Source organism: Falco punctatus (assembly GCF_963210335.1).
Source record: "Falco punctatus genome assembly, chromosome: 3".
Classification (NCBI taxonomy): Eukaryota; Metazoa; Chordata; class Aves; order Falconiformes; family Falconidae; genus Falco; species Falco punctatus.
In genome coordinates, this window is record NC_137582.1 from 20,121,120 (window position 1) to 20,265,298 (window position 144,179).

At 42.0% G+C, this 144,179-nt stretch overlaps 2 protein-coding genes across 7 annotated transcripts in view; both read left to right on the forward strand.

The window, feature by feature from the left end:
• TAF2 (TATA-box binding protein associated factor 2) overlaps window positions 1-6,147 on the forward strand; it is a 61,928-nt gene extending 55,781 nt beyond the window's left edge. Inside the window, exon 25 of the mRNA XM_080378359.1 lies at window positions 4,510-6,147. Coding sequence (XP_080234485.1) covers window positions 4,510-4,775 — 266 coding nt within the window. The 3' untranslated portion in view covers window positions 4,776-6,147. The remainder of the gene's footprint in view (window positions 1-4,509) is intronic.
• A 40,051-nt stretch (window positions 6,148-46,198) lies between these two features.
• ENPP2 (ectonucleotide pyrophosphatase/phosphodiesterase 2) lies at window positions 46,199-106,972 on the forward strand. 6 transcript variants are annotated; one of them, XM_080378357.1, is made up of 26 exons: window positions 46,199-46,689; window positions 47,134-47,236; window positions 53,197-53,352; window positions 55,455-55,580; window positions 57,620-57,680; window positions 58,895-58,992; window positions 60,155-60,234; window positions 61,430-61,549; window positions 71,223-71,278; window positions 73,504-73,569; window positions 74,270-74,342; window positions 79,018-79,170; window positions 82,782-82,893; window positions 84,240-84,365; window positions 89,001-89,032; window positions 89,826-89,953; window positions 92,059-92,146; window positions 92,275-92,362; window positions 93,238-93,410; window positions 93,829-93,877; window positions 96,365-96,501; window positions 96,987-97,122; window positions 98,284-98,361; window positions 100,877-101,009; window positions 101,671-101,827; window positions 106,360-106,972. In XM_080378357.1, exons 1-26 carry the CDS (start codon window positions 46,639-46,641, stop codon window positions 106,528-106,530), a joined length of 2,751 nt encoding a protein of 916 aa, XP_080234483.1. In that variant the 5' UTR covers window positions 46,199-46,638; the 3' UTR covers window positions 106,531-106,972. The 6 variants fall into 6 exon arrangements, with proteins under 6 accessions (XP_080234483.1, XP_080234478.1, XP_080234479.1 ...); XM_080378352.1 differs by lacking the exon at window positions 79,018-79,170 and having other exon boundaries at window positions 46,202-46,689; window positions 93,826-93,877; XM_080378353.1 differs by lacking the exon at window positions 79,018-79,170 and having other exon boundaries at window positions 46,205-46,689.
• The last annotated feature ends 37,207 nt before the right edge of the window (window positions 106,973-144,179 follow it).

The following is a 144,179-nucleotide window of genomic DNA, read 5'->3' on the forward strand; positions in this document are numbered from 1 at the left end:
TTCTGGAGGGACATATCAAGTGCTCCATGCTTGTGTTGATGTCCCCTCCTTCCCAGAGGTGGTCAGTGTCAGGTTCTGGAGCACCACCCTGTCCTCAGCTGAAACACTGGACTCATGGGCCTTACCCTTTCCTGTGATTTTGTGAAGTTGGTTTCTCCTTCTCTGACATTTGAATAAATCAGGGTGCAAATGGGGTCATTTTTAAGAAGCGTCAATTTGGAGAAGCCCTACACAAGCCAGATGTTCTAAATAGATTGTGCATTGAAAGAAACAGAGACTGTAAGTCTGTGGTGTCCTGCCCTCTTCACACAAAATCAGAAATATGGGAGCGACCACATGGAAGATCTTATGAAAGCTTGTTGGCATGTTAAAGTCTCGAGTTGCATGTTCTCAAATTGTAAAGATTAAAAAAATAAAAAAAAGAGTAAAATAGGTAAAACACAGTACCCAACATCATTGTTTGATGTTCATTCGCCAATGATTCTTGAAAAAGACCCAAAACTTACCCTAGATAATTGATGAATTATCTGACTGTGGGTTTTATTATGACAGAAAATGTTACTTTAAAGCTTACAGAGATCTAAACCCCTTTCATTCTAAAACTAAAATATGAGATCTGTGTTTTCATATTTTATTCTCTCACACAATATCTACAGCATTTTTATCTGTCCCTGTGAAAAGGTGTGCACAAAGTTTCTGATCTTTCTCCCATGGGATAGTAATCCTGTCTAATTTTAAACACCTACCCAGCTAGCTGGAACACCACAAAGCCAACAATTACATTGGAACCTCCACATCCAAAACAGAAGGATATCCAAGTGGATAGACACATGTATGTGCATTTTCTTCCAAGGAATGCTAAAAACCACTTCAGAAGCAAGCTCCTGGGCTCACCCTTCAATTATTGTCTGTTTCTGTGATTTGAGAAACCCGTGTTCCAGCCCTGCTCCCTCTGCCAGGAGGACGTGGGTTCCCTGCAGGAAGAGGGAGTGCTCCGTGCCTCCCTGCAGCAGTCCTGCTATCCCTGTTGATTCGAGGATGTTATTAATGCCCTGTAAAGCAGTTCCTGTTTACACTTGCTTTCGTAGTTTGGCAGGTTTCTGGCGTGGGCTTTACATAGATATTAATTAAAAAGAAATCAAATTGAAGAAAAAGTGTTCTGTAAGCTTAACAGTGAATTTTACAGGTGGACATCTGTAAAAAGTTGTATAGAGCTTTTATAGGTCTGTCCATCTTACAAACAACTGAGTTTGGTAGTCTGCATACCTCCATACCTCCTCCCTGAGCCATCATCCAGAATCAATATATTTGATTCCTGATTTTAAAGCAGTATTTAACAGTAGGAGGAAATTTTCTGAGTAGTTGTTACTTTTACATTTGAAAAACCCAACAGATTATAGTGATCGTTGACTTCTCTGAAGAAAATGTATGTGTACTCTTAGTATTAGCTCAGTAAAAGCAGATTTTTGTAATGACGTTCTTTCATGTCTTACTGACATTTGTGCTGTATTACCGATGCTGACTGCCTCCTTAAGTGTCAGTAGCCCTTGAGTTGCAGTTGGATCCCATTTCTCCCCTTCCTGAAGATCTTCCAGCCTTTTTCAGTTTCTAGGTGCCCATCACCACCCCTTCAGTCCTGTTGACTTTAAGCTACTGTTGTAAGTGCTCCCTAACTTGCTCCAGTCAATGGTGTTCAACTGCTTTAAATAGTAAGATTTATTAATAACCCACTGAAACAAGAAGTGGTCGTGCAGACTGTTGCCTTAGCAGAGCTGGCAGTTCAGTAAACAGCAGGAAATTTGGACAATGGGTGGGTAGTGGAACAGAGTCAAGAGGGTCTGTTTGATTGTGTCCTTGGTAGTCTTCACTGGCACTTGGCACTACTGCTACATAGTCCCTGCGGGCTTAAGCATGTTCTTGTACTGGTTAGACTGGGTTAAAATTTTTAAAGCTCAAAGGCTTAGCTTTCCTTTGAGGTTGTTACAGATGTAGTGTCTAGACTTACAGGTTCAGTTTCCGTATAAAAATAACTCCACCATTTGGAACTAACGGAGCTGTGAAGTTTTAATGGTTTGTGTCATGTGTGTGGGTTTTTTGTTTTCTTTTCGGTTGACTTTAGTTTGCTTTGTATATTTTAATGCATCATGTGCCTGTAGTTTTGAGAACATGTGAGAATGTGTTCTGTACCGTAGGTAATCTTTTGTACATCTTTCATGGACCAACACCAACTGGTGGTCTTCAGGTCTTTTGCCACGACCTTTATTTCCGTGTTACTAAAAGCTGTGTTGTGTCGCTGCCACAGTTCACCTTTAACTGCTGTAGCCTATTTTAATGGTGTCAGATACTGTGTGCTGTGATTTTCTGAGGTACAGCCTTCAACCATTCCTCTTCTGACAGCCTGAGTCAGAAAGGCTCTTTTTCCCACCATTCTGTCTTCTGTTTGATGGCTGGTTTTGCATCCTTGCAGCTACTAAAGAAAATTTTCTTACATGTTTAAAAGCTTTAGAGAAATAAGCTCAGGCTACAGGCATAGTTTTAGGTACAGGTACAAATTCCTTAAGAGAAATATAATTAAATAGTTAAATTGTGAAGCAGTCTTGTACCTTTTTGCATCAAATACAGTATAGTTTGCGTTCTGTCTGCATTGTCAGGAACAGCTCAGGGTAACAATGTAAAAAAGTTGTAGTAACTGTGGATTGAAGTCAGCAAGTGGAAGTTTGAATTTGTGTGTGTATCTTCTGTGTGCCATAATAGACATAAAAAAGTAAAATCAGTGTGAGTTCTAACAGTAAATCTTTGCATTGATAACATGAGCTTACTACTGCATAGCTCTGCTGAAATAAAGTTTTTTAAAATATTTGTGTAGTAGAGATTTTAAGTCTGTAGGAAACTTGTACTCTAGTCTAGTTACCTTTGTAACATCAGTGGAATTTTGTATTGCACCATATTCACATGTTGCAGTTGAGCCCAAACATATTTCTCGAAAGACAACACTTTTGCTGTTTAAGACTTTAAGCAACAGAGATTTCACCATGTTCCACAGTAAGTCATTGATTATCCTCACTGTAAAAATGTTCTGTATTTCTATTCTGACTTCTAAACATTGCATACAGATGTAGATTTTGGGTTTTTCAGCCATATTTAAAAACAAAGAAACAAACAAAAAAACAGAACAGCTGTACTTTCCCGTGTATGTGCTTGATTGAATCAGTTGTTAATCTTTTGGATAAGGCTAAAAAGATTGCATGGAAATCTTTCTCAATGCTTGTTCGTCATACTACAGGGAGCTGGCTCTTCAGACTTCCCAGAATCATTGCTATAGACAAATCATTCTTGCCTTTAAAGATACAAAACCAACCACCAAACTAAAAAATGTACTAGGAAAAAAATGCGTTCTCAAATATACAGAAAAAGATAATTAAAGGTATATAATGTAATTCCCTGTTATTTAACAGGGATATTTTCACCAGAACCTGGGGGGATGGGGCAGGGACGATGATGACACAACACACAGCCCCAAACATTTGAAGCAACTGTGAAGAAAATCCATTTTAAGTAAAACTTAAAGGAATAGTTGTCTTCAAAAATCTGATGGTACATTGCCACATTTATCTAGTAGTTAAAGCATGTTCTTGCAACGTGAGTGATTTCATTCAATTTCCGCCTAAAGGAATTCGAGCCTTCCTACTTTCCAAGTGATTCCCCTCATTAACAATGTTATTCTTAGATTATTGCCCTTTAATCCCTACTGCTGAAGCTATTGCAGTTTGTGTGAAATAATGAAATGTTAAATGAGCCAAAGAGAGAATGAGAGAGTCATTCAGGAATTGAGAAGTCATGGATCAGATTTTCCTTCTTCAGATTCAGATACCAGGCTTACTTTAGTGTATTTGTGAAATATATGCTAATAAATACAGTCTAATTGTCTTTATTGGAATTTGCTTTTTGTTTAAGAACAAAACGTTGTGTGTAATTTTGCAGATAGGCTAAACTGGTTGTAAGGTACACGTTTTTGGAAAAAACAATTTAAGTCTTCTGTGCAATAGTGAAAGGTTTGTATGTTCTTGCAGGGTGCTTTAGCTCCTGACTACAAGGAGCTCATATCCCAAAACTGTACTTTAATGTATGCTAGTCCTGCGCTTCATACCATAGTTTTCATAAGCAGGTATGTTTTCATTATTCATGGTATAGTGGCCTTCCTACTCTATTTAAAAATGAATTTCTGGAAGCTAGTATAACTTAGAGTTTCTTCGCTCTTCACAATTCCCTGTTGTCTGGGATACATTCATACTTTTGAGGGAGGAAGGAGTACCCCTATAAAAATTGTCAGTAATAAGGGAACTTTAAAGAGCCTTTTCTGAAAAAAACTAAGCGCTAATGGTGTAAGTATCCATAACAGATTCTACATTTGCATGTTTAAATGACAATGTAGGTTTTATCTAATATTTCAGAATTTCATATGTTTGAAAACAATGCAAGTTACTAATCCCACTATATCCATTCTTTCAGGTAAAGAACAATCTTCGGGAGAGATGAACATGCACCCTGTCTCAGCAGCTCCACTCTCTGTGTTTAGTAAAGAATCAAACTCCTCAAAACATAGTGATCATCATCACCATCACCACCATGAGCACAAGAAAAAGAAGAAGAAACACAAGCATAAGCATAAGCATAAACATAAACATGATAATAAAGAAAAGGATAAGGATCCCTTTGCTTTCTCTAACAGTCCAGCCAGTGCACGATCAATCCGCTCCCCGTCACTTTCAGACTGATACGGTGGCTTCTCTGGAGTTCAACCTGCAACATTCTCTGAATACGTAGAAGGATGTACATAACTATAGCTTCTATCTTTTTTTATGGAAATAAGAATATGCGAATTGCCTTAGCAATTCAGAAGCTCTGCCGCCGTCCTCGTTTGAAGCCTTCTATTTGCATATGCGGTTGTTGAAATAATATGATTCAAAAAATATGTTTTATGATTCTGAGTCATTTTGTATTTCACTGTTCTCCACACCTCCCACTCTTTTTTCCATTTTGAACAAAGAAAACAGCCCTTTATGTAAGGGCCCCATGTCCACTGGCAACCCCCTGCACATCATGCTGACCATGTGTACTGCCAGAACCAATTATGTTTTAAGCCTTTGAAGAATGTTATGAGGCAGAGTATGTTTTAAGCAGAAGCCAATTGCCAGACCTTTGGTGAAGTGCTGTTCCCAGAGTAGTATTGTATAACCGAGCGTAGACCTCCTGAGAAGACAGGGATTTTCTGTAGTCTTCGGTTGAGCTGTTTCTTGCTTTAACCATTACAATGTAATTTCAGAAGTTCAAGAACAGTATGTAGAACATTTGCCTTTTTCCAGGTACTAAAACTCTTTAAAAATTCCAAGCTGCTTTTAAGCTGCAGGTATTTATTATGGACATGACCCTTTGAATATAATGACATTCTGCAATTACGTTTTTGGAATTCTAGCAAAATGCTTAATGCACGTTTTGTCCTGTAATCAGGCTTTTAGAAATCCAATAAAGGTTGCAAATTATTTTGAAAGGGGCAGATTTTTTTCTTCCAGCCTGACATTAGAATATGCTTTTGAAAGGTGTCTTTGCTGAAATGAAAAAAAAAAATCGAAAAGCTTAAAAATTAAAAGATTGAAAAATATATATTTCTTCCTACTGAGGGGTGGGGGTTTTTTTGAAGCATTCTATATGATCAGCTCATGAATCCACAGGAGAAATACATCAGCAGATTGAGCTAGGTCTGGGACTTTAAATGATGGATACGTTGACATTTCTTCAGCTGTGTTTTATGCAGTGTACTATTTGCACCCAGCTAATGTTTTATTTAAAAACTTAAGTTTTAGAAGTTTTGCTAACAGAGAGAAGTAATCTGTAACACTTTTTATGTGTTTTCCTTTGTTTGTATGTAGAGGCAGGGGTTTTATTTCCATGCGCTGGTTGACTTCTGTTGCCCAGTTCACTTGACATTTAGTTTTCTACAAGATGGTTACTTTTTTTTTCCCCCAAATTCCTGTGAGAGACTGATTCTCCTTTTTAGGGCAAAGAGAGAAAGTTCAACACGTACCCAGGAAGTTTTTTGTTTAAGCCATATTCTGTTTCATGAAAGTTAATAAATACTTTTGTATTATATACCTGCTATTGAATCCTGTAGTTTTTGTAATAACAACTTGTCTGTAGAACAGAAAGATGATAGACTCAGGTATTTAGGAATACACATATACTTATTTTGTTATTCAAGCACCGTATCCCTTTAATACTGTGAGGATAGTTGTGCTCATCATTGTACTTGGAACACATATTAAGATATGTTTGGGCTGGATTTGGACCCGGGCACCATCGCAGCCTCTCCCCACCTGCTGCCATACCAGCAGCTCTTTACGTGAGGTGAAGCCCTTACCTTGATGAGTTTTGTTCCTTCTCTAGCAACAACTGCGAGATCTTACAGCTTAGGTGAGCTAAAGGTGCAACAGGAGCAGGAAAACACCCAGGCGTGGGTAGAATGAAGTACTGAGCGTGTTTTGAGTAGATTAACCATGTGTGCAGCTCGGCTTACCACCCCTCTTGAGCCAGCAGGCTGCTATGTTAGCATCGTGGACTGTGAATCACGGGGAGAGGTTGGAAGGCTATAGTAATAGCTCAATGGAAATATTTTTAGGTGTTTTTCCCTTGGCTAAGAAGTGAGGTAACAGTGCCAAAGGTGTTTGTGGAGACCCAGGCTAATAAGCAATGAAAGCTGGCATTGTTTGGGAGAGTGAAGGCAGATGCATTTATATTTTAAAAATGAGGTCATGGATTATTTCGGCTGGTGTAGTTTCTACTTTTGGAGACAAGGATTTACACTCTTAAGCTGTGGGGAAACGTATTGTTCAGTGATAGACGCAGAGGACCGAGGCAGAGCTGTAACACGGCAATCCTACCATCGTATGTTTGGCTGTATGACTTTCAGTGAACTACTGAATATATGCTCAGGAAATATGGCAAAGATGCCATTAATAGAAAATTGGAGGGGGGAAAACATCTAAAAATACTTTCAGTACAGTTTCTGAGGTTGTGTCATGGTCCTGGTTCAAAGTATCCATCGGTGTGCTTGATGCAATACAAAGGATGTTTGAGGGCTGCAGGTGGTGCAACAGGAATGGCTCTCCAACGGGTGGATGTGCTCACAAGTCAGTAATTGGGTAGATTGCACAGGAGATCCAAAAGCAACGAGCTCAAATTCAGTAAGAATGAAGGTGAAATGCTGAACCTGGGGAGGGGAAACTAAGTGCGTGAAAGCAAGCTGTTCCCTGCCATCTTACAAGGTGCAGTAAGGAAAGAAAGCATCTAGTTGCACACAGGTGAGCAAGGATACTATTGCAAAAGTAAAACTCTCGTAAGGATTAACAGGAGGTTTTTATTGTGACATGTGAAAGTAGCTGTTCTATCAAGTGCCACTGATTTGGGTCACGACGTTTTAAGAAAGAGGCAGGCAAACTGCCCCAAAGAGAAACAACAGATAACATTGCACATAAGGAAAAAAAGAAAGGGAACTGAGTATTCCCAGTCTAGAATAAATGAAGTCTGCGGATGGAACTCTCCCTTCTAAAACCGAAAGGACTGCTACAACAAAAAATGTTTATCAGTTGTTCTTGATATGTCCTGTGGGAAAAGACTGATGAGCTTTATTTGCAAGAAAAAAAAAAAAAAAGTTGAATGTTAAGATGGGAAATATTCTAGGTAACATGAAAGCTCTTTTCTTGCAGGTTTTTAAGCAGCAAATTGGCACATGTCTGCAGGGGACGTTTATGGGATGTTTCACCCTGCCACAGTGCAGGGACCTCAGTGCTATAGTTCATTTTCATGGTTTCTTTGATATTCCATTTATGTCACTGAAATTACTCCGGTGGCTCCCTGGATGTGATGGGCGCTTACGGAGGGCTTGGGAAACGGAGGCCTTTGCCTGCCAAAGATCTTACCCATTGCACCTCAGCCTGGGTTTTTCTTCTACTGAAAAATCCATGAGTATTTCGAAGTTACACCCTGACATCAATTCAAGTTCTAACTTTGTATCTGGATGGAGGATTAAGCTCTTCACCCTTGCTACCTTCAGACCTGGTAGGCTGGCTGTGACCTATGCAGTTGGTTTTGGGCTGGGTTCTGATTTTCAGTCACAATTTTCCGTTTGTGGTGCGCTGCCCTTGAAACAAAAGGAGAGCTATTTAATTTTAAGTGGGGTAGTATCCAAATTACGGAAGAATACACATTACACATAAAGTATAAATGCATATGTTATTGAAAGTGCACAAAGAGGTCAAAGTCTGGAGAATTTGTTTGACATCTCAGTTTTTAACATTAATTCCTTTGTTTTGTTCATTATAAACACTGTAATAAATGTAAGTGTATGGCAAATACGTAATATTAAAAGACCCGTATGAATTTTTAATGCAGATTTTTAATTTAGCTTTGGGGTTTTATTTCTCTACATAATTATAGAATAAAATGTCCACAAAGTAACTGCTGCATCTCTTAAGTTTGTAGACATGCTCAAGTATCTAATTAGGATATAGTTTCTTTCCTTAGGTGTCCAAGTAAGCATTCACCTGCAGCTTTGGTCAGCTCACTAACCAAGCCGTCAGCCTGTCCTGGTGCTGTGGAGAAAGGACAGCAGGAGGCGAGTTCCTGGATGAGTTCTTGGGTGAGCTGGTAACACCTTTCTACCATGAATTGTGCCACCCCATAAAGTGCTTTGCCTGGCATTTGGGATTCTATCAATGATAATTAAGTATCTTACACTCTTTAGCTTTTTGGGATGTAAAAGCTGTTTAGTTTTAATTCATTTCATATTCCTATAAATATGATAATTTTTGTAAATTTTTGATACAAGGATTTTTTAGTCACGTCAATATTTTCAGTTCAAGACAGTTTATTCACAGAAACTTAAGAACCTGTTTTTTAATGGAGCCTCGATATTGCACAGGGGCCCTTAAAATACACAAGGTAAACAGAAATGTTTTGGATAAGATTTAATTAATGTTATATGTTTATGGTTTTATATGTTCATAAAAATACTTTCATTCATAAAATATATTTTTCCTGGTTTTATAATTTAAAATGGCAAAAATAATATATGAGAGTTTACATACACAGTAAGTCACGGCAGCTGATGTTTAAAGTCTGCATTGTTCCATAGTTATCCGATACTGTAAGTATAGTTTTTCTAAACATATTTCAAGGTTTTCTTTTATTATTATTTTTTGTCCAGAGAAATGTACGTTAGCAACCTTTGTTGATGTAGGTGAGTCAGGATTTCATTCAAAAGACTTTATATTTTATTGAAAAATACTTCACCTACTATGGTGTTTAGGATGTGGTAAACATCATAGAGTGACAGCAAAAATGGAAACTCATTTCTGAGTGGAATGAAACTACATGGGTGTGCTTTGGTTTGATTTAACAGCTTGCCACTGCTGCAGCAAGGAGCTAGTTCTCTCCCTGACTCCTGACCCTGCAGTCCCACGTTGGATTTTCTGGGTGCTAACCCGGCTCTTCTGTTGCCCGATAAAACTCCCTGACCTGCAAATTAAGTCGGGGTGTTTCTTGCCGTTTCTTGCCGCATTTGCGAGCTGAAACTTTGGGGCAGAGGCTGAGGAAGCAGCAAGGCTGATGCACGGCGTGTGGAGCTGAGGGTGGAGTGGGGAGAGGAGGGAGGGAGGCGTGAGCAGGATTAAAACCCTCTTTGGCAGCGCCCCACAGTCTGTTTGGCTCCCCTGCTCCTTGTGACTTCAAGAAAACAATACTATAGGGTGAATTCAAGTTTTCACATCTGTGCCTCTTTGGGAGTCTTAATTTTGTTGTGAATTGGTTGGGTGGAAGTTTTGAATCAGATACATTTTGGAGGTTTGGGAAGGCTGGAGCGAGATGAGCTTAGTGACTGGCAGTTTTTTTCTTTGCTGTGTTAAAAATAAAAGAATAGTCTCAACAGTAAAGGACAAAAGAAACTCCCTTTAAAAATTACTCCAAAGGTCGTTTCAGGTTAAACAGGGCTTTTAAAATTATTTTTATTCCTTTTTTATTTATTATTATCATTATTCTATTCTATTTTACTTTTATCCACAGAATTGAATTTCAGAAGTGTTAATATGAAGCATTTTGCTCTGAAAATGCACTTTACGTTTTCTGAATGTTCCTATGTTTTATAAATAACCCATACCGTAAAATATGAGTAACTGATAAAACCTCTAAATGAAAATATGCCCTAAAACGAAGGAAAAAGTTTGAAAGCACATTAGGAATGAAAGCACAGTTCAAGTGCTGACTGGCTTTTCCCCTTTTCAAAATCTTATTTCAGGGAAAAAAGCCTTTTCTGGAAGTTACCTGTTCTTCACCTTTGCAGGAAAAGGAGGGACGACTCAGGCTCCGCTCACGATTTAAAAGCGGGTTGAATCCGTGTGAGTAACTCTCGGTTTGTTGTGGGTGCTGGACAGGCTTGTCCAAGCCTTGCTGTGTCTGCCTGGGGGTGGGCTTCAGTGCGGCACCCAAAGAGACACCGTGAGAGCAACGGAAAGGTGGCCACGGTTTTCCTTCGGTGCCCAGCTATAGCATACGTTGAAGACGTCCCAGACCTGTTTTACCTTGCACTACTGGCTCTGCTGAGCTTCTAGTCACTTATTTTGCTAAATCTTTCAAGTTTTTTAATGCCTTACATTTTGGCACTGTCAAAAGACTTTGGTCTTTCTGTAGCTCATCTCCCAGTCGGGAGTTAAATGAAACGTATGGGTGAAGAAGGTTTTTAAGCAGTTTTGGAAATATTTGAGTGCAGCTATTTCAAGCTGATATGGCGGTCACAGAAGTTACTAACAGTGCGTTATTGTTTTGCTGGGTTTAGTCACTTAATTCCTAGTTTTTCTGTAAAGTGAAAATCTGGAGTAGGGAGGAAGGGAAGGACTAAGATGGTTTTTCAACACAGTGGAGAGATTAAAGGTCTTGCATCAGTTTTATCCCACACCTTCCTGAGGCAGTCTCTACTCCTTTTGGGTATTATGGACTCACCCATGGAGCTGCTGCCATCTTCACTTGTTTACCTCTACTATGTCTTTACCTTCAAGTCTCCTTCATCTGAGAGATGTCCAAGCTTCAGGAAAGGCAGATCACTCAAAGACATCCACCAAAGCAGAGGGTTTAAGCTGCTTTGGAGCAGGATGATACCTTGCACTTGAGGGTTTGAGTCTCTTCATGGTTTCTCATGGTCTGTTCCCAGCTCTGTAGCCAGCTTATTTCTCCTCTCTGAGGACCAGGCATAGATGTTCCTTGTCCTTTATGGACATCTTACAGCTCCAGAGTCTCTGCAAGCATCTTTCTTGTGTTTGGAGCCGTTCATATAACAAATGTTTCTCTGTTTCAAATGTTTTTATCAAAGGATGCAGTCATTTTAAAATGCTGGAATTCATATGTTTGCTATTGACTACTTGACTGATTTCAAAATACTGAAGATTTTCAGTTGCTTTAATCCCAAGACTCAGATTTTTTTAAATAGACATTTGTTTTTACAGCACTGAAAAATCTTCCAGGTGCTTAGTAAAACATTCAGCACTTGCAAGCTAAGACAAGACACAGGAATAGAGGCAACAAAGCTTTTTTGTACATCTCTTCATGAAAGAGAGAAATGCAATTGCGTTGTAGGAAAATTGACAAAGGACTCCAAGGAAGTGGTTGTTTACTACGGCTATGATGAAGGAGATATGAAAACCTCTAAATAAATACTGTGGAGACAGCAGTTGAAAGTGGTACTCTTTTTTCAATAAAAGTTCAACAATGTAATTGGAGACAAATGCATTTATAAAATGAAAACAAGACACTGATAATATGTGTGAAATACAACAGCTGCTTAATTTTTGACCGTTGTCTTTGAGTGCTGTATTCCTTGGTGTCAAATGAGAACCTAGCAAGACCTCCACTTCTTTTCCAGAGTCAAGCAATGTATAATGACTGAATACCTGTGACCTAACTGAAACTAACAGCTTGGATTTTCTCTTTTAAATTTCCTTTAATGATTTATGCTATCAGGAATAGACTTCTAAATATGTGGTTTACAGTTGTTTTACAAAAATCAAATATACTTTGAATCTGATTTACCTGTTCTATAACTATGGATGTAACGTGTACCTGGGCTGCACAGAAATGCAATCAGGAATTGGCCTTTGTGCATGGAGTAGATGTATATTTATCAGTGAGTATTTCTGGTCGTGGTTCTGAGTTGAGCCAATGACTTGTACCTGCCCCTAGTATTTGAGCCAATTTTTGGCAATCATAGTCACCATTTGGAGCAGATATTATGAGGCCATTGAGAGCTCCTTCCAGCTTCCCCAGTTTCTCTCATTCATCTACCTTTCTTATATATGATGGAGGCTTCACCTGAGGATTGGTGGGAAGATTCAGTCAGGGCAGACTTTCAGGCTGGGATGATCCTGTTCCATGTGCTGGGCTCCTGAAGCAACCCCTGACAGTTACCTGCCTGCTACAGAAACACAGGGAAACTGTAAATCTTAGGGCATTTTTTTGAAACACTTAAAGATTAATTGGTATAAGGCATCCATAATGCTATCACTGTTAAAAGAAGCTCCAGGTAGCGAGTTGTTCATTGTCTAATACCTCATATTCTTGGGGCTTGGACATCCGTCTGAGGAACATGACTATCCCAGCTTTTTGGATCCTGGTATTACTCAGGCCTATTTGAGGTTGGGTTTGGGGTTTTTTTGCATCTGCAGAGTTCCTCTTTGTGAAGGTAACATCTCTTTCTTCCTCCAAATTACTACTCAGGTCGTCTATTTACATGCAGATTACTTTTCTGCCTTTTCAGGGTGTGCAGGATAAAATAGACAAGAAACACTAGAGCTCACCTGAGCTGCAGTTGTAACTGCCAGGACTTTTTCTCCAACCCTCCTGCATCATGATTGATATGTTATGTTCATTGGCCCAGTCTGCTGCTTAAGTGAGCTGTTCTGGATGTTTCATGCACCTGCTCAAGCTGTACCAGCACCTTGTCAGGCTGGGGAAAGGGGAGAGACTGGAAAGTGAACTGTTGTGTAGCTCTCACAAGCTGAATACGCTGCATGGACAAGGGCCAGTTCACACCCCATCAGCTCTCAGGCTCCTTCTTTTTCTTCTCCCCAGCTCTCTCACCTTGCTCTTGTGTCTCCTCTCTTCCTTCTCCCTATTTTCCCTTCTCCTACTACTTTTTCCCTTTTCTACAGCCTCATACACGAGCTGTTCAGGGTGTCAAGGTTTCAAACCCCATTGGGACGAGGAGCAGAACCAGGAGCTGGAAGTATTTTTATGCAGAGAGCATCAGTACGTGCCACCAAAAAGTCTTTTATGCCCTTGGGACAGTTATTACAGAGACAGTTAAAACGGTACGTGCACGTGTGCGGGTAAGGGCACACTAAAGAGCAGTCTGCTAATTAACCACTGTCTAGTGCTGTAGCTTGTTGTTTTGCTTTTTCAGAGGTTTTGACTTTCTCCAGCGTGCTCTCCGCTGCCCGCATGGCTAGCATTCTGCCCTTGGCTGCGCGGCACAGCTCCGGCACAGCTGGGGAGAGGGGGCAGCGCCGGGCGCTGGCATGGCTCTGCCTGCTGGGCTGAGGGTCATGCTGGCACTGCCGCGACAATGACCCACTTGTTTGATCAAAACATAAGCGAAGTTCACCTCCACACAGAGCTCTGAGCTCTCCACACAGGCAGCTGAGCAGTATTTTCAGCCTAGAGGAAAATAGGTAGTTTTATTTAGGTTTTTTTCTTTTTTCTTTTTTTTTTTAAAGGCCAGCCTTCTGTTAAACATATTAAGCATGTGAAGCTGAGCTAATCCTTTACTATGTCCTTTCCATTCAGAGACTGTAGATTTTTTTTTTTTATGTATAAAATTTGTTCTGAACGATTGCAGGATTTCCATATAAATTGACTTTATATGGCACCAATCATGTCTGTCTGAGTTAATAATGCTCATACTAAGGTTTGATTCTGAAATATAGCAAAACCTCAGTAAGGCATATGGAAATGAGAGGCCCCATTGTGAGCTAATGACCTCTGTGAATGAACGAACATGTCAGCACCGTAAAATGAGATACACTTAATAGCTTTTTACAATGGATGCTTGTATCCGATACACATCAGCATACTGTGAAGTGGCTTGTTATGATAAGACCATAATATAGAACTTTTCTGTTGAAATGGTTCTCTCTCCCTACTTCTTGGGAAATATTTGTTCAAATAAATATGTGGGTTAGTGAGGCAACAGATAGTTATTTGTCTCTCAAGTGTGAGTAATGTAATATGAAGAAGCATTAATGACCTAACTCCTTAATTCAACAGGAGATCCTTATTTTTCTTACACGCTAGCTTATTTCTTAATATTTTGGAATCCATTGCTCAGTGTGTGTTGTGTATTCCCAGGGGAGCTGAGCACAAGCTACAAGCTTTGGATAACTCTCAGCTCTGCTCAACTTTATCATCTCTTGGACTCTCTCTTGGACTTCTTCAGCTCAGTGGCTGGCAACTACATGTATCTGCTCCCTGAATCATCCACTAACATCTGCCTGAAATAATGAAAAACTCGCAGTTTTCAGTGGACATGAGAGGTAGAATTGGCCAAACGATCCATGTGATCTACAAGTCTTTGCCCAATTTCCAGAACAGACTCCATCATGGCAAAATTGAAGCCCTGTGAATTTCTGTGAGACTTTCTTTGTCTATCACTTTGATAGACAGCTGAAGCATTTCACAAAATTGCCGCCCGCAGGGCACAGGCAGCAGAAGGGAACAGGCACACTCAGCTGTTCCAGAGTGGAGCCTGGTAGTTTAGACAGACCCCTGATGAAGGTGAGTCACACGTGAAATAGAAAGTTAAGCTGGCCCAGGGAGGGAACTGGAACAAGTGACTTGTGACATAAAATAAAGTCAAAGGAAGATCTGAGAGGGAAGAGCAACAAGGCGTTGAGGGACAATGGGCAAAGATGATTAGACAAAAACATTTAGAGCCACCATCCACTCCAGAAGGTGGGTTGTAACCAGAGGTTCATCAGTCTCAGTGCTCCTGGGCAGAAGGTTTCATAGCCATTTGCTTAAAACACATGCTTTATTCCTCTGTAGGTGTCAGTTACCAAAAGGGTGGCAATCTACAACAGCTGTTAGTTGCCAGTCTTAACTTGTGCGAGCCAAATGTGCTCCAGTGCTGCTGTTGAACCATGAAAGAGTCAGCATGTGTCACATCATAAACACAGTAGAAATTGTTCTTCTTTGAATTCACTCTTTAAAAAACTCCACCAAACAAAACACAGACTACTCTCTTTAGAGAATATGATTAAGGCTGCAATTCAAGTGGACATAAGACCATCAGGGCAACTTTACTCAGCCCCTTAGCATCAAAGTATGATGACATGAACTCAAAGCAGTGTCTCGAGTAGGGAATGAGGTTGCAGGAGAAATCAGGTCATGCTCAGCCCAGCTCGATCTTGTTCTGCAGAGCTGAATCCTGTTTCTTTGTATCCATAAACGGAATTATTATGGGATGCTGCCAGATCACTTCAGCTTTAATTTTCAGAAAAGTTAATTTCTAACTTCTCTGTTCAGCACTCAGTTTGAAATGCACAGCTCTGACTAGGGGAACTGCTGAGTCCTGATGGCTTCCTCTGGAGATAACAGAGCTCTGTGCTACACACATCCATAGAATCATAGAACAGTTTGGGTTGGAGGGGACCCTAAAGATCTAGTTCCACCCCCCCTGCCATGGGCAGGGACACCTTCCACTAGACCAGGTTGCTCAGAGCCCCATCCAGCCTGGCCTTGGATGCTTCCAGGGATGGGGCATCCACAGCTTCTCTGGGCAACCTGTGCCAATGCCTCGCTACCCTCATAGTGAAGAATTTCTTCCCTGTTTCTAATCTACATCTACCCTCTTTCATCTTAGAGCCATTCCCCCTTGTCCTGTCACTATGTGCCCTTGCAAAAAGTCCCTCTCCAGCCTTCTTGTAACCCTCCTTTATGTACTGGCAGGCTGCTGTGAAATCTCCCCAGAGCCATCTCTTCTCCAGGCTGATCAACCCCGACTCTTCCAGCCTGTCACAGGAGAGGTGCTCCAGCCCTCTGATCATCTTTGTGTCCCTCCTCTGGACCCGCTCCAACAGGTCCATGTCCTTCTTATGTTGGGGGCCGCAGACCTGAATGCAGTACTGCAGGTGGGGTCTCACAAGAGCAAAGTAGAGGGGGAGCATCACCTGCCTTGACCTGCTGACTGTGCTGCTTTTGATGCACGATCCACTACGGCAAGTCTCTGGTAGTGCCAGTTACAAACTGTAGTAGTAGTGGTGTATAATGCTATGAATTCTATAAACTGGGTTTCTTGAAATCTTAAGGCAGGCTTTTATAAGTAGTGGAAATAGTTTGTTAATGTCTCTGTGTCTCATCTGAAAATGGCGATAATGCTGCCTTTACCTCAAAAGAGTGTTGTCCCAATATTTTGGAAACTGCTTGGACGCCACTCTAAGGACATCTCCTGATCATCTCATCCAGAAAACAGCTGTGAATGGTGCTCCATGTCTAAAGAAGTCAGGAATTTGAATGCAATGACTATGCTGGGCTGCCCTGTGTTGCTGTTGGCATCACTGGCAGCACCAGGAAGATTCAGCCGGTCCTGCAGCTCCAGTGCTCAGCTATGCAGCGTACAAACAGCAAGGGTGTGGTGCTGTGCCTCTGGTCAGCAGCATTCAGCATTTCAAAATGGATCTGACTGAGAGCAAGCTGGCTCCAAATTTCTGATCTGGAACTGCTCCCTGACTTGGTTTTCAGCATGGTATTGATGTTGGGAAGCAGATGGAGCAAGGGTGCTGTAAGACCATCTGCTTGTTGCTGTGGACGATGTAGTTTGAAACAGGGGTCTACAGCACCAGGTCCCATGCACAAAGCTTCTGCATAAACAGGACAGACTGGAGTCAAAGCAGCAAAGCCATGAATCGGTGTCTTTCCAGAGGACATACTCCAGTGAGAGTGGGAATCTACCGTAGTTTGAGTGGCTTGGAGTACATTTTGGGTGATGTATTTTGCTTTTAGGTGACCGTGCTGATGCCTCTAAGAGCATGCTGGTTATTGCAGAGATACGAATATACTAAAAAGTGCAGGAGAAACGTTGGTCTATATTGGTGTCTTCTGCAACACAGAATTACTCACTGTCTTGATCAGGTCCTCAGTAGCAGAGAAACATACAACCAAATGGGAGCTCCTGCTGCAGAAGGCAGGAGGCTGTCCCTCAGCCATACTGCAAGCTCCCGTCAGCCTTGTGGTGCATGTGGAACACCATGTGTCTTCTCACTATCTGATCACTATTTGTATTTGACAAGTGACCTTGGAGCTGGGATGAAATTTAATTCACATCAGTGGCTACTTGCCATCCCTTGTTATATCTGCCTGCTTTAAGGTCATTGCAAAACATTAGATGGACTTCTGCTGAAAATAATTGCTTTTCTCTTTGGACAGCTTTCCAAATTTAGCACATCCTCTCTGAAGCTTAGCAAAGCACTTTCCTGGAGCTGCATCAAACCCCAGTGTTCAGTATTTAAAGCTTAGTGTTAATGCTGGTTGGAGATGATGTTGTAACAGTTAGAAGCCCCTGTCACACTTTGAGTGATGGTCTTGTTTTCTGGAAAGCTCTCTAGCATCTTGGAGATGTCAAATTTTGGAATCAAACGCTGACTTTAATGCAGGAATGTTCCCCATGGGCCATGTTGTTTAATCCAAAAATCCAAACCTTTGTATACAATTGTTGCTGTTGATTTCCAGTCTAGGGGATTGTTTCAAAGTCCACCCAAGTTTGGTGTCACCAAAAAAGCTCACATCTCTTTGCAGCTAATCGGGCTGGAGATCGTCTGAGTTTGAAGACACTGAAGGAACCCTGGATTTGTAGCTACGGAGCTGGAGATTTATAAAGTGATTTTATGTATTAAATTCCTTTTCCTGGAGGGACTGAATCCCTCTCTTGACAAAATTAGGCATCTCTTTTCTGCTTCTCTCCATTCTGCACAGTTCACACTCCCCAGGGATGGGAGGAGTTCCTTCAATGAAATATAAACAAAAAAAAATCAAGATTCAGTTGCTACATGGAGAATAGCAATTAGCATTTTCACTGTGAATGTTCAAAACCCTTTACATGTTTTAACCTCCTTATTCTTGTTTTGCAGGTGTGGAAATTGATTTAGCTTAAAACTCCCCAGAACAGTCTGGGTAATCCTGTCACTGAAACACAAAATTTCTTTGTGTAATGGACAGAGCATGAGATTGGGAGCCAGAAAGTGCCGGCTCCCGGGTTGTTTCCTCAAACATTCATAATGGATATGGAATTGTTCAAGGAACCACTCTGTTTTGTAATGAAATGTGAACTTAGCTATCGCACTGTTGCACTTCCAGCTCAAAAGTATTTTGATGGAAGTGAATTTTTGATATAAAGTTCGTATCCAAGTTGCTTTGTGGCACCATGCGGAGGGTAAGATTTAGTATCAGGTAAAGGAAGGAATCCCTTTTCTCAATGAACGGCCCAGCTGTGGTTACTGCTGTGCCTGTTGCTAATGTTATTTCTGATGAGGCATGTTTACTTACTTTCACCATGACTGTCCGGAAATCCCATGGCAAGGAGCGTCAGAACATTTGCCAAATCACTACTTCATCCATCAAGATGATTGTTTCATGTTATTCAGTCTGGTTCACATTAAGGGTTCGCTCCATCGCTGCCTTTGCTCTTTTGGGGTATATTGATTACTTGCGGTGGGTTTTATAACAAACAGCCTTTTTTGAGGGATAACTCCCCCCTTCTCTTACTGAGCCTGTGGCGTGTTAGTAAATACAGTACTAATCTCTTCTACTTCAGACACAGTCACTCCAAGAAAATTCATCCAAAGGAATCAAAAGCAAACTCTTTCCACTGGCCAATTATTATTATAATGTCTTTTGCAAAGCAAACGAGAAAGAAACAGCCTACCTATAAAATGGAAGGAATGTAATAAAACTGAAAGGGGCTTAATTTCTTCTCCTGACAGGTATCTTATTTTTCCATACATTGAAACTGGTATAAGAAAGAGAAGTCCTGCAAGCAGAGGGAGGCCGGTTCTGCCTGAGAGCCAACTGGCTGCAGGAAGGGAAAGTTTGGCAGCCTGGAGGTCCGGCTGGCTGGGGGTGCACACCACTGAGCCCCCTTGCACCAGCACAACCAGGGAGGCTGAAGCCTCTCCAGGGGGCTCCTCCAGAGCCTGAGAGGAGATTTGACTGATAAAGACAGGCCTGAAAGGCTCTCTCAGATCTGCTGTCTGCAGTCCTGTAAAACCCTGCAATGGACAGAGGGGGCCTTTCACAGCCTGCTCTTGCAAGCCTGGCGTACTCCCCAGCCTCTGATACAACAATTTCGTCTTACTTCCAACCTTAGATGAATGGCGAAAGCATAAGGAATCAAAGAGAGAAGACTGTTGCTTTGCAAGAGAGAGGCAACACCTTAGAACCCTTTGCAAGTTATATTATTGCTGCTGTTCTTTATTTGCACTGTTCCGCATCGACCCTGCTGATTTTACCTGTTGGCAAAGAATGAGCTGTATTAATAGGGGGTGAAACTCTGCTGGAGATTCCATGCTTCAATAATTAGTTTTTAAAACGGATTATTTGTTTTATTTCTGCTATGCATGTGTTGTGTTTATACCTAGACTGGCTTTTTGTTGTGCTTTCAGAATTCCTGAGTGTCTTACAGATAACTTGAGAAGGAAACAAGATGGGATTGTGCTCTGTAAATCCTTTAAAATGCAGGAAAATGTCTTGAAAAGTTGTCTTTTAAAGTATATTTTGGGCTTAATTTTATCTTTGAAGTTCATATTGGTCCCCTGGAAGGTGTGTGAGGACTGATAGTTCAAACAGCAGAATTCTACTTCAGTAGTAATTATATATTTTCTAACGGTTGCTATGAGCACTTTGTGGAAGGTAAAATGTGGGGTTTGTACCAGGGTGTTTATATGCTAAACATTATATGGAAATGACTGTCAGTGGGGCAAGAAGAGAAAGTGGAAGAAGGACAGGTGCTGTCACTTGTTAATTTGAGTCAGGCTTCCTTAGGCTTGTTCTATTAAATGTTTCTCTCTCTGAAGTGAAGCATTTATGGGTGGGATGATAAGAGGCATAGCAGGCTGAGCCTGAACATGTTTTCACCTTTTGAGCCAAAAGGGGCAATAAGAATATCAACACTGGTACTAAGAATAGTGGACCTGGAGGGATAGAGTTACTGAACCTTAGAGATGAGCCAAAGAAATCTAACCTGAAATTAGGCTCTGATGGAGAGCTTTTTGGAGTTTTCTGACTCAGCTCGCCAGCTCTTAATTAAAAAGGTCTGACATATGCTTTAGGTCAATATTGTGCTCCATAACAGCAAACTCCAAATGGAAGCAAGAAACTCAGGTGAACACAACTTGGCAAATTGCTGTGGTGTCTTGAGTTGTACATGCTCTTTTGGCTACACAGGTATGTTGCAGAAAAGGCTACAACAACTTAAACTGGAAATGCTCAAAGCCCTAATGAAAGGTTTGATATTTGAAACATGGAGGAAGATTGTGCTCTGGGCATGTGCCAAAAAATGAGAGGGAGTAGTTGCCACCACCTTAGCTGGATTTGAGGTTTCATTGGCTGACAAGTAACAAGCTGGGAGAAGACCTGAGAAAAAAGTGCATCTCTGCTAATAGGGAAATGTATTGCTTAGACCTTCTACAGGGACTCCTTGCTGTGCTGTCCTGTTCTCTGGTGTGAATGTCATGAAAGTGGCTGAGAGCTGTCAAGAAACACGGTGCCAAGAGACAACATGGAAAGAAAATATGGGTGTTCAGCTCTCACCTGCACCCCAGGCCTCTTCCTTGGCATCCCATCACAAGCCCATTGCCTCTCTCTGTTCCAGCCCCACAGACCCCTGTCCCGTGCACATGAGCTGGGGAAAGGGGGGGGGAAAAAAAAAAGCCTGGAGAAATGGCTTTCAAACCTTTTGTTTAGTAAAGGGTGGCTAAACAAGTCAATGTGATCACCAGCTTAAATTCACTGTATAGGTCCTTGCCTCTGCTGGGAAGTTTGGGAGTACGGTTGAAAATGAAGCAATAGAAGTAGCATTGATGGGAAGAGATGCTACAAGAACTAAAGCAAAACCTCAGGACATGCAAATAAACGTCCATTTCTTGGTATTCCTATACATTTATTTGCTGCTGCTTGTGAGCAGCATGGTGCAGCTAAGAAATCTGATCTTGTTCCTCAGGCCCCGCTTACTCTTCACCCTCCTAGGAAGGGATATGATGCCATTGACTTGCCTCCTTCATTTAGGCCACCGTTCTGTAGTATTTCATCTCATCAGATGGCTAATTAAATATGCAAGCACTTATTATAAATTATGGCCTATCAGTGGGAAAATTCTGTTGCAGATAAGTCCAAATTTGCTCCTATAAGTCTTGAATGTCCCATTGACATGTGGTTAAAACACAGCCGTAAATCTTTTTGTGAGGCATGTGGCGAGGAAGGAAACACACGGGAGTTTTTTGTGACAGCGGTTACAAGGAAAAGGCTCAGAGCTCCTTGTTGCTGCCAGTCCAACCCCATCAGTGTCCAAAGGAATTAATGGATTCCTGTTTCTGTACCATTGCTGGAAAGTGATAGAAAAAAAACGAATCAAGATGCTTTTACTTTGATTCCTGTCAATGAGAAATACAAACACTCATAAAAGCCTTCAGATGTTTTCACTGGAGTTCTAGTCAAACATTGCAAAGTGTACAGTTCCCCCACTTTCTGATCTGGAGTATGATGTAATCAAACTGTTTGCCTCTTTAACTTAAAAGTAGGTGTATAGCTGACATAGACCAGCTTTGAAATATGTTTAGATGCTGCTAAAAATCTGTCCAGGTGCAAAAATTGCCATTTTGGGGGGGGGACATCTACACTACAATATTTTCTCATATTTACGTATTGTAAAATGCAGACAAAAAGTAGAAGGTGCATGGAGATGCACTGAGGGAAGGATACATGGAGCTGCTGCTGTCTCTTTCCTAATTAGGGTGCAATCCTACAATTAGATAATCCAGTACTGCTGAATATGGTGGTCCTGCCCTCCTCCCACTCTAGTTCCGGGGATCCCTGTGTATCAGAGCCAGAGGTTCACCTTGATGGGCTGAGTCAGCTTGCTCAATGGCCAGAAACCAAACCCAACCAAAATCAAGGGGGCAGAAACTGTTTTGTGCCTTTTGGGGACCTGCATTAAATCCCCTGAGGGCGAAGTGGGAGCCCGAGGCAGTGCAAGGAGGGGGCAGCAGTGCTGGTTTGGGGCTGTCAGCTTCCAGACCTGCTGGGCTGCAGGTGAGACCCTGCTTTTGGGAACCGAACCCTGTGGGAGTTTAAGCATTTGGTGGTGTCAAACACTCCATGGTACTTAGCAAAAGGTACCCCCAGCACGCAAAGGACAACGGCACAAAGCTGCGAGCTGGAGGCAGCCGGGACATAGTGGCTTTTGCAAGCAGGTTTGGAAGAGAAAGGCAGGGTGTTTGGGAGCTACAAGTGGGAGGCTGTTCCCTGCATGTAGTGTGGGGACACAGCCATATGAAAGGAGGCATTAATCGGGAGTGCGGCTGCAGCACTGGTTCAGGAAAGCTGGTGCTCGCTTACGTCCCTTCCATTCCATCAAAGCTTGAGCACTTCACTGAATAAAGGCATATGGGACCAATAAAGCAGATTTAAGGAGATGGAGTCCAGGTGGCAAAAGGGTATAATGGGAGGTGACTTATGGGAAAATGTTGCATTCAAAACTCTTCTGTTGGTTTAGGTGACCCTGTAAATCCAGGTGCTGCTTTTAGTCAATGGGACTACTCATGAGAGCTAAATTGCTTGTGTTCCAGGACTGAGCCTACTGAAAGGAAGACTTTTCAAGGAGGTCCAAAGAGATGTTGTAACTCATGCTTATAGTGTTCTTGTATTTTAGAACTAACCCAGTTGTGAACACAGCCAACCAATTTGCCATAATTTGTATATTTGGTTGGCATGTGTTTACAGAGGGGAGATCTGGATTTATTTTAAAGAACTACTTTGCCCCTGGTTTCCATGTCCTTACCTTAATCCCTTTCCACAAAAGAAGCTCAAACAAAACCCCCAAAACCTCCCTCCCCCCACTTAACTGAAAACTTGAAAGCAAACCCTGCACAGTGTACCTTTCATATGCACATAGGTACCTTGCAGTGAAATGAGAAACAGCAGAAGAGCTTTGCAATAACCATGACAGAGTGGGCAAGGAAAAAGCAAAAAGCCTTCAGTAAAATACTGCTTTGTTAGATCTTAATAACAGAAAAAGTTCCCCTAGAAATAAATCCTCAACATGATTCTCATATGAAAGAGAATCCTTCCACGTTGAAACCAAATGCTCAAAAGTTCTGTGCTTTGTTTTATTAATGCCCATAATTTATTCTTCTTAGAAAACATCCCTCGCAGGCTGCCAGAGCACTCAGTGTGGTGTGCATCGTAATAAAACCAACTTAGAAGGCAAAAACATTAGAACAAAAACAAAACCCTGAAAGCTTTAGCGAATAAAACCATGCAGGGGGGTCTGGAAAAAGGACACAGATGTTGTGAGGAATCAAAAGGAGAAGATAAATTGTAAGCAGGAATATAAACCAAGCTTTGCAAACAAACGGGAGTAGTTTAGAAGTCTCAAACAGTTACACATAAAGTTCAAGTCAGAGCTCATTTGTGTAGCCCAAAACCCTTTAGTGCACAGCGGCTCCTCTCTGCAGCATCCAAAACCGAACAGGCCAGTTTGCTTTCAGTTTTTGCTCCAGAATTGAGCGCATTTTGATGCAGGATTAGCTGTCACCATTGTCAACACCTACTCAGTCTAGCACTCCAAAGGCCCTAATCTGTGTTGCAGTTGGGTTTGTAGCTTCCTTTCACAATGGATTTTCTATGGGCTTCACTTGAAATGTAAGGATGAGTTGTTCATTCACTTGAAGTAGCTTTTATACCCCAATTGTGGGCAATAAGAAATAAGAAATTATTATTATATGTTTCTTCCAAAAAAATTGACCAATTCCCACAACCCCAGAAGACTGTTTTATGTTCTCTCCAGATTATAACTTTCTTTTCAGGAAGACAAAAATCCAGGCACTACAGTAATGGTGGCCAGCCTGCTGGTCTTGAACTACAAACACTGCATGAAATGAACAACCCAAGTCATGCCACGGCTGTTGGACCAACAGCCTCTTGCTCGCACAGCCACTGGTGGGTAGTTGAAATTCCTCACCGTGCTTCAAAGGCTGGTCTTATTGTATGACTGCAAATCCGTGTGTGTCCAAGCCTTGTCCTGCAGTAGGACCCAATGGAAGTTGTCACTCCTTCCTCTGTAAGCCTTCTCTGGAGTTTCCTGACTTCTCAGTTACCTAGGGCACGTTGGCTGTATTTGTGGCTGTGTTTATTGGCTACTGCCACCTGTGGATCAGTGTTATCATCTGGTGCATTGCTTTTTGGTGAAAAGAGTATGATTCATGAGAAGTGTGTAATGATCGTATTGGTTCATTATTTTTTTATTTTTTACTTTATCTACATATCTCTTATTCCTAGTGTTCCTACTGGAATATCTCTTTTCAAGCCTTTACAGTTAGATTTCCACACTGGATTTTCCGTAGCAGATAAGAGCAGCTTCAAAATTTGGGGTGTTCCCTTTTGGGACATATATATGTCAAGTTTCTTGAAGGATTTTATTAACTGGGTCCATAGTTACACTTTGTAAGTTACTGTTTCATTTAAGAAATTTGTGCATCTTGTTCAGAATGTGGAATTTCACATAATTTGTATATATTGTACAAGACTAGGAACTTCAAGATGATACGGAGCTGTATCTGTGTTAGATTACAGAGAAGTTGTTTGGGATAGGGCATAGGGATTGGCTGTGGGCAAGAAAATCAGTAGGAGAAGAGAAGGACAGGAGGTATAGAAAGCAATGGTTTAGTGATATGGAAAGTAGAGAAAGGAGCTGTGGTGTCAGCCCTCAAGCCAAGGAGCAAGATCTTGTTTGATGCTGGTAATGCTCTGCCTCTCCCCTGTGGCCCTTTTCTGGCCTTATCCAGGATCTGGAGCACTCCATGTGATGGCCCAAGTGATAAAACTTTAAGCTATCTCAGCAATGTCATGCTCTCTCAGAGGAAACCTTCAGCCCATGCACAGTCTTTTCATGCTGGTCAGGGAGAACTGAGCGTTCAGTTTATGATCTTTATGATTCTTCAGCTATCCATGCTTCGTGTGTGCGTGCATGTTTACCCACAACTACAGTTTATGGCCATTTCTCTTCCATCTCAAGCTCCCCATGGCAGATACCCCCAAGAAGGCAGATTCTGCTGGTGCAGGTTTGTAAAGCTGTGCTATTTTATAGCTACTTGTAGCCTGGCACACTGTGGTTAACAGAGCTCAGAAGGGGAAGATTAATCTTTGGAGAGTGGATCTTTAGAAACTCCGGGTCTGATGACTTTTCAAAGAAAAGATACTTTTTTGCATAAACCGAGGATACAGGTTACCGTAACATCCCCACTAGTGGGCAAAGTCTAGTGGAAATAAAATAGCGTTTCATGGCATATAAGATGTTGTTGGACAGAAGTGGTAACTTTGGAGTTTGAGCAAAGCTGTTATGCAGCTGTCCTATGGTAAACTAAGGGTTAAGAAAAGGAAAATATGCCAAAGCAAAGCTCGAGATACAAGACCACATCATCCATTCAGATTGCAGAAGGGGTAACTCCAGCCATGCCTAGAAGGTAGCTGGGCACAGTTTGTTTTTTCCATTAGCTCAGCTCGTGCAATTATCCTTGTACAGAATTACATATTTCTGCACAGTTCTGGCCACAGAAGACATTTCTTCATGTTCAGACCTGTTTGCAGGAGGTGAAACTGAGACGGGACATCGGAGCTGCAGAGAAACTCCTAATGAAGCAAAACCGCATGAGGTTGTACTTTGCAGGGGGTGGATGGTTGGATTAGGTGGTACATTAAGTAATCCCTCAGGATATTTTTCAACTGTAATTCACACTCAGCCATCAAATATGGAACAGATTAACAGGAGGAGGGGTTGTATATTTCTTGTAAGTCACAATCTTCTTTTATTCATGGCTATCTACAGTGCAATTTTCTTTTTTTTTTTTTTTTTTTTTTTGAAGGGCTGTTTTTTATGGTTGATTTTAGTGCTGTACTACCCATGGCATACTTAACTGCCAGTATAATTTTCTGGTGAATTTATTTGCAACAATACTGTTTAAAAATGAATGCAGAAAATGCAGGGATTAAAAAGAGTAATGTTCAAAAGGTCTTTATTTCTAGCAGGCTGGGGCATCTGTAAGCACAGCTTTTAAAAATAGGATCTTAATGTTGGCTCCGGAAATCCATATATAGGTGCTCAATGTGTGGCCCGATTTAAGTATATAGCTGCTCCCTCTGATTGCACAAGATCAAGAGATGTTCAGATTTCTGATTCTAATGAGGAGAACAGCTGCTTTAAAGCTGAGCCTGCATAATCTTTTCTCCTATGTGGCTGCAAGGTTCAGTTTCACTCACTATCATCTCCTTAAATTCTGAATATTGAAAAATAATTTCTTTTTTATTATTGTTTTCATTAACCTTCCCATACGGCATGGCCTAGGCTACATATGAAAGCATGAAATTATGCCCCTCAGTAAATATTATTCTCAGTGTTAATTCCTGAACCTGCTGTACCTGGAAACTTGTTTTGGTTTTCATTAGGCTGGATGTTTTGCATAATCAAAATAGGACTTTACTGGATTTTTAGTTCCTCATCCAAGACTTGCAATCCACTCTCTGTCCAGCTGAACTGCTCCTTCAAATGGGAAGTAGCTGCCTGCCACACCTGGAAATTTCCTAAGTGCAGCAGCTGTTTTCCTGTGCATGTCCAGCCCTGTCCTGATCTGAACAGCTTGTGCCTTGCTGCTGCCTAAAGCCGAGTCCAGAAAGCAGGTCCAACAGCTCTGCTTATAGCTCACTAGGGATATGCCATAGGAAGAGGATGTTTGATAAAATGCAGCAATGGCCGCTGTCTGCAAAAGAGTGGAGGCAGCACTGCATAGACTTCCCTCTCAGGGGTCTTGGCTACCACTTTAGATTAAGACATATAAACAGGATGTGTTTATGGGTAGAAACCCATTCCTGAAGCCCTTCCTGTGCCTTTGGGCCCTTAAGGATGGGCACTGACTTCTGCTTGCTGCACTGTGTGCCCCTCTGACCATGCCCTGCCTGGGGCCACTGCCCCTGCTTGAACTGTGCTAGTTGGTGTGCGTTAATTCTGACAAAGCATTATCTAAAGCAATACCCACCGCTCTCCACGGCACCTCGAGAGAGCGGCGCCTGTTTTGCTAAACAGCCTGAGTTTGTTTATACAGAACGGGAGAGAGTTGACTAAGATTTATTTTAACTGAGTATGACTCAAAGAAGTCAATAGCCATATGACCAAGAATGCTGTGGTGTTAAACAGGGGTAAAGATCTGCCAAAATATTTTTAGATTGCAGTGAATATATTGGGAAATATTAAATCATGCTAGTCCCCACTAACTGTGCTGAAACAAGATTAAGTGAGAAAGCTTGTGCTTTTCTCCAAATACAGGTAGTATATAAACTCTGTAAATGTGGAGAAATTGTTGTTTGCTATGTAAACATGTCTTTATTCAGCAGAATACTTGTAACAATGGCTTTAAGCCCCTCTGCTGTAGAACGGATATATTTTCCTGGGGTAATAAATAATTAGAAGTGATAAGCTGAAATTAAAAAAAAATTAGATATCACATTAGAGTCAGATGGAGATCAAGGGATAAAAAACTGTCAATGGCATGGCAGGCTGCACATTAGCTTCTGAGGGAAGTGAGAGGCATCTTTTAAATGGAATTCAAACGTGTTCGGGAGCACAATGCTGGCACAGCCTGCTATGAAGTGAGGAGAACTTCTATAAGTTTAATTTTTTTCTTCTTCTTCAGTACTTTCTATGCTCCTTTGTGTCAAGATGCTCAGATATTTTGCTTCTAGATATTGCAGAATATTTATTTTTAAAATTGCTTGCATTTAGTACCTACATAACGCTAACCGGATATGTATCTAAAATTTTTGACCTGACATGCAAAATTAAGAACATTGTGTTTTAAGGTTTCTAAATCAAACACTTGAAATCTGTCTGCTTCTGTCATCTCTGTCCATTATCACATACTCTCTGCTGTCTTTCCAACAGCAGTCCTGTTCCATTTACAATACAGAACCCATTACCTATTCAGCAGCTCCTCAAAGCTTTGATTTTATCCTCCCTTTCAGTGCTGCAGGGAGCATTTGTGGGGAGTCCATGGCGAGATTTCACAGTGGGGCTTGATTTTGTCTGGGGGATGGGGCAGGATTTATTTCAGGACAAAGAATCCCCTTCCCCAGCATGCACAAGCACACACTTTTTTATGTGAGAGATGTGGGCTCTGCATGCAGCTGTGCTGGCGGGGGCAGAGCTGGGGTGTGTATGGTGGCAGTGACGGATGGATGGACATGACCTGGATCCCGTTGTGATTGTGAGCACCTTTTAAAACTCCTTTCCCTTGAAATAAACCTGCAGTGTGACCCATGGTCTTTAAGGGGCTTGAAGACACCTGGATATGATGATCTTCAGGGAGCTCAGCCATTAAGTATAAGCAAGTTGCACACAGTGCTGAGGATACACAAAGATCTCTTAAAGATATATAACTTGACCAAATTTGGCTAAAATTTGGTAGGGATGGATGAACTTACTCACTGTAAAGAGATGATGAAAGATTACAGGCCATTTTCCCCTGATCCCCAAAATCCAATCTGTTGCTTTAGGGTATGTAAGCCCGAGATCTATTTATGAAAAGGATGGATAATTTTATCATTAGTATAGGAAAGTATACATCCTTTGTTTTAATCCCCAAAATGTTCAGCATAGTGTATTTTGCCTTAAATTAAAAGTAGATTAAAAAAACTGACTCTTTCTAGCACAAAAATGTCAGTGTAAATGTAGTTTGTTAGAGCAATAAACAGCAAAAGTCAAGACCTTATACAGGAAAATTTGGCTAACCTTAAAGAGGCACACTGCTAATAGCCTTCCCTATAACCTAACAAAGAATCGCTCTCAGGGACCTTCCTTTCACCTGCCACAGCTGCAGCGTTCACTGCCGTATACCTTAAGGGTGATAAACTCCATTTTCACCCCCCCACCTCCAGTCTAGCTATAGTGATATTTGGATTTCACATGTCTTATGTATTGACAGCTTCTATTTTACATCCAGTCAAGTAGGAAGCCTTCAAAATACTTAAAATCACAGTTAAAATAATAACAATAAAAAAATAATTCGCTCCAATCCATTAAAAATCCAAAGGCTTTGTTGTTCTTATCTGGGTGCACAAATTAAAAAATTATATACACTCTAGCAAAGGTGACCTGAGCTTGGAAGCAGCTTGTAGGCTGGCTCAGGACACAGGCTTGGAAGTTAGGGTGCTCTGGTTTTGTAGTTAAACTCCTGAAAGCAGAGAAAAGCACTCCAGTTAGCAGATTCTGGTGAAGGACTTTGAAAAGTGAAGAAAGTAATCCTATCCATTACTGAATAGCTCTATTAAATGGTCAGAAAGAGCTTGGCACCACCTTGTTATCTGCACATGACCTCTCCTGAGGCATCTGTTGCAAACAAATAAAAAAGCAAAGAGAGAAAAAAAAAAAAAAGATTAAGCAAGAACTACAGATCGCTGCATTTGAAAGCAGGGCTTCAGGACAGGGACACTTTCCATAGAGTCATTTCAGGCAAAGGTCACATGTGTGCATATAAAATCATTCCTGAAAGCAGTGCCTTTGTCCCCCAGTTGTCTCCCAATGGAGCCATTGTCCCGCCGGGGCAGCTGGCACCCTGACTTCAGCCACGCTGCATCAGGAGCCCAGGCCCAGGGCAGCCAGGCAGCCCCCTGGGAGCCGGCCCGGGGCCAAGGCAGCCCGCGAACTCCTCGGGCAGGAGCATCTGCTGGGAGCCACTGCCAGGGCTGGGGCAAAGCGAAGTTTCCACATCAAGCTTCAGTCATGGAGAAAAAAGACCCATTGGTACGGTAGGCGCATCTTCCCTCCCCTTCTACACTGTGTGTTTTTCTGGCTTGTTAAAGTAGTCTTAAATAAATACAATTACAAGCAAAGTCAGGCTATGAAGTAGCATGAATGTGTTTTTGCCAAGTGCAACTTGGATAGCGATTTGGCAAATTGGAAATCCTTTCAATGTGCATTCAGGAACGATGTTGGAAGTGCTCTGATTCATAAGTAGAGAAGAAAGTATTATTTAATGCATGGAGAAGAAAATATTTTAGTATTTTAAAGACCATGTTTTGCTTTCTGACGACATCTTCTCTCTTAACCTTTTTAATGTAAACTGCCTTTCATATATATTGTTACCTTCTAGCAATGTTAGAATTGGCATCCAGCACAGACACAAGGAAAATATCATTTTGTTTGTATTTATCTCCTACAATATTAATATTATGCAAGTGCGTAATTATGAATTTAAAACTCCCACATTACTTGGCTTTTGATTTACATTAAAATTTCTAGGGCCTGGAGCTTCACTGGTAAAGTCCTGGGCTTAAAAGCAATCTGTCTAAATAAGGTTCCTATTACAGGCACGTACATCTATTTAAACCTTTTTCTTCAGAGGCAATGTATGGATTTCTTTGATCAGGGCAGTAACACCTCAAGGATCTGTAATTTTTTTCATAACTCCCTATGCCACAAATGTAAAGCGCTGATTAGAGAGGCAAGTTGATAAGGAGTTAATAAAACAGTGCATGCCTTGTAGTTCCCATCCATATGGTTGGACTCATAATGGCTTTGATTGCTCTGATTTTGAAGTATTAATCATTGGGTCTCTCTTTTGAGTCTCCTTTGCTTCTGATTTGTTTAGATTTTAATTGTGATTTGCTTCTAATTACTACTGATCTATGTAAGCTTCCTGTCAGCATGCATCAGTGCTGTGCAGGCTGCTCCTTATTGCCACCACATCTGTGATGGAAATGCTGAGCTCTGCATGTCGAAGCCGGGTGCTGACTTGTCAGATTCAACAAAAATGGGGAAATGGGACACTTCTGTTGCAAAGCAGGTTTGAAAGACTGCATTACTGGAGCGGTGTCAAGGCTCTGCCTGCAGCTTCCACGAGCGCTCCAGCCCTCCACACTGGATGCGTGGTGGGGAGGTGGGCTGGGGGCTCACAGAGAGCACTGGCTGTGCGTGTTGGGGTGGGAGAGATAGCAGGGGGCTGCCTGTACCTAAAAGAAAGAAGAGGCTAACTCTGCCTCTAACACTGGTCGCCCACAGGTGACCTGCTGAACTGTTCAGGAACAGCTATGGACATTTTTAGGTTCAGAAAGAGCTTCTCATGAAGTCCAAGGCTGTAGAAATGTTTCATCCTAGGAGGCTGACCTGTATAGGATGTTAAGGAAACAAAAGCAGTGCTCCATTTGTGTAGCAATATTTATTCTACAAAATCTTGCCTTCTTTCAGAGGATGTAATATGATGGTTAAACTATGAGTTTGAAGTCATTGTAGCAGGGAGGTGTCCAATTATTCGTTAAGAATGCCAGCTGAGTTTGAATGCCAGCTACCTAAAGATATTTTAGCATCATTCTTGAAAGGTGTAGCTGTTAATAACAGCGCTCACATAGCCACTTTTCCAGAAGGACGCCAAATGTAATCCTTTGACATTAGCTGAACTGGAAGTGGAGGTAATGAGTATTTCTGAGAGACGAATGAAAGGTGGCGGCATGAGACTGCTCCTGGCAGCACTGGGGCCAGCAGCACCTTGTCCAAATTCCAGTGCATTGTTGTAAGTGCTTTTTTATGGCTCTTTACCAAATTAATGGGTCACTTATGGAAATAAAGCAAAACCTGTTACTGCTGACACAGGTGTAACACAAACTGGTTTTCATGTGCTTGCAAAGATCCAGCATCCTTGACCTCTGCCACACCTTGTGGGACAGGGGCTTTTGGACCTCCCTGTGCCTCTCTCCCCATGCCACTAGCACCAGCCCAGCTGAGATGCACCCTCCCTTGGGCTCATCACTGGGTGAGATGACGACTATGTTTGCAGGGTGTCAGACCAAATGATCTCACAAGCTTTCTTTGTCTCAAAATGCGTGAAACTGTGTCTGCTCCATGCATTTAGAGTAAAGGAAAACAGGGTCACTGTCACTTTGGTACACAAAAAAATGTAAATATAGAAATAAATACATACGGGTTCTGTTGGCATTGGAGAACTATTTCACTGTTGTGAACTGTTTAAATTCCACGAGAAAGTTTCACTGTAAATGGTCATTTGTTTAGCCAGCTTCATACTTTGAAGTGTTGAAGTGAAAAATTGCTTATAAGTCCCAGTTACTAGTACTGTACATGAAAAAATTGGATGAAAAGAGAATAAAAATACAAAGTAGTAGCAGGTATGCTCAGCTTCTGTCTTCTTGCCCTGAGCCAGACAGAGCTTTTTGCCTGTTGCTGATGGACCTTCCTTACATCTATGACTGGGAGATAAATTGTGTCCTCAGGTGCCTCCTCTTCAAATACAATTCCTGTCCATCCACTCTCTCATTTCTGTGGGAAACTTCACGCCCTCCTTTCACTCTTTTTATTGGGAAATACCTCAGAAGTTTAATCTATAAGCTTTCTCATTTGTTTATCTAATTTCATAATATCTTGTAGAGATTTTTTAGTAGGAAGCTGTGGTGGGTTGACCTTGGCTGGCTGCCAGATGCCCACCCAGCTGCCTTCTCATTCCCCCTCCTCAACAGGACCAGGAGAGAAAACAGGATGAAAAAGCTCATGGATTGAGATAAAGACAGGGAGGTCACTTAGCAATTAGCACCATGGGCAAAACAGACCTGTCCTGGGGAAAATGGGCTCAATTTATTGCCAATTACAATAGACTTTGGACAGTGAGAAGCAAAGACAGAATTAGAACCTTTCTTTCCCCTTTCCCCAGGCTCCGCGCCAGATTCCTCCACCTCCTCCCCACCACCCCAGGCAGCATGGGGGGTGGTGATCCATCCATAACCATCCATAACCCCCTCTCGGCTGCTCCTTCCTCCTCACATGTCCCGCTGCCCCACCCTGGGCCCCCTCCATGAGCCGCAGTCCTTCAGGGTAAACACGCTCTGCTGAGGTGTTTTCCATGGGCTGACAGGGGATCTCCACTCCAGGGCCTGGAGGACCCCCTTCCCCTCCTTCTTCATGACCATAGTGTCTGCAAAGCTGTTCCTCACACTTTTCCCTTCACTCTTCACTACGTGCACTGTGTTTTTTCACCCTTTCTTCAATACATTTTACCAGAGGTGCCACGGCGGGGCCGCTGGAGCCAGCTGGGACCGGCTGGGACCAGCGTGGGGCAGCCCTGGCCTCTCCTCACAGAGGCCCCCACAGCCCCACCACCACCCCGTACAGAAGCCTTAAACCTTGACCTCAGATCTACAAAAATAATGCACAATTGTACATGTTTCTGGACTCTCACCCTCTGATCTTCTGTTTTCACGTAAGTTTTGGCTATTTAAAGGTTTTTAACCTGAAAGCCTTTTAGTTTTGGAAGTCACCTCTGGCTTTGCTATTACTGGCTTCTTCACCGGCTTTCTCTCTCTTTTTTTCCCCCAGAAGTTCTTAGGAACTCATCCTTGACCGTAACCTTATTTTTCCCTCCCATGTCATGGTGTAATTCCATCATTTGTGGAACAGGACCAGAGTTATTCCTGTCATTCTTCTCCTGAAACCCTTCCTCCCACGGCAGCTACCCGCCATCCCCATTACTGCCATTTCCCACTTTATTCTCCTCACAGCTCTTTCATTTCTTCCTGCATGTTGTTAAATGGCACGTCCAGCTGAGGTCCTTCCCCTCATCCCTGTGGTGCTCAAAGAACTCGGGATATATGAACTGTCCTGGGTAGTACCACTTTGTTTGTATGGGCTTTTTGATCTAATACCAAATTTCAAGTTTCTGGCTTAATACCAGCACGTGCCCAGCCGCAGGCAGCTGTAGGGATGAGGGTGCTTCCTGGGCTGCCAGCTACATGTGCATTAGCCAGGGCTAACCCATGAGGAGATGTTCCCAGACAGGTCCATACACTTGTGTTTACACACAAACCAACCCACCAGGTCATTCTTTTGCTAGACATGGATAACTTGCAAGTGGGAAATGTGTGGACCTGAAGAAAGGATGATTTTATTGTTCTGTCTGTGCTGTAGCAAATAGTTGGTCAGCAAAAGTGTTGATCAGTACGGGCAGGACTTTGCACGGACTCCACAGGGAATCACTCCAGGTTTTACAGAGAGCCCTGTGCAAACCTGGGTCAGGATTTGAACACTTCCCTCAGCACTTTGCAAACAGCATAACAAAGCAGAGAGGAGGAATACAGCCTAGGGACACCCTGTCCCAGGCCCTGTGTTTTCAATGACTTGACTCCAGCAGCTCAGCTCTGCAGAACTGCTCCAGACTGCCCCATTTAAGTGGGAGTCCTTGAGGCAGGATGAGATTTTGATGCTGCAGGATGCACGAGAGTTCCTGACAAATAGCAATAAAAAGGGCAAAGACAACAAAGTGAATTTCATGGAAGAAGTTACTATCTTCAGAATTTTTGTTAACCTGCTGTATAATTCCCCTTGCAGAAGCACCTTTTTAATCATATTAGCTGTATGTCCCTGGTGCTGTTGATGAATGTGATGTCTTGAAAACCTTTTCTGGCTGTGGCAGGAGAATAGGGAAATAGGCAAAGGGTTGGTGAGGGTTACTGGACCTGGGACAGCATGGTGGTGAGGGACAGGTGTTGTAGCAGCAGCAGGGGGTCTGGGGAATCAGCCCTGCACCAAATTCAGTGGCGGGGGCTACCAACGCTGGGATGGAGAAACTCTTGATTGCAACTGCAGGGGCTGTAACAAACTGCTGTCCCTCTGGCTGCACCAGGCAGGGGGCTGGTATGTCAGCATCCACCTCGGATGTCAGTGGGATGCTGCGAATAGGCCAAAGGTGGCCCAGCCCTCATCTGTGTCAGGATCAGTGAAGGATCTTGGGTGCAATACTTCAACGACTTCATAGGCTGTATAAAGAGAAAATACGGTATGGTTCAGCCGTCTTTGTAAAAAGAAGAATATGAGTTTGTGGTTGCAGTCTGGTACCTGTAACAGGTGACATTGGAAGCATGTGGCTCAGCCCAGGTGAGTTACAGCTTCCTCAGTCATCCTGGGCATTCCTCAAAGGCTCTCTTTGCACCCCTAAAAGGAATTTTGGCTAAGAAGATAAAAAACATCCCGTGGATGAAAATATGGCCACTACAAGGGGATGAGGAAAAAAGCCCTACTGATGAAGCAATACTTTGTAAATAATTTAAGTTGCTCTCACCTGTAAAGGCTTGCTTTCCTTTCTTTCCAAGCTGAGGCAGCACAGCTAAGGTGGCAGTGAGGACAACAGGCAAACTCCAGGCAAGGTCACCCCTCAGGCTGGGACAGAGGGAAGGGATTGCTGTTATAAAATTGGATGAAATTCCATTGGAGCTGATGGCCCTTCAATCAGGGTAAATGTAAGAAGCCCTTAAGTGCCTCTTGGATATCCAAAACAATAGGATTCCTTTCCCGGCTCAGGGAAACAGCATTTTTTTGTACATTCTTTGTAAACGACAGGATTGTACCAAAGAATCACTTGATGCCACAGCCTAAGTCCTCTCTTAAAGGAAACAGCCTGAAGGGTCCCAATCTCGGCTGGCTGCCAAGTCCAAACAGATTCATTGCTCAGGTCATTTGTGCTTGACCACATAAATTCAATGCACCTAAATAGGCTCTATTTTTTTTATGTCCCTTAACATATATTGGAAATGTGCGATAAAGTATTACTGAAACAAAGCATTAACAATAGAGCAGAGATCACAAGGAAGATTTCCTTCCACAAAGCCTCTCAACAGAGGGAACAAGATTCCCTTTTGAATCTCTAAAGAATCTCCAGAGCTCTGTTCTCCAGATATATATTGTCTCTTTTCACACCCAACACTAAGATGTCTTCTTTTGCCCTTCCATTGCTCTGCCCAGCCAGCCCAGTATTCCCCACAGATGGCAGGAGATGACTGTGACAGTCATCAGATATTGGGTGCCCTTCATCTACCATGCTGTCCTGGCAGTTGCTGCTGGCAGCATCAGGCCTGGCTTATTGGCTGAAGCTGTCACATCTCCAAAAGCGTCCCACACATTTGCCCTGTGCCCTCCGTCCTGCAGTCTGGCTGTACTTCCACCTGCCCTTATACAATGGGGCTTTGGGGTTGGCTTACTTGTTTTATATATAATGTGTCAGAGTAGGAAGCTACGGAACCAGAAGCTTTCCTAGTGTCATTTTTTTATTTCAACACCTTCCAAACCCATGCTGTATTATCTGCAGAATCAAGCAGATGCTTCAGCAGGCTTAGGCTGCCTATAAGGAGGGATATGAACATGAGGTTATACTCCGATACTCATTTTCAAAACAGCTGTCATGGATTAAGCTACTACAGAGGAAGCTTGTGTGTGCTCCTGCTCCGACCTGGTGTGAAGTGAACCCAGTTCACCCCAGGAGCAGGGGTGCTGCTCCTCCTGTGCTGACTTCAGGTGCCACTTGAAGATATTGCTGCTCCTTGCCTGTTTCCATCATCCATCCTGGTGTCTTTACCCAAAGTGTGTTGGGTTTGGTTTTGTTTTTTTTTAAGGGTGATTTAATCATGGTGTTCCTCAGCACCAGGCTAGAGGAAGATCACCCAAGCAGCGAAGCTACCATGGTCAGTGTGGTGCAGAGCAGGGGGAGAAGCAGCCAGGGTGGGCAACACCCGGAAGGATAAAATATTGAGTTTGCACACCTGAGCAGGGACAGCAGGTACCAGAGGCGTTTCCTTCAGCTGGCAAAGATATTGCTGAAAAAAGGAGGTGTCTCTACTCTCCTCACCAACCTGGTAGTTTACTCAAGTCCTAAAAAAACATGGGTTGGATCAGACATTGCTTTCAAAGGTGTTTGGTTGCAGCGTCTTGGGAAGGGGTAGCTGGAGAAGGGGTAGCAATGGGCAGTGAAAGGACGCTCAGTTAAATAGTCCCAGCTGTTTTGCAAGCTTTCTGTGGATGCCCAGGAACATCTGTCTCTCCTCTGAGAAACTTCAACAAATGTAATTTCAAGCTGACTTTAGTCTTGTCTGCTGTGAAGAAAAGATTCACTGGGATGGGGAGCTTTCTGTGAAGGCTGAATGAAGCAGAGCTGCTTTTGTTTTACAGCAGTCAGCAACCATTAAACAGAGGAAGTGATTCCTCCTGAAAATATTGTATTGCTAGATGAAAAAAAAGATGAGTTAAAACTTAACTCAGTAAGATTATTTGCTTTAAAATAATGAAGAAATCTATTCATATTTAAGTGGCCAGAGCTTCCCTACAGTCTACTTGTTTAATCCATTAAAAAAAAAATTCTTATTCCTTTCCAAAGATTTATGCTGAAAAAGTGAAAAAAGTATTTACATCAATAATAGCCCTGATAATCCTTACGAAAACCCATGATAGCACAGAGTTGTGTATTTTTGACTTCTAGCACTTTTCCTTAATTTTTTTCTTAATATTGCATTCCTGCAGAGCTTGAAATCTATTCAGTTATGATAGCGTTTTTTTAAAAAAAATAATCCAGCAATGGATCACATTGTTTTGTTGCTGAAATGTTGCTTATACTTTTCTCACCCGTAGAAAACAGGGAGTACTGTTCCAACAGGATGTTTTTCCCTTTGTTACTTATATTTGTCATCTTTGCACTTGGCTGTAATCAGAAAAAAAAGCTGGCATTCGACTGAAATGGTGGTGACACAGTTCAACTTAGGAAAATTTGTGATGCTTGGAAAGTGGCCCACTGGTCCAAAATGACCTAAAAAGTAATATGCACTTGTATTACGCTTTTGTGCTTTGTCATTAAAACAGGCAGCAGCAGATGCATGTTAAGAAATGCAGAGGGCTGGGTGTATGCTGCAGTGAAACTGCTCCCCTGGAAGGAGCAGTGAGTGGTGGGGGAAGAGAAGAGCTTGTCTGTGCTCTGCCCTCTGCCCCCCTGGCCACAGGATGCTGCTTATTTATGGTACCTGGCTTGGGGTTCAGAAGCAGTAGCAGTTTGCAGCTCACTGTATCTCACAGATGCATTGCTTCCTGGGCTGAGGACCAGAGCAGGGAACTCATCCAACTTCAAAACCTGTCAAAGGAAGGGAATTTTTCAACCTGTTTTGACTCACGTCGTGGCCCTAGGAATGGTTGGTTGGGGTGAGAAGGATGGAAGTGATGGCAAGGATGAGCCAGTTTGCCAGGGCTGCTGGTAGACGCTTGGTATCTGAACTCTGCTGTCTGGTTTTATTTCTGTTCTGAAGGAAAATCCAGTTATTTCCAAGTTAATCACATACCCCACCCCACTTATAGCTTGTGTAAGCTATAAAGATGTAACTTTCAACTATGAGACAAATTAGTAACCCAAAAAGGAGTTGCAGATGGGGCTAAGTTTGTGACAGTATTAGCTGTGTCTTCATTTTATGCATTTTTCTTTGAGCAAAAGCCTGTACATTTCCTATTGTATCCTCCTCCACTTAAGTGTTCACAGGGCCACTCGGTGAATCAGATCAGGCAGCTTAGGCATCTTTTAATAATTGTTACTCTTCTTTTTCAGAGGATGTTTCTTCATCAGCTGTCCTGATTTCTTCAGGATTTTTTTTAATAGAGGATTTCCTTCTCTTTATCCTGGACTGATTGCATTTAGTGGTGCAGTCTTGCAGTCCTTATGCAAATAAAAAAGCTCTGTACTTGAATCGAACTTGTGTTCATGTGAAGTAGGTTCAAGCCCCAGAAGGCCTTCGGCTCTTTTTGTTTGTCTTAACTGCGACACTACCACAGCCTGTTTTATGTTCATGCATTCATTTACCATGCCAAAAAAAGCTTTCCTAGGTGCAGTCACCGTAACAGCAGCCAGTTCTTGTCTTGACATGCCTCCTTATGCATAGAAGCAGGAGGAAAATATGCCCACATGAAGGCATGGCCCTGTTCGTCGTAGGAGAATCCTGTTTCCAGCCTGACTCCACTTTGCTTTTTCCCCAGAAGTATTGTTGCTGCAGAGCATGGATGTCCAAAGCCTCAGCTGCAGGCAAGTTGAGAACAGTATTCCTAGTGATATATCTCTTTAAACTGACATCAAATAGGGTTTTGCTGTTTAGAAAATATCAGTGGGGTTTTTTAGATTAACAAGAAGAAAAATACTAATTAAAATACTTCTTTCTTGATCCAAGTGCCAAAAATGTGTTTGGGTTTTTTGTTGTTGTTTTTGTTGTTTTGTTGTGTTTTTTTTTTTTTTTAAAAGGCATTTCAAATAAACAAACAGAAACTCTTATTTGGCAAAGAAAACAAACTTAAAGTAAACAAAACAGAATTAATTATATCCACATTCTACTTGTAGGGAAGAGATTAGCACTTGGAAATTTTTTAATCATATCCAAGCCTTGAGCTTGAAAAGCATGCCAAAATAGATTTTGGGCTAAGGGCAAATGTGATTAAGTATGAGAGGTATGCTGCAGGATAATTGTAGAAGTCCCCACAAGAAGTTTTATACACAGGAAATTAGAAGCTAATATTCTATTGAGAAAGGTTCAGACATGGTAAAGGATATACACACAAGTTACACAGAGGAACAAAGAATATGATCTGAAGTCTAGAAAATCTGCTTTATTGCACCTTTAAGTAGTTTTCCCATCTTTCTTTGTTGTTTCCTCTTTTAGCTTTAACTAATGGGTTCTAAAGGGTTAAGCTTTTTGTGAGACAGAATAGGTTGTACCACTTGTAAAATTCAAATAAATTAACAGTGATTATGTGTGGCACATGGAAGGTACCGTGCAAGGCCTTTGAGACCTCTAGACTACTGTTAGGGGGTAGATGCATTATTTTCACACCAGTGAAGCCTACAGCTCTTTAAAAAAGATGGATGTAAAGCTGTTAGTGGGCACCCGTGACACCTGTCACCATCTCTAGCAGCAGAAAGCAAAGATGAAGACATACTTAGCCTCTCTTGAGTTGCATTGAAAACACATATGGGCTCTTTTGCTCTGTGTTTCACTCATTCATACCTTCCACGGAGAAGTGATTTTTCATCACAGAACAGTTTTTATTCTGCAGCATGCTAGAATTTTTATATATTATTATCTTAAGAAATATTCTGGACTCAGTGCATTTTAGTGAAGTATTTGTGCTGCTTCATAATAGTAATATTGTCCAGAAACCTAACTGGGAAGATGTCAATTTCTTTGAAGATGATAAAGGTATACATATTTGGGCTAGTGTTAATGCTGTTGCTGTCACGCATGTGGTTCACAGGGAGAGGTGTAATGCCCTGTATTGGAGCAGATGGTCTATTAGCTCTCGTACTCCTGTGAGAAAAGAGGCAGGCATTCAGGCACGCAAAGCTTTCTTCAGGTTACTGAAAACTTCTCCCCTTTTTCCAGCTAACCTAGCTGTTCTGATAAAAGATGTGATCTCACTTGTAAGCCTTGCTCTGCTTGTGTTGCAGGCAGAAATGGTACTTGCACGTGTGCTTGAGCTAAGGCCCCTCCACAGGCATCCAAGCCAGCTTCATGAGCTGCAGTGCTATTACCAAATCCACAGCCCTCATTTAGCCACTGGAGCTGTTGTATCTGATATAGGGTGTGGGAGAATTTTCTCTCCTGCATTACCTCCTCCTTTTTTTCACCAGGTTACTCGTGGATTTCAGTCCTCAGCCCAGTAAGCATGCAAATGTTTTACATGAGTAAAGCAGAGACTGGGACTCAGGTCCTCCCTTGTCTGGTGGTTCCTCTTCTCTCTCTGGGTAGGCAGAGCATGTAGGCTCAGTTTCTGACAGGCATGCACCCAATGCACTTGTGTTTTGTGCGGACGCAATTTGTTAGTCGTCCTGGGAGGTTGAGGCAGGGAGGGATGTAATGTGCTTTGCTGTTGACGTGCTTTGCTGGTCATACTCAGTGAGGTTTGGGCTGGATCTGGATGCTCACCTCCTAGGCCTGTGAACCCTTCAGGCATTATGTAGGGTGCTCAGAAATGCTGATGGGCTTATAGATGCCTAAGGGACTTGGTGCCTCAGGGGCTGGGTTGCAGGAAACTGCAATTTTGAAGGCTTTAATTTTTCTGTGATCATCCCTGGGGGTCTGGCACCCCTTTATGGATCTTTCTGGCCAAGAAAGTCATCCTTAGCACACTCTTCCGGTGCATGAGGCACTATGGTTTGCATACCTTTTCCTTCAGGGTTGTGATGAGCAGACAGATAATTGGTGACTGTTCCTCAAGCCTCAAGCTGCTGTCAGGTGGTGTTTCGAGGGACTGTGGTGAGAAGGGTGTACTTGCATAAGCACAGCCTGGTTTGTGGGTCTTCGCAGTCTCATCGAGTAGCCGTGGGCACGGTGGTACAGCTCCTCAGCAGTCAGTCCTGTGCCCTCTGCCAGGAAGATTGCCTCCTTGACAAAATGCAGCTTTTATGTGTGTAAGAACAAGAGATACTTGCAGAAGCTTCTGCAACTCTCACAACATGTCCCACAGCCCAAGGAAGGGACAGTCTGACCCTTGTCTATGCTAACAGCTTCTTTTTCTCTATATCCTGCCTACTTCTTTAAAGCATCCATGCAAACATCTGCGTCCTCTCCTACCCCTTATGATCAGATTGTAATTTTTAGTTTCCAAGACAGCTTGCCAGCCATTTGAAATCTATCACTTGCTGAAGTGTTTCCATCAGGTAAAGAGGACTTCTCAGTGACCGTTTTGGGGTCTTCAGTGGTACTCCTACAAGCTGAGCAGATACAGGTCCCTCGTACTTCAGCAAGTGTATTTTCCTCCTGCATACCCAGGCTGTGCAATCATGTTTCTGAGACTCCTGCATGTGGCTATAGCCTGGATCCTGGGCTGATCTCTGCTGAGGGACTGCTCATCACACATCATCACCCTGCTGCACTGATGCTTACTCTTCTCACTTCTCTTTTTGTCATCAGACTGCTGCCCTTTGCTGGCTTTGTTGTCCTTTTGAAGTCCTTGCCCTCACACTCGCCTCCCCTTCATTCTCTGTCTTATCAGTCACTGCACTGGCCAAGTGCCAAAGATATTTGGTTTTTATCTATAAAGTCCTATAAAAATATGGTTTAAAGTCCTTTATACATAAAGGAATCAGCTCTTCTTGTTATGCTGTGCCTCTTTGCTTTTGCTAAAAAGCCTCAGGGTGTTTTCAGCAAGGTACTCACATCTTCCTGTGTTCACTTCAGCTGCTGGAAGCTTATTTGGCTTCACAGTGCTTGCATCTGAGGAGGCTTTATGTAGACCCTGCTCAAATTTCTATAATTTATCAAAAGGTTTTGTTCTTTGAAATGCTACTTCATGTACCCAGCTAACTGTTTTTCTCAGCCACATCTATACGTGGAAGCTGTCTTTGAGAGGGTGAAAGCTCTGGGACACTTTGGAGAAGTCATTCACTTTTCTGCTTTTCATGCTGCTGTCAAGCATACTGGAGGCTTTCACCCTGCCGCACCACCCACCACCCACCCCCCACTCACCTGATGTGGCTGCATCCAGCATCCAGTGCAAAGTGGAGCTGAGTAGCTAAAAAGGCTTATTTCTTTAGAGCCTACTGTATCCCCAAACTCTAACTGTGCCAATATACTTGATTTTTCTGCATTTTATTTTCTCAGTTTTATCTAAGACTGTAAATACTGCCTTTCTTATATTAACTCTGTGGAATAGTCTATAACACCATTTCTCACAACATTCTCCTGGATAAGCTGGCTTCTCATGGCTTGGATTGGTGTACTGTTCACTAGGTAAAAAACTGGCTGGATGGCTGAGCCCAAAATGTGGTGGTGCATGGAGTTACATCCAGTTGGTGGCTGGTCACAAGTGGTGTTCCCCAGGGCTCAGCACTACAGCCAGTCCTTTACTGATGATCTGGATGAGGGAATCGAGTACACCTTCAGTAAGTTTGAAGATGACACCAAGTTGGGTAGGGAGTGTTGATCTGCTTGGGAGCAGGAAGGTTCTGCAGAAGGATCTGGGCAGGCTGGGACTGATGGGCCAAGGCCAATTGTGTGAGGTTCCACAGGGAGAAGTGCTGGGTCCTGCGCTTGGGTCACAACAACCCCGCGCAATGCTATAGGCTTGGGCAAGAAGGGCTGGAAAACTGCCTGGTGGAAAAGGATCTGGAGGTGTTGGTTGACAGCTGGCTGAACGTGAGCCAGCAGTGTGCCCAGGTGGCCCAGGAGACCAATGGCATCCTGGCTTGTATTGGAAATCGTGTGGCCAGCAGGGCAAGGGCAGTGACTGTCCCCCTGCACTGGGCACTGGTGAGGCGGCACCTGGAACCCTGTGTTCAGTGTTGGGCCCCTCACTGCATGAGGGATACGGAGGGGCTGGAGCGTGTCCAGAGACGGGCAACGGGGCTGGGGAAGGGGCTGGGGCACAAGTCTGATGGGGAGCGGCTGAGGGAGCTGGGGGTGTTCAGCCTGGAGAGGAGGAGGCTCTGGGGGACATTAGTGCTCCCTACAAGTACCTGACCGGGGGCTGTAGGCAGGGGGACGTCGGTCTCTTCTCCCAAGTAACAAGTGATGGGACAAGAGGAAATGGCCTCAAGTAGCACCAGGGGAGGTTTAGGCTGGATATTAGGAAAAATCTTTTCACTGAAAGGGTGGTCAAGCTTGGAACAGGCTGCCCAGGGAGGTGGTGGAATTACCATCTCTGGAGGTGTTTAAAAAATGCCTAGATGTGGCACTTAGGGACATGGTTCAGTGGTGGACTTGGCAGTGCTGGATAACGGTTGGACTCGATGACCTTAAAGGTCTTTTCCAACCTAAACGATTCTGTGATTCTTATGAATGGTTTTAACTGTGGAGCCGTTATGAACTTCTCATGTAAGGTGCCACCTAGTGGCTGGTTGAAAGTTCTTCATCCTGAGTTTAATAATAATCAGTACGATTATATAAGCCATAAAAGCCAAAGGCCAATTCTTATACACAGTAACTGATGAAGAGGCATTTCATACTCTGTTGACCTTGTTAAAATTCCTTTTTAATGATTTCTTTTAAATCCTAAAACTTGCACTGCTCCACTGCATTCTTGGGCTGGGAATACGTTATTTCAGCTTTAGTCTTTTCTGATGAATAAAATGGCAAATAATTGCTAAAAAAGTTAATTTCCAGTGATCCCAGCAGCGAAATTTTGCCTGAACAAAATTATTAGACCTTGTTTATGCTAATAAGTTTCTTCAGCATCTGTGGGGTGGCTTCAGGCAGTATCCTTGTGACAAAAAGATGATTGTGCATCTGAGTATGCGGTCAGTTCAGAGCTACTGGAGAATGCGTCTTACATAACACATATGAAAAAGATTAGCAGCTTCAGAGTCGTCATCATCTATAGTTCTAAAGGATATTACAAAGGAGGTTAATGATTAAAATATACTTGTAGCATGGACTAGGAAACATAAAATGAGCTCCTCCTTTTATGTAAAATTGTGCAGTTTACAAGCTCCAGAGAGGTTACATGAATGGAAAAATGAAATATATGTTTTCAAATCAGCAGAAGTCATCCATGATGCTGTATTTTTTTGGTATTGTTTCTTGCTTTATATTTCTGGGTGGCCATTTCTAACTTATGTAGGAACTTTCTTTCAAAACAACTGAACACCTGTGTGTTGGGGAGATAGGCAGGTAAAGCTAAGGCTCAGCATCTCTGACAATGAGGCTGGACGTACTGGGCCTCAAATTGGCCTGTATTGGTTTGGGCACTCAAAATTGGCCACCAGACTTGAAAATTAAGTTGTGTTTTGCCTGGGTCACTGAGAGACCTCAGGGTCCCAGGCTGGAGAAGAGCTTGGGCTGCTGATTCCCATGTTTTGCCCATGAAATTATGAACTTCATTAGCTGAGATACATAGGCAATACCTTTGAGTGATTTTGTTTACGACACCTTTGGTTTCCCTTTTGCTGCTGTCACACACTGCTGTACTTACCTGGTGCTTGGGGGTGAAGTTGTTTAATCACAGGATATGCCAGACACTAAGGGTGAAGAATTACTTTTCTCTAGACCTCTATGCACAGTTTTTTTGCTAGAAAAATACTGCCTATTGCAACCTATTTCATTTTCAACCCATCTAGTGATGAAGAGAAAGTTAGAAGATGGGTCTTAACTTCACAGTCCTGGTCTGTGCAAGGGAAAGGAATACAGTGTCCTGGTGTAGCTAAGATGTAGGTCTTTTCAGGCTAGCTAACATTTCCCTGAGCCTTGCAGCTCAAAGATGCAGCTGCACGATAGAGCCACTTTTGGTTAAGAAACTGCATAACTTAGGATCAGCTCCTAGCAAAGGCTGGCAGGCTGATAAGATGTGGCTAGCAAAGAAAAGGGCTTTTTAGCCTCTGCCCTGTAAAGCTGCATGGTGGGACCAGAGAGATATTGCAGCAGGTAAAAGGTACATCTAAACAAAGCTCAAAATTGTACATGTTTAATATCACAAGACAGTTTAGAGAAAACTGCACACTGTTTCTTAATGCCAGTATAGAATATGGGACAGGACCCAAGGGAACCTCAAAGGGCTAATGAACCTTGACTCTGTCCCTTTAAATGTCATTGTTAGTAAATAGTTTAATGAAAGAAGCTTTCATCAGGGAAAAAAAGTGGCGAACTACACTGGTAAATAATTTGCCTTGGCAAGTAATATTTAAGCCACTGATTCGAACTGTAATTCTGCTCAGCATTATCATTTTGCTTTGTAAATAGAAGTGCTTATCCAAACAGCCGAGCTCTCTGTTGTTGTTGATGAAAATGGGAAAATGTGGGGCAGAGGGAATGTGTCACATCCCTTCCTTTCTGGAAGTCTGGGGTTTCCAGCTATTCAGATAAAACTGCTTGTGTTTCCATCGATCTGAGCCTTGCACTGCAACAGCAGCGCAGCAGAACAGCGTTGAAAGATAACCCCCTTTGAAGGTGTCCCCAGTTTGGGTTTGTTTGTTGTTTGGTTTTTGGTTTTGTTTTTTTTTTTTTTTTTTGGGGGGGGGATAGGGGGGGTGTGTCCCTCATCTGTGACACAGCTAGAAACTTCAGGAGCACCCTTGGAGGAGACCAGCACCCGAGCTCCCTAAAGCCACCGGGCTGCCGCCAGGCCAGCAGCGGGGCTCCGCTGGCCCCGTGCGCCGAGCCCACCGCGCTGCGACGCTGGGTGACACTGGAGGGTGGCAGCGGGGTATTTTCGTGCCGCAGCCCCGAGTGAGCTTCCCCTCCCTACTTCTCCGAGCCAGATGGAGACGCATTTGTTTTCTCTTTTAACCATGTTACTTTTGCGAGGAGAATAAAATAAGCAGGACCAGCTATTGACCGCAGCAGCATAAGAAAGCCCTGCTTTGCCAGGGGAAACCACATAAAAGCGTGCGTGCGTGCGCGCGCGCGTGTGTGTGTGTATGTGTGTGTGTGTGTGTGTGTTTGGGGGGAGGGCGCAGCGAGGGATGATGCCTGGAGCTTCTTGCACGCGGAGCTGCGATTTGTGAGCGAAACATGATGAAATCACCCCCTGGACAAATCACACGAGCCTGTCAACCTCACCAGGTGGGATTACTTGTAGCTAATAGCCCGAACTCCCAGAGCAAACAGCTCTGTGCTCACTATAAAGAAAAGGCGACGGTGCTGCGTAGGCTTTTCAAGAATTCTCTAGCATGGCTAAGAAGGGCTGCCTCCACTCGCACCAGGTACGGGAGGAGAGGAGCGTGTTTGCTTTTAAAGGAGGAGTAGTCCGTCTCTCCTGAATAAGTTCCTACGAAAAGGAACGTTTCAGTTTCAGCTTTAGAAAGAGCTGTTTTATTCATAAACCCCTTCTGGTTTGTGTTACTCTCCAGCGGTGACGCTGTCAGCTGCTGCTCCAGTGATGGGAACTGCAGTGCTGGGAAGCTCGAATGTACAGAGGACCATCTCTGCCCTTTTAATTGTAATGCTCTTAGCTCGAAAGTCCTGCTTTTTGCCCGGTTTGCTTACTTTGCTGTTTTACTTTTGCAGGTTATATCTTTATTTGCTTTTGCCTTTGGAGTAAATGTCTGCATGGGATTTACGACAAATCGATTTAGGAGATCTGAAGAATGGGATGAGGGCCCCCTCTCAGGTACAGTAACGGACGTAAATTGTACATCGCAATACCCTGATGTTATATACTGTGGTTAGAAACCACTCCTACTCTAAAACAGTAGTTTGCTTGTTCCTTTTCCCTCTAGGATATAGGGAAGGATAAATAACTCGGCAAGCCCGAGTCAGTTGACCTTTGGGACTCACCTATAGGTCTCCTATTTACTTAAACTTTTGCTCTGAGTGCATGTGACTATGGAAAATCTAGCTTATTTTAGGACTGAGCACTGTCAGTCTCACAGAGATCGGGCTCGTCAGCTTGTACACCGCACCGTTTCCTTCTAGAGCTAAGAGAAACTCCCCGATGGGTTTAAGGGTACTGGCTTTATTCTGGTAGCTATTGAAGCGGTTTCTAGAAACTTGATTAATGCTTTCAAGAGGCGCTGGTGAGAAAAGCTTTTGGGATTTCTGTGGCTCCTGAGGTCATGCTGGTTTGTGAACAGTAGACGGCAGACATCTGACGGCAGAGAGGGCCAGGCAGTGGAGAGGGCCAGGCAGTGGAGAGCAGGTGTTCGCCCAGATGTGCTGTCGCCCAGGAAAGCAAGAACATGCCACAGAAAAGACCGTTGTTTATGTTCTGTGGCAGTATAGGTTTTGTGAGCTCAGGCATAGTCCAAGTGGAAAAACATATAACATGGAAAACTAGTCTTTTTTTCTTAAAAAGAAAGAAAGAAAAAAAAAGTAAGCAAGCAAGCTTGACTTGTGTCTCTATTCCTTCCTTTGGCAGGAGAACGGAAACCTGTGGTGACTGACTTAGAGCTGGTTAATATAACTGAAGTGAAAGGGTTTCATTTGCAATGCCCATCTGTAAGGATAGCTTGTGAATGTTAATTATAAAATAATTTACTGTGGCCAGAGTTTGTTGTGTTCCTGACAGCGTACCTGTGTCCGTCTCCCACTCTGTCTTTCACAGGAGTTGGTGTCTAATCACAGCTACAATCAGGGCTGCTCATAACTGAGCAGAGGCATTTTAGGTAATCAGAAAGTTAGTGGCTGTTGCTTTTGATCTTCATGTAACAGAAATAAATGCTTTTCAAGCAAATTTATTTTACTGTTTTTATCTTCTAGTATGGTAACTGTAGAGAAGTCGTGTAGTGTGTGTAATAGTGACATGAAAGATTTGCATTTCATGTCTTCCAACACCTGGCTGCCAGATGTTTTACTTTCTCGCTAGTGACCACATAGGCTTCAGGGCAGGGCTGCCCAGTTGATTTTTACTGAAGTCCCAAAGGTCTGATATTGGGGGCCCATTGCAACTCATCAGTGCCAACTCTGCTCAGCCAGCCAGCACTGTTCAGTGCCACCAGGGTGGGGATCGGTAACTGCGTGATGTTCCCAGTAGTAGGAGGTTCATCTCAGCATTACATAAAAACAGGATGAAATACAGGATGTCTTGTAAGAGGGCAGGAGATGGGTTACTTTTGGTTGTCTGTTGAGAATTCGCTTACAGGTGGGATTGGACTGACACCTGACATTGAAGTAGTCCATTCCAGGGTGCAACAATGAGGGAGTTTTGTCCCTTCAGTGTTTATGCAGCTTGGTTACTTCTATTGCAATAATATAAATAAATAAATAAACAAACTAAAAAAAAAAAATTAAAAAAGGATAACAAAGAATAAGTATTATAGCCACATATGTCTAAAGGAGAAAATAAAAAGTTATGCTAGAGATGCTTTTCTTAACAAACTAAAAGCACTGTGATCAAAGAACCTATTTAGGCTCTCTTAATTGCATGACTTCCAGTTATATTTCATCAGAAGTCCAGTGCAATTAAATATCCAGAATGGAATACTAGTATAAATACTTTTCCAACTTCATTCTGCCTTGGCTTATGTATTTCCAAGTTTCTTGGTGTTTAGAGCTAATTAGTTTAGATTGAAAAAAACACTCTACAGATCTTTACTGCACAGACTAATTTTTTAGTTCTCCAGAGGTTGCATCATGATTCCAAGCAAATTTCAGTTTTCATCTAGCATAGAACTCCTCTACAAGTCAAAACCAACATTTTCTCCCTAGTCCCTTATAAATGTATGTCAAAGAAGTACCATCATGCCTAAAAAAAAAAAATCCCTCTTGTTCTCTTTTTACAGAGTACAGACATATAAGCATTTATACATTTGAGATGTTTAATATTTGTACTCAACAAATTATTTAATTGAAATATTTTTTTTTGCTTAAAATTTCTAAAAGACATTAGAGGACCAAAGTTCCCCTTTTTTTGCCCATAACTTGGCCTTTGTAAGCTACTTGCTTAAGGAGCTTTTTAGGCATCTTTGTAAGCACTTCCAGGGAAAATGGCCTTAGTAGTCTCTTGAAGCATGTTCTTTGGTAATGATAGCTTAAATTTTGGAAGGAGAAACACTGACATTTTTCTGTCCTTTCTCACTAGATTAAGCAATTCATTAAAAATGGAATCATATCTCTCTTGTACTAGAACAGTTAGGATGTGGGGTTTTTACTTTATTTTTAAATAATAAAGTAAATTTGACTTCTCATTGAAATTTTACTCATTGCAATGGCATTCTGCAGAAATGACATGCAAGTTCATAATATGAATATTATCTAGCAAAACTGGTGTTTCAGATGTTTTGTGTAGGTGTTTGGTTGATCCATATAGGTTCCATAGAGGATCCATGGGATCCAAACTGGCAAATTCTTACCAGGCAGTTGCCTTCCTGTAACGACTATGTAAGCATGTCTGTGTTGTGTAATCCTATGACTGAAATAGTACTGTAAGCAAATTATTATTTTTTTAAAAAATATTGGAATCAGATAGAATCAGAGCAAATAGTTTCATATGGCACTTTCCAAGGTAAATATAGCATATTTACTATGGAGATGTAATAACCTCCATGGACTGAATCAGAAAGGCACTATTGCCCTATGTAACTTCTCTCTCTAACCTGTGATATAAAAGACAATTCTTACATTGTTGTTTTGAGCTTAGCTGGACAAAAAAGAATGCATGGAAAAGGTTGTGAGAAGCTTTATGAATCAAATAAGGAGGGGAGGATCTTCATGTTAAGGTTCCTCTGCGTTCTGCATGGTCTGACTGCAGGAGCTGTAGAGGGATGCAGGAATTTCAAAAAGGATTTTGAAATTGTGTAAGTTTGTTTTGTACAGGGTTTTCTATTAATTTGGAAATGCTCACCAGGGATGGAGCCTCTCATGGTATATTTTCAAAGTATTCTGCATGCACCAGTACCCATGCCATGGCATTGTGCACGACCTGAAAATCATGGTCTGGCTGCAAAGGCAAGGTCAAACATGATAAACAAATGAACAATCTTAATACATTCAGAGATCAGAGAAATTAAATCAAGTCCTCTTTTGTGTTGCTGTATGGAGAGTGTCCTACATTGACTGAGGAGCTGTGACTTGAATTTGCTAAGTAACTTGGGATAATTTGTCATGTCAGTAATAAAGTGGCTGTCAAGAAATGTGCAAAAATAACAGACAAGGTAGCTAGGCTAAACTTTTCTTACATGAAATGGAAACCCTACTTGCAGTTATAGAAGATGGAGCTAGAGGGGACCTTGACCAGCTATGTAGACCTTCTGTATACCTGGAGACATGGTCAGTTATTACTGAAGTGCTCCTGACAGATCTTGGTCTAACCTGTTCTTCAAAATCTCCAAGATCAGAGATTGCACAGCCTTGGTGGGCAATTTGTTCCAGTGGTTTTCAGATAAAGCTGCTCTTTACAACAGCTAGACATTCCTTGGGCTGTAGTTGACTCTGTCCCTTATGTAATCTGCAGCCAGATTTACACCTTCTTTTTCCTAAATGCATGTTGACACGTGGTTTTTGACCTTCTCAAATGATCTCCCCCTCATCCCTTTGAAATGAAGAAGGCAATGGCAGTGTAAGGGATATATAGTGTATGCTAGTATGTAGTACCTTTTGGGTCCATAATACCTTTGATTTGCAGCTTACTGGATCTGTGATTATATTTACTAGCTTCCAAAATGGAAAGTAGTAGAAGAGATTAAATAACATGGAAATATTATTTAGTAACAGATCTCCAGAAGCATTTGGCAGGAAGCAGCTGTTGTTAAGAATAAGGAACAAGATTTTGTATCTCTGAAAATTTGGACATTATCATGCTTTGAAACAATTCTTTTGTGATTAATTTCTAATATAGCTTTGTGGCCTATTATATGAGCAAAGAAAACACAGATCCATGTGTCGCCAGCATAGATATGTGATCTCTAGCTCCTTCGAACTCCAGACAGCCAAAATATTGATGTCTCATAAAGAGCTTTCTTGCAGGGTATATACCTATAGAGTGAAACTTTGTGTGTATGATGTTACTTGCTCTGAGCATTACTGACCAATTGGGGAAAAAAAAAAAAAAAAGCAGAGACACGGTTGCCTGCTACTACCTTTTCCAGCAGGCATATGAAGGTCCCTTGCCACTGCCATGATCCATGAGTGCAGCTGTGGTAGATTTGGGTTTCTTGCCCATTATCTTGCTGTAGGGTTGGTTTGCTGTCAGGTTTGCTCCCTGAAGTGGTTTATGCTGATGTCCAGCCAGTGTCAGTGCCACTCCAAGGGAAGTGGCAGAGCAGTAGTGCTGGGGATGGGAGCTGGTGGGATATTGCCTACTACAATGTCACCTCCAAACTTCCCCTTCATCTTTTTTTCCATTCATTCTCCTGGGATAACGTCATCTTGTTTGGGAAGAGATTTCCCCTCAGTTTGTGGAGACTAAATTTTCAGCTATGTAAAAAAGTAGGGGAAAAATATATAAGAAAAGATCAGAGCAACTGTTTCCCAAAAGTGCCGTTGCATCAGTCCTCTTAAAATTGCATTGCTAATCATGGTAAGGTTTGCCAAAACCAAACCATGGTCTAAAAGAAAACAAAACCCCAAGACAATTTCAGACTTAATTTTAATAGGTCTCTCAAGGAACAAAAGGCATTGTGAAGTTTTCCTTGGAACACCTCTGTTGTTGAAGAATAACACACTTTTGTTATTTTACTTCATAAAATATGATTAACCTTAGCAAGTAGCACACAATTTTCTTACTTCATATAAGCTGCTATGTAGGATTCTTTTATAGGTAAAAAATGTAAAATATATCAAATATGTAAAGCATATAAAATACTAAGTTTTGAGGAAAAAAGCAGAGATGTACATATCAGCTTTGACAGTAAGGGCCCTTACTAATACAGAGATTATTGAAGTCTAATACATTATTCATGGTTTTCAGACTGGCACTCCTCCATTGATGTATATAACTAAAATGCATTGATTTCTTACATACTTCTGTATTTTAAGTTCTTTAATTTAATGCTCTGCAGAAGTCCACTAAAAAGCCTTGCTTTACTACTTTGTTAATTTATAGAGCATCTTAGAATTTTCTTTCACGCTTGACATTGATTTGGTGCCTTCCAGTATAGCAAACCAAGTCCTGCTGACTGCATGTAGATTAATTGCAGTCCTTTCCTATGCAAACTGCCCAGCCAGCCATGAAAATGTCACTTGGTTTCTGAAAACAAAGGCCTGCTTCTGAGGAATAGCTGCAGCTCCTGGAATGGGGCCTTGGAGACTTCAATACTTTTCTGCTAACGATCTCTTGATTGTTACAGAGGTAAAGCCAGGGCTGTTTCTTTGCAGGATGTTATCACAGCAAGCTGCTTCCTTTTTTTTTTTTTTTTTTTTTTTCTTTCCCCTTTTATTTTATTCTCCCCCAAAAGAGCAACCGTTCTGGGATTTGTTTCTCTTTTTTGTTTTGTTTTTGGGTGGTGGGTTTTTTTTGTTCTGTTTTTTTTATTTGTTTTGGGGTATTGTTGTTTTGTTTTGTTTTGTTTTTTTTTTTCTTCAAGCAACTCTTCTCTCCCTGCTCCCTTCCCTTCCCCAGAGCAGGCAGCCGAGGGTTTGCTCATCCACTGCTGCTGGACTGACAGATGATGTCCTGTTTCTTGTTCCACACAGTCCTGTCAGATTCCCCCTGGATCAGTACCTCTGGCTCCTGCAAAAACAGATGCTTTGAACTTCAAGAAGCAGAGCCTCCTGGCTGCCGCTGTGACAACCTGTGCAAGAGCTACAACAGCTGCTGCTTCGACTTTGATGAGCTGTGCTTAAAGACAGGTACGATGGGTCTCCTGTCCTGCACTGCCAGATGCTGCTGACACCTGGTTCCTGCCAGCAGTCAGGACCTGCCTGACAAACCAGCGCTCCCTGCCATAACCTGCATCTCCTCCTCACCTCAGGTTGCCTTGTCAGGCAGGCTCAGCTCAGCTCAAAATGCAGCCCATGTTTCCTTGCAAGGAGCAGGAGGGATGCATGCCTATCGCTTCTCACTGCTGGGCTTTGCCCATGGTTTCCAGGGCAGAAAAAGCAGGGCACTTTGCATTTCAAAGTAGTTCTTCTGACACGCAATTAAAAGCAATAATTAGCGTTCAGGCACCAGTCTGACCTCCAGGTTACAATGAAAAGAGCGATGATAAAGGCTGGAGGTTGGTCATTCCATGTTAGCCATCCTATTTTCTCCCAAGTGATGACTTAATATTGAAGCAATTCATGCTCACTTGTGGGCTGTGCATTGTGGTTCCTTGTGAAAGCACCTCAGAAGTAGAGTTGAAGCAGCACAGGTCTTCTAGGGTGAGCTGCAGGTGACAAACTGGGCTTGTTCCCCTTGCCCCAGCCTGATTTCCAGACGTCAGGATGCATATAACACACTGTTTGACTTCAATTCGTTGGACCCTGGGGGATGGAAATACAGCACTAGGTTCATTTTCTTTTTGTTGTTTTCATGAGTCATAGGCAAGGAAAACTTCAAAGAGGGCCATGAGTTATGTCTTACTACTTAACATAGTGCTTTTAAATTATTAGTTGTACCCATCTCTGTGAGTGTTTGCACAGTGATCAGAGTTGACACAGGTGCCTTCTACTTTTGCCATTAAATATTTTCCTGCTTTATGAAAGAATTACACTTACTAAGCAGCCAGAAGAGAAGACTAATGATTAAAAATATCATTGCCCATGGATGTGCCATACTTGAGAGTCCTGACTTCCTCAGTTCTGTTTATAATATCATTTTAATCGCTTAGTACCAGAACATGGCGAGCTAATCCAGTATGAAAGACTACCTTTGGTTCCGAGCCAAAAGCTTCTGAATTTTACGCTGATACTGTTTTGCTCCCATATAAATGACTGCAGAATGAAAAGTTCTTTTTGAAGACTTTCAGCACAATAGAAGGTATTTGCTGCCGAAGGGTAGACTTTCAATTCCTCCTGTCTGCAGTGCACCATGTCCACATATGTGTATGGATAACTGCATAGCCCTTGGGACTGTTGTGTGAATTGACATATACTCCCACAGACATTTATTAAGGCAATTATCACATGTACAATCTGTAAATAGTAGATATTTACAGAAAAAAGCCCCAGGTGAAGAAGAAAAGGGAGTAATAGGCATTGCTCTGGTGTGGTGTGGTTTTTACTGGGCACATGTTGTCTAAATTAATCTTTCAAGTTTCTTGTTGGTTGGACCAGGATGTGGAAAGCTATATGCTTACACCCTTAGGCCCTATTTCAAGGTGAAGCAATGCACTGCCCTTAAAAGAGCACCTAATTTAGACAGGCCCTTAGATCCTAACTTAATTCGCAAGATAAGAAGAGCTGGAGTGCTTTACAGGAGCTGTGCCATGCTTTTCCTTGAATAATTCCTTGAAGAACAGCTCTTGTTCTGTAACTTTGCAGTTGGTGTTGAATCTTACCCTGTAGGTGAGGAACTGATGGGAGTAAAGCAGTGACTTGCATCCACATAGTCTCTTTTCAACTTTCTTTTATTTTGTATGGCTTGAACTCCGAGTAGTTCGGAGAAAAAGAATGGATCACCCAAGAAACACCAGCTTCAGGCTCCACCATTTATCTGTCAAGATCCTTTCTTGTCTTCTCCTTTCTACACTTTTTCTGGCATTCAGACTGTACACAGCCTGGAGTGTAACACCTGAGGGTAGCAGAAGCACTTGTGGGTGGCTGGAAGCACCCTCCTGCACTTGCAGGACACAAAGGTCCTTTTTGTTTCTGGTTGACATGCCTACTTCAGAGGTCTTGAAATCGTGAAAATGGGGCCATAAACTTTACATCAAACTTTTAACGACTAGAGTGTTGTCATTATGACTTCAATGAGTACTTTCTGTTTTGATTACAATCTCTCATTCTTGCCTACCTGGTGAATATTTTAGCTCGGGGCTGGGAATGTACCAAAGATCGCTGTGGAGAAACCAGGAATGATGACAATGCTTGTCACTGCTCTGAAGACTGCTTAAGTAGAGGAGATTGTTGCACTAATTACCAAGTCGTTTGCAAAGGTACGTCTTTGGTCTTTCTACCTCTTATCTTTCTAAACCTGATAGAAGGCAGCCCTGTGGGTAGAGTATTCTTCTAAAGAAGAAACCCTTTCCTTGTTTTCTTCTGATTTTTTGGAGGAGGGGGGAAGAAGGGGGAATTGCATTTGTAATTTTTTTGGCACTAGCAGAGGTGAATACTTTTAATTTGTTGATGGTACGACTGTGTCTTTGCCTGTAGAGATGGCAATAGAAAGAGGCGTAAGTGGATGAAGAAGAGTTTAAAGTAAAACACAGAAGTGTTTAGATGTATTTGTCTGCATCACAGGGACAGCAGGGATATCTGATGGTCTCAGAAGGAAAGGAACATTCCTAGATATGTTATCTCTGTCTCAAAGACCTCTCCCCACCCCCACCTGGAATACTACTCAGACTACTTGGCCTAACACCTGTAGGCTTTGTTCTTTGTGGGACAGGAGTTATGAGAATACAAGGGCTGTAATTCACAGCTGGGTGGCATGGGCTTCAGGTGGCCATGCCATCTTCTGAACACCATGGCTGCAGTACAGCCTGCACTGCTTGGTGGCTAGAGGGTTGCGAAGGCTTAATTTTCATCCTCTACCCCAATTTTTTATGCAAAGCAGGACATGTTCCAATGTGTCTCACATATGGAACAAGTCTTCTGATCCTTGGTAATGAGCTCTACAGGTTCTCACTTCTGTACCTCAGTTAGTTCTTAGTTTTTTCATTTATTAACTTTACTGGTGGAAGGGTTACAGTTTTAGATTTTCTTTTCTTCCACATCATTTTGACCAACTGCATATGTTCAAAAAATGATAACCGTCCAGACCCATACACTGAAAATGAACTTTTCTTCTTTACTTAAGTTTTGCTGTTGGGAATCCAAATAAAATCTGTATATTCCAGCAAGTCCCCATAGGTTACATTCTTCCCCTTCCCAAAGAAACCCAAGGCTGAGACCACTTAAATACTGGTATAGTTTTCAGTTCCTGCCTTTTTTGTGAGCCCCCTCTTACAAGGGTCAAGACAGAGGAATTTACATGTCTCCAGCTTTAATGTATATAATCTTTGTTTAATTGGCTAATAACAAATGATCTCAATGACCCTTGCACTCTAACAAGAGCAAGCCTTATGTGAGAACAGTGTTTCCTCTTTATTCATGCCTTTGCCTATCTGAGTATAGTGTGTTGGTTTTTTTGTTTTGTTCCGAGCCCCCCTACCTTCTTGGAAATTGTCCCTCCACCTTCTGTTGTGGTCAGTTGGAATTGCTGCAGGACACGTTTCCTGCAAATATTTTCTATGGTGCTTTTTGTTTTGTTCTTTTAATTGAACTACAGTTCCTTTAATAGTGCCAGGTTCAAGAAGTGAGCCTCGTTAGCTTAGCTAATAATTTGTTTTTCAATTGACCTGTGAAAGTGCAAGTCATGAGCCACTCCATAGTCAGCATTCAGCAGTGAAAACATTAAGAAAATAGTTGATTAAATAAAGTAATTTTAACTAATCGAGTTCTGAAAGAGTATTAGCTGTTTCTGAGTCTCACCTGATCCATGAGCTGCTCAACTCTGTAAATCAGCTGGATGTTATTCAGTTGTTTTTCTTCCCCCACAATGGATTTTGTTTTATGTCTTTAGCCAGCTGAATCGGCTCATGGAGACACCAGAGCTGGTGGGGAGGAGGGTGGGAATTCACAGCCAGAAGCAGCACTACCTGTTTTTGACACATCAAAAATAAAAAAATTAAAATAGATGACACTGTGCCTAAAGCATTACCACTGTCTCCTGCTCTCTAAATGACACTCTTGCCTCCAGTTTTAGGAGCTGCTTCTAGGAGTGCTAGTTTGGATATTCATGTTGAACAGACTATAACAGATCATTTGTTCAGCTTTGAGAAAACCTGCTCATGATTCATGGGAAGTGTGACAAAACAGTCCATTAGCTGGAGTTAGACTTTGATTTTTTTTGTCATTTTCTGTGAAACCTGTAGCTGTGTCCACATATTTTTTCTTTTTGTTTTTTGAAAATCCATTGTGACTTTTCTGGTAGGAGAAACACACTGGGTGGATGATGACTGTGAAGAGATCAAGGCTCCTGAATGTCCAGCAGGGTAAGTGTTTTGCAGGCAACTGCAAAGCCAAATGCAGCAAGGTTGATGGTCCCTGACACTGCCCTGGACCTCTGAACACCACGTTCCAAGCCCTGGCTCTGTCACACAAGCTGAATGGCTGTGGGTTGGATGCTTTCCTGTGCTTCACCATTTGTATAGCTAGGCTGATAATATTGTAACACATTTGCCTTTGGGCTGCTGGATGAGTAATGGTGTGTGGTCTGTGTGCTTGAACTCTTGGTTTTTTATCACCTGCTGATGGGTTTGTCTGCTTTACTTATGATATAGGGAAGGTGACCAAACTCCCTTGAAGTCAGTGGAAAGGTTTTGGGTTTTTTGGTTTCAGTAAAATTCAGATTAAACCATATGTGAACATGGTTCAAGCTGTTTTTTAAATAGAATTTTGTACTTCTAGTGTTATGTTCCTAAATGAAAGGATTTCTAAGTTGCAGTGGGATACAGGCTTAATGAGGGGTTTGAGCAATGAGTAAGACTAAGAGATTAAGCACTTCTGAAACCAGTTGGCTCACTATTATCCTTAAAGTTAAGCAGTCTGCTAAGGTGCTGCCCTGCGTTGCAGGTCTGTCTGTGCTATTAGGAGGGTAGTTCCAAGGTGATAGGAGCCCCTGCTGCTCCTGGTGACAGTGATGGCTGCTTACCCTCTCAGCAGGCAACGAACATTAGAAGTCCAGGTGTGTCCACCTGGGACATCTCTGCCTGCACAGGATCAAGTCCCAGTAACAGTAGTAATTAAAAATGTAGTAAAATAACATAAAGTACTGTCATCTTTAGTACGTGAGAATGAGCTCTGCCTCACAGAGCTTATGGACTTTGTGAAAAGACCAGCTGTCATGAGACGTGGTTTTTAACTACAGATTGTATGCTACGGTAGGTACTTATGCATGCTATTGTTTTTTTCCTTCTCCATCTCCTTCTATAAGCACTTGCCTTTTGGGACTATATGCTTTTAGCTGCTCAGGGAAGGTGTCTTTTATGTTGGAGCTCAGCCCTTTCACTGACTGTGAGTGAACAGTGGATATTACTAACTGTGAAGATTATCAGTTTGTGCTGATCTGTTAGGTAAGCAAAAAAAATAAAATTAAACATATAGCATATGCAGTAACTACTTTAGATTCTCTGGAGTCTCAGTGAGCAAGTGGAAAAAACAATCATTTTGAAATGCTGCCTTACACTCCTGCTGCTTTTGCTTTCAGCTTTGTTCGTCCTCCTTTGATCATCTTCTCTGTTGATGGTTTCCGTGCATCGTATATGAAGAAAGGGAACAAGGTTATGCCCAACATTGAAAAACTGAGTGAGTACATCTGTTTCTTTACAATAATGAAAGAAGATTGCTTGCAGCCCAGTTGTTTTCATTGTTCACTGAGCAACAGAACTCATTGTGGAGCTGTGGGTAGAAGGGCTGTTCCAGACACAGGGCTCCTCTTACTGAAAAGTCCAACAAACATTGTCTTTTTTTTCCATGAAAGCAGAATGGAAGAAGTCCCCTTTGGTTTATCAGCTGGTGACTTGAAAGCACCCTGGCTAAAGCCGCACATAGCAATCAGAGTGTGGAGAGAGCTGCCACTTTAAGGAGTGCTGCTTAGAATTACTGACCTTCATATGGTTTTGTCAGCAAATAAATGCATTTTCAGTACACGATATATATCATGCATTCTTACAGGCTAGCTGGGACATGCCTGCAAAATTTTCGACTTGATTCAGAAATGTTGAAGGTCTGTGTAAGTGGGTGCAGGAGCTGCAGTGAAAGTGTGATAACTAGCTGGGGACGTGCCCCAGCCATGAGCAGATCTGCACTCACCTCTGGGGGAGTGGATATCCACCTGGCTTTGTGGAGTACTGGATGCAATGCATATTTGAGCTTCTCAGTATAGCATGGCAGTTTGTGTGTGACCATATCCTTGAAAGGAGTTGGATTTCCCCCCCCGCCCCTACCTAGTGTGTGTGCTGGCCCTTGTATTTGTGTAGCCATCTACAGTTGGACTCGATTTTAAAAGTATTTTCCAATCTAAATGACTTGATGATTGATTCTATGATCTTGGGGGCTGTGGCTGAAGCCCATTGTGCAACTGCAGCTTTAGTATATTTGCCACTTAAAATTAGCCTGCATTTTCATAAGTTGTTTTACTTAGCAAGATACTTCCAATGACTCTGGACTCTGGAAGGAGGCTGGCTTAAAAAGGAAAACAGTCTATGGAAATGTAGCTGGTTCTGTAGTCCTCTGGCTGCATTATTTCATTTGTTTATTATGAAGTACAAAGAGTGCGTGACTTGATTTACTACCGTCCCGTGGTAAAGACCTGCCAATGTTAAGCAGCAGAATGTTCATTTAAATTGGTTAAAATTTAACCAGTTTCTGCAGCATTTTGAGTCACAGCAAGTAATTTCCTCTGTTTTTGTTTTCCATGTCTGAGAGCTTCACTTCCTAATGTTTGCATTCACAATTGATTTTTCAGGATCTTGTGGAACACATTCCCCTTACATGAGACCAGTCTACCCTACAAAAACCTTCCCCAACTTGTACACCCTTGCTACTGTAAGTCCCTGTGAAGGATTTTGATAGTGTTGCACTGCAGTAGAAATGTGGCTTGTGGAAAGCAAGGTTGTTATTTTTTTTTTATATAAAACTGCTTCACTGTCCAACCTTTTCTGACTTCAGTTATGGCATTTTCTTCAGCATTCTGAATTTGAGATAAAGTAGATCTCACCATTATGCACTGTCACAGTTTTCCTGTGCTTTCTTATGCCTGCTTTTACAGTTATTTGTACTGCTGCGTAATTACAGGTCAAAGTTTTTCCAGGTGGGAAAAAAACCACCCCTGAAATCCTATCCAGAATACAACCAGCAGCTGTTTCTTCATTGGAGTAGCTGCAGTTGGTGGGACTAACTTAGCGGCTAACTTACAATTCCTGGCGGCTGCACGTGTCTGGGTGCTGCATTGGCCCTGCAGTAAAATGAACCATCACTTCTACACTCCAGTGGCATGGCGGGCAGCCAGGCTGTCCCCACCCTGGCATGCAAGCTCTCCTGTGTGACAGTGCTCCCAAAGCTGGGCTAAGGGACTCCCTACTTGCAGCTGCATTTTTTCCCCTTCATTTCTTCCTGCAGCTTCTGCACAAATGTTAAATGGGAAGAGAAAGGAGGGGATGGAGAAACAAATAGCTGGGGATGGGAGAGGGCCAAAAGAAAGGGAGAAGAGCAGAAACTTCTCACATTGCCTTTATGGCTGGACAGACTGTGATATAAAGCCATGGCTTTGGGTGACTTGCCTTGGTTTTTTTTTCCTTGGGAATAACTTATCTCACAGTCTCTGGTGAAGATGAAACATTATAAAATGGAAATGCTAAGTGTTACTCTTGCAACCAGAGAATGAATTACTGTTTCCAGAAAGGGAATTCCTGAAAAGGAACTGAAAGTTCAGATCAATCTCCTTTTCATAAATTTTTGCTTACTTTAGATGGTCTCAAGCTAACTTGTAACCAGTGCGAAAATACTTCAAAGTATCAAGTAACAGGAATTTTTCTGCCTTTTAGCACAATTTAATCATCTCCTACTGCTTTAGTTACTACACGCAGTATTAAATGTGCTTATCTTAAAAGTTAAAACCTTTTCTGGTGTACAGTTACAAAGATACCCATTTTAAAATAATTTAGTGGTATTTGCAGATAGCTATGAAGAACTGGATTTCTGTGCATTAGGGTTGTACTAATTAATCTACTTCTGCATAAAGGGACTCTATCCTGAATCACATGGAATCGTTGGCAATTCGATGTATGACCCAGTGTTTGATGCCAGCTTCAGTCTTCGAGGGCGAGAGAAATTCAATCACAGATGGTGGGGAGGTCAACCAGTAAGTTTCAGATTCCCTCTTCCTCCTTCCCTCCTCCCTCTCCTCCCGTCCCCCTGTGCTGTGGAACATAGCCAATAATAATAATTAAAAAAATACATCTGTGAACAATTTGTACCTAATCTTCCCCCTGGCTGGCTCTGCGTCTGTCAATTTAATGTAACATTTTGAGTTCACTTTTGCTTTTCAGAATAATAAAGCCATTGATTATGGAACGGTGCTTGCATTGATAAGTATAAATTAGATGTGGCTAGCAAAACCCCTCGCTTTAGGCAGCAGTTTAACACTGTATGTTCATCACCATGGCATAATGTTTCTTTTTATTATGGGTTTCTCGGGTTTTCATCCTAGCAATGTTCTTGTGGCAGTTTTAGTATTAGTGTTCTGTCAGTGTAGCATAGCAGAACTTCATAATTATTATTTAAGTCCACAAAGGATCACTGTTACTTGACCTGCTGCAGACGCTGTGGAAGTTTGTGAAATTCTGCCTTGACCAAAGCAGTGTTGGCTGAATTGGGTTCTCTCTCTTCGTGTTTGACTGACTTGGTTTCTCTAGCTCTGAATCCTTATTCTGGGCAAGGAAATGGCCTCTTTCAAAGTATTCTGTGTTACTACAGCTAAGGTCTCCTTGCTTCTGCTGTACTTTCCCCTATTAGTGCATGCTGTGGTGGCTTGCTTTGCCAACAAAAGTGGGTTTAAATTTAATTAATAGGTTTGATGTGCAAGCAGCCAAGGTGCATGCACTTTTCATTGCCCCGAATGCTTAAAGAACTATAGTTTAAGAGCTCCCTGAACAGTTAACCCCACAAAAGAGTGAGGTGATGAAGGTGGGGAAATCAGAAGGGGTTTGGGAATACCATAGTCTGTTATTGCTGCTTGCTAAAGTGATCAGTGTCATCCCCCAAATCTCTTAAGACAGAAAGATCCCAAGGGGCTAAAGGAAGTTACTCAGATGTTTTTAGGCTTAGCAAGTGTGTCTGTTATTTGTCTGCATGTGGTTTTAGTCTGCAACAAATGTGAGAAAAGACAGTTTAGAGCTGCAGGCACGTGTGTGACAGTCAGATGTGTCTGGCTGTAGCTGAGCCAGAATATGAGGTATTTGTGCTTTTGTAAAATTTATCAGCATAAGAGTGAGTGTAGCTACTCTCTTGCCCAGCTATGACCTGGCTTAGCTTTTTAGCATGGGTTGTGTGGATAGGAGAGTGAAGAATGTGCTTAGCTGTTGTCCTCCTAGATGTGAGCAAAGAAGCAGGATCGGAACTAAGAGCAGTGAAAGGGTGGCAGTGGGTAACATCTTCCCCCATCTTGGCTGCAGCCAGAGCCACATAGCTAACCACCAGTGCCTGCTGCAGTCAGGCTGAGCTCAAAGGCAATATTGTGGCTCAGCTGCTGTGTGACGATGTGTTGAGCAGCTGTGATTTTAATTATACATTGCAAATTTAATTGTGTGTCTTAATCACAATTAGGTAGGAGTTAGTGGGGAACTAACTGTTGGAGACTGTACAACTGTCTGTTTTTAAACTGATATTTTTAAAGTACAATGTACATCTATAAATATTTCATCATCTGCTGTGTTGAGTGGGGAACATTGGTAATACCCGCACTCACCTATTGGAAACACCTGTGCTGCTCCAGAGAATAAAAGTTTTTCTGGATTGTAAATAGGTTATGAAAAATATCAGCTGAGATTTCAAGAAAGTTACACAACAGTCAATGACTGTATGCTGGATTAAATCCTCGGGACGGGGAGGGTGTTGCATATGACAAGAAAGGACGCTTAAATAAGCCAGCTGACCTGAAGAAGTGTCAAAAAGGAAAAACACACAAATAATGTAATAAACTGGAAATGTCATTGGAAAGTTGTGAACAAAAGCATAGAGGAAGGGCTAGAATTCAATCCCCACACACTTAGTGTGAGGGAAACCTGTAAGTTTGGCAAACGTGATAAAGTGGCTATAGTGGTTGGGTAAGGAGGTGGTAGATCTTTTGCGGAAGTATGAAGTAAATGATACTCTCTCTGCATGTGGATGAATTGCACAGTTGATAAGGGAATTGTTGATTATTATGGGAGAAAAAATGACCTCTATCTATACATGGGCTAGATACAGTCCATTTCTAATTCTTTTTTTGTAATTTTGTCTAAATATCACATTGACATAGACTGCCAGAAATAGCTAGGTAGAAAAAGACAAGACAGTAATTTTAAGGGGGGAGAAAGGGAAAGCTGGGTTGCATATCACTGAAATCTTGTCTGTCATATTACATATTCATCCGGGTCTTTTTAGGTCTTTGGTCTCAACCTGGAGTACTCAAACAGCAGAGTGGTACTTGGTTTGCACAGAATTGGGAATTACTATTTTACTGCCCAGGAAGGCAGGAAAAGTGTCTGGGATTCCCAATTCCCTATTATGGCTAAAACTACCTAGAAGAGAATGTAATTTAATGTTGATAATTTCTGAAATGCTTTCTTGCTTCTGGAAACTGGCCTATTGTATATGGCTTTGTTAAAATGTGAGGGTTTTGGTGTTTCTTCTGTGGTGTTTGGTGGTGGTTGTTGTTGTTGATGTTTTTTTGATTTTTTTCTAATACTCAGCATCTTTCAAGGAAACAGCCAGATTGTCATGAACATCAGTGGGAGCTGGCAGATGAGTAGCTGAATGTTTCTACACCAGGAATTATGAGAAATTAATTTTAAGACCATTAGGAAAAGGAGAAGGGGTGAAAAGGTAGCTTGGAAGTGTTTCAAGGTGCTTCAGCCTGTTGTTGGATTTCCTGAAATCCAGTCTTCTGATTTAGTATACAACTTATTTAGTATACAACTTATTATATAAGCTTTAAAACACCTTGTTTTCAAAACAAAAGTATTTGACAGAAAACAGCCGCAAAACCACTCCTTGTATTGCTACAGCATCTCACAGAAATTAACATCAGGGCCCATGTTCCCAAGGGGGAACTAAGTTTACTGCTCATTTTTCATGACACTGAGACTCTGTTTTCATCCCAAGTAAATTTAAGTACTAAATTAGGCCCCAGCTGCCTTTGGCTTCTGTTAAGCAGTAGTTTTCCATGTCTTGATTTTACGTAGTGAGCTTAAGCTTATACTGCAGACAATATGCTGCTTTTTTTTTAGTCATCTTTCATGATGCTTAGAAATAATCCATTGGCCTCCCCAAGGTCAGAAGGAGACAGGTATAAAACTGCCAAACTGTGGTTAATGGGGACATAGGGGCTTCTTCGGAAGGTAACCCAGCTTGGATCTGAGTTTGGCTCCAAAGATGCCTCTCTCTTCAGAAGTATTTTAATTATAAAAGTATTGAAAGCTGTTTAGGGCACCTTGTATGAAGCTTTATTTTCACTATTAACCTTCTAAAGAGAATTCAACACTCAAAAAGGGCCCAGCTTGAGATGCTGAGATAAACTTTAAAAAGGGCCCTGACATTCCTAGATAAGTGACAGCATGTAGGGAAGCTGTCCTTAGTCTGCAAGGTATGCCTTTAGACATTAGGCATCATCGCTACGCATCTTAACTGAATATTCCTGATTTTATCTAAATTTCACATTCTATATAAATCTTTGGGATAGAACTATTTTGCTCTCCTGTTCATTGGGATTTTGTTGATTTTGGGACTCTAGCAATTACAGAAAGAACTTACTTTCATTTTCTTGTCTAGTCAGCCAGAGCATTGGCAGGATAGTTACATTTGAGGGGGCCAGGCTCTGCAGAAAGCTGTCATCTGCCTTTTTGTCCAAAACACATTTTGCAAGTACTTTATTGATTGGTGGGGGAGGCATGTCTATAACTGTCTTTTTTGTAACTATTTCTTTTTGTCTAACTTGAGCCATAAGCAAGCAACAGGGCTCTTTGCATCTGTCCAATTATTTAAAAGGCTTCTTGTACCAAAATTTTCTGTCTAGGCAAGAAGGCAATACTTAGTTGGGCGAGATCCTGCTAAAGGCTACTGCATGTTTTACTTTGTTGGCAGGACAATTTGCAAATGGCCCAGGAGTGTAACATTTGGCAGCATACTGGTATTAATGTTGTATGTTTTGACCAATCTTGTACACATTTCTTTACCTGGGAAATGCTGTGAATTCCCCTTTCCCACCTTTGCCTGGGTGTGGAAGGGATTTCTGTTCCATGCATTACCAACTCTGCTGCAGTTGGGTGTATGTGCTTCCTCTCCTCCTGACATGAATCTCCTTCACCGGTTGGTGAGTGGGAACATGTTTGCTCAACTTGGCTTAAGGGCCAGACTTCAGAGCCGTCCCTCCCATCAGCCCTGGTCTGACATGTGCTGCTGCCAGTCCTTTTGTAGTACAACAAATATGGGGAAGCCTTTGCAAAGTTATGGGCTCTTATTTATTCATGGAAGATTAAAGATAGGGAGGTGCCCCACTTTCTGTGCAGGTATTCAAGGACAGTTCAACAGCCGACTTGAATAACTCTTGTCATGGTTTAACCCCAGCCTCTAACTAAGTGCCATGCAGCTGCTGGCTCACTCATCCCCGTGAGGGATGGAGAGGAGAATTGGGAAGGAATGTAAAACTCTAAGACTGAGATAAGAACAATTTTAATAGTTAAAATAAAACAATGGGAGGGACACCCCCCACCCCCATAATAATAATAATGAGGGAGAAGGGGACAGGAATAAAATCCAAAGGGAGGTGAGTCAAAAACCAAGTGATGCACAATACAGTTGCTCACCATCTGCTGATCAATGCCCAGCCAGTCCCTGAGCAGCAGTTGGCAGGCCCTGGCCACCTCCTCCCAATCTATATACTCAACATGACATTCTATGGTATGGAATATCCCTTTGGCTAGTTCAGGTCACCTGTCCTGGCTGTGTCCCCTCCCAGTTTCCTGTGCCCTTCCAGCCTGCTTGCTGGCAGGGTCTGAGAAATTGAAAAGTGCTTGACTGAGGTGTTTTTAGTTGTTGCTAGAAGTGTAAATATTACCTATCAACATTATTCTCACACCAAATCTGGAATACAGCACTGCACCAGCTACTTAGAAGAAAATTAACTCTATCCCAGCTGAAACCAGGACAATTCTGTAGGTAATATCTCTGTGCAAGTGTGTCTAGCAGTCAGAAGAAGGGAGAACTGTGGACTTCCATGTTCCATATGGCATTGCCACCTAAACTGTTGCTTAGCCTGTCTATTTTTATCCATAAATGAAGGAGAAGAATTGTAGTCATTCAACATAGAGGATGTAAAAGACAGTAATTCAACTTACAGGATATGTTTCATATACAAATAGAAAAGCATGTATACTATTTCTTGGGATGTTTGCCAGTGTACTAGGGTTGAATCTGTGGGTCCATAATTTAATAGGTCTTCTTGCATTGGAAAAGTTGGATATTCTTTAACTCCTGTGGCATGGTATGAAGACAGAGTGGTTAATCTTTTTTTTTTCTCAGTATTTATTCCCCTCTTTCCTGCTTAAGCAAATAAATTCACAAATATGGCCTTTATATAGTTTGCAATACAATAAAGTTTGTCCCATATGCAAACCATGGGTGCACAGCTGACATAGTTAAACAGCTGACTATAAATTTCTAACATATTAACAGTTAAAACCAATGTATTTACATATGGCAAATAAATTACATAAGCTCACAAACGGTACTGACCTTGCAATGCCTAACACAGCAAACTTTATGGTAAGTGACCTGAACAGATGTGACCAGCCATAGAGCATATATAACATATTGCGTTTACATGCTGAGTACTGGAACATTTAGGATTAATTAACTTTAAGACTGCAAGCCTAACCAACAGAGAGGAAATGGAACCGTAACCTTTATTGCTTCTTTAATTTAAATTGTTTTGCATGGATAAGGTTGAAAGGACATCAGCTAACTTTTTTTTTTCTATCCTGCATTGACTGACAGTGTAGTGCTAGCCTGCAATAGGCATGACTTGTAGTCTGCCTTGAAAGACAATGGATTTGATTTAAAGACAGTGAGAGCTGTTCAATGATTTGGCTGCAGTAATAGTTTGCCATGCTTTTCTGCTGGAATTACTATCCTATAGCTGAGGGTAGTAAGGAAACTTTATGTGCTCCTATCAGCTGCTTCAGTTTGTTGTCTGATTTTTACCTAGCCAGTAAAGAGTCTAGTAACCAAGGGTACTTCTGGTAGAGATTGCTACCGCTAGATTCATCTGCAATAACTCTCACAACTCTAAATCACAGTGGAAATTTGATTTAAAGCTTGTTCCATGCAGATAGAAATACTTCCACCTAGATGACTGCTGCTTCTCTGCATGCTTAAAGACATCTCCGTAAATACATTGTTACCAGCAGCAGCTTTAGGTATGATGTTGAATAGTGTTGAATTTTCTTATTTTGGTTTTAGTTAAACCAAAGGTGTCTTGGTTTTGGTTTTCTTCCCCTTAAAAAGAAGGAGGTGGAGGTTGAATATTATTTTGCTGAAACCTGGAGCTGAACCAGGCTCTGCTTGGCAGTCAGCATGGAGTCTTCCAGAATCACTTCTCCAATGTGGTCAGTTGCTGGCCTTTTGACTTTCTGGTCTTTGACTTTAACAGATCATTGTCTTAGCTGTTGAGTTTATTTCAAGTGCAGCACACACATGTCCTCATCCAAACAGTTAATGCCAATGTAAACAGCTGCATTCCCGAGGTGAAATACTTGGGGGAGCAGGAGGGTGTAGTTTTTTTCCCTGTCTGAAGCCAGTCCGGGTGCCTTTGGACTGCCCTTACTGCTTGCTTAGAGGTGCACAATTAGAAGTGATCTCCACTTACTTGCATTAGTCCTGGTTCAGAAAGGTGTTCATGCTGTTTTCATGTGGCACTCATGAAGCACAGTCTCCACTCAACAGGAATAAAAAATAGCTGCCACCTTCTTGCAGGCATGCTGGGTACCTTGGCAATGTACGTAGGGCCTAATTATTGATCTGTCAAGATAACTACTGTTTTACTTGCTTGGCTGGAGGGAGGGTGTCTTTTGGCACGTGTTTAAAACTGTTGCCTAGAATAGACAGGGTCATGGGTGATTTCAGCAGTGCTAACAGTCAGGAGCGGCTTCAGCTGCTGAGGGTGGAACTTGGCTGGTCTGATTTGGCCAGCCAGGCAGGTTGGACCACTTGGATCTGCACAGGCCAAAGCACTAGAAAGGCAAGCTAGAGTTAACAGATGGTAAAATCTAAATGCTGAATTCCCTGGACTTATTTTGTTGGTACCTTCCCAAAGATATCTGTAAAATTATTTAAACTCTGCAGGAGCACAAACACTTTGAAAGAAAAATCTGCTGCAGCTCTGTAGGGACAATGGTTTTCCAAGTACAGCAAGACCAAAGAGCCTAACAGCAGTGGAACTGATGCTCCTTGTGCTGAATTTGTATTTGACATCTTTTCTCTACCATGAAGGAATTCTACTCTAGGAATAAATCTGCAACGCAAAGAAAAATGTAATTTATGTTTGGGCCCTTTTTCACCTGGGCAGCCCATGAACCACTAATGAATATGCAGTAGCTCCTGCCTTAGTTAGACACAGGGTCTGGGCTGAGGTTATATACCCTGTGCTGATTTATATGACATAAGCGGGTTTGTGGGTGCATCCTTGCACTGCAGTCACATCTCTGACTGCAGCTTCTGGGCTCAGTGACATGAGCAGTGGATTATAGACATACTTCCTCATCTCTCCTGTTCATCTGCATTTTTCTGTCCCATCCTGTCAGGACTAGTATTCTACAAGCATTTGAAAACAATGTCCCTGTTATTCAACAATTTAAAGCCAAATTCCAATATAAATTCAAAGCCGTTTTTTCCTTTTTTTGGAGGGCAATTACTTTGCAGCTGTATCATCTTGTGGTCGTCACCATGCAAACCCCAGTGCTGGTGGAAGGCTGGGCTGCAGAGGCTGAGGTGTGTGCTTGAGGGTCGCCCCACTTGGTGGTAGCTTGACCATAGAGTAATATGAACTAACCCTGAAATCAGACTCCTGAGGAGAAGCACATGAAAACAGAGAAGGATGGGCTGCAAATCCATGGCCATTCTGTTCCTGCTCTTGGTGCTTTTTAGTTAACCACCATTCCTATAGAGTTACCATGGATATACTCTTCCCTGGAAAAGAGGGTACATGACCAGAAAGTTAGAATACAATAAAAGCATGTGATTTAAATTAACTGGATTGAGTCCAGTGAGATTTGGTAGGGTGGAAGATGAGAGATAAGTTAAAGGATGTGTCTAGGGCACTGGAAAGGCAGAGATGACCAATTTTCCCATAAGTAACAGTATCCAAATTCAATTGCTATTAACTATAGTCTCAGTGCGCAAATGTGCTTTCATCAGACTCTGCCAAATTTATTTAAATTAAGACTGGTGCATGAATAATTCAGGCATGACATTTGATAATGTATGCCTAGATGACAGTGTGTAGGTGCCTGTTAGAGCAAGGTAGAAGGGCCTTGAATGTATTTTCAAAAGATTTTGAAAGCAAACCGAAGATTTTGCAATTAAGTAAGGGAACTATGTTTTGACTTAACTGCTCATGAAATGGATAAATTGCGGTATGCATAAATAATAGGAAGAAATAATCTAGTTGTGTACGTAATACTGGACTTCAAGCCATTACCACTTTTGAAATTAGTTTTGAGATAATTTGCATAGTTCCTTGCAAGAGAAACTTAATTCTGTAGGCTTACAAACTCCTGTTGCTTGCTTTCCCTGATTGTGGACCTTGCTGAGGTTTGGTCATTCTCATTCCCCTGCCTTGTATAGATACTCATAGAACAGAAAAGAGAGAGGGTGAAGGGAGAGAGAAGGGTAATGAGGATGACCAGGGGTATGGTATGGCTTTCATTAGAGAAAGATCAAACAAAGGCTACTGTTGCTCAAAAAGGAATAAATAGAGGGGAATGTAGTGCATGTTATATAGAAGCGGGAAGAGAAAGGATTAATGACCTGTTTTCAAAGTATGAGAACAGTACCCTAAACCCAGTGAAACTGGCAGGTTTAAACCAAATAAAAATATACTCATGCACTGTGCGACTATGTTGTGGAACTTTCTGCTACAAACTGATTTATAGCCAGAAAAACATATGGGATTTGAAGGATTGAAAAAAAGGATTTGAAAAGTTCATGGAGATTGTTTTTGTCCTTTCCATCAATCACCACTTTGTGTGGTTTCAAAAAGATCTTAAACATCTATAGAACATCTGCTTGCTTTATACCCCTGCTTGCTCAACTACACCCTTTTTTGTGTATTCTTTTCTAATGTATTTTCTGCTGATGGCTACTAATGGTAGAATATGGGGGAAGTGGGACATTTATGCAGACGCTGATTAGTGTTAAGCTGTGTTAAGTCCTGAGAATCCTCCAAAGCTAGAACTAAAAGGGGCAGGTGACTAATGGCTGGGTCTTGAAAATTAAATGAAATACTGGAGAAATTCCTGGCCATGAATCTTAATGCTTTATATTAAAAGCAACACAGAGATTTAGGGGTGAAAAACCACACCATGGTGGCTGATCCAGTGCTACAGAATTTGTATAGGTTTGTCACTCCACATGTTCAAATTAGGGATGCAGGCTGAAAACTGCAATTTTCACTTCTAGGCTCAGGGTAGAAGAATGTGTCTTGAAAACATTTTCTTTTTATTTCAGAGGGTCATTAAAGATCTGAACACATTCTAATCCTCTTATGTTTTCCTCATTAGATTTGGATTACTGCAGCCAAGCAAGGGGTGAAAGCTGGCACGTTCTTCTGGTCTGTGTAAGTGCCCTCTGTTTTCTGGAGATTTGTGACTAATAATTGGGAATTAATTTGGTGCAAGTGTTTATGAAGTAATTTTCCCTATTCTAAGCATTTGATAACTTGGAGACTGTATCTGTAACCCTTCCTTGTTTCACTTGTGCAATGTTTTTCATGACTAAAGCTGATGCTACAGTTTGCTGCTTTAAGTTCATATGCTGATTTTTAGTAGCTGTCTGAAGAAAAGATGGGTGACTATAAAAAAAATTACTTTCCTTCATTTCATGGTGTGTTGTTTTGCCTTGTTAGTATTGCTAGCCATGTTTCCTAGTCCTCTGAGTGTTCAAGGAAGACCCTTGTATTGTCCTCTTATGTCATCTGACATCAAGAACCTAATTGACTCAAGCCTTACTCATTCATTTTACAATCTAGTCTGACCTTTGAGTAAGATATCCAGTTTCCCTTTCCTAAAAGACAGCCTTGAGGATCTTTGCTGTTTATTCTTTTGTTTAATGCTTCCAAATAATCTTCCCTTGTCCCAACTAAGATGTATCTTCCTAACCGAAAAGGAATGGATTTTGATCATTTCTGAGTTCTGAGGATTTCATGTGGATCAATTTCTCTATTTCATTTAGTGGCAGGATTGCAGGAACAAAGAAAATGGGCAAACTGTCAAGACTGAAGTACCAAGGGGGGTTGCCTATTTTTTTTGTGATTCCATTAGTAATAATACTCTAAATTATCATTATAGCATATGGAGGGAATAATAAAATATACCACATACAAAGCTGATCATAGGTTTAGGCTTGCAAGACAGGTTATCTGACAGAGCTCCGGTCTAATGCTCTACAAAGCAAAGACATTAATTTGATTTCAAAGCTCTACAACTACATAGTCACCACAGCCACCCTGGCCAATGCATACCTGGGGATATAAAATGTTATGGAAGGTAACTAAGGATATGGTATATGAATGGCAATAGTAAGGGAGTGAGACAGCTGCTTTATGTATGAATGAAATATATATGCCTTAATACTGTATTATTTAATATGGCATATAGAATGTTTTTTGGGAGAATTTTCAGGCAAACTCTTTTAGGAAAACAGAAGTGTTACAAACATCTTACTCATAAAAGGCTTAATAGAAATAATGTATTTTTTCCATATTGTACAATTAATAAAAACTTCAAAACTGGGCAATAACAAAGATTATTATTCTAATTTATGGTACTGCCTTGTTTGCAAATTTTATCGTAAATTCTTATTTTTATAGTTGTTTTACAACCAAAAGTTCTCTATGTAGTTGGAGATTGAGGACCACTGTTGTTCTACAAGGCTTTAAAAACTAGCTTATTTCAGAATGGCTGTTGGCATCTCTGTTTCTCTGTCAGACATTTCCAGAGGGTGCTGAATTCAATTCAGCATGGTGAATCCAAGACGATTGTATTTGATTCCTGTCTTGGGACTCTGCTATTGATCTAATGGAATCTGGACTGACTATGCTATTGTATTAAAGTAACTGTGTGGTCACTGACCTGCAGAGCTTTCCCAAGATGAGAAATTTGGAACTTTCAAAACAGATTTTTATAAGGTTAGTCATTCTCATAGCATGAACTTGGCCTCAGCAGCCAAATGAGAAGTCTCAGGATACAAAGAGTGAAATAAGAGGAGTCTGTTTTGTGGAGTGAGAAGTTGTCAAAATTGTGCAAGTCACCGTGCTAATGGCCTGGTGTTTCAGATGGCTCCATTTTGATTTATACCAGCCTAGTCCTCACTTTGCTTACTATTAAGTCAATGGGAACTTTTCCAGTGTCTTCAAGACCACCAGAGCAGGAGGGTTATTTAAACCTGTACTGATATGAACAACTTAATGGCTTTTACTCATGCCAGCTATCCAGTGGCAGCATCGTTGTGCATAAAAAAAGGTTCATCTGGGTTAAAGCTACCAGAATGGATCTTTATTCACTCCTGTTTAGAACAGTTAGATTTACTGCCTTGAGTTCTGACCCCAGTTACAAACATTTCATTGTATTTCTTTTGGAGCATGTGGACATCCAGGAAATCTGAAGTGATTCTGTTTGCAAAATAAGAATCAGTACCAAGCAAGAAAGAAGGTACAACATACTAAAAGCAAATGATGTTGTTATGATTGATTTTAATCATGTTAGAATCGGTTCATAGGAAGGCTTTGTCAATGCTTTTTGTATTCTATGATAACAAGGTATATTTTTGTATTTTGTGGCCCAGTGTCATCCCCCATGAGCGCAGAATATTAACAATACTGCAGTGGCTAACCCTTCCAGACAATGAAAGGTAATTCACTTATTGTAATCTGCTGTTGAATGACTGCTAGCTTGTCTTCTTAAAAGTAGCTGGAAGAACAAGTGGAAGTTTAATTCTAAAAATTATTTTTGTCTGTTACACGCTGTCACTGATTTAAGGATTTGTTTGGGGGTTGTGTTTGGGGTTTTTTTTGATCTCAGCTTTTAACCATCAGCATTTTGATTCTTCTCAATAAAAGTATGGTATGAATTTATTTCTTATCAAGAGGCATGTAGTTACATGGATTAACTTGGATTGTTCTTGTCCTACTGAGTCTAATATGGTTTAACAACCTTACAGGCAATGGCAGTGGCAGAACTGGACCCTGAGAACTGTGAAAATGTTAAGATTTTAATTATGAGTATTTCTTAGTACACAAGTTCCCACATGCTGCTGGCTGCAAAGCTCAGGCAAGCTGCTGTTGTGATCTCTCCTACAAGACTTAAAAAGAGCGTGTGTCCTCAGATGGTACCCCATGTGCCTCCCTGCATGTGTTCTTGGATTTAATAAAGCTGTAGAACAACTAATTGCTTAATCATACCATGGAAACATATGACTGAGAAACAGTTCTTTTTCCATAAAGCCAACTCTCATTGGAAGGTTGACGTGATTTGACTTGACCTAATAGGTCTGGGGTTTTTAATTGTTGTTGAAGAAAAGCTATCCTGAGCAAGACCTTCCTTTCTTTCAGGCCTTATGTTTATGCTTTCTACTCTGAGCAACCAGATGCTGCTGGCCACAGATATGGTCCTTTCAACTCAGAGGTTAGTAGATTTTCTTCTGCAGAAAAAACCCACATCTTTAATACATTTTTGGGAATAATTGCCACTGCTCAGGAGTTTTTAGCAACTTTTTTTCACCCGTTTCTGCAGTATGCTTCACCTCTGCCAGAGAAAGCAAAGTTACTATCTAAAGGATTTGTTACGTGAGATTCACTTCTGAGAGAAGGAACTGCCCGTGCCTTTCAGGAGGCTGCTTCTGTGTGATATGACAATGCAAATGGAAAGATTTATTTGATAAAGACAGGAGTACATTTGGATGCAACAGCATAATTTAACTTTCACCTAACAGTTTATAATTCTTAAAAGTAATAAAAATATAACGCCGAAAATACTGAGGATAAACACAGAGAAGAAAAAGCTTACTTTAAAGCTGACAGCCTGCAGTAGCCAAAGCAATAATTCCAGTCTGTCACTAACTGTAAAAAGCTGCTATTTCCAGTTTCACGTGGGCCCTACAGGAGTTCAGAAAGCTTTGCCAGTACTGTTTCCTCAGGACCAGACTGTTGAGTTTGGAAAAAGTTTCGAAGCACTGTAAGGTATTTTAATGAGAAATTGTGTGCAAAAGACTACAGTACATTAACCCCTTGTATGAACTTTGGGTAGCTGGCTGGGACTGATGAGTACTGCTTCCTTGCCAACACTGTTCAGGTGACAAGAACTTAAATACTGTGCGCTTTTCTGGGATTTAGAGGGAGGAAAAGTAAATTCTGCACCCAAATATCCTGCTACTTTGGATGGCTTGGATCTGGCATCTCCGATGATCTCTTGACATCTGGCAAAGGTCCTCTAGTTTCATTGCAAATGTAGGCCTGCAGATTGCCATCGTGAGACTTCAGGAGATATTATACATGCTTTTTAAAAATGGTAAACAAATGTTTGTAAACCTTCAAAAACTGAGGAGTGTATCTCATACCTGCTCTTTGGAAGGTAACATAAATCTCCCTGACCAGTCAGGTACCCAGCAACAGTTTCTTACTTGTTTGGTATACATCTGATAGCTGTCCTGTACCGGAGAAGAAAATGTATGAGCTTGCTGTGGGTAGCATCCCTGTTAGAGCAGTTTGAGACATGGTCCCAGAGCAGTAGCTGCGAGGAATTATTCTAATCCAGCACTGAAATACCATACTGGATAGAAAGAAGTAGTCCTTTTTCTGGATAAGCAGTGGTTAAAATCTCCCAACACTTGCTAAATTGACAGGCATTGATATGTCTCTGTGTTCTCATTTGGCTTAGAACAGGAGAGATGTCTGACTCTGTCAAGCAAGGTATCAGTAATGAGGGCCCTGATTCCAGGATATATTGCTCACTGATGCTTTATAGTTCCTCTTATTGAAGTGTTACAAATACTGTGTGTGTCTTATGACTGACAACTCTGGGTTTATTTATCTGTAGACAACCACTTCCTCTGAACAGAGTTGTGGGGCTCTTTCCATGGACTTAAAGGAGAATATGAAGATGATGACATTGAGTTTGTTCTTTAATTTGCAGTTTGTCTTTCACAAACCAGTTTACCAATGGTAATCTAGTTTCAGGTTAATTATAAGTGTCTAAAAAGTGCAGTGTAATTATATCACCATAGGAGAAGTCATCATAAAAGGAAAAAGTCCCCGGAGGATCTTATTGTTTGGATGTTCTTCTGGATGGTTATCTGAAGTTTGACCTCTAATTGCAAGGCAAAGCTTAGGCTTTTAATAAGTGTGAATTAATAGCTTATGAAAGGTTTACAGATAAATGGATTTATGCCATTTGTGTTAAACACAAGAAGAGCATGAAACTGATTTTTAGCAAATTAAGAACAGATGAGTTAGCAGATGAGCATGTATGGGTTTGCAGTTCAAACAGTGCATGTAACTTTGTGAATGGAAATTTCAATAAATGAATACAGATGTGTAAGTATACAGATGCTGAGATTTGCTAGGGGCCTGGTTTCAGGATAAAAAAGCTAGGAAGTATTTTATATTGTTTCTCTTGACACTGTTTTCAACATAATTTTTAGGAGCTATGAAACTTACTTGAATCAGCTGGGAAGAAAGTCCTCAAAGGGATCCCTTTCAGCTGCTTCCTTGATACTGAGAGCATGACCTCCCTGTGAAATCATTCTTTTCTTGTATACAGCTGGCAGCAGTTAGACAGATGGAGTAGTACTGACCACTTCATTTTTCTTCTTGGAAAGGCAGATCAGCCAAACAAGCTCTTAACAATTTCATGTTATATTTAAGATGGAATTTTTATTGCTTCTGAGGACTGAGGATTTTATGTTGAGTTTTTCTTGCTGCATTTAGTAGCTTGAGGAATAACTTTACACCTTGAAAACCTCCAAATCTTGCAAACATCCATTAAAGTGAATGTTTGCTAGAGCTTATTATACCAAATAATGTTCTAAATGCATTTTAAATGTAAAATTTTAAAGGTCTAATGGTATCCATTACTGATAGTTTTCACCTTCCAGACTTCAGTGCATGGCACTTAGAGCTTCATGGGACGTGCACAACAGCTTATGTACAGACTCTCTTAAAAGCTAGAAATAAGGGACTGAGATGCACTTAAACTTTATCGGTGAATTGCCAGTGTTACTGATATAAATGGAATACAGATTATGGCTAGTGTCCAGTAGTGTAACTTTACATGTCCTCTTAACATTATGTGTAAATGAGTTGGTTGTCTAGGCTTCGGGGTTTGATTTTTGTGTGCGGGGTGTGTTTTTTTGGGTTTTTTTTGTTGTTTTTTTTTTTTTTGTGGGACATAAACTTATTGGGAAGTATTTCATTGGGTTCCATTATGATTCCAGGAGTAGTTATGTGAGTTATCAAATATGTGCTTGCTCTTGATTTACTTCTGCATTATTTTTTTTCTTTCCCTCTGTGCTTCTGCAGTTGAACTCTGGTAGGTTGGTCCGTCCGGGTCAAGAAGCAGAGCTTTGGCTGGCTAGTTACCTTTGTGATGTTACAGTTCCCTTCTGTAAGTGGGGAGGGATTTGTTTCCCTCCTCCATAACTCTGTTCTGACTCTTCTCAAGCAAGACTAAGATTTGGCTGGTTAATAAGAACTTGGCTTTTTTTTCTCCCCTCCTAGCTAACTTTTTTTTTTGAAAATAAAATATTCTAGAAATATACTACTATAAGAGCTCTAAAATACATCAAAATCTGGCACTGCTAAGCCATTCCTGCTGCTCCTCTAACATGCTGTCTTGAGACGGCCATTTTCAGTGTTCAGACCTGGGTCTCCTGCGCTCGCGTGTTTCTGGCATTGTGGAGCTCTATCTGAGCCGATTCAGAGACAGTAAAATGAGAATCCTTCCTTTCCCTGCCGCTCCTCTCATCAGGACTGCACAAAGCTTGAAGCGTTTTAAAAACAGAAAACTCTGGTGCTGCTTTATTAAAATGCCTTTCTGGAGAGAGACGAATGAGACTGGACTAGAATCTCCTTTCCAGCTGCTTGCCTTGGAAGCAATGAAACAGCATGGCAGATGGTAACATCCCCTTCCTCCCTTCCTTCCCTTCCCTGTTTACATAGCTCTGTAACTGAACAACTGTGAGAAGCTGCCTAAGCACACCGAAGTTAAATATTATCATAAATCTCCGACTTTTCTCAAGCCCACTCAGCGTGCTCCATTATACACAGCGTATCATAGTTCCTATCTCCCAGTAGGTGTCATCTATCAGCACTTCACGTGTCATCCTGAGCAGCGCCAAGAGCCTGCCTGCAACTTGTGTTAAAGTCAGTGAGAGCAGTACAGTTTAAATTTGTGAGCAAGTTGATTAACGGGATAGTAGCTCCTTCCAAGTATGTCTTCCCCCTTTCCCCCGCCCCCCATAACTCTGTCCCAGGTTTTTGTGCATTTATTATGAACAACATTATTGCCCAATAAGACGCAGTACTGAAAGTGCTAGGAAATTAAAAAACTTAAATTGCCTATAAAGCTGGTAATAAGGCAGGTAGCAGTGCAGCTTTCTGATGGGCTGCTGCTAATACGCCCTGCCTAGCTGATTTTCTGAAGGATACAAGCTCCATGCTGAGTCTCGCCTTCATAGCATTTGTCCTGCAGTCCCCAAACTGGCTAGTGGGGTTCTGGTGATTTCAGTGGAACGCGTGGCCTGGCACACAATGGTGGCGCTTGCTAAGGTTACTGATAAGGATACCTGGTGTCACTGATTCAGCCAAAAAGTGGGTGTGGGAAAACCTTGCAGAAAGCCATTTGGACTGGACGGTTTCTAGTACTCGTACCTGATCACCAGAGTGAAATGTTGCGTTTCCACCAGCACTCTACTCCAAACACTCATTAAATTATATGCAATGAATTTTACTTTAATTGACATTAATTTTACTTGCATTTTGATAATATTAATGGATTAATATTTGATCAATACCTCCCCAATAACGATGTATTTTCAAAACCAGAAGCCCCACCTATCTTCCGCAACACCAATTTCATTTGCTTTTATGCTGCCCGCTGTCATAACTGCTGTTCTGCTTTCAGTACAATTTGGTGGATTCCTCCTTAAAAACAGACAGATCCTAAATTGTCCAAAAGCCTAAATTTTTGAAAAGCCCACAACATTTAAGCTTCAGGATTATCTGGCACAGGTAGCATTACTATTTGATATGAGTTGAGACAGGCTTTTTTTTCTGAGTCCAGACATCTCTCCCCGCCAGTACAGGAGAGTAGTTATGGCTCCCCTCTTACTCCGCCTAAGAGACCTAAGAGAAAACTTCCTCCTAAGAGGAGACAGGAAAGACCAGTTGCACCTCCAAAGAAAAGAAGAAAAGTACATAGAGTGGATCAATATTCTGCGGAAGCTCGTCGGAAGAAAGTAAGTTTTTACATATGTTCCAAAATTTTATGATGGAAGTGCCACTTTTCAGGCACTACTCTAGCTTTATTTTTTTCAACTTGGGAGTTTGCTCCATGCTTCAGGTTGGGATTTTGCAGACAAAACCTCTATAAACGTGCTGAAGGACCCAAAGGAAAGCAGCCAAACCAGACAAAGTCCTCTTGAGAGCTACGTTTTTCTTGTTTCAGACTCTGTTTGCATTAGGGAAAGTCGTCTTTATAATTCCTATATTTTGAAATCCAGCCATCAGCTGGAGATTATGTCAGATGATTAAATCCCTGGGAAGATGCTACCAGTGCTGGTAACCCTTCTGAGCTTTTACAGATTCCTCAATACATTGTAACCTCCTTAACTCCCCAGCTCACAGGAGCCTTGTGATTATTTTGAGATTCTGTGTCTAGTTGTCATGTTTGTGGAAAAGTCCTGAAAATGTGACTCATAAAATCTAAAAGGGAAATAACTTTAAAAAGTTGCTTTAAAAATATGTATTTTAAAGCCAGTTTGTGACTTTGGAGGGTAGGGGATTCTTGATTACATGATTTGAGTGTTATATTTGCAACCAAAGTGGTGCATATGTCTTGTCTGTTTTCATAAGAAAAAGGTCAAACAGAAATTGCTTTATTAGGAAGGAGGTGCAAGTGGAGGAAAAAGGTATTCCTTAGTTTTTTCTGTCTTTCTCCACCCAGCACTAACACACATACTGGGAGGGGTTATAGACCACTTCTGTATTATTTTCATTTCAGAGATTTTACTAAATAATTAAAAACCTCTTCAAATAAACAACCTAAATATCTCTTTTTGGAGCTTTCAAAAAAAAGTCTTAACATTCCACTGTATCCTACCAGAGGTTATAAACACTCGTCTCAGTAGCTTTTTTGTAGGGGTGTTTTCTGACTTGTTGCATTATGAACTTAAAACAGTTATTTTGAGTTTGATTCTTTAAGTGCAAAGACATGGCAGACAGGGACATGTAAAAAAAATATCAGGTATAAGAAAACAGGAATTTTCCCAAGAACTTTTAACATGGATTTACCTGAGAGGAGAAGTCATAACTGCTGTGGATGATATTGCTATTACTCATTAATTTGTCATTCCAAGTTATACTACTGATGTGAGCATATGTGGCTACTTTTTTTTTTTCTTCCCCTTTCTTTTCCTGGATGAAAAGGTTATCCAAACTTATCCCCAAGGAACTCTTTCTGAGAAGTCAGCTCTGAAAATTTATGACTATTATTTCAGAAAAAACCATCCTAATATTACACAATATTTCCCATCATATCAGGAAGTTAATCTTTTGGTGCTGTTTGAGAGCAGTGGAATATAGTACCAGCTGGATCCTACCAATTTAAAGAAAACCACGTGGATAAAGTAAATTTTTTTTGTTTCTAATCAAGCTTCTTCTAAGGGAAAACTCAGGAGACAAGAGAGAATCCAGTTGTGGTCTGTATGTCTCAGATCCCATACCCAATGCTTTCCCAATATTATCAACTCTTTATTGTAGCACCATCTTAGAATTCTGTGTATTTTGAAAGACAAAATGTTTCTGTAAGTCTTCCAAAGTCTTGATATCAATTTATTAGGTGAAGAAAAGTATATGCAAGAGTTATTTGTTCACCAATAACTCCTTGGAAGTTGCATCTGGGAGAGAACATGAGCTATAAGAGCAGCATGTTCACACAAAAAATCCTTGCCTGAATATGCCACCTACAGCCAGCCCTAGGCTGCAAAGGCCATTTAGGGAAAAACTAGAGCATTGTATAGAATAATAAAAGATAGCTGAATTGAGAAATTGGAGAGAGAGAATGCAGTGAGATGAAGAAATATTGGTGAGGGCCTTTCTAAAAGCTGCTTTGAACACAGTCAGGTAGTGAAAACTGCAAAGTTGAGGGGTTATTTTTGTAGTTTTCTGTGTGAGTTTTTGTTTCTTTTAAAACCAAGATTTTTCATTTATATTGACTTACAGTTTCAGAAATGTCTCTGAAGTTTACAGGTTAAATTGGTCAAGAAGGGAGCTAAATAAATTACCATAACTTGAAATCCTTGAAATCTTTGGAAGTATTGTTTGCTCTAATTTTTTATTTGTATTTTTTAAAAGAAGCCTCAAGCTTGCTGACAAAAGTAGCCATTAATGGGAAATCCATCTGGATTTTCAGCTTCCTCGAACAAGCTTTGGATTCTGAGTAAAAGTTGTATTTCCTTATATGATTGATGTTACACAAATAGAGTTTCATAAAAGTGGAATTCCCCTTCACTGAAGAAGTAATTTGTATTTGAGAGTGGAAGAATGCTGAAACAGATAATTGTCTTTCTTTCTAAACTCAAAATGTTTCAAAGTTTTAACTAAACTGACTACTTAGGCTTTCTTGAATTAAAATATTTCAAAATTTTTCTCTTTGACTGAACCACTTCCATATGTTGCAGAAACTGTTCCTCTTGTTCCCTACCATGATTCCATCTCTCATAAGCTGCTTCTCCATGTATTTATAGTGCCACATGGGAGACAACATTTCCTGTCTCATAACCTATCAGACTTGGGAATATTTAACATCTATCCCTTAATGACTCATGCAGAGGGAGAATTTCTGAACCATGTCTTTCTGGGTCACACTAACATGGTGTTTATTTTTTCTTCTCAGAAAATTCTGCCAAAGTCTATTTTTTTCTCATCCAAAATTCGTTAGCATTCTGTTTGTCACTGGGAGGATGTTTTGTTGCGGATACTTGGACCAGCCAAATCAAACAGACAAGCGTGGAGGAAGTTGATATACAGTGACAAGAAGTGTTTTCTTCTCAAAACCAAAACAAAATCTGAGTAGTCTGCCTAAAATCTTACTTGAAAATTTTTCCCTTCTCTGTGCCATCTGGTAAAAAAGGTTTCATTTTCTTATAGCTGAAAACACTATCCTGTGAACATGTCTTGGTGTTTTCTGTGTTGTTTCTTAATGAAAAGGAAACTTAAATGAAGAAATCACAGTACTGTAGCCATGTCTTCTGGGGCCTGCTGACAATTTTGCCAAAACTGTCATTTGAAATGTTGGAAACTCTTGGCTTTGAAGCTGAAGAACACTCGCTGTGAGCCCCATGTGCTGCTCAAGTGACTTGCATGTTGTCATCCTAGTATCAGATGTCCTTTGAAGTGAATTTCATTAAGTGACTTGGCTTATGAATCCGAAGTCCAAAGCTTCATTTCATGTTCATGTTTTGACTAAGCCATTCATATAAAATAGCCTTTTAAAAAAGTACTACTATTTATCTATAAGAAACAAACTGACCCCCAAAGTCACATGCATATTTCTAATATCTATACTTTGTTTTACAAAATGTGTGCGTGTCCATGGGAGGCCTAGGATCAGCCATAACAATCCTTTTCTGTCTTGCGTCAGCATCTCAGCTGGGCTTTCTCATGATGTAGTCGCAGTGTGGATATAGGAAAGGAAATGGTACAATTTTAGGTGTAACAGCTCAGCCAAGGCTTTGCCTCTTGACCTGGATGGTTATCCTGTTAGGGTTTTGCCAAAGGACCTCCATTTGTAGAAGGGGGAATATTGCAATGATAAGAATTAACTTTTCCTTTCTGCATATTTATACAGATGATGGTGAATCCCCTGAGAGAGATTGACAAGACAGTAGGACAACTAATGGATGGACTGAAACAGTTGAAACTACATCGATGTGTCAATGTCATATTTGTTGGTGATCATGGTAAAATAAATAATATTCTTTAGCAGTATATAAAAGTGCGATCAATGTAGCTGTACGTATAATAGGTGGCTTAAATGAAAGTTCCCTTTAAGATATTTTTGTGCTGATTTTTTCTGGTAGTTCAAATCCCTAAAACCAGCCAGTCAGTGTGGACTGGCCACTCAGCTCACCTGCTAATTGTCATTGGAGGACACTTCTCTTTCATAACAGTGACCTGGTTTTACATCTCCACTTGAGTTTTTCAAAAGCTGCTATTTTTGATATAGCGTTCAAGTGCAGCTCTCCTTGCATTGGAAGACCATAATGTGCCTAGAGTAATCTTGTTGGCATTTTTTATGGAAGGAGAAAATTTAGTAGCACTGTTCTCCTTTTCGTGAGAGAAATAGAACTTTAGAGCGAGACATTTCCATGGCAATTAGTGGGCCAAGCTGTCCTACTAGGAGAAAGACCGGAACATCTGTAAGGGACTGCATCAAATTTGGATGGAAAATGTCATCAAAATAATGGAGGAAGAGGGAAAATGGTAAAAAAAAATAAAATAATTTCAGAGTCAGATGGAGAGTCACCCAAAAGCAGATATATTACTTGTTATGTCTCATTCTTTTGAACATCAGAAGAAATTTTACAATAGAAGAAATACTAAATACTAGTAAAAACAAAAAGAAAAAGGAAGTTTTATTAAAGAAATACGCAAGCATGTTTGAGATAAACCTGGTTTTGTATAACTTTATAGAGATGCTACCAAAAGTCCTGTTCTGTTTAGATCTTTGTTTATGAAAGTCTCACAAGAACTTCTACATTAGCAATAAAATGGCATATGCCTTCTTTCTGGCTGTGGGGAGGGAAGGGTAAGGGGCAGGAAGAATTTCCAGGGGAGGCACTTTTGTGTTGAGAACTGTCTGTTACTGGCAATACATTCCTCCCCACCACAAACGGCTGTAGGAGAGAATTGTTTATCTTCAGCTGCCTTAGAACAGACCACCAACAGACAATACCTTTTGTGTGCAATTTCTCTTAAAATCCTTTGTTTAAAAAAAAAAAAAAAAAAAAAAGAAAATCCTCAAAGTAGTACACTAAACTAGAAACAGACTGATTTTTCCATGAGCTTAGTTTGGAGATGTGTCAGTCCACACATGGTATATGTAGTGACTGCTTCTACAACGTCAAGACTGGTATTTCTCTTGTGTAGGCAAGTGCTAAAATCACCCTTAGTCTGACTCCTGTCAGTGTCTGATGTTGGAACTGGATGACTGAAAAGAACATAGGCTGTTTAGGGTCTCTTTTGTGGTGCTTTGGAAAACATGTTTATTTTCAAGCCAAATTAATTTTGCATTTTCCTTCTGCAGGGATGGAAGACACTACTTGTGAAAGAACTGAATTTTTAAGCAACTATCTGACTAATGTGGAAGATATCATTTTGCTGCCTGGATCTTTAGGACGAATTCGCCCTAGGTCTAGCAATAACCTAAAATGTAAGTTTGTTTAATTGTACCCTGTATGTCCTGAGAATCTGAGAATCCTGAGATGTATCTCCATCCCTTCCATGGGCTAATGTCCGAAGGGTGTATGTTTGCAGTGTGACAGCAGAGCATTCAGAGGGAAGCCCACTGTGAAGACCAGCTGCTCGCTCCTTTCCCAGTCTGTAATTCACAGACCCCATAGAGGTAGAGCTGTGTCACTGTTCACCCTTTCATAGCAAGGAGGAGTGGGAACTCTAAGCCAGTTTCACACACCAGCTTACATGTCGCTGTGAGTTTATTCGTGTACTTTTCCCTTCTGTCAACAAAAATGGGACTTGGAGAATCTCAGCACTGCACGGATTGGATATAAAAAAGGTGTCTGGTACCTTTTGTGAGCTAATGGAAAAAAGTTAATTGTTAATTTTCAAGTCAGTAGCTTCTTTGTTAGTTTGGCACAGATGAGAAGCAGAGTGGGTTGCTAAACAGCAACAGGCTGGAGGTGTTGAGGGATGTAAGGAAAATTTAGGGTATGCATTCAGGGCCAATGGTGACAGTAAAACTTGCTGCTTTTTTGTACTGTACTGTTAGAAATTCATCCTGACTTGGCATTTGAGATGAGGTGATCTTTGGTGAGAGCATTCAGGGCTCAGGCAGAAGTCTTCTGGTGAAGCTAACTGTAATTTAAAGCATTACAGACCCAACTGCCCCACTACTGCTCCACTGAGGACTACCACCACCTCCAGGGCAGCATACCAGGAGAGGGCTTGTGCCAGAACCATGGCTGCTCTGTTTCAGTGTACCAGGGAAAACCTGGCTTTGCCAGCAGTTTTAAGCTACCATGCAAACTGTGAAACTCATAAACGAACAATAAGTACCTATGCTTTTTGCAGTGTATGCTACAAGGGTGACAACGTTTGGCAGAGGGGAAGATCAAATAGCTAGGACAGCAAACTGACCCCTCATAACACTTCAAATATACTTTGATTGAGGACAGATTTCACAAAACAATTGGTCTTTGAAAATTAAATATTTTCAGAATAGTAGAAATCTTAAGGATGTGGTAAAACTTCCTTAGATACTGATTTATGTATGCATTTATTTCACTAGCTAATTTACTTGGGTATTTTTGCTCTAGGAATATGGGATGAGTGTGTAAAGATCTGTTGAAAATAGCAGTTATGTTGATAAAACTTATGAGACTAGCATGAAGACAGAATTCCTACACTTCAGTCTACTGAAAACTTATATTTCAGTTCTGAGAATTTTTTTTTTAAGGTCTTTCAACCCTTGAATTCCCAAATTGCTGAAAAAAATTAGTTTTCTTTGGAGGACGAATGGCAATATCTTCCAAAATGATCAGCTCGTCTGACTGACCTCTGAGTCATACTACTGGTTTTCCCGCAATACAGTTTTCCTCTTTTGGCCTCTGTCCACAGCTTCGTAGTTTGAATGTTTGCAATTGCTTATTAATCAGCACTTTGAACACAGAACAAAGAAGCATAGTCCTTAGTTTTATAACTGGGGTTTGCCCCATTGAATGGCAAATTACCACCTTTTTTATTCCCCCTCTGTTTTCCTATTCCATAATACTACCTCAATACTGCAGACACACCTTTGCAATGAATAAGGCAGTAGTTTGTGTTTTGAGATTCAGTAGAGCTCAGCAAGATCATGCCTTAAGCAAGTAGAAACAACAGTAGTTAAGCAAGAGATAATGTTCACTTCCTAAGATTTTCTCTCAGCTTGTTTTTTTCTGTCATGAGTGAAAAATGCTCTTCCCCCCAACCAAAAAAAAAAAACCAAAACAGCCAAACCAAACTGACTGTGCTTGTTTTGGGCTTCCTGCATCTTGCATGTCTCTTTAATAGTCCAAAGACATATCCAGAATATTTTACTGTGTTTTTTCACATACTCTGTAGTAGCCTATGAAATATGTGAAGTGTTAAAAGGCAAAAAATGCTACATAATTTTCTTACTGCTTCAAAGGAAGTGCATTGTTGAATTCAAATGTGCTTTCAAAATTTTCAAGGAATGTCTTTTTGTTTTGCGATGATTTTCTTTATTATTATTTTAAAGGAAGGCAATCAAAAGACTTGAAAATACTTGTTTTCAGAAAATAGAATAAATATTAAGCTAAGGTCCAAATGATAAACCAGTGAGCAACACTACCTAAGCAACTGCCATATCACTGAGTAAAGGGTACGCAGTTAAACTTCAGTTCATATTCAGGATATCTTACAGAAATCATATAAGAATCTGCCAACAAGGCAGATATGGTGGGAGTCTGTTACAGAACATCCAAACAGGATGAAGAGGCAGGCAAAAACTTCTGTAAGCAGCTGGGAGAAGTCTCACAATCACTAGCCCTTGTTCTTGGGGGACTTCAATTTACTAGATGGCTGCTGGAAATGCAACACAGCAGGCAGAAAACAGCCTAGGAGGTTCCTGGAGTGTGTGGAAGATACTTCCTGACACAGCTGCTGAGGGAGTTAGCTAGGGAAGGTGCCCGCTGGACCTGTTGTTTGTGAACAGAGAAGGACTTGTGGGTGATGTGATGGCTGGAGGAGTCTTGGGCACAGCAACCACAAAGTGATAGAGTTTTTGATTCTCAGATAAGTAAGAAGGGGGATCTGCAGAACAGTCACCTTGAACTTCTGGAGGGCTGACTTTGGGCTGTTCAGGAGACTGGAACCAGAGTCCCTTGGGGTACAGTGCTGAAGGGCAAAGGAGATCAGAAGGTTGGAATTCTGTAAATCCATTGGCAATAAAGAGGGTTAAGGAGAATCTCCATCCTTTATTGGATGTGGAAGGAAACATATCAACAAAAGCTGAGGAAAAGGCTGCGGTACTTAGTGTCTTCTTTGCCTCAGTCTTCAATAGTAAGACCAGCTCTCCAGGTACCCAGGCCCCTGAGCTGGAAGACAGGGATGAGGAGCAGAATGAAGCCCCTATAATCCACGGGGAAGTGGTCAGTGACCTGCTACACCACTTAGGTCTATGGGGCCATATGGGATCCCCCAAAGAGTACTGAGGGAACTCGCAGAAGTGCTCTCTGAGCCACTTTTAATCATTGATCAGCAGTCCTGGCTAACCAGGGAGGTCCCAGTTGACTGGAGGATAGCAAATATGACACCCATCTACAAGAAGGGCCAGAAGAAGGATCCAGGAAACTACAGTCCTGCCAGTCAGACCTCAATGCAAGGGAAGATTATGGAGCAGATAATCTTTAGTGCTGCCATATGGAATGTACAGGACAACCATGTGATCAGGCCCAGCCAGCACGGGGTTTATGAAAGGCAGGTCTTGCTTGGCTAACCTAATCACCTTCTATGATAAGAAGACCCACTTAGTGGATGAGGGAAAGGCTGTGGATGTTGTCTACCTAGACTTTAGCAAAGTCTTTGACACTGTTTCCCCACAGCATTCTACTGAAGAAACTGGCTGCTCATGGCTTGGATGGGTGTACTCTGTGCTGGGTAAACAGCTGGCTGGATGGCTGAGCCCAGAGTGGTGGTGCATGGAGTTACATCCAGTTGGTGGCTGGTCACAAGTGGTGTTCCCCAGGGCTCATTATTGCGACCGGTCCTGTTTGATACCTTTAATGATGATCTGGATGAGGGGATTCGAGTACACCCTCAGTAAATTTGAAGATGACACCAAGTTGGGTAGAGAGTATTGATCTGCTTGGGAGCAGGAAGGTTCTGCAGAAGGATCTGGGCAGGCTGGGACTGATGGGCCGAGGCCAATTGTGTGAGGTTCCACAGGGAGAAGTGCTGGGTCCTGCGCTTGGGTCACAACAACCCCGCGCAATGCTACAGGCTTGGGCAAGAAGGGCTGGAAAACTGCCTGGTGGAAAAGGATCTGGAGGTGTTGGTTGACAGCTGGCTGAACGTGAGCCAGCAGTGTGCCCAGGTGGCCCAGGAGACCAATGGCATCCTGGCTTGTATTGGAAATCGTGTGGCCAGCAGGGCAAGGGCAGTGACTGTCCCCCTGCACCGGGCACTGGTGAGGCGGCACCTGGAACTCTGTTCAGTGTTGGGCCCCTCACTGCAGGGGGGACACGGAGGGGCTGGAGCGTGTCCAGAGACGGGCAACGGGGCTGGGGAAGGGGCTGGGGCACAAGTCTGATGGGGAGCGGCTGAGGGAGCTGGGGATGTTCAGCCTGGAGAAAAGGAGGCTGAGGGGGGACCTTATTGCTCTTTGTTGGAAAGAAAGCTGTAGCAAGGTGGGGATCAGTCTCTTCTCCCAAGTAACAAGTGATGGGACAAGAGGAAATGGCCTCAAGTAGCACCAGGGGAGGTTTAGGCTGGATATTAGGAAAAATCTTTTCACTGAAAGGGTGGTCAAGCATTGGAAAAGATTGCCCAGGGAGGAGGTGGAGTCACCATCTCTACAGGTTTCTCAAAGACATGTAGATGTGGCACTTAGGGACATGGTTTAGTGGTGGACTTGACAGTGCTAGGTTAATGGATGATCTTAAGATCTGTTCCAACCTAAACAATTCTATGATATATACAATGTATTTTTAGTAAAGATCAGCCAACTTTTAAGAAGAACACTTCTGTAAAACTACATTATTACTTTCTTTTCTTCTGCAAATTGTTAATATTTTATTATTTTTTTCTTCTTTTTTCCTTTCCTTAACAGATGACCCTAAAGTGATTGTTGCCAACCTTACAGTAAGTATTTAGAATTGGGAATCTATACTGAACTGTTCAATTCACATCTTCCTTTGGAGCATTAATCAGCATTCTCTCCTCACTCTTTAGGCAGGAAAACCAACCACTAACATGAATAAAGAGTGTTAAATGGTGGTCTTCATGAGTACAGATTAATGTTTGTCATAAATTCCACTGTTTGCTGCTGTAGTAGCTGTTGTAAACTTTTTGGGCAGTGTGGAGCCAGAATCTCCCCAACTGTGTTGACTCCGAGTTGAGCCTATTCATTCCTTCAGGAAGGGAAAGTAATCTTTCAGGGTAAATATTTTACTAGCACTTTGAAGATGCTGAAAAAGTTAATTTGATAGACTTCAGCTATAACCTTGCTTTTAATGGAAAAGAAGTGTTTAAAATAAAAGCTGATTAAAAAAAAGTATCAAGTTTTATAACCAGATGGCTTTAAATATATTTGCACATGAGTTGTATTTTGAACATTTCAGCTTTTCTCTGAAACCTAAGCTTTGGTCCACATAGAATAAAATTCTTCATTCATGAGCTAGGTAAGCGTGATGTTTTGCATGATGCTTTCAAAAGGGCTGTCATGAGACTGAGGCTTTCCAAATAAGTCTTTGAATAACTCCCTGGTCTTATCTAAATACTGCACAGAGAAGGCTGGACCATGCGCTCTGGATGTACACTTTATTTTCAAGACATCATCAATAATGTCCTTAACAGCTTCATTGCTACAGTTCAAGGTTTTATGTGTGTCTAAAATAACTGACAGCAGTGTCATTTGTAACCATTTATTTTTCAGTGCAGAAAGCCAGACCAGCACTTCAAGCCTTACTTGAAACAGCATCTGCCTAAACGCTTGCACTATGCTTACAACCGAAGAATTGAGGATGTCCATTTACTGGTGGATCGCAAATGGCATGTGGCAAGGTAAATTCTTGCTTTTGCTTCCATCCCAATTTTCAGCCTGTTTTTTCTGAGGAAAAGAGACACCTGGGACTGCCCTGTCTGTCGGCATCCCGCTGCTCTACCCCATGAGCAAGAGAAGTTTTGAACTCCTGGTGAGGTTCAATAGTATTTGGTGCAGGGGATGTGGCTCAGAACATAAAATTGTTTTAAAATTCGGGAAAATCAGTAGCTGGATAGAGGGCAGAAACCTAGATTGGTTTCCTTAAGCAGCTCTGTGGATTTTGATTGATTGATTAGTTCAAATATAGAAGCTGATAAGCTTTTTTTAATAAGGTACAAGCTTATTCCAACTGGGAACCAGGGAATATGGGAGGAAGGGAAAGGCACATGTGACCCTGGCATGTTAGGGAACAAGAGGCTGAGTGGATGCAGTGGGTGAATGGAAAGCAAATGGGGATATTGGCAGAGTGGGTGAATGCCTGAGAATGTGTGGAAGGGTATGACAGGGTGACCATCAAAGTGCCAGCAGCATATTGTGTTGCAAAAGAAATCCACAGAAAACCAGAATGCTTTAGCTCAGAGAAAACCCTAGTTTGCGTTGTTTTTCTCCATATGGCTTTGAATTTTCAGTTATAAAATACAGGCAACTTTTAATATTCTTAGCTAAAAATCAAGCAAAAAGCCAAGCTGGCATACATATGTATAGAGTGAACAGGAGAGGAGTAGCCTTTATGCATGAATCGTGCACCTCTTTCTGGTTTAATGTATATTATTTTTCTTGCTTTGATCTTTTGACACATGTTGTATATTACAGTATGAGAACGGCTGGGTCTTTATGCATAAAATGACTCAGTGGTTCTTGGAAGATGACACAGCTTTTGGCTCACAGTAGCCTGTTAGGAGCTTTAAATTATGGTAGGGTTTTTTGCCCATATAGCTGCCAGGCAAACACACGGTGTGTTGTAAGTGCCTTTTGACATCTGTGCTTATCTTTCCATGAATTATGCAAGGATCGCTCTGCTGAAGCAGTGAATGAGAAATCCCAATTGCTTTCTTGCATAACTCCACTAGCTGGCTGGCTGGCTGCCCTGTGCAGTTTCTGTGGCTAGGGTTCATGTACATTTCAAAGAATCACACTCTGAGTTTTAGGCCTATAAAAGTTCAGCTTTGATAATTTTACTGGAACTGATGGGATGGCCCAAGCTAATTTACATTTAGTATTTTCTTATTAGTTACATTGGACTTTCTTTGGCTTACATATTTCTCAGTTTTTCTGGAATCTCTTTCACCAATGATTCGTTCGTTAATGTAGCTGTAATTCATTGTATATTCACAGCCAGAGAAACGCTAGTTACAGACCTGACTGCTGTACGTCTAGTAATTTACAAGGCCAAAATCAAACTTGGGCTGAGCATCATTTTATTGCAGATGAAGATATTAACTTGTAGGTTAATCTGGTCCACTTTATGTATTGCCTGCACATGGCCTTCATAAAACTGTAAAAAAGTACTCTGGAACAAGCTGGTAATTATAATTGCTGTGACACAATACTTTTTTCCACATACTTTGTAAAAAAAAATACTCAGTAACAAGCAGATAATTAGCATTCCTATGAAATAGCACTTATTTTCTCAGCTGTCTATCTTCATTACAATATTTCTTTTTTCCCTCTAGCTTTCTTTTTGCTCCCCATTTTGTTTATTGGTGGAAAGCAAACAGGTGAAAGCATGTTACAGCATTGTATCATGTTTGCCACATTGTAAGTGCTTTCTTAGAAGGCTCTGTTAGCCTTTTGAGGATTAGAAGAGTATGGCCCAAAATACCTCCAGTCTGTAGGAGATGATGTGATATGACAAAGTCTGAGAAAGTAAGTAAATAGATGCTAAGGTTGTTATCAGTGAGTAAGAGCAAGAGCTGACTTTCAGGTTTGCACCCTCTTATAGTGGGAGCAGAGGGAGAAACACCTGGGGTTGCTGGATGAGCCTGCAGTCCCCACTACTGCTATTCAAGAAAGATAAGCAATGCACTACTTTGTAACCTTATCCCCCCTGCCCCCAAAGTACATTGTCAGGTCAGCCACCATAACTACACCTTTGAGGAAATCTTCTTATACTTCTTCCATTTAGGAAAGCTATGGATGTTTACAAGAAACCAACGGGAAAGTGTTTCTTCCATGGAGATCATGGCTACGACAACAAGATAAACAGCATGCAGGTATGAGCAATGGAGTAAACTTTGTGGGAAGGTCATTGAAGGCAGAAGAAATTGGAGGTCTCTAAAATGTAAATATTTACGTAAAAAACCCTTTTAATGATAATCTTTTTTTTTTTTTTTTTTTAAAGACTGTCTTTATAGGTTATGGCCCTACATTCAAATACAAGACAAAAGTACCTCCTTTTGAAAATATTGAACTTTACAACGTAATGTGTGGTAAGCTACTTCCTTGAGAAATTACAAGGAAACATGCTATTTTGGATAAAAGAGCTTAATTTAAGCAACTGTGAGCTCATACCCTGACTGACCATCCCAGTGTCCCTTCCCCAGTCTCCCTTTCCCAAGCACTTGCCTTTTGGCCAGGAGGGCTGAAGTCACTTCTCAGGGGCCTGAGTTTGCTCTACTCTAGCAGATGGCCAGTAAGGGGGATTACCATAGTTTTGCTGTGTGCAGCTTGGCAGAGATTGAATGCACATCACTACAGAGCATGGTGTACGAAGGAGGTTGCTCTTCAGAGACTGCTTCTGCATCTGCATGTCTCATGAGCACCTCAGGGGACATCGCTTAGTTTTGTATGGCATCACCTGGTATGATTATGTTTCTTGAACTGGTAACTGCAGCCGTGAAGAAGAATGTATACAGATGTACATTAGGATCTTTTTTTAATACTGATTTTTCCAGGGCAATAAAACTTTCAGCCCAAAGTGTAATTATTTTTTTTTAAAAAAAAAACATTATTTATCTCTTATCTATAAAGCAAATGACTAATAACGCTGTGTTCCAGATGGTTGGTGTAAGGTCGGCACATTGACAGTAGGTGCGCACTGGAAGCTGCAGGAGTAGTTACAATGAAACTGTTTTCCAGTGTCTTGATGCAAGCTAACCTTCTAACTAAAGGCTGTCATACTATTCAGGCAGCATTTGCAATTTTACAATTTGGACAGAAGGTTAGCATTTTTATTACATTAAAAGCATACATTAACATGTTGTGGTTGTAAACAGTATTGCAAATAATTGTCTTGACTCAGTAGAGGTGCTGCTGAATACTTGTTTGCAAATCTAACCATCATTCATCTCTGGTGGTTTCATAGATCTGCTTGGATTAAAGCCTGCTCCCAATAATGGCACCCATGGAAGTTTAAACCACCTGCTGAGAGCCAACGTTTATAAACCAACTGTGCCAGATGAAGTTGCTAAACCACTCTATCCTGTTGCTCTACCTTCTGCATCAGATTTTGATATAGGATGTACATGTGATGATAAGGTAGGTGTTCAGGATTTGCTGATGCTTCCACTATTAGCAGTAGTTGCCTAGTAATGTTGTAGCCTTTTTATCTATTTTGAGAGGGGTTGATCTGTAAGAATTCCCCAGATCCTTCCTGTGAAGCGTTTGTGCCCTTTTAGAATAAGCCAGGTTTGGATGGGACTTTGAGCAACCTGGTCTAGTTGAAGATGTCCCTGCCCATGGCAGGGGGGTTGGAACTACATGATCTTTAAGGCTTCTTCAAACCCAAGCCAAACCATTCCTTGATTCTATGAATTACAGCTTGTCGTAAAACAGGAAACAAAAAAACTGTCAGTGTTTTATAGCTTTAGTTTTGTTTTGCTAGATGCCTAGTAAAACAAGGTGTCAGAATGCTCCAGTGATCCTAATCTTGTCCCTTTTTTCTCTTCTTGAGAAGAACAAGTTGGATGAACTCAACAAACGCTTTCATGTCAAAGGAACAGAAGGTAAGAGCCTGGTGCCTCAGTTCATAAAAGCTATTTTTGTTTTATATTGCAAGTTTCTTTGTGTCATTTATACCAGAGAAACTCCTGTTTTGGTTTAGGTAATGTACAGTAAAACATCTTTTCAAATAACTGTCAAAATAGCACATAGATATATATGAGATACATGGGCAGGATTAAGTGCTGCTTCCATTAGGGAGTGAACATGCACAGTGTCTTTTGTTGTAACTGGGACTAAAGTGTCATCCAAAGTGATATGAGTTTTAGTTCTTTCTTTTAATCACCTTTAGGATGCTTAATCTCTGCTGTGCAAGTGGAGAGTAGAGGCAAGGGGAGGGTGCATGAGGCAGTGCTCCATTCAACCACAAGCTATAAATGGGGTAAAAAACAGAGACCACATCTGCAAACTGTATTTTACCAATATTGTTCTGGCTTAGGTTTCACCAGGTCAGTGGTAAAAAGGATGGCACAGCTGCTTTAACAATCCCTGATTGGGTCTTTAACGCTTGGGTTTTAAGGTGCATGGTATCCACCGAAACATGGGATATGAAACAAATGCTCTGCTGGTTCAGGGATGCTTAGTCCAATTCTGTCCCTCATCAGCATTCAAGTCAATGTTACTCCCAGGAGAAAGCATCCCCTGCTCTCCTGGACACTAGTTCTTGCACCCTCCCTGCTGTATGGCAGCACTGACTTTGTGTGGCTGCACTCTCAGCTGCATCGGGGCTGTGGTCCGGGTTAAAACCAGCAATAGGACCAGAGGGGAGGGGATGGGAACTGCATTTCTGAACAGTTATGCTGAGTGAAAGGCATGCCAAAGCAGAGCTTTACTTCTCACAGCCCTGATCCAGTTTAGACCACCCCGCTCACCAATTGTCCAAATTGGCAAATTCTGAAGCTTTAAGTTTAGACATGGACTTTTTGAGACACTTCATATTGCTCAGATGACTAAGGAGATTTTAGAAATTCTCTTGGGAAGCTGCTACTTCAATTTTTTTTTTGCTGTGAACAGGCAATGCAGCTTATCTTTTAGTTTCTAGTGGTGAAACTATTCCTTTTCTTTGTGAGTTAAATTGCCTTTCTGCAGCTTTCATATTGTTAAACTTGAATATATTGTCCACTTAGTGAAGAGCTACTCCCTGCTGAGGCAATTTCTGGCATCAGGAAGAAACACTCTCATCATTGTCTCAACATCTTTATTTTCATTTAAGGTTTTGATGCTTCTTCCTTCAGTAGTATAAAAACTGTATTTTTGATGTATTTTAAGATACAAACATTTAAACCAATTTTACTTGCTTGTTTGTAAGTTAAGTGTAATGAAGTGGCCCTTATCTAAACAACAAAAAGTTCTGCTATGTGCAAGTTATTTTGTTGTATTTTATGACAGGCTGTGGCACCTGTTCATAAATCTTCCTGTGTTTAGTTGGTAATTCCTTTTTCCTGCATGGTGCACCACACATATTTAGCTGATGATGTTACACACATGCAGAAGAAAAAGCTTCTCTTGAATAAAGCAAATTTGTCTTTTTCCCTAGACATGCCTTTTTCTACTTTTCATTCTTGTTTCCTACAAAAATATCCTCTATTTGGACTCAGGCACTAATAAACCATGTCCTTTCAGGTTAAATGCCTATCTGTGTACAGTGTTAGGCCGCTTCCCTTGTTTCTTTGTTTTGATTTCCCAAAGCAAGCCAAGCCTATTTCCCAAACGGTTAATCAGAATCAACGAACTGTGCAGCACAATGCAAGATTAGCCAGGAAATTTATTTTTCTTCTCTCTCTTTCAAAGATATTTTTGTCTTTTTATAAGCAAGCTTGTCAGAGGTACCTAGTGACATTCAACCATATCGCCAAGACAGAAGAAAAGCAAGTTTTGCAGAGTTGAAGGTTGGCTTTTTTTTAGCCAAAGTTAGGAAGTTCTTTTTTTGTTTGTTTATTTTCTTTGATATAGCTGATAGAAAATAGCACATCAATCTTCAGAACATCATCTGTATCAGCCAAGTGGAAAAAAAATACTCTTTTAGTGAGTAACTACTTATGCCTCCCTTTCGAGAGGGATGTTACCATAGGAAGGAGAGAAAAAACATAAGAAGAAAGAGTGGCAGGATAGGATAGGGGCTGATGTAAACCTGCAAAAACCTGCTTATTACCTCATGTGTAACTGAGATGTGGACACAAAGTTCTTGTGGAGTCTTCTGTGTTTGGAGAAACACCCTTTCTCCATGCTATGACCCCAACAAGCTTTCAAGTACAGAAGGGACTTTTTAACCTCAGTGTGTTGTGAGCCTGGAATGGGGATCTCAGCCAAAGCTATTGAAGAACTGCTGCTCTCTCTATCACAGGATTTCCTTAGCAGTTATTCAGGGTCAGCATCCCATTAAGGAGCACTGTAAAATCAGCATGTGTTGGAGTTGGAAAGCCGACCCCTGGTTTTTTTTATCTTTAAGGTTTTCAGTAATAAATGCAAATGTAATTTCTTCTTATCTGTAGAGAAGCATCTTCTGTATGGGCGCCCCGCAGTGCTGTACCGCACAAAATACAATATCTTGCATCACCATGACTTTGAAAGTGGCTACAGTGAAACATTCCTGATGCCTCTCTGGACATCCTACACTATTTCCAAACAGGTTAATGCTATCTTTGTTCTTGAAAAAGTACTTAAAAAATCCTGGGAAAATCTGTTCTGTACCTGAACTTTTAAAGTCCTAAAATTCCCCTTCCATGGGTAAATTTTTGCACCAGAAATTACATCATATACCATTGTAAACAATGCCAAATCTGTTTGTTCAGGAGAAAATAATTTTAAGGCAGAAGGGCCATATATTTCTTTTCCTGTTTTCATTTTCTTTCTAAGTTTTGCTCAGTGGGGGTTTGTTTTATTATGATGGAATAATCAGTGACTTCAGTTGAATTATTTCCCATGGTGATTGCTACCTGAAGGAGGGGCTCTGCAGCAGACACAGGAGCAGGATTTGGTTGTACAGCTGGGTGGTTTGTTTTACTTTACACAAGAGCTTCCATGTAATCTGTTGACTATATAAAATAATCTTCTTTTAGCTATTGATGCTGGAATCACTTTTCTTGTCATTTCTGTCTATGTTCCTCAATGCAGGCAGAGGTATCAGGTGTTCCTGAGCACCTGGCCAGCTGTGTGAGGCCTGACCTCCGCATTTCTCCAGGAAACAGCCAGACCTGTGCAGCCTACAGAGGCGACAAACAGCTCTCCTATGGCTTCCTTTTTCCTCCTCGTAAGTTCAGATAGCTTTGTAATACCTAGAGGTTTTGTAATTTTCTTTTTTTGTTAGGGAAAACCTTAGCTATGAAACACACACTACCACCCCACTCACCCCTCCAGATATAAACAGACTAAGCGTTTTTTTGAGATTGTTGGGAAATAATATATGTAGGAATGGTTTAATTTCCCCCTGCTACAGGGTGATTTCTTCCTCTGTGATGTCTCCTCCTCAGAGGAGCCACTCCGGCACCAGTGTCACGTATGGGCCCAATGGGATGGATACATTATTCTTGCTGCACTTTCTGAGGACCCAAGAGCCCAGTGCCACAAGCTGCTATCACGGTTGTGCTCCAGACTGGTGCCTGGCTTAGTTTAGTTCATAAAAATAAAAGGTGAATGAAGAATTGCACGGTGTAGGAGTACAAGCTATAAGGTAGTCTTCAAAAGCTGGCCCTTTAAAGACTGCAGATAGATGCCAACTTGTATGAACTGGGAATCTAGTCAGAGTTTTAAATTCAAACAGCAGTAAGATAAATGTATATTTAATTTATAAATCCAAATTAGACTCTCGCATAGTGTAAAAATATCTACTGTCCTATAGAAATAAAGCTAGTAGAAAACCGATGTAATTGTGTGTCCTGGATTCTCCTGATGCAGTTACGTTGGTTCCGTCTTCAAGCAATGATTCTCTAGGATTAGTAAATGTTCAAGGGACACAACTGTCTCACATTTATGAACTTCATTGCTCTGCTTTCCTTGCTCAGTGGCTGAAATATTTCTGATGGATTTTTGATATGGCATTACTGGTGCAAAGGCTTGCTCAGAGCTAGAAGACAATCCAATACTCCACTCTCTGGAAATTGTTTGCCTCTTTTGTAAAAGCCTGCAGAACAGCTCTGACTTTTAAGACTGCAAAAATAGATGAGCTAGAAAAATATTTCGAACTGATTGACAGTTGAAGAAAAGATAATAGCCCTACTTCCATGTTCAGATGTCACATTATAGTCAAATTTTATGCATATACTGTGCACTTCTGAATACAGTATTCAGATTGTTCTTTAGATTACACTATTCCCTTTGGTTAATCTCTGAATCCATTTTCCAAAACATTTTTATATTATTTGAATTTCTGATATTTCATCTTACTAATATATTTCTGTTCTATTGTTTTCAGAATTAAGTTCCTCTGCAGAAGCAAAATATGATGCTTTTCTAATAACAAATATAATTCCAATGTATCCTGCCTTCAAAAGTAAGTGCCCTTTCCATGGCTTTACTTCTCTTTCCCAACATGTTTGGCTTTTTTGGTTTGTTTGGTTGGTTTTTAACATGTGTGTTGGACTATGGAATGAATTGATGGGAGAAGTTTAGAACATGAAGTTCAGTTACCTGTAGCCAGCAGATAATACCTGTGGGCACTTGTATAGTTCTAGGTATGGGCAGGCAAAATACCACAAGGAAGGCTTAAGTTTTAAGAAAGATTTATTTTCCTCAGTGCTGGCTTAAGATAAGAGCACTTTTTGCTTTGTGCCACAATACTTCAGTTTGTGCAAAACCATTCAGATTTTGTCTGTAGCCCAAGCTAGTGCAGAACATACTTAGGCAACATTGTTTTTACTTCTCAACTGGAGCCACCTGGGAGTGTGCACTTAGCATATTGTTGTAGTTCAGGGGCAAGTGATTATTTTTTGGTTTTCTATCTGTGCCCTTAGAGGGAGACCAAACATATTTATTACCTATAAAGAAAAAGGAAGAGGAAACCAATTTATGGAAAATGAGGAATGACTTAAACCTGGCTGAAACTTACAGTGCTGCAGGGTTATAGTATTAACGTTTCTTTTGTCTGCACATCCCTTCTGTCTCTAGTACTGCCAAGAGGTAGGAAAACCATCAGACTATTCTGGTGGCATTTTTGGCTTGGCAGGAATTGAGAAGCCTTGGAAGAATCTCAAGAGCCTGTTCTTGTGAGATTTCCAATTCAGATTTTAGGCCAGAGAGGTTTGGATAAACATCAAAGCCTATGGGGAGGTTTTTTCTTTTTAACCAGAAGAGTGTTTTTAACTGAAAAGGCCTCTGAGTAGGACAAGTGGTGATGTTTGCTGGAAATTTGAGCAAAGGCACTTAACTGATTACAGAGTGCAAAATTATTGGGGATTTCCCACTCTCAAATCACTTCATAAAAATGCTCTTTATGCTAATGTTAGTCTAAGCAAATTAGCTGAGATGCTAATCACAGGAGAACAACCCACCACTAGCAGCTCATTTTGTCTAGCAGCGTTCCTCTTCATCACAAGTGTGTGAAGAATTCCCTGAGAACAAATGCTGGTACTGACATCGTTCTTGGGGAATTACGAACCACTACATGTGTGCAGGTTGCGATGCTAAGAGCTGATTATAAGCTTGTTATATGGAGCTTTTCCCACAACAAGGAAAATACGAGGTGGCAGTTTTATGCCATGCTGGCTTTGGTGGCAGTGCTGGCTGCAGAGGCACCCCCCCCACATGCACACTTTGTTGGTTTTTTAAATTCACTGTCTCATCCCATCCCCCCAGGCAGGAATACTGTATCTGTTTCCTATAGTGAGTCTGACTTAAGGAGCTGCAAGATAATGCCCCTGGGCTGGCAGTGCTGTCTTAACATGGGCTGCAGTGGGAACCTGAGTGGGGAGCTGATTCAGCTGGAAAACTCAAGGGGGGAGAAAAAAGCTTTCTTTGGGGGGCTATTTTTATTGTTAAGGCTGATGTATTGGAGGAGCAAGGAGCTGGGGGAGTGGTACTGCCAAGTGGCCGCCGCAGCTGAGGCTCTTATTAGAGCATCAGCTCAAGCAAGGGAGTGCATGTGGCGCTGAGCAGCCTCAGGACAAGGCATACTGGGGGGGCTCGCTGAGGCTGGCGTTGACATCAGTGCCCATCAACCGTGAACTTGATGGTCTGAGCTAGTAGGACAAAAGTTAAACTTCCAGGGGTCGGAGATATTTTGTTTGTTATTTTGTATTTGTCTGACACTTCTGTTAGTGTTAAAGTAAACGGAAAAAGAAGGAAAAGAATTATGTAACTGGAGATCCCAGTGTGTTTCCAGGCTCTGCAAGCATCTTGTTACCGTTGAGGAGGGCGTGGTGGGAGAAAGAATGCCATGCTCTTCCCAAAAGTTGCTGTAATGAAATGCCATGCCTCAATTTGGTCATCCTTGACAGCACTTAATTTAAAAGTTAGACATTTTGTAGCCAAGGAGAATTTAACTGGAAGACTATGACCTTTGTATTTCCCTTTCTTTTAAAATGTTTGGGTTTTGCTTTTAATCACCGTGCTGTTTCCTTTCTAGAATTAACCCACACACACAACTACAGCACCATTCCCTGTAACTAGATAAGAAAGACAAAGGAAGTGTTCACAGGGGCACCGAAAGCATGTGAATAGCTGTTTCTAGTGCTTGGTGAAGGAACAGCAGGCTGTCTGTGCAATGTCTATGGCAATGCCAGCCTGGGAGTGGTACTGTGTATTTCCTTTATCAGTGGTTGGGGTGAAAGAATCCACAGAGAACAAAGACGTGTGAATAGGCTTTATTGACCAAACTGAATGAAGCTGCAGTAAATCTGTAACGCTTAGTGTTTGATTTCCCCTACCATCGCTTGAATGATGTCCACTGGGTTTTTCTTTTGAGGGGGGAAAAACATTGTTTATAATCTTGAAGTGTTTTGACTTAATCAAATTTTGGTGTATTTTATTTTTTGTTGCATTTTTTTTATTTCCCCCCTCCTTCCCCACAGAGGTATGGAACTATTTCCAAAGGGTTTTGGTGAAGAGATATGCCACTGAACGAAATGGAGTCAATGTTATAAGTGGACCAATCTTTGACTATGACTATGATGGTTTACATGACACACCTGACAAAATAAAACAGTAAGATTTGGGGGGGGTTGTTTGGTTTTTTTGTTTGTGGTTTTTTGTTTGTTTGTTTAACTGGTTTGCTGTTGCTTCTGTTAATGATGGCTTTATCTTAAATGAGTCATTATCTGCACATTATTTGGTTTTTGGGAGAAGATATAATTTTCTCGCTCATTCTAAAATTATTGTTCCTCGAGACTGAATGCCCCTGTAAGTAGTACAATGGTAAAAATGAGGAAATGGCAATTCAGCTGGTAACTGTTCACCTTGGTTTGGAAATCAAGTGTTCATTCATCCTTAAGATGAAGTTGAATTATGTTCCAAATAACCTGTTTTCTCTAAAATTGTCTAGAACTTAAGAGTTGACAACTGGACACCAGAGAAAACCATAGCAGTACTGTTGAGTTAGATACTCATGTGTTTTGTTAATTCAGTAATGCTTTCTGTCTATGTCCCTGAACTGAAGAAGCCTTTCAGCACTGGTGTGAGGTATTTCTGTAGCACAGAAGACATGAGTTAATTGAATGCTCATTTTCAGATAGCGTTTAAGAATCAAACGCACTTCAGCAACATACATGTGGCCTCACACATAGCAAGGAAAGACCATGCTGTTTGTGTAACCTTCTTTCAAAAAAGTGTTATCCTTTGTGGATAAATGCTTGCTTTATTTCCCCAGGTTTGTGGAAGGCAGTGCCATCCCTGTTCCTACTCATTACTATGCCATCATAACCAGCTGCTTAGATTTCACTCAGCCAGCTGACAAGTGCGATGGACCACTTTCCGTTCTCTCATACATCCTTCCCCACCGGCCTGACAATGATGAGAGCTGCAACGTAAGTTCTGCTGCACTACTGTAATCCTGTGGTAAATATATCCCTGGGACATGTGAAACCCCCTTACTATTGGCCACTAGTGCTCAACTGATATCTTGAATGAAAGGACAGGATAGTGAGTCTGTTAAGTGTCACCTTCAACTCATTAGACAAAAGCACTCCTCCATGATATCAAAGAAAATATGAAACTATTACTGCACCTAAAATTGTCTGGAAGAACTGACATACAGTAGGTTGGAAGTAAACAACCTGTAAGCTTCTACCGTTCGGCAGACACTGTCAGTGTAACTTCAGAACAGAGCTGGGGGAGGTTGTGTGCATAGTCGTATTGTGCTGGCAGCCAGCCTGATGTTTTTATTGAGGTCTGTTTCCATATGCAGGTACAATACACTCTGTCTGCTGTGGCAGTCTGGGTGCATCTGATAGCACGATTACATCCAACCCACACAGTATTAAAACTATATGCTAAAACCTGCCAAGGGCAGAATGCCAGTTTGTGCTCTTTCCAGATGTTCTTGATTCAAGGGAAAAGTGTGGGTTCTTATTAACAGAGATGACCAGACACCCTCCTGGTTCCTTTCCTATCTTCCTTTAGGATGCAAGATCCTGTAGTGTAAGGGTCTTGGTGAAGTTCAAAGGCTTTGGTCTGGTCAGCTTCGCAGAAAGTAACGCACACTCGACAGCTGGTCGTGTGGCAGGAGAGCGGTCAGGTCCCCACGGGCTCTGATGCTCTGCAAGGACAGCAGTCCTCCCAGGCAGCTGTATTTAGGCTTGTCCTTCCGTCTGAACTTGTTCTCCCATTACACAACTGTGCGGATTCCTGCACACAGACGCTTCACTATAGGCTGCCAGGAGACCATTTCCTGAATGAACGCATTAATATTATGAATTTTGTATTGGCACAAAAAGTTAAGACTCCTGTTCCAGCTACAGGCAGAAACAGTCATTCCAACTCAGAAACAGTGTTCCAGGTGAATTGTGTACATTCTCATTCATCACACATCGCCTGCTTTCAGGTCCCTCTTTTTAAAACCACGCTTTTGGAGCAGTATCCCTCTCTTGAGCAGGTCTGGCTCCCCCTGTTTAGACTCTTAACTGCTTTGGGCAGAGATGTCTTCCACCAAAAGTCTCACAAAGTCCTACATACATTTTATCATGGTTTTTCTGCTTTCCTGTTAATTAAGATCCAGTTGGTGATCTGGAGGTTACTAATCTGGCAGTTCTTAGTGCCTCTGCCCTTGTATCTCTGCCCGTATGTACTTTTATGACAAAGTCAGGGTTTTTTCCCCTTCCTACATTTGCAGGTCATAGTCCTCTTAAACTGCTGTTTAGAATCAAACTATTTAGAATAATGGCCTCTTTTACTATTCAATTTCTTATGTTCCAACCCAGGCTTTTCTCTGTAGCTCATCCTATTTATGGTGAATGTGTTTACAGTTGTAGGAGGAACTTCAGCGCTACTATGAGGTCATAAGCAGATACTGGTCTATGCTTTTTAAATAGCAAAGAACCATTCCGAAAATGTAGCTCTTGAATGAGAATACAGTTAGGCAAAAGTCTGACATTCAAATACAGTGTTAGTCTTACTTCTGCACATGGTGTTCCATTTTATTTGTTCAAAGAAGTGATTGTGTAAAACCTCAGATGCTTCATGGATGAAATGCATGGGGTAAGGCAAGAATTTTTCTTCAACCTCTCCACAGCTTGCTTTTAAGATCTGAAGAAATATTAGCTTTCCCCCCACTCTGCTCTTGTTGCGCACACTTTCTTTCTCTTCACACAGCTGTTGGAGAGCACCACTACTCTTCTCATTTTAATTTGTTCCATTTCCAAACTGTGTTTATTCATGGTGAGGTTATACCCATTTATTCTTGTGTCAACATTTTTCTATGGCTTAAATAGCCCTTCACTAGGCTTCTTTGGGATTTACCCTAGTGATGATTTATGACGATTCTCAAGGCGTATACTTTCCTCTATTCATGGGAGACCCAGGATTTTTTTGCTGCTTTTGTAAGAAAGGATGAGCATTTTAGTAGCCACCTCATGCATCTGTTCCAGTCTGGGCTGGGGTATTTTCTTTCTGCCTTTCTTTCTGCCTTTCTTTCTGCCTTTCTTTCTGCCTTTCTTTCTGCCTTTCTTTCTGCCTTTCTTTCTGCCTTTCTTTCTGCCTTTCTTTCTGCCTTTCTTTCTGCCTTTCTTTCTGCCTTTCTTTCTGCCTTTCTTTCTGCCTTTCTTTCTGCCTTTCTTTCTGCCTTTCTTTCTGCCTTTCTTTCTGCCTTTCTTTCTGCCTTTCTTTCTGCCTTTCTTTCTGCCTTTCTTTCTGCCTTTCTTTCTGCCTTTCTTTCTGCCTTTCTTTCTGCCTTTCTTTCTGCCTTTCTTTCTGCCTTTCTTTCTGCCTTTCTTTCTGCCTTTCTTTCTGCCTTTCTTTCTGCCTTTCTTTCTTTTTTAATCTGGAACATGAATGAGATAAAGTACTCCAGCTGAGATCTCATTTTCTATTTCCCTACATGTTTTCAACTGGTATTTTTTTCCTTCTAAGACTCACTGTACTTATTGAGGTGAGACTAACCAGTACAGATGGAGAAAACTATCATTTAAAATGTAAATGTAATTTGTTTTTATGCAGTAATATAATATTATCTTAGCTGACCACTGTGTTTAATATCCTTGCTGCTGGACCTAAGGCTTCACAGGCCAGTTGAGGAATGGAAAAACTAAAACCTAGATATGGTGATTGATTTTCTGGGGTCCTGTAAATGCTGGTTTGCTGGACTTGGTTTAAACCAGCCTCGCAATCCTGTGATTTATTCATATTACAGAACTTTTGCAAACTCTTAGGAGTCCTTCTTGTATTCAAAAAAGTGAGCTTTGTAGCAGTTGGACTTCCCTCTGAGCTCTAAAATGCAGATTTCCTGCCCAGAAGGAAGGTTTGAAGACAACAAAAATGTCAGAGTGAGTGCATTTGCAGTAATGACGCTCTTGAGGCCTGTTTGCAGACTAGCAACCTGATCAGCCAAGGGTGAAGGCTGAGGAGCAGGCTTCCCGTGGCCATGTGCTGCCAGGTGGCATTCCTGGAGCACAGCACTGCAGGTGAAGGGGAACTGAGCAAGGCATACTCCTTTCTTTTCCATCTTAATTTGCATCTTTCTTTTCATGTTCCAGACCTGGTTTGGGGCCTCGGGTTGCTAGTGACATGGAGAACAAAGTCAGTTTAGAGCTGAAAATGTCCAAAACAGACAAATACTGACTGGGTCATGGATGTTTTCTTTAGAGCAGCCAGCTATGGTCTAGCTGGTACTTCGTGTCCTCTCTGTGCAAACGATCAGGCTCACCCTCGTGGCCTCTGGAGGGTGACCCACTGTGTGGTCTGTGCCACATCTACAGTGTTGGGTAGGCTCTGGCCTTGCTGAAGCTTAGTTTTGATTGGTGAGAGGATCACTTTGTAGGAAGACCTCACCGAGACAGTCAGGAAAAGGCTCATTTTCCAGAGTAAGCCCAGAAACAGATTGTGATCATCAAGGTTTCCGGGTCACACTCCTGGAGTCCAAATGCCCAGAGGTACAACCCTCCCTGCCTAACGTGCTTCCCCAGCACTGGTGTAGACGTGCCAGCCAGAGAGGCCAAAGGGGGAAAAGTCCTGTTTGCTCTGTCCTTTTCCCACGTCTGCTCTCCCACTGTGCAGTCCTTGGGGCTGGCTGCAATGCTCATGGGACATGTTGCTGGGCTGGTTAACATGCTCAAACAGCCAGTAACTGCAGTGTTTTGCAGGGCTGATTTTCTGATGTGTGATTGGGTGACATTAGTTTGTAGATGGCTGCAACATGTATGGGAGCTGGGATAAAGCATGTAGCAGGAACAGTCCCCTAAGAGAGATTACACCCATGCGACCTGACCCCGATCACTCTTGCAGCATCACCTTCCTGATTTTTTTTTTTTTTTTCCATATTGGGAAATGTTTAGTGAAAGTCTTTTTTCTATAAGTGAACAATATGTATGTTCTAACAACAGGATTTTACAGGTACCAACATAAACCATAGTCCCAACTGTGTAATGAATCATAATGGTCTCCTAAGAGAAAAGTGGAAAGATTAAAATAATACTGTGTTAGGTGGGGTGCTGGTCAGATTAAAATAATGTGTAAGCGTTCAGAGCTAAGCAGCCTGGAGTTTGGGCTTTGGTAATACACAACTGATTAATGTGGAGCTCTTTCTGTGAGATAAAAAATTATGTAGTGACCACTGGATCTTAGCAATGGCTGTTCTTCTGGAACACCTGCAACATGAGGCCAGCTTTTCCTAGATGACTATCCTCATTGCCTCAACCCTGTCCTAATATGGGTCCAAAATAAAACTGTAGGAATCATCTTGCATGTTAAGTTTCTAATCTATTTTCTTGGGAGTTGTTTACCTTAGTTGTTCTTAGGGCACAGAGATTCTTCAAATGGACCCAATGTTTAGAAAAGTTGCGTTTGCTTTTGGAGCTGACTTTTGACATGGCATGTTATAAAACTTTTTTTTTTCCTTACATTTCAGAGCTTGGAAGATGAATCAAAGTGGGTTGAAGATCTTCTTAAGATGCACACTGCACGTGTGCGTGACATCGAGCAGCTCACAAGCTTGGACTTCTTCCGAAAGACCAGTCGCAGCTACACAGAAATCCTCTCCCTAAAGACATACCTGCATACGTTTGAAAGTGAAATTTAGCTTTCTAACCTTACTCAGTGCATCCTTTTATCAACTGGTGTATATTTTTATATTGTTTTTATATTTATTAATTTGAAACCAGGACATTAAAAATATTAGTATTTTAATCCTGTATCAAATCTTAAATATTAAACCCTTGTGTCATTTGTTTTGTTTCTCTAATGTTTAATATAGGTATGTCTCTTGGTTTATTTAGTAGCGCTTGTAATACTGCAGCTTGAGTCCTTACTCAGAGCTTTTAAATGGTGCTGCAGGATTTGATATGTGCATCAAGGAAATACTAATTTCCCATGCTCCTTTACCACACTTGTAGTCCTGTACTGTGTATCAAAATACTGAACATGTAAAATTACATTCATTTACTGTTAACTATATGACAGACATATTTAAACCCTATAGACAAATAGCAACTTAAATATAATAAACCACACGTTCAGTTTTTTTTAATGTGTTCTGATTTCCTTTTACAGGGATATTCAGAGGGACTTGTGGGCAGCTGAGTGCTGCCAGATCTCTCTTATTCACCAGGCAGAACCCTCTCAAGAGCTTAGGTTTGCTGGTAAGAGGACTGCCAGGAGCCCAGGTGTCCTGCTCTGGTACTCAGCAGTGAGACCCTAAAGCAGATACCCACAGTAGTGATTACTGGTTAGGTTGTGCCTTAGGGGCATAGCTGGGAGAGGAGGTTTGTCAGTATCATAAGCTACCAGCGGTACTCCTTGATAAGGCCACTTGGCCCTGCTCTGGAGCTGTGGGGAGGATGCAAGGTGACAACATCTGCTATCACTAGTCGGGCTGTGTTACATCCCTTTTCCACCGATGCTGCTCTGGGCTGTTCCTGGGAATACCTGCCCCAATGTCCTTTGCCTTGCCTTTGAGGGAAAATGAGATAAGGCAGATGCTGAAGGAAGTGACATTGCTAAACACCCAACAGTGGGCTTTTAGCTGGGAGGAGAAAATCTGATCTTTGTCGTCTTGTTCTAGTGGCCAGGATCTGTGGAGTTTTCCCCTAATCTGAGTCTGAGGCTTAATGCCAGACGTTATTCTGAAAGGAACCCCCTTGGCCTGATTGCACCTGTGTAACTTCTGGTACCGTGAAGCCCATACAGTGCACATGATTTACAGCCATCACCTACCTGGTCAAGTGAGTCGAGTCTGTTGGTTACTGCTGTGCAGTCACAGTCTCATAATCCTGGCAAGTCCCTGCAAGTGACACTGATGCCACAGTCGTAGGCCAATGGAAGAGGCACTGTTGTATACTGGTATCTAGATAATGGCCTGATTTGGTTTGTACAGCTTTTACAGAAGGCATATGGTACGGACCATTAGCGTTAGTGTAGTTAGGTGATGTAAAAGATAAATTATTGTTCAGAATGCCTCTTGAGGCTGAACTTGCTAGTGACACCACTACAAAGCTGTTGTTTGGGGTTACAGATTGCCCTCTCCCTACCAAAGTGGTTTGTGTCTGTTTTCTCTTTGAGGATTGCAAGTGGTGGAGGGAAGTGGGGAGGGCTGGAAAGGATCTCGGCCATGTACGTAGACAAGTAGCCAGGTCTCCTAAGTAAAACTAATCTGGCAGAATTTAGCAACTTGCATCCCTGTAGCGTCCATCTAAGAGAAAGTAATAAACCAGAATAAATCATGTTAGCACTGATGTCTACTGGTCACAAGAACTTTGTCAAAATTTTATTATTCTAGGTGCCAAATTCTGTTTAGATTAGAAGAGAACAAAATTTGAATGCTTTAAAATCCCCCCAAAATGTTTGGATGGAAATGCTAGTAACTGCACAAAGCTCTGGGAAACATCCTATTCTTGCAACTTAAAATTTGTCTCTTGTGGTTGTCTGGTAGCACAGAAATATTTTTCTGTAAGCTTTTGGCAGGGCTTCCTGCCATGATAAACTTTACATTCTTACATGTGCTACAAAGGGTATTTCCTCTGGATTTAAAACAGTTTTCAGTTAAGACCCTAATTCCTTCAACACCAGCTTTAGGGATGAATTAATGTGGTTGTTCATAAACTAAACTTGAGACCACCACTACTGTTTTGCTTTGACATTCATCTGTTGGTTTGTTTGTTTGTTTTAATTAAATGTAACAAATGATGTAATTATTTTATTTTCTCCCAAAATAACATGACATTTATACCGAAGGAACATTTAAGTTCTGAAAGATACTCTTCTTGTGTTTAGAGAAGTTTGCTTTCAAAATACAGTTAGTGATGACTGTTGGGTGAGATGGTTTAACTCTCTGTTTCACTAAAGAATGTTGGTTAGTGTGTAGGGAAGTATGATTTTTTTACTCAGTTGCTTACTGTGAGAGTAAATACTAGTAAACTACTTCTCTTCAGCCCTTGGCCCTGTGCTCTTGTATGGTTTTGCTGTTTTATTTTACCATGTTGGCAGAAGTAGCTGTGCTGGGGAATGTTTTTGGTGACTTCTGTAAATTGCATGAGGTTTTTTTTCCTGTTGAAAGATGCCCTATTGACACAAAAGCTCCAGCGCTAAGTGAAAGCCTTGCAAATCCCTCTAAGCAACATGAGCTCTGCAGGAACAACAGTCATTTTAAAGGAAACTTGTAATTTCCCTTTGGTGCTCATCAGAGTGAGTGTTAGCTTAGGCCAGCGTGTAGGAAGGAACCCCTCTGCTTTCCATTCCTGTTAGACCATTTTGAAAGTACCACTTGCTTCTGTTACATGTTTCCTTTTTTTCTATATTTCTCTGGCTTCTGCAAGAGGTCCATTGAGGAGAACAAGGACTGAATTTTTCTGTTGAGCAAACACAAGTTTTGAGGGTTTGGGTAATTACTGTTTGCAATTGGTGATGTAAATTTGAAGTATGTTTAATGAGTTAGAGGCAGTTCAGTTGAGCAATTGTCAAGGCAACAAAAGCTGTAGGTGTCCTGCACACCTGATGAAGTCCTTTTGCTCTGGGAAAAATCCTCTAGAGGTAGTTATGCAACTGGGATATCATTGCTACAGAAAACTGTTACTTTTTTTAACCCCTTTTTCACAGTCACATATCCTTAATATATAAGCACGGAAGGCAGGTCAAGTAACCAAACCAACAGCACAGTTATGATGGCAAAATTATAGCAAAAGTCACCACCCTATACTGGTAGTACTGGCATACTTAATTATTACTGATTATATTCTGTCCTGGTCAGCTAACAGCTTGATTAGATTGATACTTTCTGCTTGCTGCTACTTCCCTGTTCCTTGTTTCCAGCCTTTAGCCCCTTTATGGTGTTACGTGCAGCATTCAACAGTTTCCGCGCTTGCCCGGTCACTGGTACTGTTTTGGTAACATCAGATCAGTTTGCACTTTCAGCTCCAGATGAGCAACAGAATCAAAAAATATAATTGTCAGGTCTGTGCTGTCTTGTGAAGGTTTTCCAGTATTCACAGGGAAATCGTGTAGAGTAGATTTAAATCCCTATGTTTAATTAGGTTGGTCTTGCTTTGTTCCTGGAGGCTGCTCCAAAACAATTCTGCCATAGTCCCCAGCTTCTCAGTGCTTTATATGCAAAGAGTCAGCTGATTGTGCAAAGATTTTAACAAATGGAAACATGAATTTCTTGTAGGAGAGGCAAGAACACAAAAGCAGTGGTAAGAAGGTAAGAGAGGAAGTTTCCTCTTCAGGAGACAGAACAGGTTGAAGGTCTAGAAGATGCTGCCAGAAGGGAACTGGGGCTGGAGAAGATTTATTTGGCAGGTTTATGAAGTCCCTGATCCCCCTGCATCTGGCTTCTTCCGATAGATCAGTCCTTCATGTACAACAGATGAAATAGCTCCTTAATTCCTGCACACAGCCAGAAAGCAGAAAACTCAGGAAATTTGGAGGAGTTCCCTCTGAAGGTGTTGCTAGCTGCAGGAGCAGTGTGAACTCTGGAAGTGCTGCAGCCTGTACAGTGACAACAGAGTGCTGAAGCTGACTTGGAAAAGATACATTTCTAGCAGCTGGAGCTGACATTCTAGCAGTCCTTCCCTTCAGTCTCACGTCCACTTCAGACATCTTTAATTAACTTTAAATTTGCACTACAGAGATATGCAGCTTACCTCGGCTGTTCTCTGCAGGGAGACAGAGGAGATACTGCTTGTGGTGCAATTGAGAAAATTGCCACCCACCCACTTCTATTTATTTATTTATTTTAACTGCAAGCCCGCTACCCACAGGGGGCAAAAGCACTTCCTCTTGCTTGTAAGGGAGATGGGAGAAAACCAGGCTTTCCCAGACCAAAGGAGTGCGTGGGTGTTGCGGACCTGCCACCTCCCCTCCACTCCAGTACGGTGCTCATCCAACAAGTTTGCTGTTCTGGCACAAAGAGACAAATGAAACTTCTCAGCCTTCCTGGGAGGTGGCTGTTATCACAGGTATGGATGAAATTGTGGTATAGAGAGGTTAAACTTTATGTTTAAGGACATGGATACTAAGTAAGATGAGTAAAGGTGCTCACAGAACTCCTGCATTGGGTTTAATATGTGGTATTTTAAAATAATTTCTGATAGTGCTTCCACTACACAGAGTAAGTTTTCTAAAGTAGAAACCTCAGAATTGTGTGGCTGCAATAAAATTTTAATAGAGGGCTATAGAAACAAAATGCCCTTTGGGGATAGTAGATCATGCTGAATTAGTTTTCTATCAATCCCATCCATCAAAATGGTTGTGACAGGCCTGGTTCCTTACCAGTCTTCCCTTTTCTCCAGAGGGATGCTACGGTATCTGTCTATCTATCCTGTCTGTAGTCCTAGTCCAGCTCAGTTTTGTGACTAGTTTCCATTTCCCTTGCTGCAGTCCCAGACAACTGTTGCACTTGACCTGAGACACACCGTACAGTCATGGTAATACAAGTATGCTCTGATCAGGTTAGACCAGCCAGCAAATGATTAGTACTGTGTTCACTGTACATCTTCCAAGTGGGGCCATATGTGTTTGAAATGTTTAAAGTTCAGCCCTTGTTCAAGACAGGAGGAAAAAAAGGCATTTTAAACATTGTGGAAAAATACCTAATCTTGTTTCTTTGCACTTGTTGTGTAAATAAAAGATAAGAGCAGTATTTCCAAGGTGACTGCAAACAGCCCATTACTACAGAGTACAAGCTAACATTTACTAAAATGTATGTTGACATAAAAAGCAGCATTGCTGCAGTCGGCTGCAGTAAACAAAACCACAAGTTTCTTTGCCTTTACAAGTCAAAAGTTTGGGATGTAACACACTCAAACAAAAAAATCCCTGCCCTGCTATAGCATCCACAGTATGTGCACAGTTGTTCTGGAGCCTTACCTTACCTGTTCTTTTCTAAATACGGTAGGGAAAGGCAGATGGATGTCACCCTGGTTTCATCTGCAGGTTTCACCGCAGAGAGATCAGCAGGCAAAGAAGTTAGTAGTTGTGGATTAGCACTTCTGTAACTGATTGACCTTAAAACTGGAATTTACTAGAAAAGAAGTGGGATTATTTGTCATCATAAACCCTTAACGGAAAAGGATGAAATCCCAGAAAAACATCCCCTGAAGAGGAAGTTTTCTGTTTCCTGACTGTGTGCAGAATGTTGGGAGTTATTTCATCTGTTCTGTGTGAAGGCCTGAACTATCAGAAGAGGCTGGATGCAGAGGGAACAGGGACTTCATAAACCTGCCAAATAATTCTGCTCCATTTCTCTTCTGGCAGCATCTTCCGGACCTTCAACCTGTCCAGCCTTTTCTGTCTCCTGAAGTGAGAAACTTTCTCTCTTATCTCCTTATCACAGGCGCTTTTTTTTTTTTTTCCTTCTTTCTGGCTTCCCTGTTTTATTTCAGCTTTGATCTGGTCATCATCTGCAAATACCTTTAGTGTTAGCCTAGCTGGCACAATTTCTGTGCACATACATATCTCTACAGGGTGCACAGCCACCTGCTCTTTCAATGCTGAGCTCTGCAAGGTCTTACACACTCCTCCTGCAGAATAGAAGATGTGGAAGATCCTGATACATTCCTAGTTTCTTCTCTAGTACAGTTAAATCCCCAGGGCCAGTTTTTTTTCAGGTAAAAACCCTCTTCAGAGTATTTAAGGTGGTGACCTTTACCTATATGTATGGCTTTGTATGGATGCATTTAATGTCACTGAGGGTAGGACGTCAAAGATCTGATGAATCAACCAGAAATTCTCCATACAAGCCATGGCTGACTAGACCATTACTAACAACTGAGAAAATTAACTATCAGTAATATATTTTTTCCTCTGGGACTGGAAAGTTCAGACTCAATCCAGGCACATCAGAGGTCAGTATCTTTCTCAGCATTGACTTCAGTGGGGAGAGTGGGAGGCCACGTCCTCTGCCCATCTATCCATTCTCATCTAACAAAGTCCCTAGGACTTGGTGATGGCTGTGATTTCACCTGCTCTCTTCCTGCTGCACATTGTCATTTATACTTTTAGTCTTTTCCATGTTTCTAGCTGGTTGTTGGGATGTGTTTTGGGGTGCATGGGCATGATGTGCTGGAACAACAGCAATTGTGCACTCCTCTTCCTCCTATATTGTACAACCACATGAACAGCTGTCCCTACCCACCTCACTTAGATGCTCATCTGCCTTGACCACCACTGCCTCCCCATGCCCAAGGCCCCATGGCTGAACTCAGGGTCTGTAGTTCGATTACTGGCCACATCTGCAGAGTCTAGTGAAAAAGACAGTAGGAACAAGGTCACAGATGATGTGTTACCTTCTGGACAGCTGTATCTAAGCTGTGTGGGCTGCAGCCTGGTCAAATATTGCCAGTCTTTTCCCATGTGAGAAAAATTGAATCCCCAAACATTATTCCCTAGCAAAAACTCCTTTAATTTCAAAGGTTCTCCTTACTGGTAACACCAGAAGAAACACTGCTGCTTTAGGAATCTTAACACCTGACATTTTAATAATCATTATTTTATGGCAGTAGAGAAAAAGAAGTTTGCAGAAAAATACTTCCTTTTATTTCTATGTTTTGTAGGAGACAAAAGCCATTACATGTAGTGTGCTCAGCTGGCCTAGCAGGCGCCCAGTCTGAGCTAAGGATGCATCTCCATGGCTTTCATCTTCCATGTCTCATAATCTATTTCTAGCCTTTCTCAAAAGGTTTCCATGTGCATTCATGAAACCTGGGAGCCCTCCTGTGGTCAAAATCATGAGCTATTATTCTGGTTGTTACCCCAAATCTGATGTAATCAATCCAGTTTTAAACTTTATCCTTGGAGTGTTCATTGATAAAAGTTTCAATCAATTAAAAAAAAAAAGTTTCTGGGGTCTCTGGGGTGGTGACCACATTCACCTCACTCTTCTTGGCCATTATTTGATGCTGTCCACATCTCTTTTTCAAGGTCAGGGCACTGCCTGGCAATCTGCCCTCATCTTTCTTACCTCCATACCCTTTCCCCCCTCTTTGCTGTCCTTCATAGGCTGCTGGAATGCTCTGATCTAGCCAGATTCTCATCACCAGTCTGTCTAAGGACCATTCAGTTCTGGATTAAATAATGTAATTAACATAAATTCTATGTTTACTGTCTCATTGTCTTCCAAGTTGGAGAGGTATGTGATTCAGAGAGCTTTGATGTGCTTAATTTTAACGTTGTACTGTAGTTGGAGAAAAGGTTTTATGTTTCCTCGGGGACCTAATTTTGTTGTCTATGTCCAGCCCCATAGGAAAATTCTGTTTCCACATGGGCTTTTTGACAGTGTTTCATTGTACACAAGAAGCAAAACTGTCAGTTATCTGGAGCAGATTTGAGGGAGTAGGAAAGGATGAGGAGAAAATGAGGAATGGCAAGAAGAGTAATAGCTGCTTTGCTTTTGCCTTTAACGGGGCTGATGCTGTATGTTTCTTCCCTGATGTATAACTAAAGAGGCGGACAGCCACACAGTTGTGCTATCTAACAGCCATGACAGCCATGGCTGTTTATGGTCTGCATTGCAGATTGCAGGATGGTCTCTGTTGGATGTGTTGGATTTGCTACACAGAGGACTAGGAGAAGTCTGAGGTCCTCAGCTCTTCCCAGTACCCTCTCTGCCCTGGAATTCTTAACAGCAGATGGTAAATGAGGTTAAATACTTCAAGGCTTGTCATTTGTAACATAATACAGCTCATACCACAAGGGCTTGAAAAAGGTTTGAAGCTTCTAGCTTGTATGACTGTTACAATATTTGAAGATAAGGAGGAGCATGGGAAATCCCACCCAAGATTCCAGCATCAAGTATGAATTGAGTAGGTCTCACAAGGCTAGCCTTGTGATGGGGCAGAGTTTAGAGCTCTGCTTGTATTATCCTGACAGAGAAAGAAGTACCCAAAAATCCATAGTCTTAGAGGCTGCACTTCTGAATTTCACCCAAAAGAATGCAGAAATACTTTTAGTATCGAGACTTTTTCAGGCCGCTTCATCCCAACTTCACACTGAAGGCAGCTGCTCTAGGAAACCACTAGTAAGAACTGCAACAAGTTGTAGCTCTGGTGGAGTTAAGCTGTTGGCCTCACTGCTCTAACTGGAAGCTAGATCCAGAAGGGTAATGATAAAAAATTACAAGCCTAAATGTGCTCGTGGTCAGATTATATCTTCTTATCCCTTTTGTGTCAACATCATTCTTATCTTAACAAGCTCGCCTTCCTCACTGGTATTTAAATAATCCACCCAGTCCTTCCCAAAATATTTTCTTTCTTTTTTTTTTAAGCTACAGGCACATCCCTTCTGAATAAGAAAAGAAACTGTTGCAACTGATTCCTGGAAAAGAAGCTTGTTTAATATTTATATTTATTTTATGGAATTAGATTTATGGGAGTACATAACTACATTTTATGCCCTGGGTACCTTTGCTTAATTCTAGTTTTACAATATGAATGTCATAGACAGGATTGTGTTTTCCATTCTTATAATTAAATGTACAGCAGCAAATAGAGCTTGCACAAAGATAAATCTCTAGCAGCCACGTAGTCCATCCCCACATAATTTAGTGTTGGGTTTTGCCTAAGGATATGTTCTTGTGGGACTTTCTGGAATGGTTTAACAAGTTACCACCTCCAGTAGAAGGTTAAATTTCTTGGCGTTGCAGAAGCAGATTGTGTGATGTTCTTGGGCTTTGGACACGGACTCTTTCAGCTGCACTGAGCTGGCTGAAGAAATTATTGCCTCCTCTCCCTGCAAGGGTTTTTGTTTCTTCACTGCCTGCAGAATTACTCCCCACTAACTCACTCCAGCTGGAGTATCAGATTATTTCACTGAACAGTTTAAAAGGTAGAGATCTACTCATGTGGCTCATTTTACTTGGAAATGGGTTAGGAAGCAACATAGGATATACCTAGTTAGATAACCAAAAAGAGTGGTAAATAGTGATGGAGGGACCAAGTTGATCTAGAGGGGACTAGATATTTTCATCTGAGACAGCTGGAATTAGGAAAAATGATCCTTCACAGCCCTTGTCTGCTTCAGACACAAAGCAGCCTGATTATTTTAAATCACCTTTACCAATGGTTCAAACTAATCCAGTTACCCATGTTGGTGCAGGCGTGTCCAGTAGCGCTGTGAGGCAGCTGAGCCTGTTAAACAAGGCATCGCTGCCTGACGGTATGGCCTTAACAACCTTGAGCTTTCGCGTGCTCTCAGCTCAGCCCATCTCCTGGCCCTTCATCCTGGGGCTGCTCTTGAAAGCAGTGACTGGAGGCTCAGCAGAGGGACTTTCAGGTCTGGTCCTCGTGAAACATAAAAATGAGTATGTCTGGAGGGTATAGGCACCTATCAACGGGTACATGTCCTTAGCTGCAGTAGGGCCGAGTTAAGCGGGTTTTTTTGCTATGCTTTCTTCTAACGAGCTACGTCCCTGCTCATTGCAGGGGAACTAGATGACCTTTAAAGGTCCCTTCCAACCCAAACACTTCTATGTTTCTGTCTTTTGCTTAAAAGAACTTCAGTCCAAAGCATGAGGACTTTGCATGTTCTGAGGTCATTATTTTACAGTGTTTTAAGGCGGTTGCCTGACTACCTATTTGCTCAATTAGCCACATGATTTTTAATGGTGCTGGCTGTTTCCTTTGACTACAGTTGGGTTCCTTATTTGCTCATAAGCCCTGGAAATAAGGCCCTGACTTTGCTGAACTCTCTGTTCAGCAAAGAATTTCAAGAGCTATGTAATTTGAGGTATGTGTTAGTATTTGATGCAACTGCTGGGAATACTCTCTGTGTGAAAAACACTCCTTTCCGGAGTGCCAAGTGTTTCTGGCCTGGTAATATCATCACGCCATCTGTGTGATCTTCTCCTTTCGGCAACTTTCATCTCTGTGGGCCTGTTTCAACCCATATAACCATTGGGTAAAGGTCTGAAAAATCTGGGTCCAGCAGCTGTCATAAACATGACAGATGGTCCACCCAGTGCTCTCCTTGGGAGAGGGCCTTTATATGCCCCTTTTTCCAAAAGAAAACCACCAGCCATGAGGAGAGGTGGGTCTGATAGGATGCAATTTTAGCCTCTTCCACTGAACAAGACACTATTAATGGAAAACCCTTGTTAGATGATCTTATTCTTGCCTGTGTAAATGTTCCTGCAGTGTGTTTCACTTCAAATGACCCAGGGGCTGTGGTTTAACTGCTTCACTGGCAGTCTGTTCCCATTCCCCACAGGCCTCCTTCTTGGGACTTTTTTCTGGTGCCCAAGAATTTCTTCAGTGTTTCACACCTTGCTTCCAGCTGAAGATACTCTCACTGAACCCTCAGAAGTCCCTTTTAGGCCATGCCATTTTTTCTGTTCACTTTTTAATCTTTTCAGTGGGCGTATTTGAAAGGCTGAAACAACAAAAGAAGCGATTTCTGCAGCACTTCTCTGCCAGTCAGTGTATGTCTTCAAAATGTGGTTAACCCTTGAATGAAAATGCTCCTGTTATTATCTGATTCATCTGCATTTTCTTTGATACCCTCTATTTGCAATGTAAAGAGTAGTATTTCCCTCTGAAAGGTGCTTAATCTCTTTCTGCCTTTCATCCTGGTCTTATGCTGAATAATCTTTAGGTCACAGCTCTCCACTGTGAATTATTTTTGTCCTCCCTGCCCAGGCAGACCATTGCCAAGCCATTTACTGATAACATTTATTAACAGAACAAGGAGATTAGTATTACATTGGGTCCTACACACGGTTAAAATTCGGGATCCTCCTGGTCACCCAAGCTGTACAAATCAGTAAATGTGTAAGTGTAAAACACTTTCAAGAAGTTCCTTTCCAAGCAGAAAGAATTTCAATGTTCCAGGTCTTTCTAGGAAAGACGAATATTTAATCTCACACAGTATAATTTTTTGTAAAACTAGATGGATGCTGACTGTTACAGCAAAATAGGTCAAATCACGTTAAACAACAGTTCCTTCTTTCTGGCCTGGCCAGTTACTCAAACCCCTGGAGTCTCAAAGGCTGGTTAAGTTAAGAGGAAGAACCATTAAGGTCATTCCTCTGATACTGTTTATTTCCAGGGCAGTCTCCTATAATTTAGCCTGGGTTTTGAGAAGATGGATGCAGTGAGGGACATCCTGTCTGTGGCACACCCAGAGCCTACCTGGGACTCCTGGATGCTCTGAACATGCTGAGGCCATCAGTGCAGCACCCCGGTACATCCCAGGGCCCTAGACCAGATGCACAGGATGAGCATGGTGCACATACCATCTGCTGGGACCAGAGCTGCATCCAGAGTCTCTGAAAGCCATGACTGAGAGGCAGCAGTGACCAAGTCTTCAATATGGAAGCTGCCTGGACAAACTTCCCAGCTGGAAAAAGAAGAGGCGCTGCAGGAAACACGGCCTTAAAGTAGCTCTAATTAAACTGAAATTTTTTTTTAAAAAATCATCTAGATAAAGCAGGATGCTAGCAAAGGAAAAAAACTTTTCTCAGTGTCTCTACTCTTTCCTAACTCTTCTGTATAGACACCTACCCCTTTGCAGAACAACAACTGGGCAAAACACAGGGGTACTGTACAGCAAATAAGTTGTACGGTGCGACTGCCTTGGCTTTAAGCATATGCCTGTAATTGGAATGTGGATTCAATCAGTCATATCAAATCTGGGTCAGTGTGTAATCCAGCAGGATACTTAAGTGTGTGCTTAGCTCACATCTGTATACTTAAATCCCTCTGATTTTTGAGGCACTTGAACATCTGTTTAAAGCTGTAAAGCATTTTTCTATATTGGCTTTTATTTTGGGGGAGAAGTACATGGGGGTGTTGGAAAAAAATATTTCTGAACAGCGAATCCTTTCACATCTTTTGGCTTGCCTACTGTGTCTGCCTTCCCCTTTGTAAAGCAGAGTAATAATCTCAGGTACGTTTTCTAGAGTGCTGTGAGGATTAGACAAGTGCTGCACTGCAAATTTTAAGTGTAGAATGCTATGTCCTACTGCAGTCCCCAGACCTGACTGAAGTCTGCTCAAGGATAATTCTTGTTACTGTGGTAATAGGAGGCTTTGTATTAAAATACATTTCATCTCTTACACCATGAATTATATAGGACTGAACTCTTCAACATAGTGATACCAGCTGCGACTGTGATTCATGCTCCCTTTGGAAAGAAATCAGTTTTCAGTTTTCCAAGACTGTCTTAACCATGTCCTTGGCAAATCGCTCAATCATTACTCCAGTTCCTAACCTGAACTAAAAATAATGTAGATTGATTTTCCAGAAATGGTAATGTATGATTGAAATCAACCTTGATCTTTGTAAGTATTATGCCTGTCATCTACAAATTATATGTATTTATTACTTGTCCATTGCATTTCTGTATAACTTCTGAATGCTGGCATAGTAATTGTTTGCTCTGTTAGCCTAAGCTTATTCCAAGGGTTTAGGGGGCTTCTTGTTTATTTTGTTGTTCTTTAAGTATGCTGAACTGCAGTAAAGTCTTATATTCATTGATTATGCAAAATAGCATATAAAATTAAATGAGAGAATAATTACGTATCTCTAAGAGTGTCTGCAAAACAGCAGTGATTAAAAGGCTGATTAGTGTGCAGTGAGCTTAGTATTTCATGGCCTACCAGCTAACGAGCTTTCAATAAAAACAAACAAAGCAAGCAATCTTTGTCTGTTGATGAGATATTTGGTATTATGTATTATTAAACAATGTAAAAATTGCCTTTTCTTTTAGTAAAATAAAGTGCCTTGGCCTGAGATTGTCTGGGAAGTTGGGAAAACTGTTTCTGCAAAGTTTGGAGGGAGGGAGGAGAAGACAAAACAGATTTTTGCATTTTGACTGTTATCTTGATATGGAATGTTGACAACCCTGTAGTGTTTGTGCTGGTGCTGGTTTAGCCCACAAGTTTCAAAGCTTAATAAAGAATCTCTTCAACGCTTCTAAAAACAGACTTAACTTGCAAATGCCTTTCAAAATGGGGTTTTCCCCTGTATTTTTAAGTGGTGCATTCATCTCAACTGATTTCTTCTCAGCGTAGATGAAACTTTAAATGTTGAACCATGGAAGATTTGTAAGTACTTAATGCTCAAAATAATCTTTAAATGTAGAATTAAAACCTCTATTTACAATGAGATAAAAGATAGATGTGCAACAGGTACTAAAGTTGCAAAATGTTAAGTAGCATTTAGGCCAAAGATATAAATATCGAGCTAGCATCTTTTCATATACCAATTAACTTGTTTTACATATACAGCTCAGTCTATTTTTGACCAGTTGTGTTAACTCTGTTCAAGTATATTTGTAATAAAAAAGCTAACACGTTGAGAAAAAGATGACCTCAAACCATGAAAAACAAGTAGCAGCTCACGGTTTTTTTTCTTAGTGGGGAGGCTCAAATGAAGACCAATTTTTTTCCTCAGGTTAAAAGATTAATTCAGAACACAAAAATCCTTGGTTTTTTTCTAAACTTTTTAGTAGAGCAAGTCTCCCAGCTAAAATTTGCTTAAGCAATGCAGGGCATAATTTAAGGTAGTAAATTCTCATTGAGCAATGTTCCTTAAATAACTGCTGGAGTGAGAGAGAACTGTATGCCTAAACAGGACTTAAATCTGGGAGCATGACCAAACAGTTTCCAAAGAGATGCCCAACTACTCTGCTCCTCCATCTCATTGACTTTCTCTGGGAAATGCTGTTCCAGCCAGCTTGGCAAGGTAAGAGCTCACAGAAGATCCCAGTCATCAAATAATCTAAGAAGGGAAGGAAAGCCCAAGAGGTGAGGGAAAACCCTGCAGTGCACCCCACCAGCAGTGTCACTTCTTGAAGCAATACAGTGGTTGCAAATAAAAGATCAGTGATTTTTTTCTTCAGTCTCTGGGTAGAAAAATATAGAAATAGGGCTATATTTCTACTGTCCTTTTTTTTCCAGGCCTTGCATGCCCCTCTGAGCAGTCTGCCCCACTACCTTCCAAGGCGTCGCACAGGAGCTGGCTCGTGTGGCCCCACTGGGGTGGCAGCGGTGGAGGCAGCCCCGGCTCCTGGACCGGCTGGGTGCCGAGGCAGGGAGGAGGTGGATCAAGCCATGCTCGCATGTATCTTTGCAATTTATTTCCACAGGTAATTGTATCACGGTTTGCGAATCCCATCTCGTATACAAAAGAAAAAAGGGACCTTGCGTCCGACCTGTATGAAATCCACAGCTCCTGGTCAGGATTGCCCAAGGGCATTTCCATGGTGGAAAGCCAGAGCAGGGGCTCCAGCCAGCTGCCGCCTCAGCCACAGCCTCAGCCTGGCATTGCAGGGTCATAGAATCATAGAATTCTTTAGGTTGGAAGAGACCTTTAAGATCATCGAGTCCAATGTACTGGACATTTCCCAGTAGCTCTTTCCTCTCTGAGCTGTCCCTTAAATGTGGCAGAAACAGGCAGCAAAGCCCTGTTTTGCAGATATGTGTCTGCGGTTGCATTTCTTCCTTTTCTAGCCAGCAACTGTCTTATTACCCCTTCAGTTATTCATGTTTTTTTTTTTGTTTTTTTTTTTTTTTTCCTTCTGTTCCTGAGGAGAATGGGCCATGAAAATACTATTTTAAGGCTTCTCATAGAACTAGGCAGTACTTGGGTTTTGATATTTTTTTTCCTCTTTTCAGTAATATTTGATGCAAAAAACTTGTCTGCAGAGGATGGAATTGCAGCAATGGGCTGAAATCTCTCAATCTTTGTTGTAGCTTTTTCTCCAAGTGATGTTGGCTGTGAGAAAAGCAGGTGATACCCAGTGCTCTCAGGAAGGTCTGTTTTTTTCTGAGAGCAAGCGTGCCCGGACACTGGAGGAGCTTGTAAGCTCCACGACCTCGATTTACTGGAAGAGAAATGATGACAAGAAAGCTTCAAGGAAATTTGGGATTAAATTAAGAAGGTTTGTAAACAAATCTTGTTCCTGCTCGTTGTGTCCTTACAGACAGGTCCTTCCCTTCAAGCCTGGGCTTAGCCCTGCTACCTCGTACCAGCTTCTCCAGTTGCATCCAGCCCCCCCCCCTCGACTCCTCCAGGCATCTGGGAGAAGCACCTAACTGCATATCCCACTTTCTGCTCTGTCAAAGGGCTCCCCCTTTGCCAAAGGGACGATCCCTTTGCTTACCACATCCTCCCACCTGACAGTTTTCTCCTTTTCCCAGGATTTTCAGGGAAGACACCACCTCCCTTCCCCATGGATGGCTCCGCCTGACCCGCAGCGCAGTGGCCAAGCTGAGGCAAACTGGTAGCATTTCTCTCTGTTGCTCAGCCAAATCCCTTCAAAAGAACTTAACGTATTCACATACAACCAGCTGTGAGCAAAACACATACCATCTGTCACAGCAATTTAAAACCACTGTTCTCATGGCCTGACTTCTTGGAAGTCATCATAAATGCCATGGATCAAGTTAGCATAGGACTCTGGACTGATTTTGCAGTTGCTTTAAGGATACCTCTTGTAGGGCAGATGAGCATATTTCCAGCAAGCACTAGCACTGACGTCAATAATTTTTCAAGGGTGGGGTGTCAGGCTGTGGTAGAGTCTAAATGAACTGGCAGAAAGCCTACAAAACCCGAGATCCTGTGCCTGTGTAAGGTCCCAGGCCCCGCCAAGGCAGATACTGTGGGAGCTGGACATGGAGGGTGAAGGACACTTGGTGCTGGCCCCACACATGCTGTCCACCTCTGCCTAATCTGCTGCTGCTGGCTGTGGGGCCCAGGCACTGGCATGCAGTTCAGAGGCCTGGGTTCAGTGTTTAACACGTACAAACTTGGGAAGGTTGTACTTAGACTGCTTTTTGGGCTCCCGAGTTGCTCAAAGACCAGCTTTGTAACTAAGCACAAAGTCTGTGCTGCTGTAGGTATGGTGCACCAAGGTGGAAAAATATGCGGCACAGGAGAGGCATCTCCTGCAGAACACCTCCATCAGCTTGTCCAGCTGAGTGGTGTGGGCTTCTCCTCCTAACATGCATCCTCAGAGATTCCAGGGGCACTGCATGCCTGCCTTGGGATCTGTGGCGGGACAGGGCTGTGCACTCAGCCAGACAAGGGCCATCTTCACACCTCTGCCATGCACTGTCCTCTGGACCCTGCTACCTGTCTCAGAGGCACTGAACAGTGCTCCTTTGAGTAGGCATTTCTGAACATATTTAATGTGCACCAAACTGAATTTCTACTGCTGAGTTACTTTTTCCTGGTTCTTTAGCTCTGAATCAAAATCTCTTTATGGAGACTTATGTACTCAGTGACAATGTTATGACCTTTAACAACAACTTTTGTAATTGCAACAGAAAGAAGATGTGTGTTTGTTTGACAAGGTCTATTTCCCATGTATCTATTGCCACTAACTGTATTTCTCGCCTCCCCTTCACCCCCAGTTCTTTACTAGCTTACCCCATCACAGCTATTCTGATATTTTGCCTGTATTCAGTGCTAGGCAGACAAATCTGTAAATCCTTCCATTCCCCTCAGTCACCTCCTCTGAAAACTGGCCAGGTATAAACCTTATTACTGTCCTATATGTTTCTTGATAGTCTAACAAACTGAAAATCAGTATTTAAAAAATAACTCCTGGGTGAGACACTTAACCGAAAGCAATGTGGACTCGCCGCTGTATTTAGGTCTGCTTTTCAAACCCTTTTTCATTATTGCATTTCACCAGCACCCCAGTCAGCACAGTACAGAGCTAAGGATATTTTTTCCTCCAAATGGGAAAAAAAAAAAATAATCTTAGAGCTATGATTCACAGTTCTTCCACTTTTGTCATCTAACAGTGAACAATTACTACTCTTAGGAGGCCTTTTTCCTCTGATATACTTAGGAAAAAAAGACCCTTCCTACTGTCAGTCCAATGGCCGTACAGCCCCTTTGTATCCCGTGGCTTCCCCTCATCTACCTTTGATGGTGTCTGATACACGGTTGTTATCAGCAGTTCCTTCCTTATTCATTATGAAATATGTGTTTTTGGTTTGTTTAATATTTTGTTGCTGGGAGAATGGTGGAGGAGGATTGTTTGTGGAGGTTTTTACAAAAGCTGATTCAATTTCCTCTGTAAGCCAGCTTGTACTTTTGTTGTGTTTTGCTTTTGTTTTTAACTCTACTTGACCTCTTTTGTGCAATGTGAGAATGTGCCTTTTGGGGCACTTAGTAAATTGTGTTTAAATAGTTCCCAATTATCACTCACATTTTTCCTGTTTAAATTCTTTCTCTGAAATAATTTGGCTCATAATTGTTTTCAGCTTTGTGTAATTTGACTTCTTGAAAGCACTAAGTATATAGAATTGCTAGTTTGGATTGCATTCTGGTTGCATGCAATTAATGTAAACCAGCCTCTCCGATTCCTTCCCTTGTAACTGTCAAGGCAAGTCTAACCCTGGCACTACCTTGAGGTGGGTGCCAAATTTCTTATGTAAGAGTTTCTGTAGATGTTGTTACATGTCCATTCCTGTAAGAACTGTGTGCTCTCCAGTCCTTCACATCGTATTTCCCTCCTTGGCCTTGGGGATTCTCCTTCTTCCTTCTGCAGCTGGAGGTGTTTTTGGATGGTCTGGAAGGACACACCCCACGTGAGGCAGGGAAGGGGTCAGTACAGGAGCTTGTCCCCATGGCTTGGTGGTGGAGACAACCTAGAGGTTGTGAGGACCCGTGTTCAGTTCACCCTTCCACCTGAGGAGGTCTGTACCCCCTCAGTATAGGTGCCTTTCTCCAGGCACATACCTCAGCCCTGGGGGCATGGGCAGACCACTCCGTCCCCTGTGCTCCTGCTGATGCTGGTTCCCACTGCAGGTGTTCCTACAGGATTCCTGCATTGAGAGGAAGCAATAGTCAGTCCCCAACTTAGTAGTTGTGGTTACTTGAGTTCCAGATGTAGGGAATATTTCAGTAAAATAAATTGACACTTTTTAAAGAAAAGATGAGACTCTATTCTAGAGATCCTTGTGGTTGGACATGACAAGTTAGACAAGAATTTAAACTGACTCTCCTGTGCCCACCTCGGGCTTATGTCCCTGGATGTGCCTGACAGCTACACAACATAACATTTACGCAGGCACAAAGTATTTTTTTGCTTATTCTTTTTGCCGAATGATTTGATTTCTCTCCTTGGCCACAGTTCATGGCTATACATCCAGGATTTTAATTTAATGGTCCTAATTTGGTCCATAAAAATCTGCAAGTTTCACAGGAGAAAAAAGTTATGCCAAAAGTGACACTAATGAAAGATGATAACAGCCTTGCACAATGAAAAGAGGTATGGTACCGGGCAAACAAAAAGCCCTTTTACAACCTTATAAGGTTGTTCCCTTCTGTTTTGCTTAAGGCCCTATTCATTTTAAACTGAATGGTGTCTCTAATTCCACACACTCTCTAATTTTTCCTCGTCCGGGAAGGCATTGATCAGTATCATTGCCTGGGTCACCACGTCGGATCTCAAGCACTGCTACTGTTTTCTCCTTCCCCAGAATGCTAACTTTGGTTTATTTACCCATCATTAGTAATCCCTGAGGTTTGGCTATTTTTTCCAAACTGTATGATGAAAGTAATTTTCAGTCTGCTTGGACTAAGGAGTCCACCATGTCTTTAAAAGCACAGCTGCTGGAGCAATCTATCCTGCATTTGCAAAGATGGACTTGTATGGTTTAAACATCATTACACAGCCAGGGCAATTGTAATCGTTGCAAGTTGGTCGTCTCAGAGTTTGTTCTTGGTTTCAAGTTTCTGGACATAGTGGCCTGCAAGTGAAAATATATAAATAATCATTTGAGCACATGCTTGGAAAACCTTCAGCGCTTGTTACACACAAATATCAGCTCCAGCGGCTTCTTAGAGAGTGGGTTAAACAAGCAACAGCTAATATGAACCATGATAAAGGGAACTATGAAGAAAATCTGTGAGGTTTAAGAAACATCTCAAGTGATGACTGTCTCTATTCCAGAAAAAGCCTTTGGTTCCCAGTCCCCAAGTGTCCCCACTGCTGATAAGGCTGGAGCAGATAGGCAAAATCTGCTGTGAGCTGTGATTTCCTCTCGCCCAGTTTACTCTGGTTTCAGGCAGGAGTGAGCTGAACCAATGTACATTGTGGTTTCAAGCACATTTTCCTGTGTAATTAAGAAGATGGTTTCACCACAGCAGTTGCAGGGGCTGAATCTTGGCTTTTGAGTCCCTAACCAGCCACCAAGCCACACTGGTGGCAGCAGGAGCTGCTGAACTCCTCTGACTGGCCCGGAGAAGCTGGCCACCACTGCTATTCCTGGAGAAGGATGGAGGGATGGGTCCCTGTTCGTGCCCAAGGTCCTCTCCCACTGCCTTGGGCCGCCGCAAGCTCAAGGGGAGATGCAAGGTGAGGGCAAATGCAAGACAATGGAGAAGGCAGCCTGGGGACAATCTGCCCTGGCACTGCTGCCCATGGCTTTGCTTGGTGGCCCCAGCTTGAGGAATGCTGGCTGCCCGAGGTGGCTGTTCAGCTGCAGCATCTCTCCTGGACATAGGAGGAGGTAGGTGCGAGCAGAGTCTGAGCGGTGCATGCAGCAAGGTGGTGGTGTAACCTTGGTAGCTTTGCGTGGCTGTTTTGGGTGGTGTGCTTCAGTTTGTCCCAAATGGATCAGGAGAACGGGCTGAAACCTTCCCAGTGAAAGACTTTTTTCAATTTTTTCTACATTTCAAAGTAAAAAATGTTCCCCGAGAACGTGACTGTTTTAAAAAAAAGTTTTGCTTTGGGGAAATATAAATTAAATCATTTAGATAAAGCTTGAAATGTATTACTTGACCTTCTTGGAAGGCAACACTTCACTTTTTAATTTAAAAAAGACTGCCTTAACATTGCTATCATGTTTTTAAAAATGTGGTATGGTGTTGTTAATCAAATGAAGCGATGTGATTTTGCTGAAAAGAAATCACAGAATCCCAGAATGGTCTGGGTTGGAAGGGACCTCTGGAGATCATCCAGTCCAACCCCAGGTTCACCTAGAACAGGTTGCACATCCAGGCAGGTTCTGAATGTCTGCAGGGAAGGAGACCCCACAGCCTCTCTGGGCAGCCGGTCCCAGTCCTCTGTCACCTTCAAGGTAAAGAAGTTCTTCCTCATATTCAGGTGGAACTTCTTGTGTTGCAGTTTGTGCCTGTTGCCCCTTGGCTTGTCGCTGGGCACCACTGAAAAGAGCCTGGCTCCATCCTCTTACGGTTCCAGATATTTATTTATAGGAAATATCATACGGTTCCAGGATGACTTCTTAAATAATTTTTTCCCTGTAAATATCGACTATTTTTTGTTAATAATATGGAAAGAAAACTGATTTTCAGGTGTCAAAACATTCCTTGGATTAGTCACTTCTTGACTTTGCATGACTGTACATTACAATTTACACCAATTCTCTGTAATTATTGTAATATCAGGCTGGTTTTATATTTACCATAACTTGTTTTCATAAGAGAAATGGCAAGACAGTAGTGTGTTGTTTTGATCCCATCCTCTTCAGAATTCTTTCCTTTTTTATTAGAAAAAAATGCAGCTGAAGCTTACTGCTATTTCTCAGCAATTAATTGTTTTAGGCTTTTATTTTTTAGTACATTTAGCCAAAACACTCCGTTCTAAACCTCAAAATATTCAGACAAAATGTTGGGTTTATTTTTTTGAAGCAGCAGTTGATTTGGAGCCAACATGGAAACTCATGGATGGGAAAAAACAGTAGTTTTAGCATGGGAAAAAAGAGCCTTTCACTTTTAGGTCACTGGTTCAGATCCTGCAAAGAACAGACTGCCCTCAGCTCATAGTCAATTAAATGGAGACTGATGGTGCCTCTCTTATCTGAGCCAGGTGCCTGGCCCATATAGCATGTCATAGCCGGCCATACATCATAACATATGATAATACGGTCTGGTCTGGTCTCTAGTCACAGACATCGCTGTGTGCTGTCACACTTCACAGGACTATGGGTGTGAGTGTTGTAGCTTGATAAAGAAGACCCCATTGCACCCCATTTTCAGCCTCCTGCTCCTCCACAGGCATCATGTGTGACCCTCAGCACATCTGCTGAGGTTACAGCAAGCTGCGGTGGGGCCAGGCAACTTGCCCCAAGCTGATGAGAAAAATCCAGATGGGTGTTCAAGCTTCCTCATCAGTGGAGTGAGAGAGCAAACCACCTCAGGAGCTCAGTCCAAGCAATGCATGGAGCGGGAAGCAACCCTGGGCCAGCCTTCGAAGAGCAGAGCACCATTTCTGGGTCTGACACTCGATGGGGTTTGTCTCCTGAACTGAGACGTGCAAGGCTGGTCTTTCTGTCCATTCAAACCTAGCATGCTAGTGGTGAACAGAGGAGACCTCAGGCAGTTGCCTTAGTTTTTAGGCTGATGTCAGGGTGATTGCTTTTTAGTAGAAACTCTGGGTTTGCATCATTCCAGCTTAAGGAAGGTCTTCATCCACAGGTCCCGCTTCCTGGGCATGCTCCTTCTCCTCTAGACAGAGAAGGTAGGTTGTTGTTGCACCCCATGCTCCAGCTGCATGTTCTGAAGAACAGAAAAAAGTGGCTGTAGCTGCATTTTGTGAAAGGCCTAATCCTGCTGGTGTGTGTGCATCAAAGCCCATAGGTCCCTGCTGAAGGGGCCTCAGAAAGAGCTGTCCCGTCCAGGTGACTGTGATTTTTGGCTCCCGGTAGGATTTACGTAGGAGTGAGGTGATGTGGCATTGGGCAAGCAGAGCTCTGAGGTGGGCAGCTCCCTCACCAAACAGGAAAGCTGCTGACTCACGTTACTCAAACTGGGATTTTGGACTTAAGGACAGAAGTGTCTCCGCCTGGATGGGAGACTTCTCTAAGGACTGTCACAGGTGGCGTTTGCTTTTCGGTTGTACTATGGAGTGGGGGTCGGTATGTCCCTACCTCACAGAGGCACGCTGTGCTGCAGGGAGCAGAGAGACAGGGGGATGCAGGATGGTGTGCTGTGCCCTATCTGAGCATCCCTCGTTACCGTTCTCATGTTAGGGGCAGGAGGTGTATCTGCAGATCCTGTCCACACTGACGAGAAAAAGGTAAGTCCCACAGAGGGACTTTAAAAAGAAGAGTTCTTTCTTGGTTCCCTGGTGAAGTGAAAACTAACTGCACCGTGGGAGTTCAATCTCTTTCTTCTTATGACTTTTTTTTTCCCCCTCCTCAATTAAAAGTAATTCAAGAATAACCTACTGTGAAAATTTGTGGCAGGCTTCAGAGGCACTGCTCATGGGGGAGAAAGTGTGGGGAGACCCCACTGTATGCTAAATCAGCTGCTGGGATGGGTTGGAGGAAAAATCCATTGTTTTCTCCTGTGAAAATATTTGCATTTGCAGACCACTTCTTAACCTGACTCCCTCTACATAGTTCCTTTTTCAGCAGCTGAACCTCCAGGTGTGTTGTGACGGGATGATGCCACTGCTATTTTATGGACATATGAATTTCTAATGCACTAAAAATGGAGCTTCTGATATGCACCTTAAATGCACTGGAACATGAGAAGTTTGCATTAGAAGGTGGGTAGCAATAACAGGTGTAGTGGAAGGAAGAAAACAACAGTGGGGTCATCGGCTTTACATTGTCAAGGACAATGTAAGTACCTTTCACTTGATTTTGGTCATTTGAAAAATAAGGGAACAGAAACTTAGGATTAGTTTTGGAAAACAGAGTGGACACTCGCATCCAAAACCTGCCCTGAAACAAGGAGGTAAAAGTCACAGAGCAAAAAACTAGTTTGGGAGTCTCCTTATCCTGAAAGGTCACAGTGGGCATAGTCAGAGATGGAAGGAATTACTGGTCAGGACGCTGGGAAAAGTAAATAAGGAGAAGAATGCAAAGGGATAGATGAACTAAATATGCACCACTTTGTGCCCTAACGAATGGCAAACATAGTTTATGTAGCTCTGTGAGTCATCAGACATCTGAGGAAATATCTCAGTGAGCAGTGCTGTGCAGTTGAGAAACATGTGTTTAGGGGAAACCCAAATAAAGCCAGATTTCTTTGTCTGTGGGTTTCTTCTCTTTTCTTTCTCTGTTTGCTTTTGGTTTTTCACAGGCTTTTTGAATTCCTCGAGGAGCTTCCAGGATGAAATAAGATGAGATTAGGTCTGGTCTTCTTGCCGTACTTCCTCCAAGCAGGATCTGAGTTATCATGAGAAAAACAGACCCGTAAGCTCCCAGATTCCAAAAACAGCCTGTGAAAAACATGGAAAAAAAAATGTATATATAAATGCTAGTTCACATGATGCCCCTGTCAGGAAGATAAGAGCTGTCTATCTCTTGCCAGAGAGCTGTAAAGCTGCAGAAGGTGAGTGATGAGGCACGGGCTGTGCGACACCATGCCACGGTGCCCTGTGCCACATGTGCCGATGCAGCTCCATGCCCGCACCAGCAGCTCGCCACTGGCTGGCTCCGAGGATGCGAAGCGAGGCATGTGCATGCCTCTGAGCACCGTTAGGCTCACATGTGCTTGCACTGGAAGCAAAAGAAGAGAAATTATCTTTTTTCTGGAGGGACTTAGGATCGTTTCATGAGATGTCACATTTGTTTCTCAGTCACAGAGGCGAAGCAGCATTGGAACAGCACATCGTGGTGGGGTAATGGAAAGCATTAGCATCAGCATAGCATTTGTGTACATGGAGTATATCTACATGACCTTGCTTACATAAAAAAAAAAAACCCAACAAATCTCCATGGCTCTTCCATCTCACGAAGCCAAGTGCCGCTGGTATATTTTTTCCCAGAGTACGGCTTTGCCCAGCTTTACTTTCATTTTTTTTCTCCGTAAAAGGTCAGGGACAAGGAAGAACAAGGCGAGTTTCTGTTACAATCAAACAAAAATGAGTTGGTTTACTGGCTCGGGTCCATTCTTGAAGTAACTTTGTCTCTTTCCTTCACTAACGATGCACAAGAGATAAATCTGTCTCCGCAGGCTTGGCCTAGGAGAACCACTGCTGTTTCCATGTGACAAACAGATTTTTGGGGGTGGTATGCAACATCTTCCTCTCTGCAATCTCTTTTCCAGAGATTTTAATCTTACTCTTCTCTTGCTCCCTCCCTCTTCTGTGTCTGCCTAAGTGAAAGGCGCCTTTTGCAGCGCTGGGATGCAGGCGCAGGGTCAGGAGAACGGAACATGTAATCAGCACTCCTCGCCTCCGGTTTTGGCCCTGCCACTGATGCGCTGTGCAATTTAGGGCAACTAACTCAACCTTTCTGTGTCCAGATGATAACGTGCCATTTGCTTCCCAAGCAGACATAAATAGTGCCTCAAAAGCCTTACCAAGTCCAAATCAGAAAGTGCCGAAGATGAATTTTACATAAAATGTCTTCCAAGGCTTTAAACGCATCTGTAAGGGTTTGCCTTCAGGACGGTCAAGGAGCTCCAAAGAGGCCCACTCACCCCTTCTGGCAGCTTGAAATCTGCTTTCTTGCCCCCCTGGAGTCTGCATAATCCAAGCCTGTTGCTACCTGGGGACTTTGCACCTTCACGGTGCTTATTTACCTCTCCACAAAAGAGTAAGGACTGAAAGCAAATTTTCCTTTCCAAAGGCACCATCGGAGCCTGAAAGTGTGTTAGTAAGGAGTGTGTAATTTATAATATACCTACACCGCTCTGTGGCATCATGGCTACACTATTTGCAATATCTGAGTAAGCTTGTTTAGAGACGACTTGCGGTGTCCCCCAACACAAGAAATGCAAAGGCTGGTCTTTAAGGTCTGCTGGGTTTGTGAGCACAGCTCTGTGCAGTGCTGTGCTGTTCTCAGCAAGGTCGTTTAGAGATAGCTAAGGCATTTCTGCATAGCACCTCACTGTGTCCTGTAGGTAAACCCTCTGTGTATGTGTGTACATGTATTTTACAGCAGATCAAACAAGTATCTGCTATTCAAAGATCAATGTGTACTTAGAGTTTGGATGGACCTAAAAACATACACCAAGAATCCAAAACTGCCCAAAACATATAAGAGAACTGTATTTGGTCAAGACTCAAAGTAGTCATTTGTGGCTAGAGATCTCTGGTTTGCACCGCTCCGCCTCTTCTATGCAAGGAGGAGAACGATGCCTTAAAATACAGACCCACAAGACTCCGGGACTTTGAAAAAGCAGCTCAGGTCCATAACTAGTTAAAGAATGAGGCAACAGAGAAGGAGCCCAATTAAACTATTTTATTAGATGTAGGAGAACCATCGATTGCGAAATTTACTGGTAGCCAAGTTTTCCTCCCTGCCCTACCACTTATAATTATGCCTTAATTGTAGCTACTGGCTGTGGCACAAAGCTCATGCATATAAACAAGTCCCAGGATGTGCTGCAAAAAATACACTGTATGGGAGGCATTAGGGAGAAGACAATCAGGAGCTGGAATTGCATTCCCACATGGAAAGCTGCGGGTGGTATAAAGAGCTCTGTATCCATATGGTTAGTTATGTGTAATATCTTTGTAACAGCACTAGTACCCCACCGTTGCTTTTTCTGGCACATTTCTAGCCTTGAGTCACTTGGACTGATAGTTACCAAATTGTGGTTTGCAGACCACTGGTGGTCCACAAGCTTATGGTAAGTGGTCCACAGCTGGGCTGCAGAACCAAACTGAACAGCTCTCAGTCATGTTTTCAATTAAAAGTTTGATGACACTGGGTACATGGTGGTCCACAAGAGGCTCTTAGCATTAATGGTGGTCCCATTACCCTAGAAGTTTGGAAACGCTGGCTTAAACAATCATGCAGATCAACAGCCTATTTGTGTTAGGTTGTTTGAAGTTAAATGTTACAGCATGTCCTCCTCCTTTCATGTGTTAGGAGCTGTGTTGCCAGCTCTGCTTGTCAGTTTTAAAAATTAAAATACGATGAAGTACTGACAAATAATTCTCAGCAGCCTGGTCTTCTCAGTTTATGAATTATTTAGCTCATCATTTCATATGTATCACTGTAGTCACGTATCAGAAGAATTTGCCCCAAACCGTGTAGTATTTTGGGAGGAAAACAAGAGGGGTGTTTCCCACATTTCATTGACTGAAGTGGGAGCTGGGCAGATGTGGGGCATAGAGCTGAGCTGCAGCGAGGCTTTGGAGAGACAGACGTGGTCTGTGCCTAGAGGTTAAGCTGAGATGAGTGAATAAGGAGATGAATCGTATTTTCTTTGGGAAGTTCTGTTGGTCCTTTTATTGCTTCCTCAGGTTAAAAACCGGGAAATTCTCTAAAAGGGAAAGTATCTCAGTTTAGGCTGGATATTTAAGATGAGGCAAAGGAAAGAAACTCCTCACAAGGTTTGTTTGATCTTTATAAGCTCTGGCTAGAGATTTATGGCTCTTAAAGCCGTTCACAGACTTGTCAGGTAGCGAATAGGAGTAGCCTAAAGGTATACCTCCCATACCTTGGTGGTTACAACACTTGTCCACCACTCAAAAACATGGGTCCCCTCAAAACAGCAGCCTCTTAGTCACCAGCTCTGGACTGTTCTGAGCTGAGCAAGCTGCATCGCTCTTGGGGGAACTGCAGGGAAGCATTCAGGATGCATTGGAGGAGAGGAAGAGCACAAACACGACCTTTTAGTCCAGGGCAGCGGGCATTTAGCTGGGAAGGAAGTGGCCTGGCTTCTCCTGTCTGCTCCCAGAGCAGTTTTCATATCGTATCCAATGTCTGGTAACATTATAGAGAGACTGCTGGGAGCAGGGACGGGACCTATGGCTCCTCCTGCCCATAGACTGCTGACCTCCTCTTGCCTTCTCTTGCTGAGCCATGTGGTACTTATCCCCCACTGACCGTGGCTCAGGGTGAGTTCCCACCAGGTCCGTGTATCCTGCTTCCCAGACAAATGTTTTCACTGCTAAGATATAACACACGGGGAGAGCAGGACCTCTGCCTTTGCCACCTGAAGGAAAGCAGGATTGCAATTGTGCCTGTAAAGGTGGCTGATACTGCCGGCTGGTGGTCCCAGAGCAAAGCTGGTACCTCAGCCTGAACCTCTGAACGAATTTAGGAGGCACACAAGGCCAGTTTGGGCATCCCGGTTAAATTCGGGTGTCAATGAAGCACCCAGCTGCATCCTCGTGTAAGACCACGCAGAGGCAGGACTGTGCAATGGCTAGGACTGTGAAGTAATCTAAGCTCAAACTCAAGCCTTTTACCATTGCAGTAAAACAGACTGCTCAAATGAATTTAACAAGCACTGTCCTAGAAATAAGTTAGGGGTTTTGGTTTTTTTCCTTTCCTACTGGAATGTGCTGCTGACTTTCTTCATTAGGACCCCTTTTTAAATTTCCAGCCTAAACTTCTTCATTACCACTCTGTGCCCATGTGTTCTTGGATGAGCTTTTCTAGTTTACCTTATTAGCTCTTTCCCATCTCTGTTTTTGGTCTGTTTTTCTGTGTTTATAGAGGGTAATCACAGTTTTTCTCTATGAGTGTTTGCTTCAGGCTAACCCACACTCTTCTAATAGTGTCTTGTAAGGCAGGCATTCCCCCTTCGTTGTTTTCCTAGCTCCTCTAGCTTAAATTCACCTTTACTGAAAATGGGCATTTAAGAAAAAAATGCATGTCTAATACTGTTCCTCCCCCAAAAAATCCTTTACCTGTTCTGGATGAATGCTGGAATAGTCAGCTATATTCTGTACTTACAGAAATATCTCTCCTTGTATATGCCATGACACCTCCCTGGCTGCCTCACTGTGGCAGCTGGGTTACACATCCATCATCTCCTCCTCTTACGTTCTCAAATCACAATCCCATGTTTTCTGTCAAATGCTCTTCTCAATACTCAAAATGCAGAGATTTGTGTTATATACCATAAAGTTTCATCCTGCTTCTGCTCCTCCAGCCCGCTAGTTCATCCAAATCTCCCTTGGTACTGCTTTTCTCTTCCTGTAGGCTGATCAGGGCTGCTACCCCCGAGCCACCAGCCAGGCTCACTGGCATGCTCCCCATGTGAGTATAAGCCAGGGCCAGATGCATGGGGCGTCTGCACCTTACTGCAATAAAAAGAGTGACGTATCCTAATAATACTAGCATTTGGGGATGGTAAAGCAAGGCAGTATGAAATCACTTTATATGGATTCCCCATGCAGACAAATATCCTGTTTTAATTTGGCCCAAACCAGAATGCTCTTTGGTTAGTCAAGAAGATGAAGGGTTGGCAAAAACACAGTGGTTTTCTTGCTGGATCTGGATGGCTTTGCAACTTTCAAACTCCCAGAGGCTGGATGGTTTCAGACACTGTTGGTTAGGCAGAAGTGCTATCCCAGCTACAAGAGCTCCAGGTGCATATGTGGAGGTTAATCCCACTTTTGATCTATTATTACAATTTATCATGACCTATATTGCATCAGAGCTATAAGTACAAGCACTATCATGTTAGGCATAGGTAATTAGGTTTGTTTCCAAGTGGTGATATAAATATTTGAAAATACCTGGAGAACGTTTATGCTGAGATTGATCATCTGTTTTTCAGAAAACGTTTTCTATAAGCCTTACAATTTTTATTTCAGTGGGCACCTGCTTTCTGTGTGCTGTCTGATACTGTTTCTTGACTCTCTGTCTGAAACTGTAAAATTCAGAACAGAAAAGTAAAAATCGGAGCCAAAATATTTCAAAGTTTAGAAGTGTCCACAGCATGGCCATGTTCGGGGCAATTTTCTTTTGTGTGGCAATTTCACCGCAGTCTGTGAGGTGCTGTGGAACTTTATTTTGGCTAAATCTTACAGGTATAATTTAAAAGAACACAGAATTTGGCTGTTTGGTTTTGGTGGTTGTTTTTTTTTTTTTTTTTTTTTTTTCATGCTGTTATCTTTATCTCTACCACCATTAACATACTGACTTTTTCTACAAAGAAAAACTGTTTGTACAATTGGCTTTTATTCAGAGTCCCCAAGACCTACAGGAAATATATCAAAACAGTAATGCTCTGCAGAGAGATCCTAAGATGCAGTGACAGGGTTGTGCTTAGGCTGGCTCAGCACCACAGCACTGTGTGGGCATCGGGAATCAGGTTTTGCATCTCCTTTTGATGTAGGTCAGACTGAGCAACACAGTCTTTAGAGGCTGGGCTACACCCCCTTGGAGGTGATTTCACAACCCAGTTGTTGCTTATTTATGCATGCGGTGTGATTCTGGGACTTGGAAGGTGGAGAGAAGGACTGCCCGGAAAAATAAAGCATAGTAAAACACATCTTGATACAATTCTCTTGTAATGATTTTCTGGATGCAAATCTCAAACAACTTCAAAAACGTGAAATCAAACAGTGGAAAACAGACCTGCAAATGGTGCATGATGGGGAGAGCTGTGAAGACGGCAGGACTGGTCATCAGCTGCCAAAGTCATTTATGGGAATGTCCCCTGTGCAGAGCTCCTCTCTGCACACAGAACGGTTTGTGAAGATTCCTGTGGTCCTTGGGATATTTTCTGCTGCGTGATGACCCAGATAACTTATTAATACATTTCTATCGCTTCTCTTCCCAACCTCCAGTTTTTGCCTTCTGCTGTTGTCTTGCTGTATTCCTAGAAGGGAAATGTAAATGACGTCCTCATCTGAAACAAAGAAATGCCTAAAAATGACCTTGTGAAGGCAAAGGCCACAGGCAGACCCTATGAAGAGCTCATGTCAAAAAAATGAAGAAGGTAGAAAGATGCTCTGAGGGTTCATAGGAGGTAAGATGCGACTGATGTTATAAGTAAAGGAAAGCACTTCCCGTGACACAAGCCGTCAGATTATAATCCATATAACCACTGACTATTTTAATGATTGACAATCACTGCAAGTAACTGTGGCTATTTAAATGCAATTTAACTCTCTGAAGTTACTTCATTCATTCACTTGTCCAAAGGGACAAATTGAGGCCTTAATTCATACTTCCATGAAAGAACATAATTCTCAAAGATGTATGGTGGGTTGAACCAGGTAAGATCTGTGTGTGAGGTTCGTGTTGAGGACAATGAGAACATTGTAGATGAGTTGCTCGCTTGCTTCCTTTAACCTTTCCTTTAAGGGTTAGTAGGAAGTTAAGACCTTGGAGGTACAAAATGTGGATTTGGCAGAGAGAAAATGCCCAGAGGAATCAGGATGGTATCCCTATGGTCACACAAAGTGGCTGTGGCATCCACTGACTGGTCTGTAGTCAAGAAGGACATGTCCACTACACCCACCCCATCTGCTGCCTGGCTGATTTCACCTTGTTTCAGAGATAGCATAGATTTTTTTGGCTCATACTTCTTATTTCCCTGTCTGTCTGCAAGAGAAAACCATCTCCCACTGCCTTGGCCCCTGTCATCTTGGTTTGTCACCATGGAGCCTCCTCCAGCCGCTATACTCAGTGCACCTAGTATCTTCAGAGGGGGGCTTTTGGGTTTCACAGTAGTTGCTTTGGCCACCGATCTGAGGTAAGATGTGGGTTCCTGGTTGCTTTCTGCTATGGGGGTTGATACATCAAGATTCAACTCTTAAAGCAAATAAGGGGCAAGACTGATGGGTGAACACACAGGCAGCTTTATTGGTGGCGTTCCTAGGTTGGGAGAGCTTGGATTTGCAATGCTGTTAATTATTGTCTTTTAAAATGAGTTTAATTTTTAATACAGATAATTCCTCCTGTGGCAGACATTTTTGCAGGCTGACTGCCTGATCTTCTGAGCGTTGGAGAGGCTCTGTCAACTTCCCTCCATGTGATTTGAAGTAAAGTTCTATTGGGATAAACCTCAATGTTGTGCCAGGATCTGGCTCACTGTTGTCCCAGGTTCCTATGTGCCATCTGTGTGTCCTTTGCCCTTGTCTGCAGCCCTCTTTTCCCACAGGCTTCCTGCAAATTCCTCTGCGTGGGTACATATACCCTCATCCAAACTTGGGCTGGAGGCGGGATTTTCATTTCATGGTAATATGGGAAATGCCTGCACCTAATGGGAAAAGACCTTGCCAAGTGACATTATAAATCTGCACTAGGGTCTGGGAATTTCTTCCAAGATTTCTTTTCTATGAAATGGAGTGCAGCCCAGGCTGTGAGACACCATCTGTAAGCTGCATGGATCACAGGGGGCATAAAATGTGCCTTGTCTGGGGCTGGCTCTGCTGCGGAGGGTGTCACCGAACTGTGGGGGTGAAGATACCCTTTTGGTGGTGACAAGTACAAAGGTTGCACAGTTGGTCCCCATCACAGCTGCCATATGTTATGGTCCCAGTTCTCTGTGACTTAGCAGGCTGCTCCTGCAGCTGTGGTTTGAGCAACTCCTGGTCACTAATAGGTGGAAAAGTCAGGTAGCTCAACAGGGTGCTGAGGGAGCACAGCCCCTCGTCCAACTCTGTCAGTGCCGTGCCATGCAATGTGGCCTGGGGCTCCCGGGAGGGGGTGACGCTGTGTGGTCTCCCCTCACCATGCCACTCTGCATGCAGGCATGCCAACCTCTTGCAATTAAGAAGTGCCACATCTTCCAGCAATCACTTAATCCACTGCCCGTAGAGCAAGGCTGGTCTGAAAGCCAATCCTTCCCTGCCCGGAATCCCAGGAACTCCAAAATATTTGATGGTGAACATCTTGAAACTAGCACTTTTGACAGTGGTTACCCTCCTTGACCTGAAGAGTGTGCGAGCAGCCCTGCTCTGGGCTGCGCAGCATCATCCTGCACTGCAGCACTGTTGCAATCCCAGACTTTTTATGCCGTGGAAACTTAGGCGAACAAAGGCTGAGTAAGTAGACCAGTGCTACACAGCAAGCCTGTGGCAGAGCTGGGAACTGAACGCAGACTTTCTGACTCCCGGACCTGGGCTTTAGCTACCCACTGAGCTCTGTCGTGGGACGAAGTGAATCTCACCAGAGACATCAGATAACCACAGTTTAATTTGGTTTCTCTGTGCTCCATACCCTGGGGAGATAGCAGACCTCTGGCCACAAAAGGCAAGTTATTGAGAGATTTACTGTTAATTCCTCCTTATGAGGTCCATCTTGTTATGTTTGGAGTTGCCATAGGTTTCTGTTTGTTTTGTCTGTTTTTTTGCGTGTGGGGCTTGTGTATTTTATTAAGCCCTTGGCTAGTATCTTGCACATGTTTAAGATTTTATAATGGTTTCTTTTGAGGTTATTCATTATAGCTTTCAAAGGTGGCCTATTCTGCAGGCTTGCTATTGAATACCAATCTTTGATAGACTCATGTCTCACATAGGGGAGAAGATCACCTCTTATATGCTCATAATTACTGTTCCCAAAGGGTTCCCCAGCTGCTTTTCATAGCTCTACGCTCAGGCTGACCTTGGACTTCGAATGTTCCATGGCTTGTTGAAGTACAGTCATGGGAGAGAGAGACTGAGGGAGAAACCTCCTTTTGTTTTCATCACTTCAAAAAGTCATCCAAGAGATACCTCACTAGTACCTTGTATTGATGTATCTGCCACTGATCTGCAGGAGACCATGGGGAAGGGACCTGACCTCTCTCTGCCTCATCTGGCTTTTTTTCTCTGCCTTGTCTGCTGATGCTATGGGCAGTGGAAGGTTTTTGATGGCCTTAGTTACCACTTCAAGACTTTTCATGTTCTTAGGCTCTGGTAGTTATGTTTCTTAATATTCTGAAATTTATAATTTATTTTTTAATCTACTTCATATTAAACATTCAGCATGCATTTGCTGCTTGATTTATTTTCTGGAGAAACTATTTCTATCATTTCATTCATATACAGAAGCGAGAGCATCATTTTCATTAGCAGATTTTCTTCCCCTGGGAAATGCTGAATCTCATTCTAACTGCAATTAATGCAGTTAAAAATATAAACCTTACTTAAAAGGAGATTAATTGATATCAGCCATGTAAAGGTTAATATCTTCTCTGAGCCTGAAGACAGATTCCCTTGCACTCTTTTTGCAGATGTCCCTGTGTTTTTCAGAAAAACGTGAGTGCCAAGAATGGGTGTCCGATAATTTTTCAGCTGCCTCCCCCTCGTGGTAAATCTGGAAAAAAACTCTTTTCACAGGAATACTTTAAAGTTGGGTAAAGGTCAGCACTTGCATTTCAACAGGATTTTTTTTATTTTTTATTTTTTTGTGGGGTGGGTGGGGAGCGGTGTCTTTAAAATGCTGAACAATTGTGACAAGGCAAGAACACATCAGTTCTTCCCAGGAACCAAAAGCCCAAGTCAGCTTAAATAAAAGAGCACAGATACCTCAAAGAACTTGGTGTAACAGCTGCAGCTGGCTTGGGGCATTTTCTGTCTCTCAGAGCTGTGCCCTTGCCCTCCCCTCCCACTTCAGGCAGGCCTGAAAGCTGCAGCAGAGATTCCTCTCTTCTCTTTCTGTGTGCCAAGTGCCCGTGAAGCAGGGCAGGGGCTCAGTCCCCAGCCCTGGGGCTCCTGGGCTTCGTCGGCTTTCTCCAGCATCGTGGTCCTGCTGCTGTACATGGGCTGCAGGTACTGGTCCCTAGGCTCTGTGTTTTTTTCACACTGATATGGAAGCTAAAATGTTCACTACAGCTTGGAAGAGGAAAGATTCAGCAACCTCGTTGATTAATGGTCAGTGCAAGTGAGACATGAGTATCTCCTCCACAGGCATCCCAAGGAAGAGAGATGCAAAGCCACATTCCACCAGGCAATGTGTAAACCAAGATACGGTAGTTTGCCATCAAATTAAGTAAGACTGTCCTAAGTACATCTGCATCATATACAGAAGCAGCCTCTCCATGACAGAGCAAACAGTCACCACTCCTGAGACCACCATTTTCCCTGAGCTCATTGTCCTTCTAGGCTGCAAAGGTCTTGCGTGGTGCCCAAGACCTCCCCTGATTCTCCAAAGGAAAGCGCATTGCTTCATTTCCTCGGCAACATCATCCTCTGAAATGCAGGATGGACTTGAAAGGGTAAAGCCGAGGGGAGGAGAACAGCCTTTGTGGTTAAGGCTGTAGATGGTGACTTCAGAGAAATGGGCTCCTTTCCTGGTTTTTTACCACAAATTGTGTGTGGTGGGGAGGAAGGCGCTCGTACATACTGAGCTTTTGGTGCCTGGTGTGCTAACCAAAGGGCCTCTCCCTGCCTTCACCCTTTGTGCCCTTCCCACTTAACTGGAAAGCATCTGGGATGAGAAACTTTCTTCCGTATTGCATACCTACCCCAAGCAAACGAGGTCCCCAGTGGGGCTGGGGTCTGCCATGATGCTAACGATAATTTGTATACATTTAAAAGCTGGACAGCTATTCTGTGCTCCCTCGCTGCTAACGTCCCCGTAACCAGTGACAGTTGTCATAAGTTACATCAGTTGGCCTCATTTTTCTGGATGCATCCCCTGCTTTCAGGAACAGACCCAAAGTTTGTCATCATTGGCAAGCCAAGATGGCCCGTAGCCACCAGGTGTCCTCCTTCGCCGCGGGTTGGAGGAGAACTGGGCCAGCCCACTGAAACCGAACATTTTGAAAGTACATACCTTCAGTGCTCTGCAGCTGATGCTCTCAGTCTGTGGGGTACGAGTTTGTGGGTTCACATTAGACCCTGTCGCTCCCGTAGACGGGGCCAGGCCAAGGGCCACGCTCAGGGCTGCCTTTGCCACCGCCGCGCTGCTCAGGGGGCAGGTGACCCAGCCCCTCACTCGGGGCCAGAATTACAAACAGCATTTCACTTCGAATTTAAAACAAACTATGGAAGTCTGATTCTTTTTCCCGATGAGGGAAAAGCTTTGGTTTGAAAGCAGCCAGCCTAACGGGTCACAGCCTGAAGATGCCGTTTTTGCAAAGTGGTGAGGCTATAACTTTTCAAGCATTTCGATGCTTGTAGTTGTTTACGAAGGCAGTTCATAAGATTTAATTCTGCCTCAATCCAGGCAAGGATTTCTGGGATTTGCTTCTTTTTGCACAAAAAACCCACAACAACAAGCCAGCTTCTTATTGAAGTGCAATTCTGTAATTAAAAACAGAGGGGGGGGGGGGGGGGGGGGGAAACACAAAACAACCCAAACCAGCAATCCTCCCACAGAGGCGAACATGCTTATTTTTCTGTCCTGATTGTCAGAGTACAGCCCTGGGTTATATGCAGGCTCAAGTCTCTGTTTAGCCTAATGGATAGATTCTTTCTTTTGGAATTTCTCTGAACCAGGGGCAGAATGAGGTGCTGAGCCTTGGTTTCTAATGATCCAGATCCAGCGCTGCAGGGAGGCGAGTCTCCCCCCCTCCAACACAGCTTTTCCTCTTTAGAATATCCATTATTATTTTATCTTTTTAAATATCCTTTAGCCTTTACCTTTAGAAAAATGAAAATATGCTTCAAAAGACTCTGATTAGCTCCAAGCAGATGTTTTTGCAGCCGCAATGGACATAGCGTGTTCTCTCAGGGGTGCAAGTCTCGTGGGGAAAGGGAGAAGGTGGGGTGCGTGGGGTGCAAGGTCTCTGGCAATGGGATATGCAAGTTTAATTTGCCACTTGAGGGCACTGTAGAAGTGAAAAATAAGGAGTGGGCTTTGAGAACTGGGATAAAAGTAGCATTTTGTGGAGGAAAGAATGGAAAAATTAGGGAAGAGGGTGGAAAACAGACTCAGCACATGCTGATGGAATGAGAGGATAAAGAGGAGCAGAGACAACCTAGGAGAGCAGACACAGGTCTCCCTGTGTGAACTGAAATGCAATGACAACCACCAGGTTAACAACCATGAACACTGAAATGTTTGAGGTCCATGGGGTACTTCATTATTTTCATGTGACAATTTGCACATCCAGGGCAGATAAGTCTACTTCCTGGGATATAAATAAGTATTTTTTCCTGCTTGCTAATGAGTTAAATGAGTTGACCAGCAATGACTATTCCCTCCTGTTCCTCTGGGTGGAGAAGGCTTGCTCAGTGTGAAATTTATTTCATGTTTTTCCAGCAAGCTTTGTGGCAGGCAATTTTCTGGGCTCCTTCCGCAGTCCATGGAGAGAACATGAGATTTTAAAGGTATGCATAATCATAAAGAAACGAGCTGTTAGCTCCAGCTTCACACATTTATAGGAATAACGGTGTTAACTGCAGGGATTTGAACAAATAAAACCCGTATGTATTAGATATTTGCAAGCAAACTGTTCCTCTCACAGCTGCATGGTAGGTCTCTTGACTGATACCAGTGTAGTATCTCCAGCCACAGAACAGGTGTCCGTTCCTGTGTAATGCATAAACTGGGACTGGTAATAGGAAAAATCAGAGCAGAATTTTCCCTCAGGTCACACTGAATTTTGTGCCTGCGCTAGACAGCTCACATCACAAAATTTAGCATGGTAGATGTAACTAGACTGGCTTTTTGAAACAAGAGTTAATACAGAAAGCTTTAGTGCAAAGAATCATTTTATTATTGCTTAAAAACAATTAAGAAGAAAAATGGATTCCAATGTAGTAAGCTGTCAGGGGAGAGAAAGACGACGTTATTTCAGGAAGTTCAGATTTGTCATAAGATATAAATACCAGGACTAGAAACAGTAACTAAATTTCTTCCTGTCCACCTCCCCACACACCTAAAAATTAATAAAAATAGAGTCAAGGCAAATTATAGCTTGGACTAGAAAGAAAAAAATAGTGACACTCTGTATTTTCCTGAAGTTTTTGTTGTACTGCTCCTGGAATTATACCAGAAAACAGAAATGGTGAAGCCATGATCAATTGTAAAAATTTACTCACGGTGAGGTTTTCAGTCTAGTGTCAGGCAGCAGCTGGGAGGCTGACAGCTGGTCTCCTTACACAGCCAGTGAAGGCCAAGGAAGACATGTTTGCAATATGTCATTGACTGCTGCATTAGACAAATTCAAAGCAGATTAAATGCAAGAAGCATGTTGCTTTAATGACGTCCTAGACATGAAGCAGTCCTGGAAGTAGCTACAGACATCTCTCCTGGGCATACGTGCTGTAGGGGGTAACGCTGGCTGCCATCAGCATCACTTATCGGAGGTGGCACCTGGCCTACCAGTTGCTAACACCAAAAGCTGTTCAATTAAATGCAGAAATAAATTTTTAAAAGCTTTCTAATCAGCTTGTTTTTGGGACGGTCCTTGACTGGTACTAGCGAAGGAAAGGTAAATTTGTTCAGAGAGTATGGGGATGAACAAGTCAACCAGCAGATTTTGTGCTTGTTCCATCAACATGTCATGCTGGGTACATATTGCTGTATGGACCCATACATTGAATATCAAGCGGTGTTTCCCGAAACGCTCAGATGGGAATCCTCGGAGACATGAAAATGAGTTGCTGACATATGAATAATTCAATTTTGCTCAATCTGAATAAGAGTCCTAAACCAGAAATGGAGTTTACTTATACAAATGTCACAGGTTTGATACACCACTGTTTTAATTAAATTGGTGCCATGGCTTTGTGCAGAAA

Bases quoted from the DNA above. Each gene is read 5' to 3' on its own strand.
- ENPP2 (XM_080378357.1), top strand. From the start codon at position 46,639: ATGATGAAATCACCCCCTGGACAAATCACACGAGCCTGTCAACCTCAC. The intron at 46,690-47,133 runs GTGGGATTACTT...TTACTTTTGCAG, and splicing joins GAGCCTGTCAACCTCACCAG to GTTATATCTTTATTTGCTTT. The intron at 98,362-100,876 runs GTAAGTGCCCTT...CCTTCCCCACAG, and splicing joins AATGTATCCTGCCTTCAAAA to AGGTATGGAACTATTTCCAA.